Raw genomic sequence first — 121896 nt, forward strand, 5'->3', positions numbered from 1 at the left:
CAACAACCTTGATGGCCAAGAACAGGGAAGTGGCTAACTCAAATGATGGAACATCCATCCTCTGGAATATTAGGCAGCCGTTAGATAAGAATCACAAGGCCTGGAAACATGAGAAAGGTTTACAGTGTAATCTAGAGGAAAAAATCAGATTACATAACCATATCAACAGTATGATTATAAGGTAAAAATACAGACACATGGACATAAGAACTAGGGAAAAAAACATGAAAAATGAAAAGAATGGATGGTTAGTTTACGGTGATATCTCTTCTTAAAATATTTTATTTACTCTTATTGAAATGCTGTTTGTTCAACAAAGACATTAAGAAAGGAGGGAGAAACAGGTTGCCATTGTAAAAGAAAGGAAAGAAAATCATTGTCATTAGCAGTTAATCATTTCCAAGCCTAACCACTAACTGAAATACACTCAACCAACAAGAAGCAACAGTAGCTGGTCCAGCGAGGTTTTACAACAAAACCACCAGTAAAGGAGAACTCTGAAGCAGGTCAAAGGATTTTTATTTTCAGTTCTTCGGCATAATCTAACCATGAGGTTGCCAATGTACCCCGTACCCAGGCTGACTCTGAAACTTGGCGGCATACGAATCATGTACACACCCTCTCCTCATTTCTAACTAAGGAGGATAGTCCCCAATCTTCTGGAATCAAAGCATGCCTGTTCCCCCCCACCCCCCTTAAAGGAAATACCCACTTGTGAACTGAAAGTTGAATTGGAACAAAGCTGGGTTTTTTGAAAGGGGACCACAGAACTGGGATCATGTCTTTGTCTTCCCCTTCCTACTGTTTCCCCTCTACGTCTCAACTCTTTTTGGCCTTCAGTCTGCTCTTTTCCCAAATCTGTCCCAACTGGTTTCTGCAGGGGTCCAAGGTCAAGAAAAAGGAATTCTCCTTTCTTCATCTTGTAGGACTCTGCAATTCTACTGTAGGCCATGGGGCTGGGGCTTATGATGTTCATTTTGAGGACATCTTTACCAATTGGATCAGCAATTCCTTGAGCAAAAGCATCTCCCACAACTTCTAGCACTGTGCTAAATATATGGTTAGCACTTAACGAACATCTGATGAAGGGAATTAGGAGACAGGAGGCCTGGGGGTGGGAGCCTGAGCTGGCTGTGCTGAGGACAAGGAGGCCTGGGCTGTAGTCCCAACCTGGTCACTATCTAGCTACATGATTTGGGAGAGTTTCTGAAATTCCCAGTATTGGCAAACGATAATAGCCTAGGTTTCTTTGTGACTTCTGAGCATCTGTAGGACTGAATAGGGATGGTCTTTAAAAACTAGGTAGGTGTAATAAAAATAAGACCCAGTGAAAGTTTTCCAAAACTGTTCACAAGCATAGGCCATGATGTATATTGGCCTTATAAATAAATATGAAAAAAATTAACTGTCCCCCGAAAAAAGGGCTGAGGTGTCCCCACACACATTTGTCTTTTGATGCGATGTTTCTCATTTCACCTCCAGAGGAGCTGGTTTTCCAGTTTGAGACAACTGAGCTCTTAGACCCTCAGAGCTCAAAGCTCACACCTCAAAAGACCCTAAAGGACATCTAGCCCACTCCGGATTTTTCCATCAAGACACCTCATAGGACTTGCCCAGGACCTCAGTCCGTTAGAGACAAATCTCTGGCAAGGCCCCAGGTGTTCACAACAGAATCTAGTGTGGGGTTCAGCAGCAAGGGCTTCAGGGAGAAGGACGAAGAAGAGCTGCTTCACCCAGGTCAGAGAGGCCCTCTGTGCCAGCTCTTGGTAGGAAATGGCTCCCCAAGTAACTGAAGGGTGGGCCAAGCGTCCCAAAATTTTAGCGTCAGACTCATTAGAGTTAGGGGCTTTATCCTGCTCTTCTACTTGAGACTGCCAACCGATGGCTAAGCTAGGCAAGGCAGAGACTGAAGAGGAAAAGGTGGGTTGTTGTCCATTTATTTTCTTTTTCTCTCCCTTGAATTTGTACCCTGAAGCCCCAGGTTCCTCTGTCTAGCTGTTCTGAGATTCAAGCCCTCCCCAAGTCCTCTGGGCTCCCCCTTCGGTCCCTCCTTTACCCCATTCTCCTTTTTGAGTGTCTATGAGGCCATTGTTCTAATGTGGGCCAGCTACTTCTTCCTTCCCTGGTCTCACATTTTTATCTACTTATATGGCCTTGTGGTTCTCTGGGACCCCTGACAACTTTGCATAATTGCTACAGTTTCTTACAACCTTGGCTTTTTTTTTTTTTTTCCCCCTCAATCAAAAGGCCTAAGGAGGAAATGGACTTCGGCTCCATATTTCTCAGGAGCCCGGGATATCTTGGGAGTCTAGTTACACCCACTTTTTACCTATTTTACCAACCACTGATTTTTATCCAGGGAGAAGATTTGCAGAAGTAGAAATAGAGAATGCAGTTTTCTAATTTCTTCTGATAATGATTTGCTGAAGTTATCAACTAATCACAAAGTGTAACACATCATATTTTATTTTAATATGGTTTCCTAAACAGCCTCTTGCTCTCTCTTGACCCTTGCTCTTCATGGATTCCTCTCCTTTCTGGAATGCCTCCCATTGGCTCCCCACCCAATCCTGCAAATGTCACTTCCTCCATGGTCCTGGTCAAGTAGGTAAGTGCTATTCATACCTCTGATGGAGCCCTCATCTCTGTGTTTACATGTCTTTCTCACTAAACCAAGACCCAATGAAGGACAGGCTGCGTGTTTTATTCATCTTTAGATGCTTTGTTAGCATCCAGTATGTCATCCAAGCTTGAGAAATATTTAATGAATAAATAAGGAAAACTCAGAATGATATGCTTTCCATATTGTGCATTTCACTGAAAATTTGTATAACACCAGCCTGCGTGGCCAGTGACTGGCCGCAAGACCAGAGTACTGACCTCTCTGGAGGTAAATATTTTCAAAGAAAAACATAATATTGACTCCTCAATTGCCAAAAACATTTTAGCCCATAATTATCTATCTTTGTAAGAGTTATTACAAGAACTGAGGGAAAACAAGTGAATTTTAGACCCTCAATATAATACTCTATGGGATGCTCAATCTTCTCTCAGACTATTGAATTCCTGATAGACTTGAATTCTACATGGTGAGGGAAGCAAGTTCTAATCCAACAATTCCCCACTCTTACCTCTATTTTTCACACTTGATCTTAGCCAAAAGGCCGAGAAGCGATTACCTCTATTTTTCTATCCCAGACACCCTTGCTCCTTCAAGGATCTCCCATCAAAAAATCTGCTTTCAGAGACTGCTACAATCTGTCTCCAAACACACACATAAGAAGCATCTCCCTCCCTTCAAAAATTTTAAGGTCTATATGTAGTAATATAATTTTAATATTCCCTAGGTCCTCAGAAGGCACAATCAGCACTAATTTTGCCTTATTTCCTCTTGCCAGTTCTTCACTGTTTGGTATTAGCTGTAGGTGGGGTCTTTATCTTTATCTTTATCTTCTATATCTGCATTAATGTGTGATTCAAAGCCAGCAAACAATTCTAGAGAAATATTTGTCAGCTGAACAATGCTTTGTCCCTGTAGAGATGCTTGTTAAACAGTGAACAATCTCAGTGCAAAGTTAAGAATCATTTTTATTTTCTTTTGGAAGGATTCCTAGAGAAACAAGTGGTATCCTAATTTTCTGGGCTTTAACGTGGGACCACAGGAGACTTGGAATAGCACAGAGGATCCACTGATGCCATCACGGAGATGGACATTCAGTTCAACCTGTCTCGGTGCCCGATATTAATGCCCCATCCTGCTACTGTCTCTGACTCCAGGGCATGAAGACAGAAGCCAGCGAAACTGCAGTTGATCTACAGGGTGTGGTTCCTCCCTGAAGACTTGCCAGATCCTTTCCAGACAGATGTTGGGAGATGTCCAGAGAACTTTCACTGAAAGCCACAGGTGTGTCTTTGGAAGGCTCTTGGCTAAAACAAAACAGTGTTGGTTTTGTGGTTGATGCTGAGAGATATATTGTACTCCATGAATCAGATCTAAAAACAGAGCTGTCATCAAGTTCTTTCAGCGGTGCTCATGGGGTTGTTGCCTGCTGGCAAGCAAGAAAGCCTCCTGTCTATGTAACATATGCACCAGGTTTGGATCTCACAGGTGCGGACTTGCTGAACAAAAATATGTAATCCTTTCTTCCTTACATCTCAAGGTTTTCCCATACTGAGTTCCCATTCTCTTGCCAATTCATGATAAGCCATCAATATGGGTTTCTTTTTAAATTAAATTATTTAAATAATTTAATAATTAAATTAAATTATTATTGTTTCTTAGTCAATTTAGGGTTCTTTGCCTTCTTACCTATCCATTGGATTGCTTCTAAATTCCATTAAGTCATCAGGTAATGGAGTGGAGGTGTAAAGGAGGAGCCTCTGGTCCTTGGTCACCATCTGTGTTATGGACTGAATGTTCGTATCCCCCCTCCAAATTAATTATGTTGAAGCCTTAATCCCCAGTGTGATGGTATTTGGAGGTGGAGCCTTCGGGAGGTAATTAGGGTTAGATGAGGTCATGAGGGTGGGGTTCCCATGATGGGATTCACGTCCTTATAAGAAGAGCTGTGTAAGGACCCAGTGAGAAAGCCACCATTAACAAACTAAGAAGAAAATTCTCACCAGGAACTGAATTGGCTAGCACCTTGATCTTAGACTTCCAGCCTTTAGAACTATAAGAAATAATGTTGTTTCAGCCACCCAGTATGTAGTATTTTGTTATAGCAGCCTGCTGCTGACTAATCCAACCTATCCATGTTGACATGCATCATCCCATCTGGTTTAGGACCATATGTCTACCTCTGTGCTGGACTCCACTCAGTGACTCAAGTGCCCATATAGCCTCTGGTTATAAGGTTTATCTCCACCCACCCAAGTCCCCTCCTTCCATTCACAAGGCCCTTCCAGGTCTGCTGACTTTCAGCATCACATGCCTGCCATCATCAGTCACCTAGGGAAACCTAGACTCTTCCTCTCTCCATTAGGACCTCCACTGGACTTATTGAAGAGTTCTTAGACGTGACCCCCAAAGCACAATCCATACAAGCAAAAAATCATTAAATTATACTTCACCAAACTCAAAACTTTTGCTTATAAAAATACCTCACTAAAAGGATAAAAAGACAAGCTATAGACTGGAAGAAAATATTTGCAAATCACTTATCTAACAAACCACTTGTCTGACTTATCTCATACCTAGACTATATAAAGAACTCTCCAAACTCAACTGTAAACAAACAATCCTATTAGAAAATTGACAAAAGACATGAACAGACATTCACAAAGAGCATATATGGATTGCAGATAAAGACATGAAAAGATGTTCAATATCTTCAGCTATCAGGGAAATGCAAATTAAAACCACAACAAAATATCACTACACACCTATCAGAAGCACTACAATAATTTTTTTTAAAAACTGACAATACCAAATGCTGGCAAAGATGCAAAAAAAACTGGATCTCTCAGAATTGAGGGTGGAAATGTAGAATGATACAACCACTTTGGAAAATAGTGTGGAAATGTCTTTAAAACAAACAAACAAAACATACATTTACCATACAACCCAGGAATCCCACTCTTACACATTTATCCCAGAGAAATAAAAACACAAAACCTGTGCATGAATATTCATAGCAGCTTTATTTGTAAAGAAGACCAAAAAAAATGGAGATAATCCAAATGTTCTTCCAAGGGTAAATGATGAAACAAGCTATGGTACATTCACCCTCATGGAATACTACTTTGGCAATAAAAAGGAACAAAGTACTGATACATCCAGCATCTTGAATGGATCTCAAGGACATTATGCTGAGTGAAAAAGCCAGTCCCAAAAGGTTGCTTACCGTATGATCCCATTTATATGATGTTCTTGAAATAATAAACTTACAGAGGGATGCCTGGGTGGCTCAGTCAGTTAAGCGTCTGCCTTCAGCTCAGGTCATGATCCCCGGGTCCTGGGATCGAGTTCCACATCAGGCTCCTTGCTCAGCAGGGAGCCTGCTTCTCCCTCTTCCTTCCGTCCCCCCTGCTTGTGGTCTCTCTCTCTCCCTCTCTCTCTCTGACAAATAAATAAATAAAATCTTTAAAAAATAATAATAAACTTACAGAAATAAAGAAGAAATTAATGTCTGCCAGGGTTTAGGGATGTGAGGAGGGGCTGGAGGAGGGAGGGACCGGGTATAATTACACAAGGGTAAGAGTTTGAGGCACATCTTTGTGGTGATAGAACACTTCTGCATCCTGGCTGTGGTGGTGGTTACACGAATCTACATGTGTGATAAACTGCAGACAATTGAGCACACACACATATGCACGTGAGACTGGTGAAATCTGTGTTAAATCTGTGGAGTACCAATGACAACGTCCTTGATTTTGATATTGTGCTATAGTTATACGAGATCTTACAAGTGAGGAAACTAAATGAAGGGTACATGGATAGAATGTATTATTTTTACAACTTCCTGTGTATCTATGGTCGTCTCAAAATAAAAGTTAGAAAATAAAGTTTATTATACTCCATGTTCTTGTGAAAAATGGGGCTCTTGGTGGAGAAAGGGGCAGGGAGAGGAGGGAAGGGCCTTTTCCTGCTATTTTTCCAGTAACTCTGTGTGTGTGTGAGTGCACACGTGCACATGTGTGGTCTTCTTCTACCTTCTCTATACCATAGTTACTTTTATTTTGATCTGTGTAATGAAAAATAGAAAAGAATGTCATCATATCTTGGTTTATTCTATCAACTAGACGTGACATACCTAGTAGAGGAAACTGTTGACCAATGAAATCCTACTGTACACATTCATTTCTCATCTCTGCCACTGGTTATATAGAGTATCTTTTAAAAAAAATATTGCCATGGCTTTACCACCATTTAAGTGAAAATGCCAGTACATGCCCCCTTCTATCAGGAGTCCTGCTAAGATAACTTTATAAACACAAGAGGGAAATCCAACTTGCTTCTCTTAATACAGCCATATGCCAACATTATGCTAAGTGTTGTGTATGACCTATCTTATTTTCTCCTCAGGACAATCTCCAACACAGATAAAAATATGATTTCATGAAGGTGAAGTAACTTCTTCAGGTGTTGAAAATGGTAGAGCTGGGATTTAATAAATCCATAACTATCTGAACTTCAAAACGGCTATATGGCTGCCCAAAGAAAATGAAAATACAAATTCAAAAAGATATAAGCACCCCATGTTTATTGTAGTGTTATTTACGATAACCAAGATATAGGAGCAGCCCAAGTGTCCACTGAGAGACAAATAAAGTAGATGTACTACACACACACACACACACACACACACACACACACTCACTGGAACATTCCTCGGCCACAGTTGTAAGAGCAGTCAGTTTTATCCAAAGTCCACCTATTTAAACGTTAATCTCATCCAAAAAACATCCTCACAGAAACGTCCAGAATAATGTTTGACCAAATATCTGGGCACCATGGCCCAGCCAAGTTGACACATAAGGTTAACCATCACAGCACCTATGTTGGGTCATAGCTGTGTCTTTCCTGGCCCTTACCTCTCATCTCCCTCCCTGTGTATCCTAGAGGACATGCCTGATGAGAGGATAAGGACCAATTTAGGGAAAGAGAGGAGAGCCATCCACTCCCATGGAGGGCTTCGAGCCTAATGCAAGACCAAGCAATAAACCAGGGACTTTGAGAGCTCCCAACGCTTACTTATGAATTTTGTGTTCAACTTCTTCACCCTCACTAGAAGTGATGGTTGTAGCACACTGTGAATGTGCTAAATGCCACCAAATCATTCACGTTAAAATGCTTAATTTTATGTTATGTGAATTTCACCTGAATTTAAAACAAATTACATTTATAAAAACAAAAACAAAACCCAGCTTTCACATACTCCGATAGTGCTAATACGGTGAACTGACATTTAGGGGAACTTGGAACTACAAATTTGCAACAAGTACAAGTATGCTGGGGTGAAAATGTAGAGAAAATAAGGAAATAACGGAAATGTGTTTTTTCTGTGAAAAGTGGTCATCATGGGCACTCATGCTAGTCTTTCTTTTACTTCTGTTTTGAAATTTTCCATAAGAATTTTTTGTAACCATAATAGTGTATTTTAACGTTATCTTTTTATAGTTATTAAGTTTTTAATTTTAATTCCAGTATAGTTAACATGCAGTATTATATTAGTTTTAAGTGTGCAATATAATGATTCAGCAACTCTATACATTACTCAGTGCTCATCATAAGTAAGTGTCCTCTTGATAAGTGTATGCTAAGTGCACTCTTGATCCCCATCACTTATTTCACCCATCCCCCCACCCACCTTCCCTCTGGTAACCATTAGTTTGTTTTCTATAGTTAAGAGCCTGTTTCCTGGTTTGTGTGTGTCTCTCTCTCTTCCTCCTTTGTTCATTTGTTTTGTTTCTTAAATTCCGCATGTGAGTGAAATCATATGGTATTTGTCTTTCTCTGACTGACTTAATTTGCTTAGCATAATACTCTCTAGCTCCATCATGTCGTTGCAAATGGCAAGATTTCATTCTTTTTTATGGCTGAATAATATATACCACATCTTCTTTATCCATTCATCAGTCGATGGACACTTGGGCTGCTTCCATAATTTAGCTAATGTAAATAATGCTGCAAAATAAACATGGGGTGCATGTATCCTTTTGAATCAGTGTTTTCATATTCTTTGGGTAAATACCCAGTAGTGCGATTACTGGATCATAGGGTAGTTCTATTTTTAACTTTTTGAGGAAACCCCATACTGTTTTCCACAGTGGCTACACCAGTTTGCATTCCCACCAAGTCCATAAGGTTCCCTTTTTCCACATTCTTACTAACATCTGTTGTTTCTTATGTTTTTTATTTTAGCCATTCTGACAGGTGTGAGGTAGTATCTCATGGTAGTTTTGATTTGTATTTCCCTGATGATGAGTGATGTTGAGCATCTTTTCATGTGTCTGTTGGCCACCTGGATGTCTTTTTTGGAGAAATGTCTGTTCATGTCTTCTGCCTATTTTTTACTTAGACTATTTGGTTTTTATGGTGTTGAGTTAAGTTCTTTATATATTTTGGATACTAACCCTTTATCAGATATGTCATTTGTAAATATCTTTTCCCTTCAGTAGGTTGTCTTTTAATTGTGTTGATTGTTTCTTTTGCTGTACAGAAGCTTTCTTTTTTTTATTTTTTTTTAAGTTTTTGTTTATTTATCTGACAGAGAAAGAGATAGTGAGAGCAGGAGCAAAAGTAGGGGGAGTGGGAGAGAGAGAAGCAGGCTTCCCACAGAGCAGGGAGCCCGATGTGGGGCTCAATCCCAGGACCCTGGGATCGTGACGTGAGCCGCAGGCAGACGCTTAAGGACTGAGCCACCCAGGGGCCCCTGTGCAGAAGCTTTTTTATTTTGATGTAGTCCCAATTGTTTATTTTTGTTTTTGTTTCCCATGCCTCAGGAGCCATATCTAGAAAGATGCTGCTATGGCCAATGTCAGAGAAATCACTGCCTGTGTTCTTTTCTAGGATTTTTATGGTTTCAAGTCTCACGTTTACGTCTTTCATCCAGTTTGAGTTTATTTTTGTGTATAGTGTTAGGAAGTGGACCAGTTTTATTCTTTTGCATGTAGCTGTCCGGTTTTCCATAATGAGAATTTTTTTAAAAGACAACCTTGACTCTACCAGACAGGATATTTTTGGCCGCATGTAACAGAATACCTAGTGAACAGTGGCCAACTTCATTATGATATTTATTTTTCACATCACAGGAATTCCAAACAAAAAGTTGTCACCATTGATTCAACTCTCCCATCCAATACCCACATTCCTTTTTTTTTTTTTTTTTTTTTTTGAGAGAGAGAGAGAGCACAAAAGCAGGGGCTGAGGGGCAGTGCAGAGGGAGAGGGAAAGAGAGAATCCCAAGCAGACTCCCTCCTGAGTGTGGAACCCAACATGGGGCTCCATCTCACAACCCTGATATCATGACCTTGAGCCAAAATCAAGAGTCAGATGCTTAACCCACTGAGCCACCCAGGCACCCCCAATACCCACATTCTTTTTATCTTCCTGCTTTGTGTTGACTTTTCATCCTCTTCCTTGTCACCTCAGGGTCTCAAGAAGATTGCTGTAACTGAAGGTGCTATAACATGCTTAAGACAGGAAAGAGAAGAGACAATCTCCAACTGTGTCAGTCCTTTTTGTCGGGAAAGCAAATACTTTCTCAGAAGCCACCCAGCCAACTTCTTACGTCTAATCTGTTAGAACTGGATCACAGGGCCATTCCCAGCTGCAAACGAGATGGGAAGTCCAATAGATGGTAAAGCAGTGTCCAATTGTCATAATACATATTAACCAATCATGATTCATCACCTTCTTGGCCGGGTCTTGTTGGCCAGGAAGAAGGAGAAATGACTGTTGAGTAAGGAACCAAGTAGGTCTGCCTAGCTGCCTGTTGCCTATTGAATAAACTAGCAGGGCGTCACAGGCCTGCAAGATCATCTAGGTTCATATTCTCTTCCCAGACATGCTTTACTGCAGTTTCCATGCTTAATTCACTCCAGCCTTCTCTAGATCCCATGGACATGTCCATGTGGCCCTGTTTTTGAGTCTTTGTTCAGGCTGATAGTTGGCTGAGAATGCTTCCCGCATGTTCCCACCCACTGAATCCCTTGCCATTTGGGGAAGCTCTACTTAAAAGCTACTTTCCCCTTCCAGATTATCATAGTCACTAGCATCATTTGTGTTTCTTCATGGTTTAGTTATTTGAGTGATCTCACCTCTTCTATGAAATTCCTAGATTCTGCAAGGCAGAAACCATGCCTTCCACATTCTCATAGCCTTCTGATTCACCCACAGTGACCAGCACCGTGTCTTATACATAATAAGTACCTAATACTTTTTTGTTCAGTTGAACCCTACAGTGAGTTCCTTCGTAAACTGGAGAATGAGGTTATAATAATTATAATGCAGACCAGCACTTACATAGCACTATATTCCAGGCAATATCTGAAATGCTTTACAAAGACTGACCCTTCACAATACTCTGTGAGGTAGATAGTATTATTCCCATTTTACAGATAAAGAAACCAAGGCAAAGATAAGTTAAGTAACCTTCCCAAGGTTATAGCTAATAAGTGATAGAAACTAAGGGTATAAATTTGGGCTGTTTGGCCCTAAAGTTTATGCTCTTAATCACTCTTGTATAGTGCCATAAAAAGTCTAACAACATGGGCACCTGGGTGGCTCAGTTGGTTAAGTGACTGCCTTCGGCTCAGGTCATGATCCCGGAGTCTTGGGGTCGAGCCCCACTTCAGGCTCCCTGCTCATCAGGGAGCCTGCTTCTCCCTCTGACCCTCTCCCCTCTCATGCTGTTTCACTTTCTCTCTCTCTCTCTCTCTCAAATAAATAAATAAATAAAATAAAATCTTAAAAAAAAAAAAGTCTAACAACATGACTATACAGAAAGTATTCCGTGAATACTTGTTGGTTGACTGGCTGATTAGTTTACTATAAATAATTACCCACACCTTTTGTTTTGTAAGCAAAGTTTCTGAATAATACTTGTAAGTGAATCACTACTGTATATTCATTATGCACATGTATGTCAGATCAATAGTTTTACTATATGACTACTTAAATATGTTTTTGGAAAGAAACACTACATAATTGGCTCTAGTGATACTAGGTGTATGCTTATTAATGACACTACACTACAGCTCCGTATTATGTTATTCTAGAAGGATAGTAGTTCATATCCACCAACTGCCTGGTCAATATTATGTTCAAGTTCGTCGCCTACTTCGTACAAGGTCCTGTGGATCAGCGCAAAATAGGTGAGCACTTTACGCCATCTAGTGGGGACACATTTTGAAAAAATATTTCCAGTGAGTTACTTTGCTATAAGAATGGCGTGCTGTTAACGTCCAAAAGCCATAGATACACTTACAAATCACGATAAAAACAGAAACTTCGAATAAAACTGGAATCTTTGCTCCAATTAGCAGCAGCTGTAAAGTCATTCTCCCAGACTCTTCCAGATTGCCCTCCCCCCTTTTCCCCTTTTCCCGATTCTGCCTAGCAACCACCTACTAAAAACACTCCAGTGTTTCCTAGAAGGGACCATTCTCCCTATCAGTTGACCCCAAAGATATATTTTCTTCACAATATGATGAAAGCTCTCCTGGGAAAGTCGCTATTGTGTCTGGTGCCTAGAGGAGATGGGTGCAGGATCTGGGGGAAGGTGCAAATTTGTGATTTCAGTAACCCTTTGTCAGCTGGTCACCTTTGCTATCTAGGTAAATGTCATTTGAATGTGCTATTCCCTCTTTGATGGGGAGTTCAAGCCCCTCCCCCCCACCAAGATTTCCACAAATTCTGGAGCTAATTCCTATGGTGACATCTACTTTTATTACCACCGAGCTCCTAACCTCTGGTAGCAGACATTATTCTACACGAAAACCTAGCTTCCTTCTACTTCCAAGCATAGTGAAAGATAGTAATTCCCTGCCCCTTGAAATTAAGCATGGCCATGTATGTGCCTTGCTCTGGCCAGTGAATTATGAATGGAAATGACATATGTCACCTCCAGGTAGAAACATATAAACAAGGTACTCCTCCCCATTTTTCCATCCTCCCTACCATGGCTTTCTCAGCCTGAGCCTCTGAGTGAGGGCAAAAGGGTGCAGAACCCTCTGCCCACCTACAATGGACAGATAGTAAATATGTTCAAAGTTTGTTGTTTTAAGCCACTGGGATTTGGAGAATGTTTGTTACCTAAACATAGCCTAGTACTGACTAATGTACTTCCCAAAGTAATTCTCTTGCTCTCGCTCACATGCTCTCTCTCTCTCTCTCCACCCCCTCACCCTCTTTCTCTTATGCACTGATCTATCCATGGACTATGCCTCCTCTTTTTTTTAATTCTCCAAAATACCACTTTTGAAACCTTCCATGAAGATAGGAAACATTTTTAGATTAAGCATTATACATTCTTGATCTTAAAGATTCTTTGCCCACATTCTCATCATGCTCCTTTCTCTCTTCTCCCCTCCAACTCCTGGTACACACAAAGCATGTTAGCAGTTCCTTTGTCTTGTCTCCTTCTAAACCCCTTGTTCTCAACTCTGTCAGATCCAATATCCTGTTTCTTATAATAAACATTTTAACATTCCCTTTACTACCTTGAAATAAAATTCATAGATAATTAGCCTACCTACACACCTAATTTTTAAACTTCAATATAAGCTCTTAACCATATAAAGGAGAAAATAATCTATAATAAAATCTGATTTTCAATAGTTACCTGCTCAGGTGTAACAACATGAGATGTTATGAAGGAGTAAGATGCCTACACATGAACAGATCACTATGACAGACATAGCATTAATAATAGTAATAATAATAATTTTTAAATAATGATTATTATTATAGCAGTTACTATTTAATAAGAACTTGCTCTGTACCAGTTATTATAAAGATCTCCATATGTGCATTTCAGTTAATCTTCATAATAACCTCCATTAGGCAGTCATTTCCATTTGTTATTTGGAATCTCTGAAACTCCCTTCCCTTATATCATCTTCTATCTCCCATTATTCCTTGTAATGGATTAAAGATGGTCCCAAATGCTTCACCACTCTTTTAATCAGAGATGAAATGTATTTGCCCTCCCTTTGAATCTGGAGAGACAAGAGATTTGATTTACCCAGTAGAATGTAACAGAGTGTCACTGTGTAACTTCCAAGGATGGTCCTTATGAGATCTACAGCTTCATTTTGGCACACTTGGAATGCTCCTCTGGGAATGCTCCTCTGGGAACCCAGCTGCTAGGCAGGGAGAAGCCCAACTCATATGGGGAGGCCACATAGGGGAAAACTGAGACGTTCTGGTCAACAGCCTAGGCTGAACTTCCAGCCAACAGCCGGCACCAACACGAGCTGTGTAACGAGCTGTGTTGGATGTCATAATCCAGCTAAGCCTCCAGCCGACCGTGGGCAACACCACACGGAGCAGAAGAACCACCCATCTGAACTCAGTCAACCCACAGATTCAGGAGAGATATTAAACTGCTGTTTTAAAACATTCCATGGGGCGCCTGCATGGCTCAGTTGGTTTTGTCCAACTCTTGGTTTCGGCTCAGGTCATGACCTCACATCATGAGCCCCATGTTGGGCTCTGCACTCAGCTCAGAGTCTGCTTGAGAATTTCTCTCTCCTCTGCCTCTGCCTCTCCCCCCACTCATCATCTCTCTCTCTCTCTCTTATTTAAGATTTAAATAAAATCTTAAAAAAAAAAAAGCTGGAACATTCCAGATGCTGTTCTCTGGAAATGTGGTGATTTAGTCCATCTCCACAGGACAGTTTGACCCAGTTTACCACCAATGGAACCTCGTCCTGGCCTAATGAATCCTGCCAAATTGCACCTCAAAGAAATGTGCTGGCAGGCTCTCAGCATTCATGGTGTTAGCTCCAGAATGGTCTGGTTTTACCCAGTTGAAATACCCCCTGTTCACAACCTCCTCATACAGTGTTGATCTTGCTCATTCTTCTGCCACAGAGATCGGCTACCTGCCCAGCTTCTTCCAGCTTGTGATTTCCTGGATTCTAAGTTCTTTTGTCCATTCTGGCATGGAGTCTCCACAGAATGATCACCTCATAATTAACCTCCTCTTTAGCCAAGAGGTCTCATACTTGGATAGTTTTCATATACATCCCGTGTTCTCATTGTCGGATGGCCTTTTTCTTGAGCTGTGTATTAACATTATGTCCTTATATGGTTGTTTTCAAATCCCTCTCTCCTAAATACCCTCCATGGTTTACCTCTAATTTATTAAAGTCCTTCATGATACTTCATTTAGAATTGGATGCAGGGGGGTGCCTGGGTGGCTCAGTTGTTTAAGTGACTGCCTTCAGCTCAGGTCATGATCCTGGAGTCCCGGGATCGAGTCCCACATCGGGCTCCCTGTTCATCGGGGAGTCTGCTTCTCCCTCTGACCCTCCCCACTCTCATGCTCTCTCTATCTCATTCTCTCTCTCAAATAAATAAATAAAATCTTTAAAAAAAAAAAAAAAAGAATTGGATGCAGGATTCCAGGTGTAGTCTATATTGGAGAATGCGCTCAGGCAATACAAGGAATGCTTTTAGAATTTATTTTTGCTTATAAAGATGCCTTTGAATGTTCAATCTGTCTTCCAAAACATTAGGCATCCTTTCCAACTACCTGTCATCTGAAATTTTGTTCAGCATTTAATTCAAGTTTATTTCGAGTATATTTTATTTTGAACAGGTTCCGTGGATTTTAGGACCCTGTTTCTCACCATTAAATTCATTCCTTCAAGTTAACATCAATCTGTTCATCAAAGCTCTTGTGCTTGGATTCATTCAAACAACTGGTTCTATAATTAACCAGTTGAAAAATCATTCTATTTTCATTTTCCACTTCACCCATGATAAGCACATTAAAATCCATCTGTGCTTGTAACAAATCTGGGTCTCCAGTTTGAAAACACCATGGTAAAAAGAAGTAAAATGCGTTCAACTTGACATTAATCAAGCACTATATAATCTCTGATATTTTAGGCAGTAAATGGCTCTTTGCCATTCACAAGCTCAAAAATCCAGGGGAAGAACTTGGCTATGACATCTGGGCAGTGTTTATGAATTACGTGTGTCACCAGTTCCTGACTCTTCTGACAGATTAGTTTGCCTCTCAACACCTGACCTTGGACTCAAGCCAACATCAGCATGCACCTGAAGATGGATTCGTTTCTCCTGCTTCCTGACCCTTCAGCGTGTCTTCACAGTATTCCTTCAACTTACCTTGGTTTTCAAACTTCTCTCCTGCTTCCTGTGTACTCACCCCCCCCCTAGGATTTCAGTGCCCAGGCTGTTCCCTGCCCTCTGTGGTCCGTTGACCCTTCAATTCCATACAGATTCCTCATCACCCAGTGAACCTCCCACTGTATTCCTGTCCCACATCTAATGAGCCTTAGTTGTCAAAGCCCTTCCACATAGATGTAATATTTTTTTTCCATTTCAAATAAAGTCAACTTCAAGCTCCCCAACCCCTAATTTCTAGAATAGAAATTTTTCCTTTTTGGAAGAAAATTGAAGCAACCTAATAGTATTAATTTACAAGCTCTTTTAACCTAGAACTTTTTTTAGTTCCCTGGAGTGTCATTAGTCTGGGCCTAGAAATGATTCATTTGAATTACTCTGGTGCAGTCTTATTATCCACATTTCTCTTGGGTTTATTATCCCCTGATCCATTGCTTATGCTACTCTTTCCAGGTTGGTGGTCATATTCCAAGGAAAAACCAAGCTAAAAGAACTACTCATTAACATGACCGCTTCTCTTCCTGATTGTAAACCTAGTGCTTTTCTTAATTTTTCCCGCTTGTTCCAAATGTGGTTTGGAAAGTGAGTTTAGGTGTGCTTATCTCTCCCGAGTCTCAACTTCTTCCCTCTTTTAGGCTTCCCAGCACTGCTCTTACGAGGGAGTGCCCCTCTTGATTATGATTTCTTCACTCCACTTCTTATCCCATGTCCCTCTCAACTTTCATCTCAGTAGAAGGAGAGAGGAGTGGGAGTGAAGGAGAGGATAAAGGTGGACAGCCCTTGATGAAAAGGTAATAAGGGCAGGCTTTCTCCTTAGCTATGTTCATTCTATTAAAATACCTTTAAGACCCCCTGAGAAGACAGGAGAAGTAACATGAAGTGAAAAAATGTGTTGTACCTATCTAAAGATCAGAATTCCCTAGATTGGATCTGCTTTAATGCTGCTGTTGCTAATGATAACAATAATAATAATAACAATAATAATAATAACTGAGCACTTAATGTGTTCCAGGCACTGTTCTAAGTCCTTTACATGTGCTCGTATGTGAGTACTATTTATTATCCCCCCCTTTTCAGATGAGGACAGCAAGGCACGCAGAGATATGCCCAAAGTCATGAAGCCAGTTAGTGAGCAAGAGAGGCAGGTTAGGGCCGTGGTTGGTAGTGAGGCTCTGGAACCAGATGGCCCAACTCTGAACCCATTGCCACTACCAGTCTGTCCCCTTATCCCTGCCCAACACCCCTTCTCTATCCATTACCAGCTTGGACAACTCTGAGCCTCTCTTCTATCATCTTTTAAATTAAGGGATCAGGCTAGATGGCCTCTAACATCCCTGTGGCTCAGATATCCAAAGATACTCCTCGCCCTATTTATACCTGAGAGCCAGCCACAATAACTCATATGAAGGTACTTCCCAGCCTGGACATCAATACGAGATCACAGTGTTACGGTGAAAGCAGCTTCCAGTGAGGTCCTTCTCCACCAGAAACACCCCGATGCCCTGGGAGGAATTCTGGAAGCTGCTACACTGAATTGACGTGTAACGGCTGGCCACTGGACACCCCTCGGCCCCACTGTCTCTACCTGGGCAGTGGGTTTGACTGTGAACTTCTGAAGGAACACAAAAATTGAGATGACACAGCAGCAAAGCCAAGTTTCCATGGCCCAAGAACAAGGACGAAATCAGCCTCATACTCTCTAATTTCATATTTTTGGCTTGTGGTACCTCTATCCAATTTCTAACATGTCTCTTGCAAAACTTCTTTATATTCTGGCCCCAAATTACACTAACCCACACCTGTATTCAGTGTGGGAAAAAAAAAAAAAAGATGTGACAGAATAATAGAATATTATCTAGAGAAATAAAATAAATAATCCTTGAAGAACCTAAAACAAAATGACTTAACTTCCTTTTGAGTAGGAAGGCATCAGACTTCAAATATGTGTAATAAGCAGACTTTTTCCACATTATGCCTCATCTGAACCAATGAACAAGCAAATAAGGGTCAGAGAGCTATTTGTAAGTTAGTTCACTTTTGACTTTGGACTTTAAAAAATATACTCTTTCCCAATGGTGAAACTCGAACTGAGTTTTATGAATGTGTGCTAGATTTGCCATGTTGTTAGCTAAGCTACGATGACTTACATTCAGAGTCATGAATCTCAAGTTTATGGATATTCCTTAGAATTCTCACTGAGTACTACATGAGTTATTATGTGGTTTAAACATCATAGTGTAGTGACATTTTCTTCTTTGTATTTCCTATTGATTTTCACAGATATACAAGTGAATATTCTTGTGGCATTTGCAGGAGTGATTTCCCTCCTACAAATCAGGAAAACTTAAGGAACAGTAGATACATTCAATTCACCACTCGCAGCGGCCCAGGCGCGAGGCAGGCTGGGAAAGCCCCAGGTTCAGGACCCAGTGACCTGAATACACATTACCCTGATAGGGACCCATGGTGCCTCTGAACATCAAGAGAGATCAAACATGGTGTTTTTTTTCTCAAGACCTTGGGATTAGGACAGAAGCTATCAGCATAAAGAGAGAAGAGTTCCCAGGTTGCCCAAAGTGTGGTTTGTGCTGAGGTCATTCTGAATATCCGATTACAATCAGGAGATGAAATGATCAATGGAAAGGGCCATAAGGTTGGAAATCACAATTATTTCTGAAAAACATGCCATGGGGTCTCAGTTGCTCAGAGGCATTATCTCAGCAGAGAATGCAAAGCTGTGACAGCATTTTCCCGTGAGGAATGGGCTGAGGCACCCACTTGGCTGAGAGCTCAGTCAGCCTGTCCTACACAAGGAAGGGGAGGGTTGGTTTTCTCCCTTCCGTTGTTCCAGAAGTACATTTTCCCAGAAGATACACCTCTGTGCCATTCCCGAGGCCGAGGGAAAACCTAGGCAGAAAAGTAGAGACAACTCTCAGGTCTAGGCCCTGTGATTATACTTCACATTCCCAGCTGGTTTTCTTTTGCCTTCTAGAACAATGACGGTGATGACACAGGCCCTGGAGTAGCCATTCGCTTTGTGCCAGGCACCATTCGCTTAACCTGCTCCTCGGTCACTCTTCGTCACAGCCCCCCTGTCCCGCAGATGTTATATCCCCATTCTACAGATGAGGAAACTGTTTGACAGATAAAATAACCTGCGAGAGTCACACACCTAGTAAGAGGTAGGCTCTTGGGAGTCAAACAGCATAATGGTAAAATGTGAAAGTATTTTGAAAAGTACAATATATGGGCTCTCTCTCTCTCTCTCTGTCAAATAAATAAAATCTTTTAAAAAATGGTTAAGGGGGTAAATTTATGCTACGTGTTTTATCACAATTTAAAAATATGCATACGTAAGTATATATGTATATGAAACAGTAAACATTTCCAAATATTTTTCATATTTGCTTCAAGTTCTTTTCTCTAAGAAATAAAGCTGGCTACTACCAACGTCTCCTCCTTCCCTTTCTCCCTCCCTCTGCTGGGAAACCATCACTGAACATTAGTATGGATTATCCCGATGCATGTTTTCATAGTTTTCCTGCATGGGTATACATTACTGAGCAATTCGATACTATTGTTTTGTGTGTTTAAAAATTATACTTTTAATTTTTGCGGTACCTCTCCCTCCAAGGCCCTTCAAAAAGTCCGTGATGGGATGCTATGAATGATGGCTGAAGAAGCCCCCTTCCCAGAGTTGGCCCTTCTGGTAGATATGTGGCAGCCACAAAGCGTGGCTTGGTGACCCCCCTCTAATGTCCCTTAAGGGGCTTCCCGCCCCCACTTAAACCTGACGTCCATGTGTCACCTGCATCTATACTCCCTGGGCATTGGAATAAATGTCCCCCAAATTCCCGTTTTCAAGCCAGGGGAGTTTGAGGCCCCACTTTTAACTCTGTGGGTTCCCAGCTGTGAATCTCACTGGCTCCCACATTCTCGGATCCTGTGTCCACGGAGGCCACCACTCGATCATCCTGAGAACAAAGATCCATCACCAGAGCCTGTAGCCATCTTGCCCCCTCCCCCCCATGCTGGACACGCTTTTCCCCTCTCTTAACTCTGCTTGAAACCCAAGAGGTGCCCAAATACAGACTTCTTTGCTTTCCTTCTAAAATTCCTGCCATCAAAATTTCCAATGGATATAGAGACGTAACAGAGGCCACCGGGTCAAATCCCTTCTTCCAATCTGCTGCTTTGCTAGAGTGGGGACGGCACCAAATGTAGCAGGAAGCTCCAGGCCCCCCGAAGCTGGCCCTGGGCTGAGACACGCTTCCCCATCACCTAATTCTTCCCGGGGCTGGAACTGCAGAGTTCCTCTCCTCCAGAGAGGCCGAATTTCTCGTTTGTGGCGAGGAAAATAAAATCCTCCCAGGATTGGCTAATACATAAAATCTCTCCACTGCATCGGTCTGCAACGTGGGAACAGCTTTATGTGCTAATCTGATAGGGAAAGTTGATGATAAACAAAGCATAAAATCTAAGGTATATGACAGTTGACCTGTTCAGAAGAAACAAAAACAAAAACCAAAAGGCGGCAGCAGCTCGAAATAGTCTATGAAGAACTTCCAAAAGCATTTAGCAAATATCATTTACCATCTACAGTGGGCAACAAGGTGCACTGGTAGGTGCAGAATTAAGATTCACTGTCCCAAATCTGGAAAAAGAGGAGAGGTAAATTTATGGATAAAAATGTTTCCATAAGTATTAAAATCTGTGTGTGTGTGTGTGCCCTAAATTTCCTTACATAGAAATCGACACTCTAATGATAAAAGTAGTTCATAACTATAGCTACTGTTTATTGAGCATTTAGTATATGCCCAGTATTGCATATGCGTTATTGTACTTAACGCTCACGAGAACTCTGTAAGAATTCACCTGAGTGCCTCGGTCGGCTAGGGCTGCTATAGCAAAGCCTTATACTGGGGTGGCTTAGCAACACACATCTATTTCTCACGGTTTTGGAGGCTGGGAAGTTTAGGACCAACACTGAATCAGCCAACTGGGCTCATGGTGAGTGGTGCCCTCTAACCTTGCAGATAGTCACCTTCTCACTACGGACAGTGTATTCACCTGGTGGGGAGTGAGGGGTAGAGAGGGAGGCAGAGAACTCTTTGGTGTCTCTTCTTAGAAAGACACTAATCATGTAGGATCAGGGCCCTAGCTTTATGACCCTTGTTAAACTTAATTATCTTCTTACAGGCCCCATCTCCAAATACAGCCACATGGGGGGCGGGGAGAGGGGTTAGGGCTTCAACAAAGGAATTTGGAGGGCATTTAATTCAGTCCATAGCAGTGGGAGCTCATTCTCATTTTACTAACAAGACTCCAATTAGGGGGCCACTTAAGGTCTCACAACTAGTAAGTGAAAGAACCAGAATTATGAACACAGGAAGACAGACTCCAAAGCCCGATGCTCTTTTTTTTTTTTTAAGATTTTATTTATTTATTCATGAGAGACAGAGAGAGACAGAGAGAGAGGCAGAGGGAGAAGCAGGCTCCCAAGGAGCAGAGAGCCCAATGCGGGACTCGATCCCAGGACCCTGGGATCATGACCTGAGCCGAAGGCAGACGCTTAACCATCTGAGCCACCCAGGCACCCGAAAGCCTGATGCTCTTAACCACTTACCCTAAAGAAGAAAGAATTGTCCATAAACCTTCCACCTAGACATGACATTTTAGTCACCAAGATTTCTTTTTTTTTTTTAAAGATTTTATTTATTTATTTGAGAGAGAGAGAATGAGAGAGAGAGCATGAGAGGGGGGAGGGTCAGAGGGAGAAGCAGACTCCCTGCCGAGCAGGGAGCCCGATGCGGGACTCAATCCAGGGACTCCAGGATCGTGACCTGAGCCGAAGGCAGTCGCCCAACCAACTGAGCCACCCAGGCGCCCAGTCACCAAGATTTCTTGACTGTTTGCCAACTTACACATTTTTTTATAGCTATAAATGTAAGTCCTTACTAATCTGTGTGCTGTTAAACATTAATCAGCAATAATCAGCACATAGTTCGTTTTTGTTTTTTTTTTTTTGAGAGAGAGACAGACAGAGAGTGGGGGTGGGAGGGGCAGAAGGAAAGAGAGAATCTTAAGCAGGCTCCACACCCAGCATGGAGCCCGACATGGGGCTCTATCCCACAACCCTGAGATCACAACCTCAACTGAGATCAACAGTCGGATGCTTAACTGACTGAGCCACCCCGCTGCCCCTGGCACATACAATTCTATATATCAAAAGCACATACTTGCCAACTGACACAAATATATAGCATTTTATGGGAGCATCTTCTGGTCGGTCCCCACTGCGGCTGCTTTGGTTTAGACCCTCATGCCACTCCACTGTGTGGGCACCGTCAGCCTCCTCAGGAGCTCCCTGGGTTTTGTCTTTCGTTTCCATCATCCTGGCTGCACCCAAAGTGATCTTTATAGAATGTGGATTTCGTCATGCCTCTGTCCTTCTACAAATCCTCCACTGGACCCCCGCTGCCTACAGCACGAAGTTGAGAGTCCCTTGACGCAGTGTGTCAGGCTCTCCTGCACCTGTCCCCGTGGCCATCTCCTGCCAGACTGAGGTGCAGCCAGTGCTCCGAATGCCCAGCCGCCTCTGCACACTCTAAGCTCACTTCCCAAGTGGCATTCTCTCGCTGTCAGCCTGGACAAACGCTGCCCTTCCTTCTAGACCCAATGGAAGCAATGTCTCCTCTGTGCAACGTGCATCCATATCCTTTCTCCAGTTTGTCACAGGTTGCTGAGCGCTGTCTGCCCTTCACACGTCCTTCTGCACCACCACACTGAGCCACTTGAAAATCAGAACTCCCTGTGATGCGCTTTTAGTATTCAGTACCCAGTACAACTGATCAAGTCTCCATTGGTGTTTATGGTACATGAACTCATTCATGAACAAATGAACCATTCTCTTAGCCATCCCCCCATTATTTGTCAGTTTGCTTCTTGTCCATATTTCAGTGGCATCAAGTTTTCTATACAATTTTTCCCTTTGTATTATTTCCTGGGAATTTCTTTCCCGAGCAGAGAGCATGTGGCAACGGTTTTATAGTTTGTCATTTATACTTTTACCATATTACTCATGGGAGAGACTGGAGCAACTCACTGTGCCGCCAAGCAATTTGTGATCATCTGTTTCTCAATAACTTCCAGTACAGTTTGTAAGACTCTTAATTATTTTTTGGTGGAATTCACTAGTCCCCCCTCCCTTATCCAGAGTTCCAGTGTCCTGGTTTCAGTCTTCCCTCGGGGCTAGCCATGATCTAGAAGAAGAGGATCCTCCTCTGACGCGTGTCAGAGGGTCCACAGCAGCCCCGCGCTACGCGCCGACGCATACATCACCTCCCCTTCATCTCATCATGTAGGCATTTTGTCATCTCACGTCATTGCAAGAAGGGTCAGTGCCCGACAAGAAGGTATTTGGAGAGAGAGAACAGAGAGACCACATTTAGGGAACTTTTCTTACTATATTGTTATAATTGTCTCTATTTTATTATTAGCTGTTGTTATTAATCTTTTCCTGTGCCTAATTTATAAATTAAACTTTATCGTAGGTACGTATATATAGGATCAAACAGTGTGTTTAGGGTTCAAGACTATCTGCAGTTTCAAGCATCCACTGGGGATCTTAGAACTCGTCCCCACGGATAATGGGAGGATTAAGGTACATGTTTGATAGTAAATTAAAACTGCTTTCATTCCATATGAGCATTTTTTTTACCTGTGTAATATAATGTATGCATTTCATTATATGTCATCTCTCTGCTCATCCGCGTCCCCCAGTGTGGGTAGGAGCCAGACCATCATCTTTTTTTTTTTTAAGATTTATTTATTATTTATTTATTTGAGAGAGAGTGTGCATGTGCCCGCGTGTGGGGGTGGGGGGGGTGGGGCAGGGAGAGAAACAGACTCCCGCTGAGCATGGAACCCGCCTCAGGGCTTGATCCCATGACACCCCTCAACTCCCCCAACCCCCCTTCACCCCCAGATCATGAGGCCAGCTGAAATCAAGAGTCTGACGCTCAACCGACTGAGCCACCTAGGTTCCCCCAGGCCATCCTCTTGGCAGGTGATGGGCAGAATGCAGGCTTGCCAGCCGCAGGTCTATGTTCAGATCCTGCCAACCATCTAGACCCAGTTACTTAACCTCTCTGAGCCTCTGTGATTTCACCTATAAAGGAGGAGTAAGGAGATTGCTGCTTTCACCAGTCCTAGTAAATCTTTTTTTTTTTTTTTAAGATTTTATTTATTTATTCATGAGAGATAGAGGCAGAGGAAGAGAGAGAAGCAGGCTCCCCGAGGAGCAGGGAGCCCAATGTGGGGCTGAGTCCCAGGACCCTGAGATCATGACCTGAGCCGAAGGCAGACGCTTAACTGACTGAGCCACCCAGGCGCCCAGTCCTAGTAAATCTTAACTAGTTTTGCTTATCATGTATATTTTACTCATTCTATTGTTTTCTTTTCTAAGTGCCTAAAAGAAGACCCAGCACATAGTAGCCTACCCAGTTTTCATTACTCTTTTTGGCATGAAATTCTTCAAACCATTTAAATTTTTGTTATATATGATATGAGCTATGGATTAAAGTTAATTCCTTTTCATACCATTATCTAATTGTCCCAGGAGCATTTATTAAGGACTGAATTCATTCCCTATTGTTTTGTTGCTATAGGTTTCTATATAGCATATTCTATATGACATGCATTTCTGGACTCACTATTTTATTCCATTGATCAGTATCTATATTTTTTTAATTTAATTTTATTATGTTATGTTAGTCACCATACAATACATCATTAGTTTTTGATGTAGTGATCCACGATTCATTGTTTTCATATAACAAACACCCTGTGCTCCATCATATGGTTGCACTTATTTGTGGAACATAAGGAATAGCACGGAGGACATTAGGAGAAGGAAGGGAAGGAAGTATCTATATTTTTAAGCACTAAACCATATTTTTTTTAAAACTTGTGCTTTGTAATGTATTTTAAAACCTTAAACACTGGGCATAATTCTTACTGTTTAAAAACCACATTTCTTTGGCTTTTGTCTTTTCATCCTATGGAGTTTTCCAGTTCCATAAACTCTTCTGTGGGACACTAACATCAATATTTTATAAAATGTATATATAAATTTAGCTAATGATTTAATTATTAGCTACTTTAACTACTAGCATTAACAATTAGTATTTTTAAGAATACAGTGCTCCATTTATTCATGGCTTCCTTCTTTTTACCAGAGTTTAAGATGTTTCTTGTTATAAATCTCTGTCCTGACCTAAATTCCTATGTGCTTTTGAAACAACTGGTAAAAAAGGACTTCTTTTGTTCTATTTCTGGTGCAACCACTAATAAAGAGAAATGTAACTGATTTTGTGGGTTCACCTTGTACCTTGTTGTTTGGCTAAATAATTTTGCTACTTCTAGTAATTTTTTTTATGAGACTCTCAAATTTTCTAGATTAGGACTCTCACCCTCGACAAAAACTAATCTCTTGGTTTCTCTTTTTAAGAGAAGTGACTTTTCTACATGTGTTTCTTAATTTTTTCCGACTTGACTCTTGGTTTTATATACATGTATACACATACACACACACACACTTCCCATCAAGTTAAAAAAAATTGCCTCCTGAGACTAATATTTTAAGCACTTTCATCTGAAACAGATTGTGGAATTTACTGAATGGCTTCTTAATAGTTATTGAAATAGTGAAAAATTTAGTATTTTTGTTGCTGAAGTTTTAATTGGACAAATTTTCTTGTGTAATATCAGCCTCAATTTCCTAGGTTAATCCACTTTCCACTATTGTGGATTATTCTTTCTTGGTACAAAAATGTTGTCCAGGATAATATCTACTGTTTTTAATAAGGTAAATTGGCCCCAGGGCACCTGGGTGGCTCAGTCAGTTAAGCATCTGCCTTTAGCTCAGGTCGTGATCTCAGGGTCCTGGGATCGAGTCCCGCATTGGGCTCTCTGCTCATCAGGGAGTCTGCTTCTGTCTCTCTACCTCATGCTTGCTCTCGCTCTCTCTCAAATAATAAATAAATAAAATGTTTAATAAATAAATAAGATGTTTAAAAAAAAAAAGGTAAATCGGTCCTAAAATTTTTTAAGTGTGTACTTCAGATTTGTGGATAAAAACAGAATCCACCTCATTAAATGAATTAAAAACCACAGTGTCACTTTCTGCATATTGTTCAGATATTGTACATCCTATGAAGTTCCAAAAAAATTGTCAGGCTCAATGAATTTTTTATGCACCTTTTTCTATTTCTCTCTCCATTTTTTGGTCTGTTTACCTCTATATTATGGATTATTTTAAATATTTTACATTTCGTGTAAGATGTCTTATAAATTTGACACACTGGTCAATTCATGTTACTATTGTACATCTCACTTTTTAAATTTATTTTTATTTTTTAATTTAATTTAATTTTTTAAATTAAATTTTAAATTCAATTTAAATTCGAATTTCAAATTTTAAATTTTTAAATTAAATTAATTTAAAATTTAACTTAAATTTTAAATTTTTAAATTAAATTTTAAATTTTATTTTAAATTTTAAATTAAATTTTAATTTAAAATTTAAAGTTTTTAAAAATTACCTTAAAAATAAATTTTTAATTTATTCTCATATATTCTGCATTTATTAATTGGACAGATGGATCAATGTCTTCTAATTTAAAAATCTATTTTATCATTTTTCTCCAAATTGTTGATTTCTACTCTTAGATTTAACTCTTTCTTCTGACTTTCTTTTTGTTACTATTTGCTATGACATCTATTTTAACCTGATACCATCTTTGTAACACCTGTTTTCAAGTCTCTGAAATAAAGATTTTTAACATGATATCAAGTTTTAGTCTATTTTTATCTCGCCGAGATAAAGTGTCTCATGGAGACAGCATAGGGTTGAAACTTAAAAAAAAAAAAAAATTGTCAGTAACCCTTCCTAATCTTACAGATAAATTTTATCTGTGTGCATTTTATATTCTACTTGCACCTACACTTTGAATTATTTTTGGCATGTGCTTGGGTATTATAAATAAAATTATAAGTTTTTAAGTACCATCCTACACATTTCAATTTATAAGTTTACCTTTTTGGTATTATTTTTGACTTTCTTTTTTTTCACTTGCATTGTTTCTGAAATCTTTTAAACCATTTCCCTTTAAACAAAATCCAAAGGCCGTCTCAGACAATGGCCCGGGGTTCAATGTAACTCTCACAGTGGGTCTTGGAGGCTCAAGGGAAGCTGCCCGTTGTGGTCAGAATGGGAGCTGCTGAAAAGAGCCCTAGAGCATCATGTTTCAGGGACCACAGCAGACTTCCTATGGCTATATGGGTGTGAGTTCCCCATGGGAGTGGACGTTTAGAGAGTGGGCCTTTCCAGCAAGCAGGTGCATGGCCAGGAGCTAGATCACAGAACATTAGGCAGGAAGCCATGCATTCCATTCTGAGAAGGAAAGCCAGAAATAAAGTGAGGGCACAGGTCCCCTGCTGACCAAACTGGGATCGGCAGCATGACCCATGTTCAAGCAGATGTCTGCAATAGAGGTTCAAGAAAAAGACCCACTAAATAGACCTGCCACCCAGGTGGGGAATTACAGGTGAATTCTAGCTTAGATTCACACCTGGAACCCTGGATCCCAGTGATGGATGGCAGGTTGCCCCTCCTAAGCCTATGGGGTCATGAGCAGCAAAGGCTTTGGGGTCAGGCCAGACTTGCTGGATCTGCGTCTTCACTTACTAACCTTGAGGTGGAATAAATGACTTAGCCTTACTTTCTTCAATTATAAAGGAGGACAAATAGAGTGCATACCTCACATGGTTCTTTTGTAGATTAAAAAATAAAAGAGTTGGGGCGCCTGGGTGGCTCAGTCATTAGGTGTCTGCCTTCGGCTCAGGTCATGATCCCGGGGTCCTGGGATCGAGCCCCACATCAGGCTACCTGCTCGGCGGGAAGCCTGCTTCTCCCTCTCCCACTCCCCCTGCTTGTGTTCCCTCTCTCGCTGTGTCTCTCTCTGTCAAATAAATAAATAAAATCTTTAAAAAAAAATAAAAGAGTTAAAGATAATACAAGTGAAGGTACCTGACACCAGGAGGCTCAAGACATCTTAGTTAACATTATTATTACATCCAGACCACACATGGGATGCATACTGCACAGGGCTTCCAGGCTGGGTTTTCTCTGATTCTGGAACTGAGGAGATCGATTCTCCACTGACCTGAGCGAGGCTGATCAGGGGCAGCAGCAGAGACAGACACTGCTCTCTTAGTCAAAGACATTCGTGAAACGGCCCCACACTCTTCAGCGTGTCTTTGTATCCGGCGCAGCTGCATGCCCAGTTCTTTACTGCACTAGGTACCTAGTTTGCAAAGAGAGAGGGAAAAACACTAGCAGTGAATGCTTTGCTCAGAACACCATTGTGTCTCTTTTTCCACTTTTGCTAAACTTCTCCTGCTTTCATTTAAACAAAGGGATTTCATTTCCAGAAGCTTTACACTTTTGCCCTTTTCTCTCAGATTCTATTTCCCCGTCTAGTTTTCCACCTGGTCCTTCAAAGAGGATGAGGCTGATCTTCAGGTCTCTGATTCTGAGATGAACAGAAATCAGCAAAGCCAAAGAAAGCACATCCTCCTGACCCTGATTTGTCCTCACAGCCCCGTGACTACCCCGGGCTCTGCTGTTTGAATAACCTCTGGGTGTCCGATCCACCCCCACAGCTCAAGTTTGAACTCCAGAACAAATATTTGTCCTGTTTTTGAACAAAGTTTGAGAGCTTTCTTCTTCTTTTTTTTTCTTCTTTTAAAACACGAACTCTTCTGCTGTTCCTTTGAACTGGGTTCAGCGAGGAGTGGCATTCTCCCGGGACCCTGCACGGAGAGCTTGGCAAAGCCAGCCGGCAAAATGAATCGACTCACGTGCTTTCTCATCTGCGTCTTTGTTTCTGAAACACAAGGCTTCGAAATCCCCACCAATGGACTTCCAGAAGTAAGTACTCCCAGAAAACTCCTTGCTGTGGGCCTATACACAGGCTCAGTAAATAGCCTGTGGCTATTGCTATTCAAGGACTGTGCTCTGTGGCGAAATGAAATTTATGATAAAATTCTTGTGAGCAGGAGTGTTCACTGTTCTAATTACTGGAACGTGTATTTACCTCTTAAAGCGTTAATGGGATTTGCATGAGAATTCAGTCAAATTCAGTGGACTGGCCCCACAGAGCAACATTTATGGAACACAGCTGCCTACTCCTTATCTAAACAATGGGGATAATTGATCTAACCCAAAGGGGGTTAGGGGAATTAAATGACATATGTAAACTACGGAGCACAATGCAAGCACTAGGAAGCACTTAATAATTATTAGCTGTGATGAGGATGACACATCATTATCACTCTTGCACTAAGAGTGTAAGAAAAGTCATTATCAAAGCACCATTGTCTTTCCTACCTACGTGAACAATGAGTCCTGTCATGAGGGCAGTTTAAATATTGCTGTTAAGTGGGGGAGATGGCAAATGGGCTGGCAGAGTGCAGGGATTATTTCCAGGGAGCTCAAGGTTTCCACTTTGGATCCTTGGCCATCCCCAACATAAGGAAAGTTAAGTCTTGGACTGAGTCAAAAGGAATGTGTGTTATGGGAATATCCTAGGAGATGCAGAAGCTTTGTAATACTTGCAGAGTGGATTACCCACAGAAATGCCAAAGAACAGGATTGCATATTTGCAGGAAAGAAAAAAAAAATCACTCTGTCTGCTTAAGAAACGATCTTATTTTCCAACACCTTAAGAACCGCCAGAGTGTGTTGGAAATCTGATTGACAGAGCCGGGGATCGAAGCCAAGACATCCAAACATGTTTGTGCTTTCTCAGTCACTTCTTACTGGTATTCCTTTCCTATTGACATTTTTTTCCCAACATTTTTAATTGGAGGAGACGTATGGGCACATTTATCCACTCACACACTTGCTGATGCCAGTGTGTACCCAATAGCTCCCCAGGTACCCACCTGATCGTTGGGTTACTGTGACCCCGACCTGTATGCCCCATCATCTTCCAGCAAACTAAAAAATGCATTCCTTCATCCAACAAATTTGAAGAGAATAGCTTCCATGGATTCACCTCTGAGACATAGCTAGCAAATATAAACACATTAAAGAAGTAATTGTATTTAAAAAAAAAAGTGATTTCCCAAAGGTATAGGAAACAAGAGAGAAAAACAGGATGAATGCCTTTATGCCTGTCCCCATCTGCTTCCTTTGCTCTGGATCTTTTTTATTAATAGAAATAAATATCCTAAATTCTTTTTTAAGTTTGCAGAATATGAAGATCTTGTTGAACTGGCCCCAGGAAAATTTCAGTTTGTGCCGGAGAACCGGAGGTCTCAGGTACAGTAAGCCTTAGTCTCGAAGGGGAAATTAGTGAAAGAGATCATGATTGATGAGGGAGGGGAAGGATTAAGGTGCTTTTTGCTAGATTTTCTCAGAGCTTCTTTTTTATCATAGTGGTCACCTTAGTTCCTTAAAGGATGGATGGCTATGCGTTTTCTTCAAATTCTAAGATGGTAGGATGATTTTACTGCCTTATCAGGAAAGATTTCCTCTTAGGAGGGCATTGCCTCTCCCAGGGGTGGCAGATGCTGCCCACTGAGCAACACATCCTCCTCGGGGTGGTCACTGCTGCCTTGGGGAGAAGCTCAGAGAGCATAGGGACCAGCCAGGTCCCAGGCTGCATCCTGGAGGCCCGCAATAGCGCAGAAGCATCCTCTAATTCATAGGGGTGAGTTCTCCAAGAGGCCAGGAAGGGTGTGGCTTCTCCCACATGGAGCCCACGTGCTGAGAAAGAGGGTGTTTATTGAAGCAACGCTAAGCTGACCAATGACTTATTTTGTATGGGTGTGAATTTTGGACTTCTTAGGAGTCCAGGTTTCTTGTAGACCAATAATATAAAAACCCAATGGGCAAGTTCTCGTGTCATCTAGCCACAAAAGAGGAAACTTCATCATTGAGAATTGCATTCAAAAAGTTGAAAAGAAGTCAACTGTTGACCTCAAAAGGTCATATAACACTCCTTAAAACCCCAGTTCACTCCAAATCAGGCTAGCTAGCCTTATATCCAATACCTGACTTATTCTGTTAAAGTCCCACAGACATTAGATGTTCACCCATCGTTAAACCCAGTTCAGCTTTAAACCCAATTCAGCTTTCCATGCCTAGAGGACAGTCCTTCATGTGGATAATTCTCTAGCATAACAGTGAAAGTGCAGGATTTTCCACACGCCAGTCACTAGGCCTGGCTCCAGGGCCACCCCAAAGAAGAAATGCCTCGAAATCCCGAGCCTCATGTAGCTGAGTCCAATGGAGGAAACAGACAGCACTCCCACCGTCTTGCTTGGGAGGAAGAGCTTAGCTGCCATGAAAACTTAGTAAGAGAAGCTTACCTAGTTTGGGGGTGGGCATGAGAGAGCTTGACTGAGAAAATCCCCCTGAGCTGAGATCTGAAGGATGAGTGGGGGCTGGGGGATGAAAGCACTACAGATCTTGCAAATGTCATGTCCAGAGCCCCGTGGTAGCCTGGGGCATCCAGATTACCATTCAGCTAAATAAGAAAATAACTCAAACGGGATAAAGGGGAGATAGGCCACTCAGCATGAGTTCCGTTGAATATTTTCATTTAAAAGTATGTGTTCTAGCATTATATCAAAGAATGGTGTGCTTGCAAAGTGGCTGAGAAATGTGTTCAAAGAAAAACACCAGTGGGAAAATAGTCTTCGAGAATATTTGACATTTATGTCTGCTCCAATGAATGAATTGTAACTCAGTATTGAAGGGGGGAAAAAAATTTTTTTTTGACTGAGAGAAAGCAGTTTTTGTCCTCTAGGTAATAAGTAACACACTTTTGGAAGAATGATTATCTATCTTCCTTTCACAGAGAAGCGTTTCTGGAGAATCTGGAGAAACGATGGTGAGTTTACTTTGGTTTTGTTAAAAATTGATGACCGAATGATTTTCCTGTTACCTATTATCAGGAGATCAATACGGTTTCCTCTTTGTCTCTAGCCCTGAGAGCATTTACCTGACTTTCGAAATACCCTCTTGCCCAATTCTGTTTGGAAGTATGTCTAAAATTCAGCATGAAAGAGTATAGGATATATGTAGGAGAGATGTCACCAGGAGAGATGTCACCAGGAGCTGAAAAAGTCCTTTCTCTCTATTCTCTTAAGTTTTGCGAAAAACCTAGGTTTCACCCAAGCATACATATTCATTCCAATTTAGCCGTTTTAATTTAAACTATGACACCTAACGGATTTGGAGGAAGGAAAAAGACAGTGTGGGAAAGGAGTTCCCAAACATGAAATGGTCTGATTTCCTGAGATGTTCAAAAAAGTCCTTCCTGTGGCGAGAAAACATCAAAAGGAAATGGTTTCCATTGGCTTCCCGCTCTGAACTGACAGAAACTGTGAGAAGCACACACTTAATGGGTAAGAAGGAAAAGTAACTCAGCCTGGATTTCTGTCTTAGTTTGAGGTGAGCTGGCTGTTACGGAGTTGAAAGGCTTAATCTTGGCTGACAAAGTTTTGGGGATGACACCTAGTATCGAAATAAGCAAATCCTTTTGGAGAAGAAAGCAAAACCTAATGGGTCACCTAATTGCCCTAACCCTGAAGGAGCTTGCGGTTCTCAGGCATCTCCTGAAAGACATGTGCTTTTCAGCACAGTGGTAGACTGCAATTTGTTACACCGGAGCTGCCTTAAATGAATAGACAAGGAGTAGCAAAGGAGGTCCAGAGCGCTGGACCAATCATGGCATCGACAAGGTACTTTTTCTTCATATTCCAATTGTTGCTCACGCCCATCAGTGTGTCATATTTTGTTCTAATTGGAAGGAGAAAAGGACGAGAAGATGGCACCATAACAGATAAGATGGAAGAAGGCAAGGCGCCTGGCTGGCTCAGTTGGTTCAGCATCTGCCTTTGGCTCAGGTCATGATCCCAGGCTCCTGGGATGGAGCTCTGCATCATGCTCCCTGCTCAGGGGAGAGTCTGCTTCTCCCTCTTCCTCGGTGGCTCCCCCTGCTTGTGCCCTGTCTCTCTCATTCTCTCTCTCAAATAAATAAATAAAATCGTAAAAAAAAAAAAAAAAAAAAAAAAAAAGATGGAAGAAGGCAGATAGCAATATGGGGACCACAGTGTACTTCCACCCCACTCTACCCTTGTTTGTACCTCCCTCTGAAGATACAGCCAGGGTCCCCTAAAACCCCACCATCCTTATCCTTTCCCTTGCTAGGGTCCTGCCTTTGAAGTTATTTCTTGAACTTTCTCAATCCAATCTTGCATCGCACAACCATTTTCTACTTGTATTAGCATTTTAAACGTCATTATGAATAGACTCATAGAGCTGAAAGGCATCGCAAGCTATCTCAAAACAAAGGCAGGCTTCTGCCTGGCGGGGGGATTCCAAGTTAGGAGAATGCTTAATACTACCTGAGTTATATGCTTACCAATGCCTGAGAATTGTTCATAATAAAATGTGGTGCTCTTACCATCAAATACGTGGTGAAGTTCTATGTAATTTTGCTCTGAGTACCCCTATGCTTTCTTGCCAATTACAGGAAGAGGCTGATCAAGTAACTCTTTATAGCTATAAAGTCCAGTCCACTATTACTTCTCGTATGGCCAGCACTGTCATCCAGACCAAAGTGGTGAACAACTCCCCAGAGCCTCAGAATGTCGTGTTTGATGTTCAGATTCCCAAAGGAGCCTTCATCTCCAACTTTTCCATGTGAGTAACTCCTATGTAGACTAGAAATTGGATATGCTCTACTCATAGAATCCAAATTTCTCGTAGTTAGAATAGACCTTAATGGTCAACTGCTCCACTGGTTCTCACTCTCAGATCTGTGGACCCACTGGATGTCAAGGGTCCCCATAATTTGTTTCTGTTCAAAATATCAGGATTTGTGAAGGATTTGCTTTTCATATCTAATAAATTAAAGCAACCAAGCTATCTCCCTGGTAACAACTCTTACTTGCATTTTAATGTGTTTTCTTGCAGGGGAGGGGTGTGGGGGGTGGGGAGAAATCTATGGATTTGCCATGGCTTACAGGAAACCATATATGAGTGCAGAGCAGTTCCGTGTCACCTGTCATATGTTTCTCTATGGGGAAAAAACATGAGAACCACTGATTAAATCCAATCATCTGTCCAGTGATTGAATTCCTCTATTACACCGAGGACAAGTGGCTTATCCAGGCTTGACTTGAATATCTCCTTGATGATAAACTCACTACTTCCCAGAGCAATCCACTCAATGATTGACAGGTCTGTTAGAATTATTTCTCATACTTAATTGAAATCTGTTCCGTTTCTACCCAGTGACTCTGGTTCCACTCACAAATTTTTTTCTAATTCTCTGCAAAATACATACTGAAGTGTTCGAGGATGAAATGATATGCTCTCTGAGATTGGCTTCAAAATAATCGAGATGGAGAGGGTGGGGGTGGCAGTGAACTGAGACTGGCTGAGTACTGATAATGGTGTGGCTCAGGGATGGTTTCATGGAGGTTTCTTCTATTATTCTATTTTTTGTCTGTTTGAAGATTTCTGTAATTAAAAATACTTTTCAGCCACTCCAGTGCTTTTTAAAAAGTGAGGCCACTTATCTTCTCCCACCTGGTGGCTTCATGTATCAAGGCTAAACATTCCCTGTTCCTCCAAGTATTTGGATGGCTTTCTACCCCCGACCATTTACACAGCCATCCCCAGAGTGTTCTCTGCCTGGCCGTGTCCTGTCCCGGTTGCCTAGAACAGAGCACAAGGCTCTGCATACAATCTGGCTATTTTTTTTTTTTTTACTAAGACATTAGATTGAGTTACTTCTCATCGGCTTTGGTCTTTCAACCACCAAGGTAACCAGAGATAACTGTGAATAGATAAAGCATTCAAATACCATGCACTTTGGCTTCTAAAAATTACAGAGCATGTTAACTATATTTTTTAAACAAAACAAAGTAGGTGGGGAAAAAGCATTAGGTGACTTTGAATTGGTATCCTTTGAATTGGCTTAGAAATTTATTTTTCAAAAAATTTTTAGTTCTAAAAAGGGAAATGTAGAAAGAAGAGCTTTCATGTAGTGGCATTAGTTGACACTGTGTCTGAAAAATTACATTTAGAACTGTTGTAATAAATTTTTATTTTGAAGCCACATAACCAGAATTTATTCTAGATATTGCTTCTTTCTGTTTTCCTTTATTCTCTTCTTCTTCTCCATCTCATGTCATAGAAGATTTGAGGTGACAAAAGATAGAATTACAAGATATACATTTATTTGGTCTCCCTCCACTCAGGGCTGAATTTATGAAGACCAGAGAAGGTAGCCAACTTGATCACTGCAATTTCATATGAATTGCACAAAATATTTCTTCTAGTCAAAATATTTCTTCTGCCTTTTTTAAATCAAGGTTCCAAATATTCTCCCATTAGAGATAATTTCGTTTTGTATTAAAGACTTCTTGGTCTTTGAACCAGACTATGGATTGATGGGAATAGTGCAGACCTGGACACATGGGGTCTAGTTCTAGCTGTCTCTGACCAACTGTGTGACCTTGAGCAAGTCACTGTCTCCTGGCTCTGACTTTTCATCTAAAGAGATGGCCCTCAAGTGAGCCTCACCAAGCATGTCATTGGCACTTGGGACAAGAAATTGGCCCTTATGCTGCCAAATGTCTAGCGTTCTCCACATGGTGAGAGATCCTGTCCATTTGAATGCCATGGAGTCCATTTTACTTCTGAAATTCTGTAATTCGATGGCTCTGACCAATCATTACTTGGAACGCATTAGATGACAGTGACTGTGTTGAGATGGAGTTGCAAAGGGAAGTCAGAGATCCCTAAGGGAGATGTTAGGGGGATAAACACAAATTTGCAAAGGGATTCCCCAATGCCTCCCTCCATCTTCCCTCACTCTCTTATGCTCTTGCCAGAGAGTATGAGCCTCTCTTCTAAACAAATGTAAGCCAGATAACTAGTGATTTATCAATCACCTCTCCTCAGCATATTTGTAATTCAAAAGGGTTACCCAAAGAGAACAACACTTATCTGAAGGGTAAAGCTTGAAAATGAGGAACAATTTTAAACACAAACAACAGCACCCGAGGGGAGGCTTTCAGGATGGGCGCCTCTTTTTTTTTTTTTAAAGATTTTATTTATTTATTTGACAGAGAGAGAGAGAGCGAGAGCAGGAACACAAGCAGGGGGAGTGGGAGAGGGAGAAGCAGGCTTCCCGCCGAGCAGGGAGCCTGATGCGGGGCTCGATCCCAGGACCCTGGGATCATGACCTGAGCCGAAGGCAGACGCTTAACGACTGAGCCACCCAGGCGCCCGGGGTGCCTATCTCTTCAATCACACTCTCAGATAAAGGGACTCCTGACCAAGAGATAGGCAGATGTCTCTCTTCTCATTTCTTCTAGGTGCAAAATTGTAATGGCCCGCATTCACTAAATCCAACTGGTTGGGTTATGTGTTGTTAGTTTGTTTTGTTGAGACTACTGCGTGGGAAAACTCAACAACTCGGGGGCCTCCTGTCATTTTTTAGGACTGTAGACGGCACGACATTCACTAGTTCCATTAAGGAGAAGACTGTGGGTCGAGCTCTCTACTCCCAGGCAAGAGCCAAAGGCAAGACTGCGGGGTTGGTGAGGTAAGGGCTGGGCCAGCGCAGATCGTGGTCTCATCCGCTAGCTGCTCCCACTCAGTCCCAAAGCCCAAATCAGCCTCATTTGATAATCCTGCCATTTCCTCTTTAAAACTAAACACCTCAAGCAATGATCACAGTAAACTTGATATATATGTGTTTAAATAAGGGCTTACATTGGGAATACATATTCCACTTGATGCAATCATAGATTTCTTCTTCCTGAAGACTTTCAAGGATGTAAAGAATCTCTAGAATAAGCCTCCAATGCACGAATTATCAGTTTGGGTTTGAGCCCCTGCCCCACAACTGAGTAGCCAAGTGATCTTGAGCTGGTTACTAATAATCTATCAGCCTCATTTGTTATCATCTGGAAAACAAGGTTGATGATACCCATCCTGCAGAGCTGCCATGTCAGAAATGATACGTGTCAAGGTCCCGGCGTGGAATAGGGATCAGTAACTGGTAGCTTCTTGCAGATAACACTCAGATCTCTAAGAAGCTCTGGAAGAAAAAGATCAGGTAGGAGAGGAGACTAAACTGTTGGTAGAATTAAAGCTACCCAGGAATTTCAGTGATCTGGATTGTACCTCCTGTCTGTTTTCATAAACACCTGAGCAGCCTTGATTGCCCACAAAAACCTAGGTGCCCTCTGCATAGATGCGGGGTCTTGCTCTCCATCATGCATGTGCTGACTTACATCCCGGGGCGGGTGTTAAACCTTTAGGAGCAGGGCTCTTGATATGGAAAACTTCAAAACCGAAGTAAACATCCTCCCTGGAGCAAAGGTGCAGTTTGAACTTCACTACCAGGAAGTAAAGTGGAGGAAGCTGGGATCCTATGAACACAGGCTCCATCTGCAGCCGGGACGACTGGCCAAACACTTGGAGGTGAGTTGGAATTTGCAGGGCATGCAGGGACCCCATCCACTGATGGCTCCTAGCCCCGATTTATACTTTCCAGGGTCACCGCTCTTTGTGGCGTTGGATACATGCAAGTCAGCAAGACGGTGATGGATTTGGAGTCCACCAGGACTCCTTAGGGATTTCAATGAGGGCTCAGCTCTGTATTAGCTGTGTTAGTTTCCTAGGCTTGCCGCCACAAGCGATTACAGACTGGGTGGCTTAAAACAGTAGAAATTCATCTTCTCACAGTTTTGGAGAACCAAAGCCTGAAATCCAGGTGTTAGCAGGGCCTTACTGCTGAAATCTTGGGGGAGAATCTGCTCCTTGCTTCTCCTCGTGTCTGGCAACTGCTGGTACTCCTTAACCCATGGTCTCATAGCTACAGCACTCCAATCTCGACCTTGGTGGTCACATCATGTTCTCCTCCATGTGTCTCAAATCACCCTCTGCCTTCTTCTTATATGAAAACGTCACTGGACTTAGGGTCCACTGACATGATGATCTCATCTCAAGATCCTTACCTTTTAACTTCATCTATGAGGATACTTTTTCCAAGTGAGGTATCATTCAGTTTCCAGGGATTTCATGTAGACATGTCTTCGGGGGTACGGGTAGCGGGGGAGAGTGCCGTTCAACCCTTACACTAGCCTTCTCTGACATGGGACACATTCTCCTGATGGTCCCTTTTTTCATGTGAGGAAAGGGTGCTAGAACATATTTTCCATATAATTATGGAAATAGGTGGCAAATAATAGGAACTCAGTGAATGCTAGCTGTCTTCCTTTGCGACCCCGTGGCCCTACCGATACGAACTCACCTTTACTATCATCTTCACCTGTTGCCCTAAGAACTGAGACACTCTTTGGGGACTTGAATCTTTGTGACATCACATGAACATTTTGTGTCAAAGGCAGAGCAGAGCAAGAAGCAGCCCAGGAGAGTATATGATCCAGTCTGCCTCTCCATTTGACTGATAGGAAGGTGGGGTCCACAGGCAGAGATGACTCCAAGGGATAAATGGATCATGATGAAATTTTTATTCCAATTTGAAAAGGTGCATATCTGACCAATGGAACCCACCTTCTTCCCATGACCACTGTGTGGCATCAGCTTGCTCTCAGGATATATGCCACTGAGTTCTTTTCAGTGTCCCTGCTGGCACATCTGGGGCCTTGGTGAAAATTAAGAAAAGATGCCCTTCGTCCTGGCAAATGCAGCCGCATGTCAGGGCAAATGACTTGACCATTGGGTTATGGGCAGGATCTCAGCACCCTCTTGAAGCCCTGGCTGGAGGCTCTGCACAACTCAACACGTGACCCTGGCTATTTTTCTAGGAGTGATGATGAATGTGTGCCATTCTCTTGCTCAATTCTATGAATCCCACGGTAAATAGATGTGATTGGCATCTTGCCTACAATGATGCAAATGCTCAGGTTGTTAATAATATTAATAGCGACTGAGTTAGTGCTATGAGAATACTTCTGTAATATTTTGGATAAGATACTTATATTATATGTCATTGATTCCTCCCCACAAGTTATAAAGTAGATCTCATTAACCCTGATTTAGAGAGATATATAAATAACTTGCCTAAGGAAACAGCTAAGAAACAATTAAGATTCCAGACTATGTTCTATGCTATTAATCCAAGAATTTGAGTTTGAGTCCATGAAGATAATGATTCTTAACACACATACTATGTAGCACATAAATCTTTCTTATATTTCTGAAATTTTTGTTCATCCTTAAATTTTCCATGCTCTTAGGAATTCCTTGTCTTTAAAATAAGACAGATGGAGTCTTAGTTTATTAGCAAGAGTGTTAGACAAAGTGGCAAGTTTCCCGAGTTCTGGTCCAGAATTAACACTTACAGCTGTGGGCTCTGGGCGAACCCATTTCCTGGCCTTCAGTGTCTCATCTGTGTTAGGCGAACGTGATAACCACTACACTACGGAAACCTAACTAGTGTCTCATCTGTGAAAGAAGGTTGGACCAGGTGGTTCTTAAGGTACTTTCCAGCCGTAACCGTCTATGAAATGTATTCATTTCTAAAGAGGCTTGATCTTATCCAGAGATAAGTTAAGGCGAAATCATAAAATTAGACCTTCTCCTTGTGTTTATTCCAGAAAAGTTTCTAATCACCGTCAGAAGGGCCACCTAACTGGAAATACGTTTCCCTCACAGGAATCACAGAGAACACATCTCTTTTTAACCCCCACCCCTACCTTCCAGATGTATCAAATCTTGGAAAAAGATCTTATTCCAACTCCCATAGCTGGTTCCAATAAATATGGTGGGTGACTCAAGGCCACCGTGGACTGGTCCCAACCTGTCAATGACCCAGTGATGGGATCTTAGGTACACACCCCCAAAGCACAGTTTCCTCCTAGATTTGGGGGCCATGTCTGCATCTAATTGAGCACAGGACTACTAATAGCTTCCGTGACACTCAGGAAAAGATCCCTCGGCCATTTTTATGCTCTTATGGAGAGACTGAACTTTGTCCTGAGTACTCTACACTTATTTATTTATTTATTTATTTATTTATTTATTTTTAAGATTTTATTTATTTATTTGACAGAGAGATAGACAGAAGAGCACAAGCAGAGGGAGTGGCAGAGGGAGAGGGAGAGGGAGAAGCAGGTTTTCCGCTGAGCAGGGAACCCGATGCAGGACTCGATCCCAGGACCCTGGAGATCATGACCTGAGCCGAAGGCAGACGCTTAACCATCTGAGCCACCCAGGCGCCCTATACTTATTTATAGGTAGAACCTTATGGAAGAGAGAAAGCAATGGACCCAGTTTTCTGCAATTCCCTGACTTTTCTCCCTTTCCTCCAGGAACTGCTCGATCAACTACCCAAAATGTCTGGGTCAAACTGTCCTGGGATGTCTGATCCACCTGATTCTGTGTAGATTTAGTTCTTACCGACATGGAGAACCTGGAGCTAATGGGAATCTTGGAGGCAAATTAAACTCACATCTTATGCTGGAATTTGTAATAACCAAGAAAGAAAATGTTGGCTCTGCTTAGACAAGTGTCCATGACTTTTTGAAAGAAGATTAAAAAAAATCAGGACACCTGGGTGGCTCAGTCAGTTAAGCGTCCGACTCTTGATCTCAGCTCAGGACTTGATCTCAGGGTCGTGAGTTCAAGCCCTGTGCTGGGCTCCATGCTGGACATGGAGCCTACTTTAAAAAAATAAAAATAAAAATTAGAGAAAAATTTGGCATGATTCCAAAGGCAGGGACTTCCAAAAGAGAGTGAGCTCATCACTGTTATAAATGATCCTAAATGAGTAAGAGGCAGTAAGGAAACCAATGTGCATAGGGCTCCATCTGATGGCCTCACATTTAAGTGGGTATATGCAAAAGCTGGGAAATCTCATGAAAAACAAATAGGATATTGTGGCCTGGGACTAATGAATAGTGTGGCCAAGTCAACTGAAAAGATGGAGCACAAGCTATTGGAAGTCAAGAAGCAGTGTAAAATGTATTAGGAGCTTGGGTCCTGGGTTTGAAGCCTGGCTCGGCCACTTCCAAGCTGGGTAATTCTGAGTCTGTTTCTTCATCCATAAAATAAGCAATAACAAATAAAATAGATAATAAGAATATCGGTAAGAGTTAAATGAGTTCATACATGTGAAGTGCTTAGCAGAGCACTTAGAGTCTATAGAGAGAAATGAAAGCCGTGGTTATGGTTTTTCCAAGGATCATCCAAAGGGAGTTCCTTCTGCTTCGCTCTGTTCAAAGCACGTAGACAGAAAAGGAATGAAAGGGCCCTGGCCCTTCATTGACAGATCCACAGACTAAGGGCAGAATCATTTCGCAATGGCTTTCCTTCCTTTGTTTCCTTCGACAACATGAATACTCTTATAAACAACAACAATAAAAATAGACTAGGATAGAGATGGGGAATGAAACCCAGAGGAATGAAGCAAGAGGAGTGGAGCACTGAGTTGCCCAAAGGGTCTTCAGCCCCCGTGGCGAGGTGAATCAGATCCACGGCAGTTAAGGAACGTGCAGAAGTGATCATGGACCCACACTGGGTCACTTCGGGGAAAGCCTGAAGATGAGAAAAACAGCAGAGGATGTAGTCGTGGTACTTTTTGCTCAAAAAAAAAAAACCTTAAAAGATACCTTGATGCTTTGAGTAATTTTCTTTCTCAACTCTAGGTAGACGTGTGGGTTATTGAACCTCAGGGAATCAAATTTCTCCATGTTCCTGACACATTTGATGGCCATTTTGACGGTGTTCCTGTCATATCTAAAGGACGGCAGAAGGTATCATAAGTATTGCTTGTTGTAAAGAGTCTTATTTTAAGTGGCCACTAGCTCATGGGTTCTTTGCCCCTCCTGTGCTCTGGGGAACAGAAAAGTGGTCAGGTAGTGAAGTCTGTGAAGGAACAGAGATCCCTGAGCAAAATCTATTGTTTCATTACATTTTGACCAGTGACTGTCCCTTTTGGGGCCCCATTTCCCTCAAGTCATGTGCTTGACCGTAGCTAAAAGACAGCTTTCACATAATCACATAAATCACGTGGTAGATTTTCGTTAGTCACAGCAAGAGATGCTCAGCTTAATTCTCTTCACTTCATGACCAATAATAACCAACAGTGGTGGAGTCAAACTCCTCTAAGAACCTTTCACAGACTTTCTCGAGCTGGTTGCCATTTCTCTGATGGGGGAAGGGAGGAATTCTTTGAGTATCTTAAGAAGTCCTAAAACCTGGGCAGCAGCACCACAGGCTGGCAGATGCCCCATCACATGCCCGGCCACTGTCCCTTACATTGGGAATGCGACTTCTGATGCTGCCTGGGTGGGGGCTGGCCATCAAGCCACGGGCAATACTCTTCACCTGTGTGCACAGGAAGCTGTCAGCCCCCCATCTTGGGAGGGAGAGGTGCAGAGACTGGGCTCTGATGTCACTGTTCTTTCCAGGCACATGTGTCCTTCAAGCCCTCTGTGGTACAGCAAAGAAAATGCTCCAACTGCTCTGAGACTGCAGTAGACGGAGAGCTGGTGGTGATGTATGACGTGAAGAGAGAAGAGAAAGCCGGAGAACTCGAGGTGGGTAAAACCAGTCTCCAAGAGGACTGCCATGCTGAGGCCAAACAAAGGTGTCTTTTGGAACAAGCCCCCCTGGCTTCTGGGTAGCTCCTAGCTGCCAAGGCAAGTGTCCAGTTGCAGAGAAGGGATAGAATCCTATTTCCCTAAGTGTTACTAAGCATCATCTTTTCATGTCAAGAAAACCAAAAAGAGCATCATTGAGTTTCATGTCCTTGTCTCAGAAGGGTACTTCTAGGCCTTATATGAAGTACAATAGGAAAATCACAAAATGGGAGTTTTGGATAACCTACAAAGGCCCTTTGCAATTAAACTATCAAAGAAAGTTTGGAGCTGCTGTCCTGGTAGAAGTTTGCTACTGTCTTGGTAGAAGTTTGCTACTGTCCTGGTAGAAGCGACCAAGGGCAGTGGAAAGAGAACTAGGGGAGCCAGGCGTTAGAGCCTAGAGCAGAAGACAAAGACGGAGATCCCAAATCCAGCTGGAGCGACCTTCTAGTAACTTCGAGAACAATCTAAACTCTCTAGAGTGCTGATAAAGGTCCTTCATGATCTGTCCTGCTGACTCTCCACTCTAATTCCTTGAATTCTTGAATTCAATAGCCCTCGTGGTGCTGAACCACTTACAGAGCCCCTAGTGTGCCATATTTTCTCACCCTTGTCTGGAACTCTCCTCCCCACTCCTACCTGCACCCCCCAAGCCTGCCCAAGTCCCAAACTCATGCTCAAGTCCAGTGTAGATTCCATTTCCATGGGAAAGACTCCCCCATCTGAGTCAGATACATGTCCACTGGGCGTTCTCAGAGTCCTTTATTTTCCTGATCACAGCATGTAACACTCTGCTACAACTGTCTCTTTACTTGTCTGGATCCTGGGTTGGCCTGTGAGCCCGGTGAGGGCAGAGATTCTGCCCGATTGGCTGTTGGCTAGCAGGGTGCCTGGAAGGCAGGCTCTCCATGAAGACTGGGTGGATGGAGCGGAGCAAAGTGAAATGCCCTGGGGAATGAAACTACCCAGAAGTCTTGGACCTTCCCAGCAGAGGAGTGGGGGAGAGCAGGAAGGAGGAGGGAGAGACACGGATGGACACCGAGCCTCCCCTTTATGACCAGCATTCCTCTTGTTCCCTGTGGCTCGCCTCTTCTCTCTTAGTCCCTAGGGCCCTGCCTTCCTACATGCTAAACATTGTGTTCTGTTTTCCAGGTATTTAATGGATATTTTGTCCACTTTTTTGCTCCTGAAAACCTGGACCCAATTCCCAAAAACATCCTCTTTGTCATTGATGTTAGCGGCTCAATGTGGGGAATAAAAATGAAACAAGTAAGTACCTCCTTGTTGGTAAGGGTGCTCAGGGCTCCCCGCTTTCTTCGATTCCCTCCCAACATGGCAGACATTCAATGCACCTTCCCCCCAGGCCTCATCTTGGTCAGCTGGGGCTGCTCTGACAAAGTACCACAGATCTGCTGGCTTATGACCAAGAGGTTTTCTGGAAGAATGACAGCTTGAGTTGGTACTTGCAAGATGATAGGATTAATTCTTGGTCTTCCTCCTTTCTTCTTGGGCTGAGAGTTAATGTAATGAGACCCTTCTTCATTCTTTTTTGAAATAGACAGTGGAAGCAATGAAGACCATATTGGATGACCTAAGAGCTGAAGACCAATTCTCTGTGGTTGACTTCAACCACAATGTTAGAACCTGGAGAAATGATTTAGTCTCAGCTACTAAAACACAGATTGCAGATGCCAAGAAGTATATTGAGAAAATCCAGCCTAGTGGAGGTGAGTGACTTTACCCTAGAGCCCAGTGAGAAACATTCATAGGGTTCAAATCTTCATTCACTTAGCAAGTATCACTCCCTACCACAGTGGTCTTTGCCCAGCTTGCAATGGCCTGCCTTAAGTAATGCATGCATTATTCCATGATGAATACTAATTTCTTGTGAAAGTACAAGGCATAACCCATCTCACACAAGTCTGTGACCATCCCAATCTTTCTCAGAAAAGGGTATCAGCAAGTGACACTAGCCTTCTTATTACTCTCAGCATAAAATGCAACTGTCCACAGACCAATGTCCCAGCATGTCAGCAAGGCTGATTTAGGGACCTTCTATTGGGTGTTTAACAAAATGACAGATGGGTGCTTTGAAAGGATGAATTCATCTTTAAGGGAATAGTTTACTACAAGGTGAGTATTTTACTCCCCTGGGGAATCTTGACCAGCCTGGGGGAAATCTGTGTCACTTGGAAAACAATCGAAGGATTTGGGTACTGAATAAAATGACATATGAGTAATCACCAGACAGACGAACCTGAACCCAGGATGTGATGGTTTTTGTGCAAAGAGAGAGTACATAACGGAACAGCACATAATGTTACTTTAACAGGCACAAATATCAACGAAGCCCTTCTGCGTGCCATCTTTATTTTGAATGAAGCCAATAATTTGGGAATGCTGGACCCTGAATCAGTCTCTCTGATCATTTTGGTTTCTGACGGCGACCCAACAGTAGGCAAGTAGCACTTCAATCTTCTAGTGACAAATATTTAACTCTTGCTTCAAATGGGAAATCTGATGGCATTTGCAAGTTTCTAAACCACTGTAGCCCCATGCTTTCTAACAGGAGACTTCTTTTGACCCTGGAGCACTCATTCCCTTGAAACCCAGTCCCAGACATTTCTTGGTGATGCTCTTGAAAGCGCCCATTTTGCCTCCACAACGTGGGGAAATTTGAGTATGAATTGTAATAATATGCTATTACATTTATTCCCTCAACTTAAGGTATGTGAGGTGGCGTACGGGAGTGGGTGGGATGAGTGTGTCCGTCCCCAGTCTCCAGAACACTTCTGGAGTCTGCATCCTTCTCCATCCTATTCCATCCTTCTCCACATTCCCCCAGTCACTCACGGCAACTGGAGAAATGACTTCTTTCTGATATATCCTGTACATTATGCATTCTTCGCCACAAAATGGCCCAACTTCTCCTGGCTTCTATCATGTGCTGTTATTTTTATCTGCTTCATCTGTGTCTTACTACTGGCAAATACAGAAGTGCATGCTAGATTGTGTTGCAGTCTGCCATGCAGATAAGGACCTGTGCCGGACGCAGCTCAATGGAAGGAAGACCAATGGACCAATCATGACAGTGGCCACTAGAGTTTTAGACGAAAAGCAACCATTTGTCATTACGGTTTTGTGGTAGATTCAGTGGTAGAGATTGAATTCTACCTCTCAGATCAGATTACTTTTTAAATTCCATTTCAGGGGTACCTGCCTGGCTCACTTGGTGGAGCATGTGACTCTTGATCTCGGGGTTGTGAGTTTGAGCCCCACACTGGTGTAGAGATTACTTTAAAAAAAATAAAATCTTGAAAAAAATAAAAATAAAAAACTCAATTTGAGAATAAAATCATAAAGAAGAAAAGGAAACATAGCAAAAAATTAAGTCTGCTTCTTATTTCTGTCCCTTAACCATCCAGTTCCTGTCCCCGGAGGCAATCTTTGGTTAGCAATTTCTTGTGTATCTTTCCAGATATATTCTGTGCATATGTGTATACTCCATATACATATATACACACTTATATGTGAATATATATACACACTCATACATACACACATGCCTATATGCAAATACATCCTACATATACCAATTTTTACACTGTTTTCCCCCTTAAAAATGTATCTTTGAGATCATTCAATATAAATACATACAGTTACGTTGCTCTTTTTAATAACTGCATAGTTGCATAGTATCCCACAGTTTGAATGTATCATCATTTAACCAACCTCCCTTACTGCTGTGCATTTGTTTTCAATCTGTTGCTACTCCCAATAATGTTGCTATGTATGATTGCCCATACGTCATTTCCATTTGTGTGAGTGCAGCTTAAGAAAAACCCCTAGAAGTTGAGTCTCTGGGTCAAAGGGGAAGTGCAGGGGTGCCTGGGTGGCTCAGTCGGTTAAGCGTCTGCCTTAGGCTCAAGTCATGATCCCGGGGTCCTGGGATCGAGTCCTGCATTGGGCTCTCTGCTCCGCGGGAAGCCTGCTTCTCCCTCTCCCACTCCCCCTGCTTGTGTTCCCTCTCTTGCTGTGTCTCTCTCTGTCAAATAAATAAATAGAAGCTTTAAAAAAAATTTTTTTTTAAAAAGGGGAAGTGAATTTTTAATTTGACAAATTTTGCTAAACTGCCCTCCGTGGATTTTCCAAAAACATTATAACATTGCCCCTCATTCTCTTCCTCTCTGTCGTCATCAACTTTAGGTGAACTGAAATTGTCAAAAATTCAGAAAAACGTGAAGCAGAACATCCGAGACAATATCTCCTTGTTCAGCTTGGGGATAGGATTTGACGTTGATTACGATTTTTTGAAGAGACTATCCAATGAAAACCGTGGAATTGCTCAAAGGATTTATGGAAACCAGGACACATACTCCCAGCTCAAAGTAACACTTTTTTTCTGTTCTTTCTTCCTCCTTCACTCAAAGTCATTCAACTAGCCAAATTTAAGTGACAATTGTCATCATTTCAGCTATGTTCGGCCGTGACAACCAGAAAGTGTTCGATTGCTTTCTCACCCCACCCTGCATGGGTATCTGCTCTGCATTGACAGTGAGATTTAAGGCAGGAGGGGGATGGGCACACACTCCCTACTCCCTGAGCAAGTCCTCCCATGCATCATCAAAGCTTCTGGGCTCTCCAGTCCCACTAAACAACTGGTCCTTCTTAACATCGTGGCCATTGTTTCCCCTTCAAAGTGCATTGGCGTCTTGGTATCAGCTTTTTATAATGCAACACAGATCAAACGATAGCCTGTAAATGTACTTGAGCAGGGAGCCTGACGCGGGGCTCCATCCAGGACCCTGGAATCACGACCTGAGCCGAAGGCAGACGCTTAACTGACTGGCGCCCCCAAGGGTAATATTCTTAACAATTTTTTGTTTCTCCATTTCTCAGTTCATCTGATAATTGTGAGAATTTTCCCTGTCTCATAGCTTTCCACAGAGATCCTGTGAAAATAAATTAAGAGATACCAGCTAACCATTTGAGGAATCTCAGCAAAAAGTGCTTTAGGGGCACCTGGATAGCTCAGTTGGTTAAGCGTCCGACTCTTGATTTCAGCTCACGTCATGATCTCAGGGTCGTGAGACCCAGCCCTGAGTCGGGCTCCGTGCTGGGCGTGGGTCCTGCTTAAGATGCTCTCTCTCTCCTTCTGCCCCTCCCCCCTTTTAAAAAAGTGTGTTAGACTGATGAAGTAGTATGAAAATAATGATTTCTCTGTTTTTTATGAATTGTAGAAATTCTACAACCAGGTCTCTACTCCATTGCTCCGGAATGTTCAGTTCAACTATCCCCACTTATCAGTATCGGATGTCACTCAAAACAGTTTCCACAACTATTTTGGAGGCTCAGAGATTGTGGTGGCAGGAAAATATAAGCCTGATAAATTGGAGCAGTTACAGAGCATCATCACTGCCACTTCGGTACTTCTACTTATCTCCTTATTTCTCAAAAGACTAACTGGTCCCCTCGATACAGTCCATCTTGTATATTAACAGGTTAATATTTTGCATTCCAAGAATCTTGCATGTGGAATAAAAGTGATAAAGTGGAAGGGAAGGCATGAGAATATCTCTGCCATGGTCCCCAAACCATTCTGTAAATCCTTCCCTTCTGATCCCAAAGCCAATCCCAAACCTTGCATGTGTGCACTTACTTCCTCTTTTGTATTCTTTTGAATTATTTTGCGCTTCCCTTGAAGTTACATAGCTCCCTGATTCACTCACAGTAGGTAGGAAAAATGTGGATTGATTAACTATAGTTCTGCTCCCCCGATGTCTTTCAACTGAATCTTCCATCATCCAGGCTAACACGGAGTTAGTCTTAGAAACTCTGGCCGAAATGGACGACTTGGAGGATTTTCTATCAAAAGATAAGCATGCAGATCCTGATTTCACCAGGAAATTGTGGGCCTATCTGACAATCAACCAACTTCTAGCTGAGCGGTAAGAAGAGAAGAGTATACATAACAGGGATTTGCAAAAGTAAGAGGTTTGCCTTGAATATTTTGAAAGTAATACACAAGAAGGATTTGGAACCAAGAAAAGCGGCAAATTAACTCGGGATTTGGATTGTCAATTTCCACTGGTTCCAAGCACTTTAAGTAAAGCTGAGTTCACAATTTTCTTTTTTATCGAGGTATAACATACACAAAGTGGGTGAAGTGCATGAATTTTAAGCATACAGTTTAATGAATTCTTAGGTGTGTCACCCATGTAATCACCACCCGGATCGTTATAGAACACTTCTGTCCTCTCTGAAGGGTCCTTTGTTCTCCTTCCCACAGAACACCCCCCACACACACACCTGTGGTAGAAATCATGGTCATCATCAATTAGTTTTCTGTGGCTATCCCTGCCCCTTTACTGAAGCATGCTGGGTGCATTCACAGCAAAATTACAGATACACAGCGCTTTGCTGAAGTTCAATACTGATTTTTCAGGAACAGTCCCTGGAAAACAGATCAGTGGTTGCCGGGGGCTGAGGGGCAGGATGACCGGGCGGAGCACAGGGGATCTTTAGGGCAGTGAAAGTGTCTGTACGATAGTACAATCGTGAATACATGTCATCACACGGTTGTTAAAGCCCACAGAATGTGCACCGCCAAGAACAAACCCTAATGTAAACCATGGACTTTGGTGATGAGTAAATGTCTGCGTATGTTCATAGGTTGTAACAAATACACCACTCTGGTGGGGGGTTGTTGATAATGGGGGAGGCTATGGTGTGTGGGCACAGGGAGTATCTGGGAAATCTGTCCTTTCTCCTCAATTTTACTGTGAACCGAAAACTGATCTGAAAAATAAAGTCTATTTAAAAAAAAAAAAAAAAAGTCCTGTAGGACTGCATGGCTAAATAAAATCCTGGCTTCATGGAGCCAGTTAGCCTTCTTTTATCCCAGGGTCCCGGCTGAGCCCAGAGGTGGTGGGGTGTGGGACGTAAGCACAGTAATGTTCTCGAATGCCTCTGTTTCCCAAATATAGAAGCCTGGCTCCTACAGCTGCTGCCAAAAGGAAAATTACAAAAACTATCCTGCAGATGTCTCTGGAACATCACATAGTGACCCCACTCACCGCGATGGTGATTGAGAACGAGGCCGGGGATGAGCGCATGCTGGCCGACTCTCCCCCTCAAGATCATTCCTGTTGCTCAGGTCAGTGCTTCCATCTGCTGGACAAATAGGACGGGTCAGCTTTCTTAGCCTGCACTGGGGTCCTCCAACCTCAGCTCCTCTCCCCCTGCAGCCCGCCTCTTGTTCCCAGCCCTGGGTCCCCGTGTGTCCAAGCTCTTCCTGTCAATTTACTTTGGGGTAGTTTATTGTTATGGTCTTAGAACTTTTGCTCACTTAGCTCCCAAAGGAATTTTGAAGACCTACATACCCCGGCACGCATTGTTTAAATCAGCATTTAACCATTTTTCACCACACTTAAATAGTTGCAGCGAATTTAATTTGGGGCGTATTGTAAACATTGAATTTTTTTTAAAGATTTCTTATTTATTTATTTGTCAGAGAGAGAGAGAGAGAGAGAGCACAGGCTTAGGGAGCAGCAAGCAGAGAGAGAAGCAAGCAGAGGGAGAAGCAGGCTCCCCACTGAGCAGGGAGCCCGATGCGGGACTCGATCCCAGGACCCTGGGATCCTGACCTGAGCCGGAGGCAGACGCCTAACTGACTGAGCCACCCAGGTGCCCCAATAGTGAATGTTTAAAATAAATAAACCTGTTACATCACTGTTTTAAGTGTATCCAACGACATGGAATACCTAACTTGGTACTCTCCATCATCCATTAAAAAAAATACATAAACAAATTCTATTATTGGAAATTTTATATGGTTCTTTTTTCTAGTTGAACTGGTATTTCCATTCCTGGCAGAATCATGTCTCAGTGTAATACACTGCTATGTGGGAAAGACTTTTACTGATCATCCTGCTCCTATGCAAGAAAAATGTTTACAAATTTAAATTTTTTTCAATTTCTTGTGACCATTAGATTCTGAGTGTTCAAATTTTTTTTCTAGATTGAGTTTTATTAAAATTACTACAAGTAGGCAATTGGTCAAAATAATATACATGGATTATAAATTTGATATCCCAAAGTAAAATTTTATTGAAAATCATCTCTTAATGAGAAAAAAATGTGGCTGAGTGTTTTTTCAAGTACCTATGGGTAAGTGTTATTTATTAATAGATTGAAAGAGTTCAGATTCAGTGTCATTTCTTCTTTAAAAAAATTTTAGGGGTGCTTGGCTGGCTCAGTCAGTGGAGTGTGTGACTCTTGATCTTGGGGTTGTGAGTTCAAGCCCCAAGTTGGATGTAGAGATTCCTTAAAATTAAATCTTAAAAAAAATGTTTTTATAGGCCTAAGTCCTGATAAATCTTGTTGACATAGGTTAAGTAGATAGGAATGGAATGAATTTGGTCCCAGCAACTGTCACTCACTTACAGCTTCTTCAAAGTTACATGCCAAACTCACATAGGATCTAGTATGCAAAAATTATTTTTAATGATCTAGCGCATGACAGCTCGGGTCCTACTTCAACTCTATTTAAAGCAAAGAACTGGAAACTGTCTGACTTGCAAACGGATTTGTGTCCCTTGCAACGGATTGGAGTCATTCCAGTTTTTGGCACTACACCAATTTTCCCGGGAGGTTTTTAGTGAGAGAGCATGCCTTCCACTTCTCAACTGGGAGAAAGGGGTTTTCTTAGGAAAAGTACACGTGGAAGCTGAGAACCTTGAAATTGCCACAAGCCACCCGTGATTTCTGTGTCCTGGGGAAAAGTCCTAAGCTGTGCTCAGGGGCACGTGTGCTAAGTTTAGAAGACGTTGGCTTATCACCTTCTTCCTGCCCTCCCTTTCCTAGGAACTAATCCTATTGAAACACAGTCTTAAGAATGGCCTGCACACCCTGGAGGGATCACTTTCCACATTTTTCATTTTGTCCAAGTGAGATGCCAGGTAACCGCAGCAGTCTAGGGTTCAAGGAGCTCGTACTTCTGACATCCCAGTTACAAGAGCCTGGGGCCCCACAGCTAAATTTCTCTGGGCAGAAACTCGCCCTAGATAAACTGGCATTTATAAGTGGTTTTGTATCAGCTAGGTAAGACGCCTAGGTGAACTGCCATTTGTTTTCTCTAAGACAGGAAGGCTGCCTGTATATCAGAAAGCAAAATGAACTTGCTATAACCAGCAGGGGAAACTAGCTGGCTGAGAAACTGAATTGTTTAGATTGTTGTTTGGTGAGGCAATAGGAAGGGACCCAGGCCGAGGCGGCTGTAATCCAGGACTTCTCCAGGGGCTGGCCTGGACATCATCTCCCCGGCCTGGGCTGAAGACGCGGGGCCCTTCTCCAGCCTCTGTGGGGCAGATCCCACAGTCCGGGGCCCAGACTCTGCAGAGAGCCCTCGAGCAGGCCCCACAGTGGAAAAACAGGAAAAGCGGGAACAGAGAAAGTTCTGGAATAAAATTAATGGGAGAAAACCATAGCCGAGAACCTCTAGGGTCTGCGTAACACAGATACTTGAAGTTGTAAGAAATCTCCATGGGAACTAATGGCTACGGGTTTTTCTATACAGGTGCCCTGTATTATGGAAACAAGGTTGTTCCGAGTTCAGTCCCATCTTGGGTCAACCCTTCCCCAACACCGAAGATCCCAATGCCTGTACTGGGAGCTCAAGTGCTCGAGGCAACTCCTCCCCCACATGTGATGAGAGGTAAGAGACCTTTACCACTGCTTTCACATCCTGGCTTCCTGGATCGCAATCCTGTGGAGCATTTATTTATATACATTTAAAAGTCGTCCTGGTAAAATAAATAAATAAATAAATAAATAAATAAATAAAATTAAAAAGTCCTGGTAAACCAGGTGACTTCTATAGGCATGGTTGACCCTCCACTGAGAGAAGAGAGTTTTGTGTATGAATCAGCTTGGGCCAGACACCAGACAGTACTTCATTAGTTCCTGATGTAGTGTTCTATGATTCATCGTTTGCACACAACACCCAGTGCTCCTTGCAGTACGTGCCCTCCTTAATACCCATCACCGGGCTAACCCATCCCCCTCCCCCCTTTCCCTCTGAAACCTTCCGTTTGTTTCCCGGAGTCCACAGTCTCTCATGGTTCGTCTCCCCCTCCGATTTCCGCCCCTTCATTTTTCCCTTCCTTCTCCTAATGTCCTCCGTGCTATTCCTTATGTTCCACAAATAAGTGAAACCATATGATAATTGACGTTCTCTGCTTGACTTATTTCACTTAGCATAATCTCCTCCAGCTCCATCCAGGTCAATGCAAATGGTGGGTATTCATCCTTTCTGATGGCTGAGTAATATTCCATTGTATATATGGACCACATCTTCTTTATTCATTCATCTGTTGAAGGGCATCTTGGCTCTTTCCATAGTTTGGCTATTGTGGACATTTCTGCTATGAACATTGGGGTGCATGTGCCCCTTCTTTTCACTACATCTGTATCTTTGGGGTAAATACCCAGTAGTGTAATTGCTGGGTCGTAGGGTAGCTCTATTTTCAGATTTTTGAGGAACCTCCATACTGTCTTCCAGAGTGGCTGCACCAGCTTGCATTCCCACCAACAGGGTTCCCCTTTCTCCACATCCTCACCAACATTTGTTGTTTCCTGCCTTGTTAATTTTTGCCATTCTAACTGGTGTAAGGTAGTATTGCATTGTGGTTTTGATTTGTATTTCCCTGATGACAAGTGATTTTGAACACTTTTTCATGTGTCTGGTAGCCATTTGTATGTCTTTGGAGAAGTGTCTGTTCATGTCTTCTGCCTGTTTTTTGACTTGGTTATTTGTTTTTTGGGTGTTGAGTTTGAGAAGTTCTTTCTAGATCTTGGATACCAGCCCTTTATCTGAAATTTCAATAGCAGAGTAGCTCCTGATGTTCCTAGAAGCTTGCAGCTTTTCTAGGCTGCCTGGAACACAGAATCTTCTAGCAAGAACATTTCTGACTGTCAGAACTGATTTCTCAAGACTGTACACCCACCACTTACAGAGCACCAAATTGGCACAGAGAAAACATAGGACTTCGATTCAATTTTTAGAGCGAGTGCAACTCACCCCTATGGCTTGTCTCTAAAAGTATTCTTTGTGGGCCAAAAGTGATTTGCTTTTTCGCTCTTTCATCTGCGGCAATGCTTTATCCGGAGGTCCCTCCCCTGTCCTACCTGGCACGTCCGAGGACAGAGCTTCATGAGGGGCTCTGAACTGAGCTTCCGGCCAGCAGTGGTAATTTAACTTTACACACTGCACGTGTGGGGAGGGCATCCACAGGTCAGGTTACAGTGCTGGCAAAATTGCCATCTTTCCTGTGCCGAGTGGCTCTCAGAGCAAGAGACAAGGGCAAGGACAGGTGCGTGAGCCCCTCACACTGTGGCTTTGCAAGACGAAGCTTCTGTAGAAACATGTAGAGATAAAGCTAACCTCATTTTTTATATTCTTTCCAGTAAGAATGCAGTGCTTCCTCTGAGTGTACATAGTCTGCTGTATGATGCAGTTAAAGGGACAAGGTCTTGAGAGTCAGACAGTTCCGGGGTCAGACTCTGCCCCTGTGACAGTGGGCCAGACTCTGGGACCTCTCTAGGTCTCAGTGAGCCCACCAGTAAAATGGAGATGGTGATAAATTGCAGGGTGGTTATAACCTTAGTTCCTTGTGGAAGCTCATAAACACCAGGTCCTCAGGAATCTATGAAGTTAGTCATGGGAGCCCTCAATCTACCTTCAACCTGATCTAAATGTAAGGCTACACAGACTCACCTAAATATGACGTTTCTGCTGTCTAGAGTGATACCAGTTCAGTAGTTGATTCGTGGTTACCTACCAGCAGGTGTGATTAGTGGGATTTTGGTTAATTAAAATGGCAAAATCAATGATGATCTCTAATAAAAGCTATGTCCTTCAAAAAATATTTCAAAACACCTTATTTGTGTAAAGGAAGAAGCTATCATCACAAAATGAATTTTTTTAATTGAAAAAGATGAGAACCTTTGTTCTGTGTTTTAATAATGCCCTCTAGTGCCCAGCTCAACACAAAATCAATTCACCGAGTATTTATTGACCTCACCACGAGAGTTTGGTAATGTGAGGGGTGCAAAGAAGTACCAGATTGTATTCCTGTTCTGCATTCACTTATCTTCCATTTCATGTTCCAAAACACACACATGAACGTAAACGAGCGTATCAGAGCAGGTGGGAGAATGGGCTTGTCATCGGACAGCTTGGCTTTGCTCATAGCTCTGCCATGCACTAACTCTGTAATGTGACCTCGGGCAGGTGACCTGTCCTCTGCGAGGATACGAAGAGAATTAGTTGAGTTAATGTTTGCATGGGACTTTGTGATAACATCTAGAAGACAATAGCCTCTCAATGAATGGAAGCCTGGTCTTTCATTTTAATCTGGAAAAGACGACCACTATGGTTCTTACAGCTCAGACCTTCCTGTCTCCGGGGCCTTGAGGGACTCAGGCGGGAAGCCTGGCAGATCTGAATTGTTCCTCTGCGCTCAGTTACCTGACATTGTGGATTCTCCCACCGGTCTCTGGAATCTTCCGTCCCCCGTCCGTCCTGTTTCCCATTCAATGTAACATCTCTTGCCTGGGTTACTGCTGCGTTAGCTGCTAACTGATCTTCCCACGTCCACTTCCCAATACTTAATTTATACTGTGACAAGTAATTTCCCTGAAGTCAAATCATGTCCCATTTTTTTCTCAAAAACTACAAATAGCTCCCCAACTTAAAGCTTCATTCTTAGGTGTGGTGCTCCACCCATCTCCACAACCCCCATTTTTGGTCTTTTTCTACATTCTTCAAGAACCCATCCCCTAGTTACATTGAGGTACTTTGCCAACAAATCACCCACTTTTATACCTCCATGCTGTGTACTCAGAGTAAAATCTCTGTTTCTTCTGTGTCTTTTGCCTCTCCTAGCTTCAAGGTTTTGTGTGAACTCCTTCACCAGGCCTTTCTCAACTGGCCAGGCGGGGCTGGTCACCCTTCATCTTTACCCTCAGAGCGTTGCACTTGTGCCATTTTTTTGTCATTTATTTTATTCTCTCTTCCCTCAGTGGGTGTGTCTGTCTCAATGAAGAAAAACTGTGAAGGAAAAAAATTATTCCTGATATTCGTTAGAGCACGCAAGGTCAGGAAGACCTTATTCAAGGGGGGCCATTACAATGGGTATGGGGACCCCCCTCAATGGGGTCTTGCAGTTGGGTGGAGAAGATTGGACTCAGCTCCAAATACAGCATGGCAAAGTTGGAGTTTATAGACAAGGACAGGGTGAGGCAGTGGGTGCAAAATCACTCAGAGGAAACATCAGGATTAAGGGGGATTCTGGCCAAACCGACCTAACAGGGTTCTTGCTGAAGGCAGCCAGGCGATCAGATGTCACCTGGAGGGCGGTGGGGGATGAGGAACCCAGTTAGATATCAAGGGTGCTCAGTATGGCAGGTGGGGATTCTAGCTAAGCCAGCCTGCTAGGATTCTTGCTAAAATTGGACAATGCAGAGACAAACATGTAAGTCCAAAAGCTGAGGCCTTGTTGAAAAGGTCGGGGGAACCTAAGTGGAGTTTGGTCAAGGAGAGAATCTTGGTCACTCCTTCATTAAATTGTGACTTTCTTGAAGGTCTTATAAATAAGACCATGACTTATTTGTAGCTATACCAAACATTGCCTAATTCAGTGCTTTGGACATAGTTGGGTTTTTTTCTTACCAACTATTTGTTGAATGATTAAACAAACAAACAAACAAGAAAGATCAGTCAGAATAAGGTCGTCCAGTAGCAAAGGAGTTCTTTCTTGAGAGAAGCTTGATGCTTCATTGCTCTTGGAATTGATTAATATCCATCTGTATGCCAACAAATAATATTATGTCTCCTTTATTTTTATGTTTTGTGTATAGCTACTTAAAAAAACACACATCTTTTTCTCTATCTATACAACACTCACGGTATGTATATACACACATATAGTATATATACGTATACATGATGTGTATGTGTGCTTTTCTTATTCTTTGTGTCTTTCTTTGTTTTTAATATTTTATTTATTTATTTGACAGAGAGAGAGAGAGAGCAAGGGGGGGGGACACAAGCAGGGGGAGTGGGAGAGGGAGAAGCAGGCTTCCAGCTGAGCAGGGATCCCAACGTGGGGCTCGATCCTAGGACCCTGGGATCATGACCTGAGCCGAAGGCAGACACTTAACGACTGAGCCACCCAGGCACCCCTTTTGTGTCTTTCTTATTCATTTTTTTATCTCTAGCCTAGATCATATGTGATAGTTTCAGAATAAGTATACACTATATTTGTAAAATAATAAAACTCTGACGGAAACTCCATAGGGAAGGGACAATGGGTCTGCACCACTGGGTCCCCAACGCCTAGAACAGAACCTAGCATCTAGTAGAAGCACCATAAATATTTGTTCTTGTTAAGTTAAAGATGTTCAGGAATAAAGTACTGTTCAATGTCACCTTCCTTTCTATGATTTTGTTTGATTTCATTTTCTCTGTGTATTTTCCAGTTGAAAATGACCCACATTTCATCATTTACCTACCAAAAAATGAAAAGAATATTTGTTTCAATATTGACTCAGAACCTGGAAAGATTTTCAACCTTGTTTCCGATCCAGAATCAGGTAAAATAAAAAGATGCTATATTTGAAATAGGCAATTAGATCATTGTCATGTTTCACTGTCACTACTTGGGATTTCTTTCTTTCCCATAAAAGAAGTCCTGTACTTTTCAAACTCTGATAATTAGTGAGAAATGAATTATAAATATATTCCAAGGGGAATTAGAATAGCTAAGAAACTGTGTATGAACTAGCAGATCTTGCTGTGATATAAATCATTTAAAGTATAATAAGACATAGTAACAAAGTGAAAGTTGCATAGGAAAAAAATGTTATGTAAGTCCTGAAGCAAAAAATAATAATAATTTTCCCATATTGTCAAGTTTTGTAAATTTGAATAATGGTGCCCGCATGTGCCAAAAAATGGCGCACAGAGAGAAAAAAGCGTGTTTTCTTCTCCAGGGATTTTGGTCAATGGGCAGCTCATTGGTGCTAAGAAACCCAAGAATGGAAAACTCAGCACCTATTTTGGAACACTGGGATTTTATTTACAAAGCGAAGACATGAAAATAGAGATCAGCACCAAGACCATCACCCTGAGTCGGGGCTCTCGGGTGTCTGTCCTTTCCTGGTCTGACACAGCTCGTGTCATTAATCAGAGGCGAGTACTGTCATGTCCGGATGCGGGTCTGTCCTCCACACATGACTACACAAATCGATCCAGAAATCCGTAATCGAAACGCAGAACTTACAGTCATCATTTTAATTGTGAAGAAGTCGAGGTTCAGATTGATTGTTGTTGCCTACTCAGCCCTCTGTCCCCTGCCCCCCGGCAGCTGAGTCCATGTCTTTTGACCACTGTGTGTCTCAGCACCAGCCTGCGGCCTGGCATGTAGTGAGGACTCGATAAAGACGTGCCGGATAAGTGAATGAATCCATCAAAAATCCCCAGCCAACTCCATGTCGGAGTGTGCCCGGAAACACTACGATTGTGTCTTATGAGTCATATTTTCCCATGATTACCTGTTCATTGCTTTTATACAAACATATAAACTGACAGAATTCCGGAGCCAGGAGCAAAAACAACATTCTGTAATGAAAAGTGCTGTAGAGGGCCTAGAATACTCGTGGGATTGTCCAGGGCGGGATGGCGAGCTCAGGTTCACGGTGGGAGGAATGGCTTCCTAAAAACAGTGTGTTCTAGAAACATTGACTCCATTTTGCCTTTTGCCCCAGGGTGCTTGTCTCTGTGAAGAAGGAGCAAACTGTGACTATCACCGTGGATAAAGACATGTCCTTCTCTGTTTTACTCCATCGCGTTTGGAAGAAGCATCCAATCAATGTAGACTTTTTGGGGATCTACATTCCCCCCACAAACAAGTTTTCACCTAAAGCACATGGACTAATAGGTACGGTGTTTATCACCCATCTGGCAAGTGAGTCTTGGTCTCGAGCAACTTTGGAGGTTAGAACTTGGACAGTGATGGGTCTGGACTCAAAGGACAGGTTGGGGCCATGCTCTGTGCCTGGGTCTTGATTTATACAGGGGACTGAGGACACACAGGGGCCAATGCCATTGACAGAACCATTTATTGTCACTCAGGTTCCCCTAGAAACAAAGAGGCATGGCCCACCATGCAGGGCCACGGAAGAAGGCCAGGTTTTAGTCAGGGACCCAAAGCAACAGGTTTAGGCCAGAGCCTCTCCTGAGTTTCTGTGGGAAGACAAAGCAGAGCAGGGTAGTTCCGGGTTGGCTAGCTTGAATCATTTCGGCAGGCTTTGGGCTCTTGGGTGGTCTCTAGTTACCTGGCCCCTGGCCCTGGAATGCTTCCGGGTCGCACAGGCCAGGTAGGGGAGGTCTGGCCCTGGGATGGTTCACATGCAGATCATAGCATGCTCCTGAGTCCTCCACTGTCTTTCAGAACTGGCTGGCCCTGGGAGGGGCAGTCTCTCCCCAGCCGGTCAGGGTTTTTGATGTCAGCTCATAATATACAGAAGATAACAAACATGATTCATGCAACCCGACAGAGCAGGGCAGGGGGACTCGGTGATGCTCTAGCCAAGACCATTTGCTGTGGCAGGTGAGGTTTTCCTCGAACCAGGATTTCATCCTCACAAACTGGGCGAAAGGTTAGAGAAGCGATATACACTTTCAATTTTACATGGAAGATGTTTTTTTTCTAACTGAAGAGAGGTGAACTGGTTTTGGAAGTCTGTGATAACAAGCAGGGTATCTAGGTTCACTTTCCCTACTACTTTTTAAGGAATGGTTCCAGTTTAAGCATGTGGCATCACAAACCTTGTCCCTGCGATTTAAGCCATGTGGCAGGTGCTCACCCCGTCATCAGGGTGGGCGTTCCGATCCACTTCTTGTCCAGTAGGTCAGCCTCATATGTGAGATGACTGTGGGTCGAGCAGCCCAGCTTTGCTCTTGGGAAGGACCCATCCCTTCCATCGCTCTGCCCTTCTCCTCTCAATATGTCTTTCTACCCCAGAAATTCTGGGGAAGGGGTGGACAGAAATGCAGCTTGGGCCAAATGATGATGAGACTGGTTTTTTATTTACCCTCGGGTTCTGTGTAAATCAGCATCTGGACTTTGTCTCACTAGGCCAGTTCATGCATGAGCCGAAGATCCGTATCTTCAATGAACGACCGGGAAAGGTCCCCGAGAAGCCAGAGGCGAGCATGGAAGTGAAGGGATACACGCTGACTGTCACCAGGTAGGCCTTGGAGGCATACAACAGTAACGGAGAGCACGCCTCCCGGGATTAAACTCACACAGTATCATAGAAGCAAGAAAAGCTCTTGCAAGAGTTACCTATGTCAGACTGAACGGTTCATCAGGAAGAGACACATACACAACGTTTGCATAACGACGCCACAGGTGGGCCAGGCTAAATGCAAATAAGGACTAGCTAGACAAATAGGTACCATAAAAGGCCGAGGACAATTAAGCTGTTGGTCTCACCGTCAAGCATTACTAGCCCTATGGACACAAGCTGGATTACTGAAAAAGCTGATCAAAGGAGGAAATCGTAAAAGTACCTGTGAACTAGGGTGCCTGGGTGGCTCAGTCAGTTGAGCGTCCGACTTTTGGTTTCCGCTCAGGTCATGATCTCAGAGTCGTGGGACTAAGCCCTGAGTCAGGCTCCTCACTCAGCACGGAGTCTGCTTGAGATGCTCTCTCTCTCCCCCTGCCCCTCCCCCCACTCACTCTCTCTCAAAATACATCTTTAAAAAAAAATACCTGTGAACCACAGTGCTAGAGAATGAATGGATATGTTTACCTAAGACTGGAGCCTTCTTCTTCTTCTTGAGCATGAATCTACCCAATGTATTTTTGTGTAGCTTTTCTCATGCAAACCATATCCATATGCTTCGTTTTGAAGTGAGAATTCCATATCGCAAAGCATTCTGAGTGTAACATTCTTATCAGTCTTTTCAATTTCTCCCAGTCCTCGACAGTAGTCTCCCCTGTGCTATCTGATAGCATCTTAAAGCAGGTGGGGTTTTGTTTTTTTTTTTGCCTTTTAAGAGTTTTTACAAAGCAATCAACTTTGCTTTATAAGAAATGACTTTTTTTTAAAGATTTTATTCATTTATTTGACAGAGAGACACAGTGAGAGAGGGAACACAAGCAGGGGGAGTGGGAGAGGGAAGCAGGCCCCCCCGCTGAGCAGGGAGCCCGATGTGAGGCTCGACCTCAGGACCCTGGGATCATGACCTGAGCTGAAGGCAAACGCTTAACGACTGAGCCACCCAGGCACCCCAGAAATGACTTTCTTTGCATACAAATGTCATTGGCTTCTATGTAAGTAAGCGATAAAATCGCAGTCATAATTAAGCCATACGTACCACCACACGTAGCTTTGTGAAGTACAACAATGAACTCTTGGGGCGCCTGGGTGGCTCAGATGGTTAAGCGTCTGCCTTCAGCTCAGGTCATGATCCCAGGGTCCTGGGATGGAGCCCTGCCTTGGGCTCCCTGCTCAGCAGGGAGTCTGTTTCTCCCTCTCCCTCTGCCTGCCACTCCCCCTGCTTGTGCTCTCTCTCTCTCTGTCAAATAAATAAATAAGTCAAAATCTTTAAAAAACAAGAGAGAACAAAAGATGAGCTCTTAGTGAGTATACCACTCACCCGGTTCCGGAGCACTGGAGACCAGTGAGTTACCAATGGGCATCAGTGAGTGTGTTTGATAAAGCAACGGTGAGCACAGGTAATCACAGTAAGAACAGTTATCTGGGGTTGGTGAACACACATCTGCTATCCTCTAACAACAAAAGTAACTGTTAGGCCTCAAGTTCATCTACCGCAAGCACCTAGTGACGCATAACTGAAATTGAGCTGACCTGGGGCCATGCACTATTGTATATATTCTAAAGCTCACTAGTGACAATAGGCCCTATGACTTTTTAAATCATTGGCTTCTTTTTCCTTTAAGTGAAAGGCATGAATTTCTCAGAAACAGCCGGCATCGCCCTTACATAGCACTCTCACCCACCCAGGGAGGTGGGGGGCATCTTGGATTCATCCTGCAGGTGACATGTGAGGTTAGCCCACAGCACTCCAGTGTTGGGTTCCCGCCTTCTTTCCAACTGAAAGTTAATTTGCACTCCTCACCTTGCTGGAAAAGTCTCTATTGGTCAATCTCCAAAGGGTTATTTGAATTATCTAAGGATACACTGCTTATTCCCTGTCCTTCCAACACCAAGCCCCAGATAATGATGTTCCATACGACTTGGAGAGTGCGGATGGGTGGGGGCGAGCGGATATGGCCCTAGAAGGAACGTGCTACAAAGAACAGCAAGGGACGGAGCGTGTCTCCTTTCCAGATATGCAGACTGGCCAAGCCTTGGACTGTGTCCTAACCATACGCACCATTTTCCTTGCAGAGGTCTGCAGAAAGACTACCGAACAGATAGAGTGTTTGGAACGGAGGTCTCCTGTTGGTTTGTGCACAACAGTGGAAAAGGTTTCATCGATGGGCATTACAAGGATTACTTCGTGCCTCAGCTTTATAGCTTTCTCAAAAGGCCTTAAAGATTGATGGCTTTGGAAATTATCTGTAGGTACAGTTTTTCCCTGCAGTCATTCTTTGGTCTGAATAATTAAAACACTAACCAGACATCATGGTGGTTTTTAAAACCTGTTAATACATCTGAAGAAAAATAAACACTTTGCAAAGAAGAGTTAGGATTTTGTTGAGTTTTCCGATGTTAAGAGGTGTTCATCAAGGTCATGCAAAGGAGAGCTGCTTTGGCGAGTCAGACTGGCTTCCGGACAGAGCCCTACATTTGGCATTTACTGTGATGATTTCATTATTCTCGAGTGTCAGGTCCTCAACCTTGCAGGCTGAGTACATTTTTACGTTGTCAGGTACATGGGATGTTCATTTCTGAGAAGGTGATTTGGCGAACATCGAGTAAGAACAGGGAAGTTCCTTGATCTTAACTGTTCTGTGGCTATAAATACTAAAGCCCTGTCACCAGCTGTTGGGATAGACTTGCCAAGGTACCTGTGATGGCCCAATATGGTTAGCAAGGATTCCCTCCACAGCGTTGGCCTTAGAAGTCCTTTTTAGTCCATGAAGCCTGTGTAAGTCAGGTGCTCCAGAGAAAGAGAAACACATATATGTGTGTGTGTATATTTAAATACACACACAGGGAGAGAGAGAGATTTATTACAACAATTTGTTCCCATTGTTACAAATGCTGGTAGTTTCAAACCTGCAGGGTGGGCTGACTGATGGCATGGCGCAGGAGAACCAGGGAAAGCCGATGTTTTTGTTTGAAGGCCATTAGGCAGGAAGAATCAATGTTGCAGATGAAATCCACAGGCAGTCAGCGAGAGCGTTCCCACTCACTGGGGGGAGGGTCATCCTCTCTGTTCCACACAGGCCTTCAACTGATTGGATGAGGCCCACTTCAGGAAGGCCATCTCTTCTACTCAGTCTATGATTTAAATGTAAATGTCATCCAAAAACACCTTCATAGAAACCACCAAAAGCATGTTTGACTAACTCTGTGGGTACCCCATGGCCCAGCCACGTTGACACATAAAATACACTGTCACAAGGCCTTAGTTCACCAATCTCTCTCTGTTCGCAAAGCCATTCTCCAAATAAGATATGATACAAATGGGAGGGGTCTGCTTATTAAATTACAATCTCTCCTAACAGGTCTGCCTCCCTGACATTATCCCAAGGTCACCTCAGAGATGGTGTTGCTCCCAAATTCTTCACATATGTAAAATCGCTCCGGACATTACCTCACATGGCTGTTGATGTTACTATGAATCTGTAGGCAATCACAGTTCCAGATTCTCTGGAAGCCACATGTTTCACACAGATTTAATGATCTTGAACACGGAGGCTTCCTGAGTATTCCTTGTAGACTTTTTGTCTGAGAGTAATGCCATTTACATTATTAAACCTTGTATGATTAGACTTCGTTTCAAAATAAATTTGACTAGCAAGTTATGTCCTAACAAAAGGCTAATGACATTTATAAGGCAGAATAAATAAACAACTAATCGGATGTCTTCATCACGTCCACATTAATCTAGTGGATCTTCGTGATATGGTGCCAGTCGGATTCATTTTAAGTCTGTACTTTCCTTTGTTTCTAACTGCCCTTTAAAAATCAATTCCTAGAATAAGGATATATTTCCAAAGGCCAAAGTGGTAAAATTGCACTTAAAAAAAGGTTTAAAGTTATATTGTTATGAAGCTTTCTCTCCATAATTTAGTAAAAGTCATTTTTATTTTAGAAAGTACACAAAACTCCCTTTTTGGACACACCCAACCTCTATTTGAACAATCAAGTGATTATCTTTTGACCTAATTGTAAAATATTAAAGAAATGTGATATTTCTAGAATCCAAAGGTGACCCCAGTGCTAAAGAGGCAAATGGCATTGGTTTTTAGCTTCATCTATGGTTACCTATGATACATTAAAAAAGTCTATGACATCTTTCCCATTTTCTGTTTCAAACATACTGATCTTAAAATGCTAATATTTAACACAGACTTCAAAAGTGGGTTCTTATAATTAATTCTGTTACTTGGTAACAATTTGGACCTTAAGACTTTTATGCCTTTAAGACTTTTATACCTTTAGATATATAAGTTTAGATCGATTCCTAGTATTTTATATGTGCTCTGTAGTTTTAAAAATAATAATGATGATCTTGGGCTGTGCATTTATATGCAGGATATTGAACAAGGGTTCTATCAAATAAACTAGATTTAAAGTCAAATCCATGTTATTCAAATTATTAAAATCTTTATTAATAGCTGGTGTGTTGAATAATAAAACTAAACTTGTATTCATACTGTCCACATGTCCCCATTGAGACCAGTAATATGCCTTCTCTATATAATTAGAGTTACAAATGAATAATCAATTTTGAATTTCAAATGAAAGAACCAAATTAACAGGGATAGTTGGAAAGGAGGAAACTCTTCCACTGTCTACCTCTTGATTAGTTTCTGAAAGTATTATGCTTTCAGCAATAAAGGAAAATAACCTGACAATTACCTATATTATGTTTTCTTATTCTTTGGAGCACTTTGTAACCCACTGGGAATTGATCAGTATTTAATTTTGTATAGAGTAGTGGTATTCAACTTAAATCTCAGTTGGGGTATCACAGAGCTGCTATCTGTCATATATATTAATCATCTTTAGGACTTCTGTAGCCTAGCTTCAAAGCACTTTGTAAGTATCAATCTAAATGGTTTCCATTAAACCAAGCAAATATGTCTTATTGTCAGGGAAATTAGAGCCCATGTTTGAAAAAAACAGCCTCTGGTCTCAGATTGCATCTCTGTCGTAAGTTTATATGTTTACTTGTGTTTTTAAGTTACTGAAAATCAATTTTCTAAGAGTTGGAAAATTGGCAATCCAAAGAAATAACTGGGATGAAAAGGAAATTAACGATTGTCTCAATGTATAGTAAAAATGAACTATGAATCAGGAGTTATTTTAGTACCTACTGGTGTGAGATATGCAAATCATTGTACATGTTTATAGGATCACTTAATACCATAAAAAGTGGCATTTTAACTTCAGCCTTATCCCAATTGAAAGAGATATGTCATTCCAAAGACACTAAGATCAAAGTAAAAGTTACCTGGCTGCCGGAATACATAAAAATGCTTAAGTAATGCTCATGTATGCTGGGTACATAAAAATGCGGTAAGAATTTAGTAGTATTATTTTTAACACTTTTTCCACACTGGCCAAGTTTACAGGAGTGACTTTTTCTGGGCTATCCATGTAGGAGAAAGAAAAATCAAGGATGTCTCCTTTTAATGGTATAATGATTCAGTTATTCACTTAATGTTTCTGGGGGGCACTTCAGTCAATCCTATAACCAATTTAACAATCAAGGCTGATTCATATTCTAATCCTGTGATTCTATTTTAGTGAAGTAGGAACTGAGGTGTATGCTGATATTAGTTAATGAAATCTCTTACTGAGGCCCAGCAAAGTTAGGGTGGATTTTTAAGTTGCTGCCCTAGATTATCAAGTTCCTCTTTACTCGTCAATCATTTCATTTGAATATCAGTTCACTGAACATTGTCAATTCCTACATAACACGCATCTTGGGTCTATACCCGCTTCTCACATCTTAATCTCCAGCACCTACTGCAATGACTTATTTACCAGAGGCACTAGGTAAATGTTTGTTGAATGAATTTACTCAAGTATGACAGCAAAAATGGATAGACAGAAGTAGACAAGGGGAAAAGCAGCAAAGAAGGCAATAGATCCAATGGCATGCCCAATGAAGAAAACTCAGGGAATCTGGTTTCCCAAGACACTATTACCAATAATTTGATATGACCTCAAGTGATATGATGAAAAATAGCTTTCTAAAAAATGAGAGGACAAGCCACGTATTGGGAGAAAATATATTTGCAAAAGAATTATCTGATAAGGGACTGTTTTCCAAAACACACAAAGAACTCTTAAAACTCAACAATAAGAAAATGAACAGCCCAATTAAAAAATGGGCAAAAGACTTAGACACTTCACCAAAGAAACACAGATGGCAGATAAGCACATGAAAAGATGCTCAATGTCATATGTCACTAGGGAATTGCAAATTAAAATAACAATGAGATACCACTACACACCTATCAGAATGGCCAAAAATCGAAACACTGACACCACCAAATGCTGGTGAGGATGTGGAGCAACAGGAACGCTCAATCATCGCTGGTGGGAATGCAAAATGGTGCAGCCACTGTGGAAGACAGTTTGGCAGTTTCTTAGAAAACTAAACATATTCTTACCATATGATCCAGCAATTGCGCTCCTTGGCACTTACCCCGAGTTGAAAACATGTCCACATAAAAACTACGCATGGATGTTTATAGCAGCTTTATTTATAATTGACAAAATCTAGAAGCAACCAAGATGTCCTTCAGTGGGGGAATGGGTAGATCGTGGTTCGTCCAGAAAAAGAAATATTATTCAGCGCTGAAAGGAAATGAGCTATCAAGCCATGAAGAGACATGGAGAAAACTTACGTGCATATAAGTGAAGGAAGCCAATCTGAAAAGTTTACATAGTGTATGATTCCAAGTATATGACATTATGGAGAAGGCAAAACTATGGGAGATAGCAAAAAAAAAAAAAAAAAAAAATTCAGTGGTTGCCAAGCGGTTGAACTGTGGGGAGAGAGGGATGAATAGGCAAATCACAGGATTTTTAGGCTGGTGAAAGTATTCTGTATGATACTATAATGGTGAATACATTTCATTATCAATTTGTCCAAACCCATAGAATGTACAATACCAAGAGTGATGCTAATATAAACTACAGACTTTGGATGATGATGAGGCATCAATCATTATCATGGTTCATTATTAACAAATGTGCCACTTTGGTGGGGGATGTGGATAGTGAGGGAGATTGTGCATGTGTGGGGACAGGGGATAGATGTGAAATCTCTGTACCTTGTGCTCAATTTTCCTGTGGGGGGGAAAAAAAGTCTATGTAAAGAAAAGTAGCTTGTGATGCTTTAAAAAGGAAACAAAGAGTCCATATAAAACTTGATTTTAGGTGTCTGCAGTCACTTTGTGTAACATAACCACTACTGGGCTCTAAGAACTTATGGGAAAAAATGTCCTGTCACCTAGAATCATATTTTTGTGCTTCAGATTTTTAAAAGTTAAAAGTCACCTCAATTATGCCACTTTATTTCATTCTGAAGATAATTTCAGGAAGATGTTGGGGAAAAGAATAAAAATGTGGGAGGCAGAGAGGAAATATTTTTTCCTATGAAGAAAACCAGGGAGGTGATTCCAAACAGATTTGGGGGAGGCATGTGAAATCTGTCGCGGTTTATTTACCATTTTATTATCGGGGAGAACCTTCTCCCTCCTGAAATTCTTCGGGCCAGATTAATACCAGGCCAGGCCACAGACGTGTGGCTCCATTTACTGAACCTACGCCCACCACCACATCTGACACTTTCTATTATTTTCTGTAGTTCTCACAACAACCCTAGAGGGACACATTTTTTTTTTTTTTTGACAATTCGTATATTAAAAACATTGAAATTCAAGAACATGATATTTTCTAAGATTACATAGCTGGTGAAAAGAACAGCCAAAATTCTATCTCAAGTCTGCTCAACTCCGAAACTCAGTTCCTTTTCGTGTGACTATGCTGTCAAGTTAGTTCAGAAACACTTGAATTCCTCCTGGAAGAATTGTGTTGGCAAAGCTACTGCCATCATCCTATTAGTATGTCTTACGCTGCGTCTTCTGTTTCTGTTCACCAGCATATATTCTCCCAGCTTCTGGCTCGAGAATTTCTCACCTCTCCCTGATGCTACATCCAAGAGAGTTGGCCTAGGGGCTGGCACACAACCCAAGTCTGGCCAATCAGTATATTCCAACCCTTGCACTTGGAGTGATCTGTCCCAATGTGGACTGGTTAAAACTCAATTCCAGTCTTCTGTTTGAACTGTGGGAGAAAGGAAGATGGGAAGCTGGAGATGCCAGCAGGCATCCTGCTGGTGTGAGGGGCTGAGAATGGAGCCAACACAGAGAAAGGAAGAGCCGCGGAGACCAAGCCCCAATAAGGCTGTTCACACTCTGAACCCCACTGGAAGCTAAGGTCTGCTCCTTTTGTCCTGTGACCTATACATTCATTTATTAAAAAATATTTTTTTTTTCATAACCCAACTAGGAGGTGGATTTCCTATCTTTTGCATCCCTAAGTAATACACTGCTCTATTGCTTAAAAATGTATAGTTCAACATTGTTGATGGGATTGTAAAATGGTGCAGCCACTTTGGAACAGTCTGGCAGTTCCTCAAAATGTTAAACACGGTATCCCATGAGTTAAAGTGAGACTCAGCGACTCCACTCCTGGGCGCTGAAAACGTACGTCCACAGAAAATCTTGTACCTGAATGTTCATGTAGCAGCATTACTCAGAATAGCCCCAAAGCAGAAACAGCCAAAATGGCCACCAACTGACCGATGGATTTTAAAAATGTGGCCTACCCATACAGTGGACTATCGCTCAGCAAGAAAACGGGAGTGAAGTATTGATACGTGGCCCGACGTGGACAGACCTTGAAAACATGATGCTACGTCAAAGAAGCTCGTCATAAAAAGACATGTTGTGTGATTACGAAGTGTCCAGAACGGCAAATCAGAGACCGGAAGTAGACTGGTGGTGGCCAGGGGCTGGGGAGAGAGGGAGGACAGGGAGTGACCATGGGCACATGCGGTGATGACAATGTTCTAAAAGTAAATAGCGGGGATGGGTGCGCGACTCTGTAGATAGACGGTAAACCACTGAATTGTACGCTTTAAATGGGTAAAATTGTATGGTGTGCGAGCTCTATCTCTATAATAACGCTGTGACTCTAGTGACTCTATTTATAGTCTGACTTTTTAAAATGTCATTATATTTATAGTTTGCAACTTTACTACAGAAAATATACAGTATATGAAGGATTTCCTCTAACTGTATGATTCTAAATAGTCTTATATAAAACACTGTACAGTAACATTCTTTTAATGAAGATTAAAAAATCATTAAGGAAATATTACAAAGGAAACAAAAACAACAAGAACAAAATTACATTGTTTTGATACTTCGTGAGACATAATTTGATTTTTCTATAAGCTTAGCTGAACAACTATACAGTAGTATTTAAATAAATCCATCTGCTTTATACAAAAGAAACACCCTAACACAGTAGAGTCTCATAATGTCTTGGTGAACACCAATTTGATGCTTTAGGATTTTAATGTGTTAACAAATTTTCAAACTCAGGCAAGTTTTGAAATGTCTTCATATTGAATTCCTTCAACTCTGCGTCCTTTTAAAGGGCCCTACAAGTTAAAACAATAGGAAAAAAAAAAGATTAAAAACACACAGGGACTTAAGACAAGAAAATGACACTACGCTTACAGATCCAAACGCGCCTTTTCCATACCCCCAGAACCCCAGTACGGTAGCTAACGTTCCTCTGCGACTCTGAATTTTAAACTTTTCTAGGGCATCCTCATCACGAAGTGCAGTGACTTCTTCAATGACATGTGAAATGTGTCATCACTACATGCTGTGGCAGGGACCTGCTGGCTGCTCCGTGTGTCCTCTGATCCCAGGATGCTTTTTCCCCGGTTCCCCGCGTGGGGAGGTGTGATCATAAGATGGAGCCCCGGCCACAGAGGGGAACGGAAGTGACGCGCGCGGTCCTCGCGTGCGGCCACAGAGGGGAACGGAAGTGACGCACGCGGTCCTGGCGTGCGGCCACAGAGGGGAACGGAAGTGACGCACGCGGTCCTCGCATGCAGCCACAGAGGGGAACGGAAGTGACGCACGCGGTCCTCGCGTGCGGCCCACCTTGCTCAGCCTTGGAGTGTGTGAAGCACACGGCAGCTGTAAGAGCCACTTGTTGAAGGTGGTGGAGACACGAGCTGTAAAAATCCTGGGCTCACACATCGCCCCTCCGAGAAGAGCTGATCAAGCTCCCATCTTGATCTTCCTGATCAAGAATACCCATCCTGGACTTTCAGAAGGAGAAGTTAAATTCTACCGTGTTTGTGCCATTTGGGGGTTTCTTTTTCAAGAGCAGATAGTATGTTAAGCAATTCAGATCCTCAAACATGTCTGTCTAGTTTAGCTCTGACAGCTCGGCTGGTCTTTATTACCGAAAATGAGCCCAACTTCAAATGTATTTGCTTTTTCTGTTCGTATCCAAAAGAAAGGAAAAGGGTTAAACTAGATACTGGGAAAGAACACCTGTCACAAAAGTGGATACAGCCTGGGAACAGAGAGGCACGAATGTGGGTCCTGAGCCCAGATTGACCAAGTTCAGATCCCACCTGCACAAGTGACTTGAGCCTTCGGTGCCCCACTATCCCCGAGGGGGGGATTAATAATAGGACCTAGGTTCCTGGGCTGTTGGGAAATAGAAACAAGTCAATAAAGTGCTTAAAACAGTATCTGGAACATGATAGGAATATGAGCTCAATAATTCTTGGCTCTTATTAAATCTTTCGGTTAAAATTTGAAAGCTGGTCCTCTCTCTTGCAAAGTATAAAATGACGATGATGATGATGACTCTAACCTTGAAGTGAGGTTTCAGTGTTTTTCATTGTGAATCATACCTCCCCTTAACAATCCTTTTTAAAATGCTACTCCTTTAATATATAACAATGACTGTATTTAAAGGAAGTAAGTTCCCAGATGAAGCATGACAAAGGGCTGAATCCTTCATTATCAAGTACAAAGGCCTGTGGTCAAGTTCGCTTTTCTCTTTTTTTTTTTTTTACAAAGCTGGGGAATGGGAAGGGAGCCAGTCCCTCAGTTAATTAGGCAAACAGGCTAAAAGGCTGAGACAGTTTTTGAACGATTTGTTAGCTACTTAAAAATCTGCTTAATAAATGAGTAAATTTCAAATATTTTGATACTGATCTACAATTTCAGATGTCAGAAATGATAAAAAATAGCAGGAGAAATCCCTTAGAAAGTTTGTGTGTTTCATGGCAATGATGTGAAGGAACCATGGGGACGCAGACGAGTGGACACACGCTCACACAGATTATTTTTTGCATGTCATCCTTGCGCAGGGGCCATGCTAATCTTCTCTGTATCGTCCCAATTTTAGCATATGCGATGCTGAAGCGGGCACAAAAGATTATTTTTTAAATGGGGGCAAGCTGCAAAAGAAAAGAAAAGTAGTAGGTGGATTTCTCCTTTGAAATGTACATGCTGCTTTGCAGTCAAGAAGGCCTTCCATGCGGGGCCCTCCCAGGCCCTGCCTCCCTGAAGTTCTGTGTGCCACACAAGCTCAGGAAGGAGGAGCCGCTCGGGTCACAGCGAGGGAGGAAAGGAACAGGCCCATGAAAACCACACACTGTGACCCAAAGGGATCTGGACGGAACCTAGAATGCCCTCCGCAGTGATTAGCTGTTTTGCATTTCCCTGAGATGAAAGCATGAATTGAAGCAGGATCTAATTTGGATAGGACTATGCATTTAAAAAAGTGCAGGAGAATCATTTTGCCAAGGAAATACGAGATGTTCCATGACCTTATGCTGGCTGAGAGAAAAACTGACCGAGTTTTTAAAAAAAACTCAATCTATGAATTTAGTCAGATCGGTACATTTCTCAGTACCAGGAGAGACGCCTTTTCCTTTCCTTCCCTTATGGTTTATGTTCGTGAATGCCAGTTTTTAAGTTCATGTTGTCAGAGACAGAAAAAAAAAATGCTCAATTTACTTAAATGTGGTTTCCCTCATATAAGGACCTACACCATTTTCCAAACGCAGTCCAGTGTTGGGTTCAGGTGCCTACAACCCCTTAACGCAATGCATGAAACTGGGCAGTTACCTGTCAGTTCTAGAGAGTGCTCAGGACGGTCATCAGACTCTCCAAGGGGTCTATTAACCCCCCAAATGCTAATGCTATGGTACTGGGTGTGAAAACTGATTTCATTTGGAGGCACAGCACAGTCGTTTGCTGTTCCAAAATGCATTAGGCGGCTGGGGGGAAAAGCCCGCTTTAGGCCCTTCCTTCCCCCAGGAGACATCTCAGGCCTTACAGGGCCGTGCTCCCAGGCCTGTCAGTGAGCCATCCGTTCTGTCAATCAACACTTTGAATTGCACATCAGATTTCCCGAAATTACTTTACTGATCTCTGCTACCTTCTAGCCCTTTATGAAAGAAGGGGAGGACTGTTTAAAATATTGATCTCTGGGGCTTTTCCCCCATTACTTCTGACTCTATATTCCCCACTAATTATACCATGTCAAATTGAGTTTTATATTAGATGTGAGGGAAAAAAAGTCGGGATGTGAAACTGTACACATGGCATACAACTTTATAAAATACCAAGACTGGAAAGGAACAGATCAAAATATTAAAGGGAGTTATCTGGCTGGGGGATTATGGGTAACTTTTAAAGCTATTTGTATTCAATTGTCCTTTTCAGGTTTTACACAATGAGTATTGCTATAGACTGAATGTGTCCCATCCAGAATTCATAGTTATGACCTAATGCCCAATGTGATCGTATTTGGTGGCAGGGCCTTTGGGGAGTGATGAGGTTGTGGGGGTGGGGCCCTCATGAATGGACTGGTGCCCTTATAAGACCCCAGGGAGCTCCTTTGTCCCTTCCACCAGGTGAGGACACATGAACCAGGAAGCAGGCCCTCCCCAGACGCTAAATCTGCCAGTGCCTTGTTCTTGCATTTCCAGCCATCAGAACTATGAAAAGCACATTTGCTTGTAAGCTACCCGGTCTATGGCATGCTGTTACAGCAGCTTGAGTGGACTAAGACACATATGCATTTCTTTTGAAATCAGAACACAAAATACTTTACAATGGCAGAGTCATTACAGAAACTAAGCTGACAGATTTCCATATAGGAGAGAAGACAAACAAAAAACCCAAACAAAAAACCCAGACTCTAAAATAAAACAAAGACCAACCCAATGAAAAAGAATTCTGGCACATTTTTAAAGCATTTAGAAATTTCTTTGTGTCAACGTACGTACAGTTTCAATGACTATAGTAGCTGAGAAGGTCTTCTCATTGATGGATTCTAAGATGCCTTCATTCCCTCTGTAGCCTCCATTTAAAACGAGAATTCTTTTTCCTACAGTAGAAAAGAGTATCACACTGAATGCAAAGAAATGTTCACTTTTTTCTTCTACTTTGTTATAGCAAAGTGCAGCTACACTGAATGAACATAACGAAAACCAAAACCCCTCTTAGAAGTTCTTCATCATTTTAGAACTCTGTAATATTCTAAAGGAGAGTTTATAGATGCCTTGATCACTGTTAACATTCTAAGAATCCTCATGGTTTTTTTCACTTATTTGTCAAAGGGATACATTTTAACTTAGATTGCAAGGAGTAGAAGGTACTTAGGGGAAATGTCTACAGTCCAGAAATAATCAGAAAAAATTTTAGCTTACTTCGGCTTTTTTTTTTTTTTTTAAGAGATGGCGGGTGTGTGAGCAGAGGGGCAGGTGCAGAGGGAGAGAGAGAGAATCTTAAGCAGGCTCCATGCTCAGTGCGGAGCCTGACATAGGGTTTGATCTCAGGACCCTGAGATCATGACCTGAGCTGAAATCAAGAGACAGACACTTAACCAACTGAGCCACCCAAGTGCTCCATTTTGCCTCATTTTAAAAATCATAGAATTGGGGTGCCTGGGTGGCTCAGTCATTGGGAGTCTGCCTTCGGCTCGGGAAGCCTGCTTCTCCCTCTCCAACTCCCCCTGCTTGTGTTCCTGCTCTCACTATCGCTCTCTCTGTCAAATAAATAAATAACATCTTTTAAAAATAAATAAATAAATAAATAAATAAATAAAAATCATAGGATGGTTTGGCAGTTTCATAAAAATTTAAACATATCCCACTATGAGTGAACTATTCTACTTCTAAGTATTTTCCCAATAGAAAAGAAACCATATGTCCATATAAAGACTTGCATATGAATGTTCTTGGAAGTTTTATTTGCAACAACCAAAAAACTGTGACCAACTGAAATGTCTATCAAAAGGTGACCGAATAAACAAAAAGTGGTACATCCATACAGTCAAACACTACTTAGTAATAGAAAGAAGTGAGCTATGTATACACTTGATAACATGCATGAACCCCAAATAATTATGCTTAATGAGAGATGCCAGACCACAAAACAGGACACGTGGTATGATTTCATTCATATAAACTTCTAAACAGGAACTCTTCTATAGTGATGGAAAGCAGACAAGTGGTTGCCTCGGGGTACATGGGAAGCAGGAGTGGAGGGGTGGTGGGGAAGAATTATAAAGGAAAGTGATAAAACTTTGGGGGGTGATGGGTACATTCAGGATCTCGATTGTAGGGATGGTTTCAAGACAGTATTCATGGGTTAAAATGGATCAAATTGTATACTTTATATGAGTGCAGCTTACTGTGTGTCAATCACATCTCACTAAAGCTGAAAAAAAATTTTAAGCCATAAAGTGAGTTTTATTTTAGGGAGAAAGCATAAAGGATCCGATAAGCGGAAGTTTTAGAGTTTAACATCGCTGTGCTAGCAAGGATAGTACTGTGAAGTCTGGGTCAGAGGCAAACAACTTAGGCATAGCAGCATTCATGCTAGATATTCGGAAGTACTCAAATGATAGGGACAGTTAAGGAAAAGAAAAAGCAAAACAATACAGACTTTTACTTTACTATCTCAGGTAGCTAGAGAAATATATTAATAATAACTGTAGTACGATTAATTTTTTTTTCCTTGAGTTTGTTTTGCTTCAGGAAAAAAAAAAAAAAAAAGAATCCCAGAAAGGGAAAATTGATTCAGCCACAAAATAGCTTTCACAGAGGACTGGTAAACAAACTACCGTGTCACCTGAAATGAAGCGTATCAGTTACACCGGCAGCTATATATTTCTAGAATGGAAATCTGTGTCTGTAACTATCAAGTAATGTCAAGAAACTATGGTTTTAAGGCTGGGATCACTCATTTCGATAGCATACACATTAAACGGTCTGCAAAAAGATTTACCTGGTGCTGGAATTACTGTTTCTAAATGAGTCTGGTCAAGTTTCAGCTTGTCTCCTGAGTCAATCATCTTTACAACAGCTGTATATTTGTCAATTACTTCCTGTCATGTGAAATCAACACTTTTATAATAGCAGAAATAAGTGCACACAAATTTCAAAGGACAGAAATAGACAAGATGAAAACAAATGAAATTCCAGTCAAAAGGTAAGTACTGTAACTCCTTCTATAAATGACACTATTTTATAGATTCCATATACGACTATTCATTCTAGGCTTCTTTTTAATTTTTTAAAAATTTTATTACGTTTTTAATTCCAGTAGAGTTCACACACGATGTTACGTTAGTTTCACGTGTACAATATAGTGGTTCTATGCTTCCTAATAAAGAATTCAATTCAAGGCTTAGTGAAGGTTTTCGTCTGGAGAGAAGAAAGGACTGGTTGGTGATCTTAGACTACGACTTCAACAAATACAGTGAGAGGAAGAATGCCTAGCTTCAAGTACAATAGAAGGGCATTTCTGCATGCACAATGCTGGGTTCCAGAATGAAACTATTTAGCAATGGCAAAGAGAGAAAAGGACTGGAGCGTCGACCTTTAACTTTTAAAATCCTAGAACAACTAAAAGTTTCTCGGTCAAAACACAACAAGGAAGTCCTCCTTAGAACTCTGGGGACATAGTTGTCTTGCCCATCATTAACAAAGAGGATGTGTCTCACTGATTGGCAAGGCACGCAGAGCGAGCGAGTTTAAGCTGTGCCAGTGGGATTTCATACATGCTATTTGCCCCAGTAAGAAAGCACACCAAAGTGAAATAGAAACTATGGCCACAAAGGAATCATTTTCTCACAAATTATGAATTCAGCTTTCCTTTTATGGAACCATCAAGATCCTGAGACACAATGTTCCTGCCCCGAGGACGTGATTTTTCAGGAATATCAAAATGGCTTGACTTGGCCAGGCCCAGCTCCTTCCACAAATTCCATTCACAGCCTCCCGTCCTTACCTTCACAACACCCTTTTTCTTATGATATTTCTCTCCGAGTTTTTTGGTTATAATTTTCACGATGATTTCCTAGAAAATAACAACAAAAAAATAAAGATGAAAGGGAACACGTAAGTTAGCTTTTTGGTTTTACTCCTTCGCTTTAAACCATGTTCACCAAAAATCATAGCAAAACGTAACTGCTCTGCTAAATAAATTTTGGAGTTCTAAGCCTTCCCAATTATGCAAAACATTCCCTTAGTGATCTTTTACTTCTTCTTTCTCCCTTTACTCAACATGGTTACCAAGAGGTAAAAAAAATACCTGTCTCAAGACTGATTTCCACACTGAAGGTCTCTTGAAATCTAGGACTTTTATCTGTCAATCTCAACCCTATTAATCCATGTCTTTCACAGATAGCTTCTTTCCCTCTCTCCATTCAAGGAAGCGAAAAGGGCCGAAGATATTACAGTGTTGGTGCTCACTGCTGATAAAACCTCAGATGACAGGTCTCACTGGGAATTGCAAGGAACTGAGTCTTTGAGCTTATGCATGACATTTTTCACAGTGTTCTTTTCTCATTAGGTTACCGTGAATTTTTGATACAGACAGGATTCTTCAAGATTAGCTCCAGCTAAAAGTATCATTATTCTGAACATCTAATTCTCAAATGGGAGAGAAATCGGGGCTTATTTCATATTAACGCATTTTGAGTTTGCTTCTTTATCGTCATTTTCCTGATTTAGATTAGCTGTCTAGTGGCTGATCATGAAAATTCATTCTTCTGACTTAATGCTATAGTCACTGTAGTGATTCTGTATTTGCTACTTCACGTGAATGTAACAGAGGTACTAGGTGGTCACAAGTAAGCCAGGCTAAAAATTTTATTAATCAAAATTCAATAAGGACTTTGTAGGGAGGATATATTATAGCAGGAAAACATGTTTAAGAGAAAACGTGAATGGTCTTATTCTTAGGCCTCTATTCTAAGAATCTAAGACTTTCTAAATGAAGCCAAGTAATGCCAAAACAGCTTCTCTGATTTAGCCAGAGTATTTCTGGGCTAAATTTCTCAAAGGCCCTCATAGGTACACACTTGAAATTTGAAGCTAACTCATTACATCATTGGGCTTACTGACACTTGCTCACACAATAGAACGGTTCAAAATACTTCTTTTCTGAGTTTAAATAAAGCTCTCCAGTCTATCTGCGTGGACTGCTGGTTATTTTAACAAACGTATTGACCATTTCAACATAAGAGACACACTGAGTCATCAGAGCACTGTTGGATGATCCTCACTTTTAACGTAATACTCTGTTAGTAGGGAACTAGGAAAAACATTTGAATAATTTATTATAAGAGAGAATTACCAAACAGAAAATATAATTGAACTGAAAGTATTACCAGTGGGAAGAAAATTTTTGGACTAAAACTTGGAATGCTTTCTCTTTTTTTCTTTTGGTTTCTTTTTCCTTTAAACCAATGAAGGGCATACATCAGAATCACCTAGGAGGCTGGTCAAAATGTGCATTTCACTGCAGGAGACTGGAAGGTGGTAGTAGTAAACATATATAATCTGGAAAAAACACTTCTCTAAAAATTTGTGAATTACTCTCTGGGTAAGAACGACTGCTTTCAGCAAAATTCTTGATTACATTTTCATAAACAATAATCAAACTATTAATATTTACGCTAGCTACTGGAATGGAGAAAACGAAACAATACAGGGGTGGTTTCTTCCCTTCAGGTCCAGCCTTTACTGATCTTGACTCAACCTGTACTCAGAGACGGGGAGTCAAGGCACCTGAGACACCCCAGGACGCAGGTCTGTTGACCAGTTGAGAGCACAACCTACTGAATCAGATTGCCAGGGAGATCCTGGCTCAGGGCTTACTCTATGACCTTGGGGAAATTACTCAAATGCTTGATGCCTCAGTTTTCTCACCTCTACAATGGGAATTACAACAGGAATTACCTTATAGGGCTGATAGAAGAATTCGTTGGAAGTAGTTCATACAAAGGACTCATTTGCGATGTAAAGCAGCAAGTATTTTCATGTTAGCTAACTTGCTTCCTGAGCCTTCACTTGGGCACCATGTAGAAATGCCTCCCATGCAGAACCACAAACTAAGACATGGAAACGAAACTGTTTTCCTGCTTAGAGGGAGCAGGACTCTGAAGATCTGAATGAGAACTCTGGACTTCATGACCTTCTAGGTTATTGTTAATCTTACTTTTTGCATCAAAATTATCTAAATGACACATATTCTCACTACTTTTCAGTCTCCTATTATTGATCAAAGCAGCTTCTTTTAGAAGCTTTAACAAACGCACCCTGAGCGTCTTGCGAAAACTTTACATCTAGGTTCAAAACAGAGCATCAATAAATAATAACGTTTAAAATTATTTAACTGTTTCAAAATTATTATCTTAAAATAACAGCAATAATAAATCTACAATAAAATACAAAGCTCTACTTGAGTTTGTAAAATGAAAACCGGCTTTTTCCAACAAAGTACCTAAAGGGAGATTCTAAGTTCAATAAGCTGTAAGTTGAAAACAAGTGCTTCGGCATTCACAATTCTACCTTTCAGTCCCGTTTCTGAAAACACAACCCTTGTCTTATAGCAAAATTGGAAATAATTACAGGCTTAAATTCAAGATGTCCACAAATGAATCTGGCATTAAACTCAAGAAATCTTACCAGCCTATAAACGTGAAGTAACTCTCCAATACAGGTGCAGCTGATCATTTAAGATCAGATAAAAAGAAAAGTCATGAATGTTATAGATCTATCCGTATGATTTAAGTATATTTGAGAAATTCAGTCATTTATACCAAATGTTCTTTACATGATTCACTTTTTTAAAAGCATTCAGGAAATAAGAAGCTTCAACTGAATACGTACAGGCTGTAGCCAGTGGTCTGTCCGGGCAGTTCTTTTCTTTTCCTCTTCTATCTGTAGAACACAGAAGATACAGAATTCTCTCTTTAAAATCCTCAATTTATTTCAAATACCATTCTGTGTAGCAAATGAACACCATAAAACATATGCCTCAAAGGCGATCCGTGTAATTTACAAGCTCTGACAAATACAAATAAACATTTTTTGCAATTAATTTTTTATTAAAAGAAAAAAAAAACCCACTTGGTGGGGGGGGGCGCCTGGCTGGCTCAGTTGGTGGAGCATGCAATTCTTGATCTTGGGGTTGTGGGTTCGAGCCCCACATTGGGTGTTGAGACTACTTAAAGATAAAATCTTTTAAAAAAAAACCACACACACACATACTTGGATGTACCAAAATATGTGATAAAGCACGTCAACTGGCCAAGAAAATAAACACAAGCGACCTCTACTTAGTCAAGACTGCAAGGCCACATGCCAACGCTACATCGCCATTTCCCCACTTCCCTTGTGTGCCTGTCACAAGCTGGGAAACAAGCAACATGTTCATGTGGTAAAAACACAACACTTTAAACCAATTTTGCACAGCACGGTTAGTCCTACAGTGATGGCCAAAAGGGGCTGCTCTGTATGATAAGGATAATAAATCTTGTGAATGTAGGGCAAGAAAAACATAACCACGAGAGATGTAAGCACAAGGGTGTCCAAACAAAGAGTGCTGAGGAGCCACATCACGCCTTTTTCTTTCTCGATGGCCGTCAGTGAACCTGAAGTCCCAACTTTCAGTGGACAGGATGCTACAATTCTTTGGTTAATAATAAATTCCATTTTAATGTCTCCAACTTTCCAGTATTAACAAAGAACATTCTAAATTTAGCAGGTTTTACAAGGCAGGTAGGTCTGGCTTCCCATTTTACTTTGAATGAGATTCAGGAACCTCCTGTCATGGACTATTGAGACGTCTAAGATGTTGCTCCAACTTCTCTCTCAAACTGCAAATGCTACCACTCTCACACTCACCATGCTCCAGCCACATGGACCTTTCCTTCAGGCACCTGAATTCAAGGTCTTTCCTGCCTTGGCACCTTTTCACAAGCTACCCCCCATGGCCCGCCCTCAGACCTCCTTAGCACTTAGCGTTTTGTAATAACTTACTCACTCATTCACTTGTTCATGAACTGTCTCTCCTACTAGAGCAAAAGCCCCATGACACAGCGGGACTGTATTTTTCTCCCTACTACACAGACACAGGACCTCACACAATGCCCAGCACACAACAGCAACTCAGTATATGTTCAGTGACAGAGCAACCACATCTCTTAGTGTACACATTTTATATTACACTCTCAACTGTTTAGACCGCCCTGTATCATAAGAGCACCCAGAAATGGGGAAGACCAAACAGTTGTCTCTATCCCTTCACAAATAAAGAGGAAGGTTGGGGAGATTAGAGGAAATGATATTACAGGAAAAAACAAGTCAGCTTCTTCTATCCATTTCTTCTTTCTCTTCACCTGTCCTTCTTCTCCTTTCTACTTACTTCATAAATGTATTGATAAGATAAGGTAAGGTTATGTGTGGAAAGGGAAAGAGGAAGATTCAGAACAGCTCTAGAGGTGCAAGTAGATTTAGAGCCAAAGTGTGGTCCTCAATCTTAAATCATGGGTTTTCAAGGATTTGTCACATAGGCTTAGCCATTAGGTAAAGTCAAATGAAAACTACGTCATCGCTTCCTGCTGCTGGCTAGGAGGTGGTAAGCGAAGTCAGAGGCAAGAGGAGAACAGAGGCTGGTGGGAGGAATCCACGGAGGATGACAATTTTACAGAGCCACAGAAGGGAAACAGAGCTTTTGTTTTTAGCTGCAGTGACCGCCCAGGTCCTTCTGATTGAATTCCACTGACCATGAACACATGGAGAGTTCTGAACACAGCACCTGAGGCACGAAAATAAACTTGTGATGAGGGATTCCAACTCTACCCAGATGGAACTGCATCCAGACTACCTTCCCCTAACCTAGTCTGCATACATTTTCTGACTTTATATTAATCCAAGAATTGGTGAGACTAAACTTTCCTTAGTTTGAATTATGTCATTCCTCTAACTGCTAACACATCAATAAGCAGCTCGTAAACTATACCTCCATGATCTCGTCGAGGGCAGATTTCTTTTTTTTCTTTTCTTTTGATTGAGCTGAGCTCCGGGAAGATTCTTTTCGTTTAACTGATGCTGCATTCCCGATGGTATTCAATGCGCTTGGTCCCAAGGAACTGGTAAAAAGAAAAGCCATGCTTGTTAACAAAACCAATGCATAGAAGAAGGCTTTCTAACGTGTAGAACAGTACAGAAGAAATTTGTTACACGATTAATTTACAACAGATTAGTCAAAACAACAGAGGACCTAGGACCTAAGCAGCATGAGAACATGTAACCATTCCTGCCTTAACGCCCTCTTCCCTCTCCTCACCCCTTCACTTAGTGCCAACCATGATCAGCACAGACCAGTGGGGTGCCGGCTTCGGGGTTAGGCAGATCAGGGGCTAAGGAGGCTTCTGCTTCTGACCTTGGGTGATTCACTTTTCTAAGCTTCAGTTTCTCATCTATTAATGAGGATAACAGTGTGAGCCAACTCAGAGCTCAATTGCAAGGATTAAATAAGAGGTTGGCAAAGAAGTCTAGCAATTACTGTCAGTTCTATTTTTTGAAAGCAATCTGAACATGTCACCTAATTTTTGATCGTTCCTAACTGCCTAGAATTGACAGTGTAAATTCTACTTTTTTAGTGTGGTATAAAATTGTCACCACTGGCCCAAGAATATTATCTCTGACTTATTGTATACACCAGCCATTCTGAATAACTCGTTACTGACTGAGCCATGCCATGTTTCATGCCTTTGCAAACTGCCTCTTTTATACCTAGCGCAATCTCTCCAATTATCTCTATTTGTTCCAATTCTTTAAGATCCATTCTTCATGAGGGTTTGAACTGCCATAGCACTTTCTAGCATGTATCATACGCCACCTTGTACTATAAACATTTGCATATATGATTTGTACATATAATAATGGGTATATATTTATATATACTTATTTTTTTTCCTGTAAAGTGAGTTGCTATCTTGTGACTCACATAAAATACATGCTCAGTTAATATCTCAATTAATCTTACCAGTGTAATCATTTAGTTTGTCATATTTGCAAAAGACGAACAAAGGATAAATACATGCACGAAGCTACCATGAAGATAACCAAGGAAAAAGGTGTGATTAACAGAAAAACAACAGAATTATTATTCAGGCTTTTATTTTTCAGGGGAGAAAGCATGAGTGGAGGGGGTGGAGCAGGGACAGAGGGAGAGAGAGAGAGGGAGAGAGACAGAGGGAGCAGAAGCAGGGGGAGTGGCAGGCAGAGGGAGAGGGAGAAGCAGGCTTCCCACGGAGCAGGGAGCCCGATACGGGGCTCGATCCCAGGACCCTGGGATCATGACCTGAGCTGAAGGCAGCTGCTTAACCGACTGAGCCACCCAGGCACCCCCCCAACCACTACTTTTCTGTACAGGGGGCCCAGGTCAGGATTCCCCCACTCGGTCATCACGGCAGGTATTCTTCGTTCACTGAACTGTAACGTTTTACATTTACCCTTTTGAAAAATCACTTACTGGGTTTTGTCCCATAATTCAATCCTCTGAATAGACTTCTAAGTTCTGATTCTGTTTCTGGGACCCTTGCGCTCTGGTGGTGGGGATGTCAACTGGGGCAGCTGCTGTGGCAAATAGCGAGGCAGAACTATCATACAACCCGGCACCTCCGCTGCTGGGTCTCCATCCAAAGGGACTGAAAGCAGGGACCCAAACAGTTATCTGAACACCAATGTTCACAATAGCATGGTTCATGAACGCCCAGAGGTGGGAGTGACTCGAATGTCCAATGACTGATGAAGAGATGAAGCAAATGTGGTGTATACATACAAAAGGATATTATTCAGCCTTAGAAAGGAAGGAAATTCCAACACGTGCCGCATCATGTATGAACCCTGAAGACATTAAAGTGGGTGAAAGAAGCCAGGCACAACAGGGCAATTGCTGTAGACTTCTCCTCCTATGAGGAGCCTAGAATAGTCCAATCCACAGAGACAGAAAGCAGAATAGAGGCTACTGGGGCCTGGGGGCTACCGGGAAATGGGGAAGTAAGCATTTAATGGGGACAGAGTTTCAGTTTGGGCTGATGAGAAAGTCCGGGAGATGGATACCGGTGACGGCTGCACAACGTGACATGAATCGCCCGAACTGTATGCTTAGAAATGGTGAAAATGGTCAACTTTATGTTATATGTATGTCACCGCACAAAAAAACTAAACTGAAGAGAAAGAAAGTTTCCTATCAAGAACATTTATTTGGCCTTATTAAATGTCTACAGCGTGACAAGCAATGGTGATAAAAACACAAACAGAACAGCCCATCAGGATCTCACGACAGGGTGGGAGAACAGACCCGGAAGGGCATTCCGGGAAGTAAGGACAGAACATGTAAAGGCAAGAAAGGGTGAGCCACCGTGGCTCACTTAGGATGGGGCAAATAATTTAGCATAGCTGGAGGGCAAGGGGCGGGAGAGGCACCGGATCAGTAGCATGGACAAAAATGACATTATCCCGCAGGTGAAAGAAAGACATTTAGAAAGATCCTCCTGCTTGCAATATCACGATTCTATTAGAGCTAAAATGAATAAGGAAGAATATAAGAAATGTTGACAGAAGAAATTATGAAGGACAGAAGTCAGTAACACAGAAACCAAAGAAATGACAATTTCAAGAAAACAAAAAGTTGGTATTCTAAAAGATTAATAAAATAGCAAATTTGAGAGCCTAGGTAAAAAGAATATTGTAGAAAAATCAAAATTATACGAATTATTGAAATTTGTATGATCAAGATTATATCGAGAAGTTGAATAAACTAATGACCATAATGAAACTGAATCAGTAGTAAAAAAGTATTCCCTCACCTGTAAAAGATACTAGCACAATATTTTACCAAATTTTACCAAGCTTTCAAAGTGATAATCCCTATCCTAAAAACACTAGAGTCAAAAAAGAATACCTATACAAATCATTTTAAGAGTAGAAACTTAAATAACAATCTCAATAATGAACATTAAAGTAAAATGCAAAACAAAATAGTCTATTTTTTTCAGCTGTGTATTATTATTAATTAATTAATTTACTTTTTTAGAGAGCGAGCACCCCCCAGTGCATGAGCACACAGAGGGGGAGAGGCAGAGGGAGAGGGAGGGAGAATCTCAAGCAGACTCCCGACCAAGTGGGGAGGCCGATGCGGGGCTCAGTCTCACGGCCCTGAGATCATGAGCTGAGCTAAAATCAAGAGTCGGACGCTTAGCCCACCGAGCCGCCCAGGCGCCCCAGCTGTGCACTGTATTTGATCTTACACTACCTGCTCTAACAGTAACACCCCTCCTCCCCAAAGACGCTATTGGAGGCTGACAAATTGAGACGGGGCAAGATGGGGCTCAAATCAAGGCAAGAAATGAACGGGAACAGACTGGAAATGGAACGTTTGCTTCTAGAACAGCCCTAGATTTCTGCTTTCAGTAACTGGAGTGGGTCCTAACACAATTAAAGAAGAGAAGCCCCAAAAGAGAAATGGAAACTGAGTAACCTCTGTTCAAACACTGGAGAAGCAGGGCTTATCTTTGTGCCTCCATATAATCTAAAGTATCAATTTTTTGTATCTAGATCCTTTTGTTCATTCTGAGTTTCAGATATACAAGAGATATAAATCAACAGGAAAATAAATCTCAAACTCTATAAAAATGGACCATAATCTCAGAAAAAGAAAATTTAGATGAGTCTTTCCATTGTATTATTTGAGACACTATATATGAGTTATTATAGATACTCGAGACTGAACTCACAGAACTTAGTCAAATAAAACTATTTTTACTAGTAACATCAGAGCCTGGCATCGGGCTATAGAAGGCTAACTAGCAGACCCGAGATAACAGGTCCTCATCCTTGGAGTTAATAAATGTTACCTTATTTGGAAAAGGGTCTCTGCAAATGAGATTAAGTTATAGATTCTGAGATGAGATTATCCTGGGTTGCCTGAGCGGGCTCTCTATGCAACCACATGCATCTTTTTACGTGAAGATGGAGCAAAGAGAAATGTGAAGACACTGCTTCTGAAACTGAAGGATGCAGCCACAAGCTAAAGAACTCCAGAAGCCACCAGAAGCTGGGCAAGGCAAAGACAGGAATCCCCCCAGAGCCTCCAGAGGAAGTGCCGCCCTGCATGTGGCCTGATTTTGGCTCAGGGATACTGACTTCAGACTTCTGGCCTCCAGAGACAGAACACATTTCTGTTGTTTCAGGACACTTGGTTTGGGGTGCCTGGATGGCTCAGTCAGTTAAGCATCTGCCTTTGGCTCAGGTCATGATCCCAGGGTCCTGGGATCGAGCCCCCCATTGGGCTCCCTGCTCGGTGGGGAGCCTTCGTCCCCTCCACCCCTCCCCCTGCTCGCGCTCTCTCTCTCACTTTGCTCTCTCTCAAATAAATAAATAAAATCTTAAAAAAAAAAAAAAAGACACTTGGTTTATGGTAATTTGTTACAGCAGCCATAGAAAACTAATACAAGGGAGACCAATTTGGGGGCCACTGGGACCAATTTTAACATTTACCTACACTCAGGAATAACAAATAATAAAGGAGAACGGAGAGAAACATGTACGGGTCTAAAACCATAAGGCGTGTGTGACTGGATATATTTGACTCTGTCTTCCAGGTCATATCCTACCAATATTTTGAAAAGAATTTTCTTTTCAAATGTACTGTATGTGGGACCCAATTAACCATGTCCTTCATGGTATCTAATGTACGTATCAATTCTGAAGCATTTAGATCAAAGTGAAGATCTCTGGCAAGCCCAGAGAAGCAGTTATACATTGCTCCTCTATTTCCTTCACTTCTCCTGGCCACTTTTCTAGCTGTGCCAAGAAGCACTAGCCTATAACTTAACCAAGAAAACTGAGTTAGGTCTTAAATAAACAACACGTAAAATACTAAGTAAAGGGGTGCCTGGGTGGCTCAGATGGTTGGGCGTCTGCCTTCTGCTCAGGTCATGGTCCCGGGGTCCTGGGATCAAGCTCCGCATCAGGCTTCCTGCTCTGCAGGGTGTCTGCTTCTCCCCCTCCTTCCTGCTCGGGGTCTCTCTATCTCTGTCTCTCTCAAATAAATAAATATTTTAAAAAATAAAAATAAAAATAAATAAATAAAATACTAAGTAAAATAAATATTGGCCAACTCAAAACGAAATTCTGGTAGACGCTGGGAAGGCATCTTCCTGAATATCTTACCGTTTTGTTTTGTTTTGTTTTGAATCTCCATAACCAAACTGGACACGTTGCGCATCACAGATCGTGAATAAATATTTGGTGAAAAAACAGATAAGAACCGCAAGAGAAGAGAACATGAAAAGGGAACAGAACCAACCTGACCACATGCTATGTCAGGGTTTGGCAAACTCCAACCTGAGGGCCAAATGCAGCCTGCCGCCTGTATTTATAAGTAAGATCATATTGGAATACAGCCACGTGCATTTGTTGGCACATTGTCTGTGGCTGCTTTCTCACTCCAATGGCAGTCAAGTGGCTGTGACAAAGACAACCGGCCAATCATGTCTGAAATACTTACTATGTGGCCTTTTATAGAAAAGCTTGGTCAGGCCCTGCTCGGCTACTTACACCAGGCAGCCGGGAGCACAACTACGAGTACGTGCCTTCTGGTGCATTTATACTTTACCAGGGCCTAAGAAGGCGGGTGAATAACCTAGTTTCTGTTCTCACAAAATCTTAACACAGTAGGCAGAACAAAAACTGTATACCCAAGCTAATATTTAAATTTGGTGAGCGGGCTGTGATAGAAAAATCCATAGCACTGCAATAGCTTAGGGGAGCCACTAAGCAGAGAAGGACTCAGAGAAAAGCAAACACTTGTCATGTGAGGCATTTAATCAAAATGTGCCTTTCCTCAGAAGCATCGTATCACGGGCAGGTAAGGAAAAAGACAGGTGCTAACAAAAGAAAACCACCGTCAAACAAAAATGAGACAAAGAAGAAAATTACAACCAGAAAAAAGTAATTCACAATCCTGCGCTTTCAAAGTGTAGTAATCAATATCTCACAAAAATTCTCAGGTTCTAAGATGTATGTTCATGGAGCTCACCTTGATTTGGATGACGTTGCTGCTGAACTACATGCTCCTTTATTCAAATTAAATGTAACTGGAAGAAAAAAAATGATGTATTTTTTTACATGTATATTTCATCATATGTATTATATATATATATTGTGTGTGTGTGTGTATATATATTTCAGGAAACTTATAAAACTTATCAGATAAGACACCACAATGTATCCACAAAGAAAGCTCACGGACATTTTGAATAAATGAGAGCTGGAATGCTCCTATCCAGAGATGATGAATTCCCGCAGATAATAGTGAACGGATGCTCACAGAGCTGGGAAAGATCTACATATGATCAAGCTATAGGGGACTGCCTTGGCCGCTCCCCATCTCCACGGGCCCCCTCTCCCCGTGCTAAGGGGACAGGACTCCAATTTTGTGTCTTACACCTCTCACGCATGGCTTGGAGGATGATAGAGTCTGAATGTTTGCATCCCCCTAAAACTGATATGTTGAAAACCTAATGCCCAAAGTGATGGGATTAGGAGGTGGGGGGCTTCGGGAGGTAAATAGTAAGGTTCTTTTGCTCTAAACCAATCAAAATGATGCCACTTCCTTTCCCAGTGCCTATTCTTGAGGTGGAGGCTGATATGGACTGGCCAGTGATATTCAAAAGGAAGTCTGCTGCCTGGAGGAGTGTCTCCTAGGAAAAGTTTTCCTGCTCACAGGGGACTCCAGAAGAGATGCTCTCTGTCATCCTTTGGACATTGTTGGGTGTGCATACGATGGCTGAAAGTGCCTACCACCACCTTGTGTCCAGCTCCTGATGGATGGCCTGGCATCCAGAACCGCCCTACCTCTGGGACTCTTGTTCTGGCAAGGTATTTCCTTATTATTTAGGCTAATTTTGGTCGGTTTTGTTACTTGCAGCTGAAAGCATCCTACCTGATTTATTGTTACCTTTTCATAAATCGGTAAAAACAATGCAATCCAGACAGATTATACATCTTGCCCCTAAACATGGTGCTAGGTTTTGGCAGAGCCAATATAAAATCATCCATATTAAAAGAAGAATAAGAAAAAAAGTAAAGCCACCTTTTTCTTCATCATTTTCCCTGCTTAATTCTGTAAAAATAGGAGCCTCCTAAAAGGAAAAAAAAAAAAAGAGTATGAAGGTTTGGTTCACAGTGCATTTACTATCAATATTCAATAGTCCCAATTATGACTTGCTACCCATGTTGCAAGGCAGCTCCAACATGCAGCTCTAAAATGATGAAAATCCAGGCACCTGGATGGCTCAGTCAACCGGTTAAGCATCAGCCTTCAGCTCAGGTCATGATCCCAGAGTCCTGGGATCTAGTCCCGCATTGGGCTCTCTGCTCAGCGGAGAGTCTGCTTCTCCCTCCCCCTGCTCGTTCTCTCTCGCTTTCTCAAATAAATAAATGAAATCTTAATAAAAAAATAAAATGATTAAGAGCTTGTTAAGAAATTATATGTACTGCAAATATTCTTCAACTAAGAATTATTCTAAAGGGGAAAAAAGTGGCTTCTCTGTACCACATCTCAGAAGACTACTTACATTTTTATTTCTACTATAATTTAAACAGGAAACAACATAAAACAATAAACCTTAAGAATTTTAGCTAGAGGATGGGGCACCTGGGTGGCTCAGTCGGTTAAGCATCTGCCTTCGGCTCCGGTCATGGTCCCAGTGTCCTGGGATTGAGCCCTGCATTGAGTCTGTTTCTCCCTCTCCCTTCCCCTGCTCATGCTCTCTCTCGCTTGCTCTCTCAAATAAATAAAGTCTTAAAAAAAGAAAAAAAGAATTTTAGCTAGAGGATTACTTTAAAAAGCAAAACACTTCTATACTGTGGGATAGTTTAGTGTAAGATCAAGAACCTAAAACGAACTCAGACAGAACTGCAGGTCAAACCCACCTCTGCACATTATTAGCTTCATCACCTGTCAATCTCACGATCTCCCTGTACCTCAACTATTCTGTCTTTAAAATGGGAATAATATGCATATGTAGGGATGTCATAAAGGAAGCATTTAGCATAATGCCTGCAATAGTGTTTGATAAATGTTGATTTAACAAATGTTGATTGTTTTTTCTATTAATAAAAATGTTGTTCTTGAGATCCTGCTGAGATATTCTTTCTCCATTAGGATCTCACAAAGGAAGGCGAAAGACATGATGTTGCTTTTTAAAAATTTATAATATTTAAGAGTGCAATGAGGAAGCACTAATCAGTAGGACTTCCACTGCCTTTTAGGGGAAGATGCTATTTATACTTGAAAAGTACGAATTAACTTGAAGGTTTTAGTAGAATTACGCTAAAATGTTAAAAAACAATGCTATTCCAAAAAGTAAACCAATTTCCTCTGTACATGATGTGATCCTTCTTAATTTCCACAATAGGAAATTACCATTTTCCCTCTATTGAAAGCAGAGGTTTAAAATGAAAAAGGTAAGAGAAGAATTTCAAGAATAAAGAACTTTCAATCTTAGGCAAGGGTTTAAATTTGACAGTTACAGCAGTTTAATAACCATTGTTATTTTAATTTAATACAGAAAACTCCTAAAAGGCTGTGTGAATACACGCATATGAATACACGGATATGGAAAGAGTACCATAATACACATGCACACCCATCACTTATCAAGGAGGTCAACTAACATGGTATAAAAGTTGACTCATGAACGGATCTTTACTTTCTTATTGCCGACTACTTCCTGCATCTCTCTGTACAAAACAGCTTCTATAAGACATGTACACTAATGATCAGAGCAGCTGTATTCACCATAGCCAAAAACTGAAAACAATCCACATGTTTCTCAAAAGGAGAATGGATAAATTGTGTGACGTTCATAAAATGGAATAGCAGACATCACTTTTTAAAAAAGAGTTAAACACTGATAGGAAAGAATATAGGTACAGGAAACATAAAGAACTTCTGTTTAAGTTAAAGAAGCCAGACAGAGAGTATATGGTATGATCACATTTCTACAAAGTTCACAAACACACTAACAGATAATCAACAGTGGTACCAGAAGAACCCTGGTTCCTTCTTGGGGGACGGGGACTATTAACTGGGGATGACGATGACCCCTGGAAATGGTCTATTTCTTGATCTGGTGGGTTGCTACATAGGCTATCCATCCATCTACTTCCATCCATCCTGCTAAAGACACATACATGTGTAAAATTTCACTGAGCTGTCACCTTAAGATTAACGCCCATCATACACTTTATCACATGTATCTTATACCACAGAAGCTTTTTAAAAATACTAAATGGCTAGTAGTTTCACATATATACTAGGTTATATTTTCCTGTACTTTTGATACGTAAGCACCATGAGGCAGTGAGTTTTTACCTTCTGTTTACTGCTCTATCCCCAGTGCCTAGAAGAAGGGCGTACCCAATAAATATTTGTTAAAATAAATGCCTTACTCTAGTTATTCCAACATCTGAACCACCTGAACCATGTCTTCCTTCCCCCATTTGTCTGGGTTTTGCCCATTGATTCTTCAAGCCCAGAGGTTGTATCTACCTTCAGATACTCTGCATCCTCCCCAGAATGGGGTAAATGCTGGCCCTATAGGTTCCCACACTGTGTTTAACTCCAGCACTACGTTAATTCCAGCCCAGTAATGTGATCTGCTCTGTCTTCCCCATTGGCTATCGCCTCTGCCTTAGGGATAAGGAAACCGAGGTTTAGAAGATTATATAATTCTACGAGACCGTGAGTCAGTAAGTTAGGAATTGAACCCAGATTTATCTCAACTCCAAAACCTGGGCTTTTATACTTGGCCATGTTCTTTCTTCTCTTAATTAAGGAACAAGACCTACAAAATTCAAGTCAATGCTTAAAAATTTTGCTTCCTGAAGCCTTTCTCTGTTGCCTCCCAGAATGATATTGTTGCCCACCTGTTCTTTCCCTTCCAGACCTCTTCTCACTTGTTCTTCAATAAATTTGGCTGTTTTTTCCTCATCATCAAGGTCCTGCTTCTTCTTTTTCTCTAGTTCCAGTTGCCGGCGGATAGTTTCTGGGTCCCTGTCTATGTACTGAATATACCAGCCTTTCGGGGTCTCATCCACCTTGCACAAACCTTAAAAAAAAAATTTTTTTTGCATACAATCAAAACTAAAAGTAAATACAAATGTGTTTTATCTCTGCATCATGTGCTTATTCATTCAAATACATTCATTCAGTTTTGTATGGTGACAAACATAATAAAATAAAATTTAATTTAAAAAAGTTAAAACAAATACATTCATTCAAACACATTCAAATACACAAATTCATGCAGCACACAAATTTTCCATATTCACAGCTGATGAAACTTAGGTATTTTAAGTAGAATATTTTATCTCCTTAAACAGAAAAAATTATTATTCTGATTTTTAACTAGCTAGGTTAAGTCAACTATTTAAGCAAGGGAAACACACGAAAGAAGTATTACCTCGCTTATTTAACTGTTTCTAAGTATTTAACATACAAGGAGTACATGATATTCTGCTAACTTACTAAGTAGAAATTTTCCCCATACAATGGAGTAAAGTAACACACTGAATAAGTAATACATTGACAGAAAATTTCTTTCTCCTCTCTTCTCCCTAGCTTCAGCCTAGGAAGATCAGAAATGGAATAAACTGAAATAAAATGTTAAAAAGCTTGTGGTGTGCCTGGATGATTTCGGCTCAGGTTGTAATCTCAGGGTCTGAGATCGAGCCCTACGGGCTCCCTGCTCAGTGTGGAGTCTGCTTCAGACTCTCCCTCTGCCCCTCCCACTTGTACTCTCTCTCTCTCTCTAAAATAAACAAATAAATGTTTTTTAAAAATAAATAAATAAAAACCTCCTTAAGCGGGGTAACAAAAGTTTCTGAAAGTAAAATGAATACAGCGATAAAAAAGGAAGGACTGATAATAATTCTTACCCCAAATGAGAGGATGCTTCGGTGATACATCTTTGAACTATCAAAAGAACCATTCCAGACACTCATATTCAAGTGTAACAAATGAAATCAATCCTGGAAGATTCTGCTCCTGTCCACGAGTTTTTAATTGCCCTACTCATCCTTGTTTCTGTAAATTTACACAGAAACTATGACAATTCTCTCTCCCTGCATTGGAGCCACGTAACAACTATTTAAATCCTGTCTTATTCTTACCTTCTCTGCCCAGCCACTTAGTAAAATCAGTCAGAGTCTCCCACTGAGTGGCATTCATATGGATGTGCTCTCGATGGCTGATATACTCATTATAAACGATGTTGTTGTGAACTCTCTTAGTGCCTAAGAACAAAATACGACACTGTCAATCCTGCGCAGGTTATAAGATTATGACATTGTTATATGCACAATACTCGGATGCTTACCAAAGCGTCTCCTGAGAAGTTCTAGGAAGTCATTTCGGAATTCCCTAATAAGGAAAGGAAAGAGAGCATTATGGTAATTCTACAAATATAAAGCATCATCTTCCTGAAATGTAAGCCAGCATAGTGTGAACGCCCAAATGATATACAAGACATCCATGTGAATATCTATTACGAACCTTTAAAAATTAAAAAAGGAAGGAATCCCGAAAGAGTGTAACTTTTAAGAACTATAGTTAAAAGTCAGTCTGGAGTTGAAACTGGAGCAGCCGTAACCAAACTGACTAAACATCTTTGCAGAGGTTCCTTCATCAAGTCTCTTAGTGCTACTGAATGTGGCATAATAACGCAGTTCTTCTTCTTTTTTTTTTTTTATTACGTTATGTCAGTCGCCATATAGTACATCATTAGTTTTTGATGTAGTTTTCCATGATTCCTTGTTTGCGTACAACACCTGGTAACAAAACTTCCCTATTCCACAGGCAATTGGCACTTACCGTGTCCCTCTGAACTGAGTACCATGCTAAGTGCTAGGTAAACATAGGTGAATAAAACAGGAATCTTGACCCAGGTTACAATCTAGCAGAAGCAATCATAACAGAAATCAAACTGCAAAAGAGATATAACAAAGTATCAGGGGAGTCGAGGGAGATGCCCAGAGGTGATCTCTAATATGTGCAGTGAAGTATAAACAGGACTTTAGAGATGAAGAGGAAGAGGCCATTCCCAGATGGCAGAGAGATATGAAAGCATCACATCTGGGAAATGATAATCTAATTGAGCTAATGTTAAGAGTAGATAGAAATGAGGGACACAGTGGGATTGAACAGAATAGAATAATGGGGCGGGGGTGGAAGACAATAGCTGGAAAATACTGGTAGGGCTAATCTTTGAAGTATCTTGAATGTTATGCTAAAGAGGGTGGGTTTTATGCGTGCAGTGGAAAAGCACCAAATAATTTATTTAGGAATTAGTCTGTGAAAATCTGTGATTTAGAAAGATAATCCTGTGGAAAGTATAGAACAAGAATTCTCAAAGTGTGGTCCCCAGCACAGCGGCATCAACATCACCTGGGAACTAGATAGAAATGCCAAGTCTCCAGCCCCACCTCAGATCTACTGACTCAGAACCTGCCACTGTGGTCACAAGCCCTGCAGGTGATTCGGATGCATGTAGTGGTTTGTGATCCACCGGCATAAAACATGTCTGGGAGGAGCGGAAGCTGCAGCTGGGAGCCCAGTGAGGAATTCATGGAATTAATTTAGGCGAGAAATGATGAGAACTATTATTACTAGAGCCGTGAGAATGGAGAGGATGCAAGTTTAAAGGACACCGTAGAGGAGAATTGACAACAGGGACTTCCCAGCCTCGCATTCCGGGTAGGCAGTTATCAGCCAGCCCAGGATAACAAGCAGGTGTGGTGGGCAGAATACTGCCTTTAGCTTTAAAATGTTGGCTCTGAGAGAGCCTTCAGAAACATAGAACTGTGCAGAGAAAAAAAAAATCTACACCTTAAGACAGATGTTAGGAATGAACGGTAAGATTTAGGAGTCATCCAACACAAAGGTTAACAGCTGCAAGAATAACGGAACTCCTGGAACCCCTGTACTATGGAGGGAAGGAAGCCAAGCGGGTGTCCTGAAGAACGTTCTTGCATTTGAGGAGCTGGGGGGACAGGCAGAGGGTTAAGGAAAAAAGTAAGCAGAGGGAGGAGGAGTAGGAAAGAATGGAAAACAGAGAGGTGTTCACGGACAGTTAAGCACCATCCACTGAGAAAAGATAGAAGGAAGATGGAAAGAGGCACAAGCGACCCTCCAGGGGGCTGGCGGAAGCGGAGGGCAGCTACCGAGGACAAGTGGACAGGCGTAGAGAGGAAAGCTCCAGTGTGGATGGCTCTGGCCAGACTGCTATTTCCCCAAATGTGGCACATGTAGCCAGTGTATTCCAGATGTTCTTAGGCGGTTCACAGATAAATCCTTTCTGCCCTTTTACACTGTGCTACTTGCCTTGATGGCACGAAAGCCATGCAGGGAGAACCTGCTGGCATCTTAGCCAAGTCCAGGCAGTAGGCAGTGAGGCCACCCTGGACTAGCGGCCCAGGTCTTCTTCATGGGCAGGCGCTCTCGGTGAAAGTCAATGCCAGTCTCATTGAGAAGGTCCTTGACAAAGCAGTATCAGTAACAGGATTAAATCTCAACCTGTGGGGCTACCTCTGTCCACTACCCTATGTGATGAAATGGGATTATGAGTAAACTACTTCTGTTGCTGGACAGTGATTGTCTTGAGCAAAGCACTTGCGCAATCGTCTGAGCTTTGCGCTGAACTACCTTTTTTCACGGAGCACCATTTTTATTGGAAAGAATGACTGACAAATCAACCATGATTATTCCAAATTGGATATTTAGTAGACATTTCCTCAAACATAAACAAAGGGAGCCTTGTCATATCAAGGAAAACAATGGATGGTATTTGTTGCCAATGATAAAATTTGAGCTTTCGAGCAAAAATTTGAATCTGGTAAACTAGCATCAGTCACTGTGAGTTTGACATACGTCCCAAAACTTAAAGACATTTCCGATGACACTGATGCTCACATTAATAAATATGATTTTATAGCTACTGTGTAACAAAATGTGTCACCATTCAGAATACTCAGTGAACCAATATTTTCCAAATGACCAATGCATGATGATATAAAATCATGCATGGGTACGAGATCCATTTAAAGTGAAAGATCGAGGGATCATAATGTAATAGAATATAAAAAGTTTGCTGATATGGTTTCAGATTCCACACTGCAACTGATCTTTAAGAAACTACTCATGCCAGGGAAGCCTGGGTGGTTCAGTCGGTTGAACCGCTGACTCTTGATTTTGTTCCGGTCATGAATGAGCCCTGCGTTGGGCTCCACCCTCAGCGGAGAGTCTGCTTGTGGATTCTCTCCCCCCTCGGCCCATCCTCCCACTCATGCACAGGTGTGTACACTCTCTAAATTAATAATAAATAAATATTAAAGAAAAAAGTTTAAAAAACTCCCATGCCGTTGTTTTGATGTAGTATCAAAGAAGAACATCCAAAATTATCTGAAAAAGGCTATTAAAATATTCCCCCCTTCCAGCTATACATCTATGAACAGGGTGGGCTTTCTTTAAGTGCTTCCCAAAACATTTTGAAACAGACTGAATGCAGAAGCAATTGTGGTATCCAACTGTCTCCTATTAAGTCAGACATTGGAGAGATTTGCAAAAATGTAAACAGTGCCACTCTTACTTTTTTGTTTTAGAAAATAGAGGTTTAAAAAAAAAAGAAAATATAGGCTTTTTAAATTAAAAAATTCATTTATTTTGACATGTAATAGGTTTATTATTATTTTAAATAAATTAATAAATACATTAATTTTTTTTCATTTTTAATCTCTAACTTACAAATAGCACTATATCAATATCAAACATAAACAAAAACTCTTTGGGGCTCTTCAATAATTTTTAAGGGTGCTTAAGTGCTAAGTCCACTCTCGGCCTCCTTAAGAGCTCTTCTCCTGTCCCTCGGCTCAATCCCACACTACTGGCCTGATGTCAACGCTCCATCCTAGAACTTTGGAAAGAAAGAGCTAGGAAACTAAACATTAATAGTAATAATAATTAACAGCTATTAATCGAGTACTGGGTACTCTTCTAAACACTTTAAAAGTATTAACTCATTAATCTTTATATAAGCTCTAGAAAATAAAGCAAACGCTTGGAAGACGCTGCTGTTTTTAGTCCCATTTTACAGATGAGCAGGCAAAAGCACAAACAAATGTAAGTGGTTCAGCCAGTCACACAGCTCATGAGTAGAGAAGCCTGGATTTGCAGGTTTAAGGTAGGCAGTCTGACTCCAGAGCTATGCTCTGAGCCACAACTGAGTTAGAAAGAGAGTTTTTTATGCTTGAAGTGCAAGACTAAATTGTGAGAACCACTTTTGCAACAATTTCATACTCTGATAAACTGTCAAAGGAAAACAAAACCTGAGCACAGGATAATACAGCTATTGTGTTAATGTGTAAGGAATAAACACAGCTCCCAATATAGAAAATACTAAGCATCTACTAAATGTCCAACTCAATAAAGCTTATGAGAAAAGGATGTCTTCAAGTTACTTACTCTGAAAAATAATCCATAAACTGCTGAGGATTTTCGGAAGCCAGCAAGAGTTGTCTCTGATGAGATTCGGACATACAGTGACATTTGAAGCCATTCTACAAAAATGTAAAGGTAGTAGTTACATTCTGATTTAGGTCATCACAATGGGCCCTAAACAGAAGTATTTAATCAACCCTAAAAAGCTACTCTTTGATAATAAATTGTAAAGCAAAAAAAAAAAATAGGAAAAAGGAAAAGAAAGGGAAAAAAAAAGAAAAATCACTAGCTCTAAGCACACTATTATTTTTATTTACAAGTTTTTTACAAGGTTGAGTTATGCAACACTGCTAACCAAAGAATTATTCCAGATTAAAGAGAGAAAAACAGTGCTTTGGAAAACAGACATTAGTAAGAAATGTGACAGGGCACAGTACCAGAAGAGTGACTTTGTTTTTTAAATCACTTTAACAAATTCTACTGAGCACCTACTTCATGTAGGGCTGTGCAAGTGCTTGGAGGGATGGAATGAAGTAAGATGGGCTAGTAGTGAATTTCCATGAAGGGGACTATTTTCACTCTACTTTAGTTCATTATCCAAAACACACTGCGGCATATTACAGAAACCTCATGTGAAATACACTAAATCTGCATCTTCTTCAGATGACTATAAAAAAATTACAAGCTTTGACTTGTATCTACTCAACTTAACATTTACACCTGGTTCTTCATAGAAAGAGAAATGAAAAATGTGTCTCTCCTCCTGTATTCCCCATCTCGGTGAACAGCACAATCCCACACCCACAGCCAGGACCCTAGAGACAGGCATCCTCGAGTCCTCCTCTACGTCTCCCTTCCACGTACCACTAAGTCCACTCTCGGCCTCCTTAAGAGCTCTTCTCCTGTCCCTCGGCTCAATCCCACGCCACTGGCCTGATGTCAATGCTCCATCCTGATAAACTTCCTAAGCTCTGGTCGCCCACGGACTACCTACACTATTCCTGCCTCATCTGTGTAGTACCTGTGAATTACTCTTACTTAATTGTATCTTAAAAGGAAACTTAGTATCAGTCTCATAAATGAAAAACCCAGTACTACTTTCCATGAATTGAAAATAAATCAGTAAAATGAAAACAAAATGATGTTACTAAATTCTAGAAACCCATGAGTGGATGGGCAGAAGGGGATACTCTGGATCTGATCTTCTCCCTCAATTTTCCAACACTGAGAGAGGGGAGGACCTTAGAGGGGCTAACTTCTCCTCCTACAGGTCACCCTCCCAGGTAGGGAAGGCAATAAACAGATTTGAGGGCAAACAGGACAGAACCACCACAAGTGTCTTACTCTGAAATTGGTAACCAAAGGAAAGAATTAAGCCTTTAACCTCCTTTTCTCATAGGAATTATAATTTAGGGTAACATTTAAGGATAACCAAATAGGCCTACTTAATGAGAAAAAGGACATTTTTTAGAAAAGAATGGTAGCCAATAATAAATTTAGAAAAATATAGAAAAACAACCACTTTGCAACTCTTAAGGCAATAATGGACTCAAGCAAGGATGCTAAAACACCTAAGTAAAAGACTGATGGGAAACTAGATATATTCTTTACTAGTTACTTGCTCTTGCAAGAGGAAAAATATTACTTTCTAACATTACTTTACAGGCTGTCATATTTACTCAAATATCCTAGCACTACCAGATATTTATGGGCTTCCTTATGTGATGTAATAGGAAATACATGGGATCACCTATCAAGTAGTCTTCCCCAAAATATTTAACCTAAACCTAATCAAGCCTTCAGATCTAAGTTCCAGTTTATAGAAACTATAAGTTAGAGAAGGAAGGTGAAAGACAACCACAAGAAAACCTAATTGTTTCATACCAGAAAGTGGCAATGCTCCAAGGCAGTTACTGGCCTAGTCTCTTCAAGCCAGTGTCAGAAAAACAACTGAATAGCAAAGATATGAAAGTAACTCAAGAATCCAGTGATAGATGAATGGATAAAGAAGATGGATAAAGACATACACAATGGAATATCACTCAGCTATAAAAAGGAATGAGTTCTTGCCATTTATAACACTATGGACCTAGAGGGTATTATGCTATGTAAAATAAGTCAGAGAAAGGCAAATTTCATGATTTCACCCATATGTGGAATCTAAAAAACAAATGAATAAACAAAAACAAAAGCACAATCAGACCTATAAACACAGAGAACAAACTGATGGTTGCCAAGAGGGGAGAGGAAAAGGGGGTGGGAGGATGGGCAAAACCGGTGACGGGAAGTGGGAGATATAGGTCTCCAGTGATGGAATGAATATGTCATGGGAATAAAAGGTACAGCATGGGGGGGGGGGCGCCTGGGTGGCTCAGTCAGTTAAGCGGCTGCCTTCGGCTCAGGTCATGATCCTGGGGTCCTGGGACTGAGCCCCATGTCCGGCTCCCTGCTCAGCAGAGAGCCTGCTTCTCCCTCTCCCTCTGCCTGCCACTCTGCCTACTTGCGCTCTCTCTCTATCTCTCTGTCAAATAAATAAATAAAATCTTTAAAAAAAAAAAAAGATAGCATGGGGAATATAGTCAATGGTATAGTAATAATGTTGTATGGTACGGATGATAGCTATACTTGTGGTGAACACAGCATAAGGTATAAACTTGTATATGCATAAGGTATAAATTATGTTGTACACCTGAAACTAATGGAACTAATGTAATGTGTGTGTAATGTGTGTCAACTATAGGCATATAAAAAAATTAACTAAAAAAAAAGAAAAATAATTGGGTTTCAGGGGGGCAGAAGGGAGGGTGAGGGAAGTGGGTTCTATACTCAGTTTAGAATTGAGAGAGAAATAAAAGCCCTAATAACCAACTGCAGAAATTTTTAAGGAAACAAAACTATTCTGTATGATACTACAGTGATGGATATATGTGTCATTATACGTTTGTCCAAACCCATAGACCATCCAACATCAACAGTGAACCCTACTATAAACTAAAGACTCTGGTGATGATGATGTGTCAATGTAGCTTTATTGATTGTAACAAAAGTACTACTCTTTTGCAAGATGCTGATCCTGGGGAAGTTGTATATACGTGAGGCCTGAGTGTGTATGGGAAATCTCTGTACCTTCCGCTCATTATTGTTGTGAACCTAAAAATGCTCTTAAAAAAAAATCTATTTTTTAAAGTCCAAATAACAAATCCAATTCATAGCTTTTGATTCGATCTTGGTTTGAAAATAACTTTTAAAAAGCATTTGTGGGAACAAGTGAGGACATGTGAATATGGAGTGTGTATCAGATGACATAAGGGAATTTTTATTAATTTTGTTATGTGGGATGATGTTCATCGTGGCTATTTTGAAAAATAGCCAAATATCTTAGAATACTTAGGTATTTAAGTATTTAAATACCTAAGTATTCAGAGATGAAATATCCCGATATTTGCAACTTACTTTAAAATATTTCTGAGGGGCGCCTGGGTGGCTCAGTCGTTAAGCATCTGCCTTCGGCTCAGGTCATGATCCCAGGGTCCTGGGATCCAGCCCTGCATCAGGCTCCCTGCTCAGTGGGAGGCCTGCTTCTCCCTCTCCCTCTCCCCCTGCTTGTGTTCCCTCTCTCGCTGTCTCTCTCTCTGTCAGAGAGATGAATAAAATCTTTTAAAAAAAAACTTCTGAAAAAAGTAAAGATAGGCAAGTTGCTTAAAATGTTAAATATGGGTAATGGATATATGAATGTTCACTGTACTAGTTTCTAGTTTTCTGTGTGGGAATTTCACCTTGACTATTAAAAAGAAAGAACTGGAGAGAAATGAAAAGGAAAAACTGCATCAGTGTTATTCAGTGTAAGTCCTACTTAAGTATCTCATCTCTCGCTGCAGAAACACTCGAGTAGATTCTTCCAATTACCCAATGTTCCCCTGCACCTACCCAATCCAACTCAGTCTCCAGAGAAAAATAGGATCCTGTCACTAGCTTGCTCTCAATTCTTCAAGGTGCTTTATCATCCACCTCATTAATGAAAAAAAGTATAAACTCCATTGTATGGCATACAAAACTTCCTATATCTGCCCAAAGACCCCCTGAGCCACTGAACGCATAATTCACTGATTTAAAACTCACAATCTTACCGGTAGGTACAACTGTTATTTCCACTTTACAAGATAAGCATACAGGCAGAGGGAATGTAAGCAACGTGGCCAAAACTACATAGTTAGGAAGTGGCGCGGCTGGGATTCAGGATTCTGACAGTCTGACTCCCGTCCACGATCCTATCCACAGTAATACCCTGGGCCCGACACACTGTAGGTGCTCCATAAACGCTTGTTAGGTGAGTAGTGTGCCAGAGCTTAGTTGTCCTTTTTCATCTAATCCCGAAAAGAGGTGTGAATCCTAACCATCCTGTTTCTCTTGAGTCGAGTCAGGTCAGAGATGATTGTTACTGTTCTCCCCCAGGCATCCGGCGCTGCACTATTCAACGCCCCCCGTTTCATGACAGCTTGAGTAGCATCACGTCTACGAGAGCTGCAAAACCTTTTCTTATTTCATTTATTTTTGGAGGAAGATCGTGGAGGAATGAGGTGTTAGAGACCACTGGTCCCCCTAGGATGAGGGCTGCAGGTAAGGATGGCCCTACTGACTTGAGAAGCTGACTCGCCCAGCGCGGAACCCACGACTAGAGACCTGAGATCCACTCCCTCACCCCCAGTGTCAGGGGCTTGAACCTGGATCTCCAGCAGGGCCCCATCCAGGCCCGCCTACCTCGTCCCGGCACTGCTTCTGGCACATCTGGCAATACCAGCGCAGCTTCTGAAGCCCCTTGGATTTGATCCTGTTGGCGATGGCCTTTGGGGTAAGAAAATCTGACTTCCCCATCGCGACCACTGTAGCGACAACTTTGCTGAAGCCCAGCACCTCGCCAGCCGGAAGCGGAATGAAGCTGTCGGGGGGCGGGGGGAGGGGTGGGCGGACCAAATACCAGCCGCGAGCCGGAAGGAGGTGGGACCTTCGGAGGCTGAGCACCCAAGGCTCGCGAGGCTTCCCTCCGTCCGGCGGGAGGAAGCGAGACTAAAGGAGAAAACTGGGTGGGAGGGCGCCTCGGGAAGGTCCCGCGCATGCGTGGTGAGGCCTGTCTGACCGACCTTCAGCCGGGCCGGTACCACCATGTTCTCTCGGGCGGGCGTCGCTGGGCTCTCGGCCTGCGCCGTGCAGCCGCAATGGTATGGCAGCTTGCGGAAGGAACGGGAGGGTTGCGAGGAATGGAGGAGTTCGGTTAGGGGGAAGAGGAAGCGAGTGGAGGCGAGTGGGAGGACAGGGGTCGCAGGGCCTGCGAGGCCCCCAGTCCCTAGGAGGCCCCGGGAAGCCCAGATTGCAGGAAGCCCCTCCGATCCGGGAAGGGTGCTCGAAGGGGCTGCGGTGACAGCAAGGGCTCGCCACGTCTCTTGAGGCGGGGTGGGGCGGGGTGAGGGCCACGAGGAGCGGTCATCTTGGACCGCGGGGTTGAGACTTTAGTCTGAATTGATTTCAGGGCGGTCTGAGATTCACTCAACTAACACTCACGGAGCCCCTGCTGCGTGCGGGCTGGTGAAGACCGAGGAGTCTTTCCCCGGGCCCACAAAGGGGGTGGGGAAGACCTAAGAAAAGGTCTAGGGAAGGTTAGGTTGTGCTTTCTGTCCTTGACGCCTTTTGGAACCCTCTAGTGCTGGGCAGGGTTTGCATGGACCAGTAAGACCTGTTCGATTCAGCCAGGACGTGTATGTAGCGCGGGCTCTTTGCTGGGCACTGCTGAATAAAATAAGTGCCTTCGTGGGCTTATGGTAGTACAGGTGCAAAAGGGACCTTAAAAATCCGCCTGATGGCGATCGGAAGGGAAAGACACCTAGCCCTGTCTTGAAACCATTATGTTGAAGCAGTAACCCTGCAAGGTCATGAAATTGTCCGAAGGTCCTGAGGAGGAGGAGATAGATGGCTTTCGATCGCCATCTGTTAACTGCCGTGCAAGTTTAAGGAATTTAAACATTGGTTTCCGGAAAAAAAATTTCATATTAGAAGGCCACGCAATAGGCAGATAAACGTTGGTTTGTGGGTTGTACCATATAATAGGATGAAATGTCTTAAAGCTAGACAGAGTCTGGAAGAATTTCAGACGCGGTGCTAAGGGGATTATTGGCTAAAAGCTGAGTGTAGCAATTCTCCGGTTTTACAGTAAAGAAGAATTCTAACGAGCTGCAGCGCAAAACTAGATTTTGTGTCCTAATTTTCATGTGGAGGGACTAGAAAGCCTTAATGGAAATAGGTACGTTTTTCATTAAGGAAATAATTCATAACAATAGAGAAAAATTTTAGGGTAATGAGGTAATGAGTAGGATGTGAATACCTACATAAAACTGTTGGTGGATTTGCCTTCAAAGTCAGATTTTTTTCTAATATTGAAAATGAGTGTTCATGGCAATTAAGTCACCGTAGTTGGACTCTCAGTCATGTAGGTTGTCCCATTTGTTAATCACTCAGCACACATTTGTTGGGTGCCTGCCCTGCACCAAGTTGGTACTATGGAAAGTACTAAAAAGTGGTGCTAAACAAATACATATGGTCTTAGTGAGCTTTATGGGACAGTTTCTGGCATGCAGGGGCGCTCACCAAACATCAGCTCTCCTTCCCCTGTTGCGGTGCAGAAATGTCATCTGTCAGTATTTTCACCTGAGGTAGTATCCGAATTCATCTTTAAGAAATAGAAAGAGTTTCTGAAACGACAAAATATTTTGCGTAAAATTGTAGCAATTTTTAAAAAAACTTGTAAGGCAGTTTGAAGATCTTATAATAAAGGATGGTTTTAAATAAGAGTAGTCTGACGGAACTGTTAGGCTCCTAAATTGGAACCTACATCGGCAGATACAGGTTGTAATCCAGACCTTAACCCCTTTAGAATGTTGGTTTTAAATTGGTAGGTTATGAATATTCATCAAACATTAAGGGAAAGCATTTTCACGTATTCCATTATTCTGGGTGCCTTTTTGCTTCCCGTTCATAATTGCCTTTTAAATTCAGAAATGAAAACCATCTTAATGTTTCACACTCCACAGAATTAATTTGGAAGGGGAGAAAAATAGCTTTGCCTTTACAGAACCAGGAAGGGGCATTTTCTCCGTTCTGTTTTGGTTATTGGAAGCTTTAAAAATGCCATTTGTTACTGTTATAGGTTTTGTTTCAGGGAGGTTAGCTTACTAACATTAGCTAAATATTAGGCCTTGTTAAAATCTTAGTGAAATTATATTAGTTGTTTAGGATATCAGTAAAATACCCAAAATTTCGGGAAATTAAACTTGTTTTTAAGTAGCATGTAAGAAAATGGAAATAAGGAAGAGAAGTGTGATTTTTTTTTTTTTCTGTCTTCAGATCAGGGGAAGAAACATTTCTATTTTGTGTTCCCCATTCTCTAAAGTGGAACTGTTTTATGGTAGCATACCAATAGCCATTAATTGAATTATATTTGTGGAAAAGGAAGGGAGATGGCATTTCAGGAGACAGAAGGCAGATTACATTCTGAGATTGAGGTGGCAGGTATTTATTTACTTGTAAAAGTAAAAAATGTGAGGCATCGGGGTATGTAGTGTAGGAGATCCACTCTGGAGCCAACTACCAGGATTTGAATCTCGACTGCCACTCACCTGGCTGTGTGACCCTGGACAAGTTACTCAGTGTCTGTGCCACCATTTCTTCATCTGTTAAATGGAGGTAATAATAGTGCACAGTTCATTGGGTTAGCATGAAGATTAAATGAGTATTTGTAAAGAACATAGCGTGGTAGGAGAAATGCTAGTATGGATCCAGATACATGAATTGAAAACGACATTATGCAGTTCCTACATAAAATGTAATATAAGAAGGTTTATTGTACTTGCCAAACAAGACTGGATCATGGGTGGTCGTGGGGGAAAAGTGCCAGGGAGTCATTTTTTGGTGGATAGGCAGGTGATGGACTTTCATACAATCATTTATTATTAGAATTAGACATACTTCATAATTTCCCCTGAAGAATTAGCTGATGCTGCTTCTTCCTTAATTTTTACATTTATACAGCATACATCTTAACATTCTTGCAAACTCTGAAATTTCTTTAAGGAATCGTTCCCCTGGCAACCTTGCTGGGACTCCCTCCTCTACTACTACTCTTAGTTTTGCTAACACTGCTGTATGATCATAGTAAATAATGGTAATCCACAGGGGTGCCTGGGTGGCTCAGTCGGTTAAGCGTCTGCCCTGGGATTGAGCCCCGAGTTGGGCTCCCTGCTCTGCAGAAAGACTGCTTCTCCCTCTGCCCCTCCCCCTGCTTGTATGCTCTCTCTCTCTCTCTCTCAAATAAATAAATAAAATCTTAAAAATTTTTTTTAATTTGATTTTTTAAACTTCAAATAGGGGCACCTGTGTGGCTCAGTCTGTTGAGCGTCTGCCTTTGGCTTGGTCATGATCCCAGGGTCCTGGGATCGAGTCCCACATCGGGCTCCTTGCTCGGCGGGGAGTCTGCTTCTCCCTCTGCCTGCCGATCCCCCTGCTTGTGCTCTCTCTCTGTGTGTCAAATAAATAAATAAAATCTTTAAAAAATAATAATAAAATAAAATTAAAAATAACTTGGGACTCCCGGGTGGCTCAGTCAGTTAAGCGTCTGCCTTCGGCTCAGGTCATGATCCCAGGGTCCTGGGATTGAGTCCCGCATCAGGCTCTCTGCTCAGCGGGGAGTCTGCTTCTCCCTCTGCCGCTCCCCCCACTCATGCACACTTGCTCTCTCTCACAAAAAATAAATAAAATCTTTAAAAAAAAATAATGGTAATCCACAACCTCTGACTTCTATCCGCTATATCTGATATGTTTTAAGTTTCTCCAATAATCTCCCAAGGATTTCTCAGGATTTGATGCAGTTTCCAGAACAAACAACTGATTCAAAACTTTATATTTTCATTTGCAAAAATTATATATTCAGTAGAGCAAGCTGCCCCTAAAGAGAGTTGGGATCAGCTTATGGTTATTCTGTATGTACTCAAATTGTACTTAAAAATAACGTAGACGTCTTTAGAACTGAATGAAAGCTAAACATGAGAGCACTTCAAAATAGGAAATTAGGGCATGTGCACAGCATAAATAATCACAAAAGATCCTACCTCTTCATACCTCTCACTTGGGATACTTGTGGAAACCAAAACATTCTGTGTTCATCCAAATATGGCATGCAATTCAGATTTATTCCCTGATATTCTCTGACTAGAAACTTACATCCGTTAAATTGGAGTATTTGCCTAAATCCATAATGTCCAAATGTCACTCCTTATAGTCTATACATTTAGATTGGTTGGGGTGAAAAAGTAGGTATTACAAAAAAAAAAAAAAAAAATCAACAAATGATGTTATTTTCCAAGTGCTATTATGAACAGATGTTAATGGAATGGTCAGTATGTCAGGTAAGTGCTCTGTAACAGCAGAACTTGTCAGTTTTTGACAACTTCTGTCTTATCCATTAGTGGATCCATTCTTACAACTAAATCTAACGTTTTTCATGTAGTCTCTGTCCTCTTCTCTATATTTCTTTGTCTATGGCTGCATAACACCAATAGTAAGATATATAAGTCAGATTTTGGGGCACCTGGGTGGCTCAGTTGGGTAGGCGTCTGCCTTTGGCTCGAGTCATGATTCCAGGGCCCTGTGATCGAGCCCCACATCAGGTTTCCTGCTCAGCAGGGAGTGTGCTTCTCCCTCTCCCTCTGCCCCCCCACTCGTGCTTGCTCTGCTCTCAAATGAATAAAATCTTTAAAGAGAGAGAAAGGTTGTTAAAAATACAGGTTTTGGTTATGACCTTTTCAAACTTTTTATGCATATTATATACATATAATCACAAAAATGGGATCATAAAACATAATTTTATAATATCCTTTTCTGAAGGTATTGTGAAGAGGCTTTATTTTTTAGTAGTTTCAGATTTCTAGAAAAGTTGAGTACAGAGAGTTCCAGATACCCACATCCCACTCTGGACAGTTTCTCCACTTAACCACATCTGGCATTGGTGTGGTGTATGTACTACAATTAATGAAACAATATTGATACATTATTAAGGTGCATGGTTTCATTAAGGTCATTCTTTTTGTGGTATATTCTGTAGGTTTTGACAAATACATAATGACATGTATCTACCGTTACAGAATAGTTTCACTGCCCTAAAAATCTTTCCCCAGAATCCTAGCAACCACTGATCTTACTCTTGCTGTAGTTTTGTCTTTTCTGGAATGTCAGATAGTTGGAATCAGACAGTATATAACCATTTCAGATTGGCTTCTTTGCTTAGCAATATACAGTTAAGGTTCCTCCATATCTTCCGTGGCATGATAGCTCATTTATTTTTATTGCTGGATAACTCCATTGTATGGATGTACACGTTTTTCCATTCATTCACATATTGAAAGACATTGGTTGCCTCCAGTTTTTGGCGATTGTGAATAAAACTGCTATAAACATTTGTGTGTAGGTTTTTGTGTAGACATAAGTTTTCAGCTCAATTGGGTAAATACCTAGAAGCGTGATTGCTGTATCATATGTTAAGACTGTTTCGATTTTTAAGAAACTGTCAAACCATCTTCCGAAGTAGCTGTACCATTTTGTATTCCCACCAGCAATCAGTGAGAGTTCCTGTTGCTCCACATCCTTGCCATCATTTAGAATTGTCATTTTAAAAAAAATTCAGCCGTTCTTGGGGCACCTGGATGGCTCAGTCAGTTAAGCATCTGACTCTTGGTTTCAGCTCAGGTCATGATCTCAGGGTTGTGGGATCAAGCCCTGAGACAGCTCCATGCTGGTCGTGGAGCCTGCTTAAGATTCTCTCTCTCTTTCTGCCTCCCTCTCTCAAAAAAAAAAAAAAAAAAATTAGCCATTCTTACAGGTGTGAAGTGGTATTTCATTGTTTTAATTTGCAATTCCCTAATGACACGATACTGAGCACCTTTTTTATGCTTTTTTGCCATCTGTTTATCTTAGGCTTGTGTTTAGATCTTTTGTTCATTTTTTATTTGGGTGGTTTGTTTTCTTACTGAGTTGTAAGAGTTCTTTGTATATTTTAGATAACAGTCCTTTATCAGATAGGTATTTTGTAAACATTGTGTGGCTTGGATTTTCCTTCTCTTAATAGTGGCTTTTACAGAGCATAAGTTTTTAATAAAGTCCAGCTTAATCATTTTTTTCTTTCATGGATCATGCTTTTCATGTTTATCTAAAAACTTAGAGCCATACCCAAGGCACCTAGATTTTCTCCTGTGATATCTTATAGAAGTTTTATAGTTTTGTGTTTTATCCTTAAGATCTATGAGTCATTTCAAGTTAATTTTTGTGAAAGGTGTAGGATTATTATCTAGATTAATATTTTTCCATATGGATGTCCACTGTTCGGCACCACTTGTAGAAAAGTATATCCTTTCGCCATTTAATTACCTTTGCTCCTGTATCCAACATGAATCAGTTGACTGTATTTGTGTGGGTCTATTTCTAGATTCTCTATTCCTTATGCTGTGTGTTTTATTCCCCAGACTTACTCATTCTGTAACTGGAAGCTGGTATCTCCCACTCCCCTTCACCCATTTTGCCTATCCCCCACCACCCCTCTCACCCTGGCGACCCTCAGTTTGTTCTCTGTGTTTGTAGGTCTCATTCTACTTTTTGTTTGTATTTTCATTTGTTTTTGTTGTTGTTTTTGATTTCACTTATGAGTGAAATTCTGGGTTCTCTCTTCCAGTGATCTACTTGCCCATTCTTTCACCAATACCATGCTGTCTTGATTACCACACTTTTATAGTAAGTCTTGAAATCAGGTAGTGTTGGTTCTCTGGCTTTGTTCTTCAATATTGTGTTGGCTATTCTGGGTGTTTTGCTTTTCCATATAAATGTTAAAATCAGTTTATTGATATATATAAAACAACTTGCTGAGGTTTTGTCAAAAATTGTATTGATCAAGTTGGGAAGAATTGATATTTTAGTAACATTGAATCTTCCTATTCATGAGTATGGAATCTCTCTCCATTTATTTAGATCTTTCATCAGTTTTGTTGTTTTCTTGTGGCATATTTTGTTAGATGTATATGTAGTCTTTTTCTGTGTGTTTTTTAATTGTGGTAAAATACACATAACAAATTTACTATCTTAACCATTTTTTTAAAGATTTGTTTATTTCTATTTATATGTTATATATATTATTATGTATATTATATTTATAGATTTTATTTATTTGAGAGAGAGAGAGAGCACCAGCTGGGGAGAGGGAGAAGCAGACTCCCTGCTGAGCAGGGAACCCCCCTCCCAGCCCCCCACCTCGGAGCTCCATCCTGGGATCGAGCTCCATCCTGGGATCGTGATCTGAGCCAAAGGCAGACGCTTAACTGACGGAGCCACCCAGGCACCCCCATCTTAACCATTTTTAAATCTACAATTCTATGATACTGTTTTTCTTTTTTTTAATATGCTATTTTTCTAACTTGAAATTCCCAAGTGTTCATAGCTGATAAAAAGAAAGCAGTTGACTTTTGTATGTATTGACCTTGTACTGTGCAACCTTACTATAATTGGTTCCAGGAGTTTTTTTGCCAATTCTTTGGGATTTTTCTACATAGACAGTTGTGTCATTTATGAACAAAGGTAGTTTTACTATTTCTTCCTTTCCAATCTGTACACCTTTTATTTCCTGTTTTGTCTTATTGCATTAGGTAGGACTTCCGGTACAATGTTGAATAGGAGTGAGGAGAGAGGACATCCTCGCCTTAGTCCCAGCCTTAGGGGGAAACTCCTAGTTTCTCATCATTAAACCACAGGGGTTTTGGGTAGATGTTCTTCATCAGGTTCAGGAAGTTCTCTATTCATAATTTGCTGAGGGTTTTATTTTTACTGTTAATGGGCATTAGATTTTGTCAAAAAATTTTTCTGCATTTATTGGCCATATGATTTTTCTTCTTTAACCTGTGGGTGTGATGGATTATATTCTTTGATTTTTAAATGATGAACCAGCCTTGCATACGTGGAATAAATCTCACTTGGTTGTGCTATAAAATTCATTTTAATATATTGTTGGATTCAATTTGCTAATCTTTTGTTGAGGAATTCTGCATCTATGTTCATGAGAGACAATGTCCTTTAATTTTCATTTCTTACAATGATTTTATCTGGTTTTGATATTGGGGTAATGCTGGTCTCATAAAATTAGGAAATGTTCCCTCTGCTTCTAATTCTCCTTCCCTATTTTGGCACCAACATCCATGTTCCATGAGTTAGAGATCTGTATCTCAAGGCTCAAAAATCTCACGTTTCCCAAGCCCATTGGACATTTCCACCTTGTCCCATGGTCTTTATGTCATATTCATTAAAATTCATTATCTCTAGAGAGATCATCCCCATTCAGTTTTTCTACCTTGCTTAATGACACTATCCACTCAGGTCATTAAATTAGAAATCATTCTGGGGCGCCTGGGTGGCTCAGTCGTTAAGCGTCTGCCTTCGGCTCAGGTCATGATCCCAGGGTCCTGGGATCGAGCCCCGCATCGGGCTCCCTGCTTGGTGGGAAGCCTGCTTCTCCCTCTCCCACTCCCCCTGCTTGTGTTCCCTCTCTCGCTGTCTCTCTCTGTCAAATAAATAAATAAAATCTTAAAAAAAAAAAAAAAAAAGTTTAAATTAGAAATCATTCTTACTGGTTTCCTCTTCACTCTTGAGAACTTGCTCATAAATCTAGTCTTCCTGTTGCTTTGCCAACATGTTAGTTCACATTCTTGCCTTCTCCAGTCTGAAAACTGCAGCAGCCCCATGCAGTCCCCATGTCATCAATATTCCAACATCATTTTGTGTTTTACACTGCCATCTGAGGTACTTTACTGAAAAACTAAACTGGTTGTGGGCTTGTATGTATTCATTGTTTCCCTGCTACCTATAAAATAAAATTTAAATTAACCCAACCTATGTCTCCAGCTTCAAAACTACATCCTGTTTGGGAATGTCCTCCTTAGGCCTTCTTTCTTTATGCACAAATTCACAGATTCTTCAGTTCTCCCATGGAGCTTTCTGAGCCAACACAGACACTTTGTAGAGATTTAAGGCCTAACAGATAATTTCTATTTGATAGCATGTTGTCTTCCTTAGTAGGGTGGCAATCCTCTCATATTTATCTTTCATAAATGTAGCTTTCATAAATGTAGACGTGTGTGTGTATATTTAACATACATTGAAGTCAAATCATTTTTACTTTTATGCATTAGCACTGTAATCATAAAGACTAGAAAAATATTTAATGTACATTTTATGTAAATCTTAAGTTTTTATGAATCTTGTTTATGAGATAATAGTATGCTTCCTATGGTCACAGACCATGTCCGGGAGCATAGTAGATGCTTAGTACATTTTTCTTTTTTAAGATTTTATTTATTTATTTGAGAGAAAGAGAGAGCATGAGTGGGGAGGAGAGGGAGAATTAGGCTCCCCGCTGAGCAGGGAGCCCGATGCAGGATTCGATCCCAGGATCCTGAGATCATGACCTGTGCTGAAGGCAGATGCTTAACCGACTGAGCCACCCAGGCGCCTCTGCTTAGTACATTTTTTTTGAGTTGAAGAAGAACTGGTTTAAATAAACTGTACTTTCACACATGTGGTCATGTTAGAATGTATAATTGATCCTAAGTGTTCAGTGAACTAAGGAAGTCAAGGTAGCTTTTTATAGGTGGCTGACCTTGGTTTTAAGTATACTTGGATAGCCTAACAATGGGAAGGACTTTTTTGTCATGGAAACTGTATAGGCAGAGGCCTGAAGGTGGGACTAGGGGCATGTGTGATCTCCATCGTGACTGGTGGAAGGTCTGTGCTGTTAGGGCAGATGAAATGAGGCCTTTGGTAGTAAGGTTTGGTATCAGTATTAAGGGATTAAATATGTGTGTGTATGTGTATAAATATCTGTATATCAGAGTCCTATATTTAATAGATTGTTTTTTTATGGGGCATTCTTTAAATTTATTAAATTTGATAGTTTTTCTTGTATTAGGGGCTCTTTTTCAGAAAACTAAAATATTTTTAAAATCTTCATTTTCAGGATCCAAGTTCGAAATATGGCAACTTTAAAAGATAGTAAGTACTTTATCTCAATATGTGAATTAAGAAAAGCTAATTTTTGACAAATAGAAATAAAGATATGTTGCTTTAGCCCATTGTATATTTGATAAAAATTGACAAAATATTCTAGGTCATAGGTGTGTGACATTGAACTGGTTTTGGAAAAGACCAGTGTGAGGCAACACACGGTGGTTCTGATTCTGTTGTCTGTACCATGACAGTGATATGAGTAGAAGAAACTATTTAAATGTTTTTAATGTGTGCCGCCCTGTTCTGCGGCCATCCTATTCTGTCTAAGTGGCAGCTGGGTTTGACCTTCTGTTAGCTTTCCCGTGGCCTCCTTGCCTGTCTGAGCAGCGGCTGGCTTTCACCTTTGCTCAGTACTCATTCTAACTTCAAGCCTCAATTGGCATCATGCTGTTAATTGATGGTCTAAGTGCTACTTATTCTACCTCACAGTTTAGAAAGCTATTGCGATAAATTCACAAGTGAAATGGTAACTCCTTTATCATAACACAGTATTTCTCTTTTTCAGTTACCAGGCGACTAAAGTCAATCAAAAACATCCAGAAAATCACCAAGTCTATGAAAATGGTAGCGGCAGCAAAATATGCCCGAGCTGAGAGGGAGCTGAAACCAGCTCGAGTATATGGGATAGGATCTTTGGGTAAGTGAAGGGTATAATTCACAAATTATGAAGAACTGTTTAACAAAGATCACCACTAATGACTTTTATTTGGTGCTTGGTGACGACAGGTCTAATCTGAGTGTTAGACATTCCTCGTTTTTCACAACAATCCTACAAGGGTCAGAACTGCTAGAGTCCCTGCTTTACAGATGAGAAACACTAAAATCAAGTACCTTGCCCAAGGTCACATACTTAGTGGTTTGGCATCAAAGCCTGCCTGTTAACCGCTGTATGTGACTGTGAATATTGAAAATACTTTGAAAATTTTCCCAGATTATTAACTGTATATTCAAAAGAACTTAGAAATATAGTGCATTCAACTCAGGTGCTTGACGTCGTCCTGTGATGTTGTGATGTTGTGATGTGCTGGTTTAAGACTGCGGGGTGCAGAGGTGATAGCCTGCAGTGGAGTTGACTGAGCAGGCATGGACAGGACTCATGAGTACTTGAGTGGAAGGTTTAAACTCAACCATAAAGAAGGCAAATTTTGCTTATTAACTTTGCGTGAGAAAATGATAGAGCAGTAGGCCTTGGTGGAAATGAGTCCTCGCTCTAAAAACGCCACATTTAGTTTCATGTAACAGGTGCAGAGGACAGTTGGTAGGTTAGCTTTCAGCGATCCATATCAACTCCAGCCCTTTGCTCTCACGAGTCCCATTCGCTGCACAATAAATCCTAAGCACCTCGGTGGCTCAGTAAAGTTTGGTTGATAAATTACATATTTATATGAAAAGGGAAAGTTATTTCAATATTCACCTTTTTTGCTGCTATGAATAAGTATGATAAATTTATTTCCCTCCAAAGTCCATAATCACAAAATTATCTCATGAAGAAACTGGCTTAGATGTCTGATGAGAGTATTTGTGGTAAAATATTAAAAATTCAAGCCAAGGCTGCCAATCAGTTCTGAAGTCCTTCAAACCAAATACTACCTGCTAGATATTAAGTGGCTAATTATTTTAAATATTTAAATTAGAAAATTTTAACAGGCATTTTATGCTGTACAATATAAAACATAAAAAGAGACTTAAAAGAAATATTCTCCCCATTCCCCTGAACTTTGGAGTTGAATATTTACTTCTCTCTGCTTTTGGTTTGTTTGTTTCAAAATTTTATTTAAATTCTAGTTGGGGTCACCTGGGTGGCTCATTTGGTTAAGTGTTCGACTCTTGATCTCAGCTCAGGCCTTGCTCTCGGTGGTGAGTTCAAGCCCTGCATTGGGCTCCATGCCCAGGGTGGAGCCTCCTTTAAAAAGAAAAAAAAAAATTATCTAGTTAGTTAACATATAGTGTAACATTGGTTTCAGGAGTCGCACTTAGTGATTCATCACTTATATACAACACCCAGTGCTCATCACAATAAGTGCCCTCCTTAATGCCCATCACTCCACTTCTCTGCTTTTTATGGAGGGTCCTCAAGTTTTGGCGTTTGAGAATCCCTGCTCTATAATGAAAAAGGTAATAGCAGGAATTTTGTTGAAATGGGCGAATGTGGTGGCTGTGAAGATGCACCTTGTACCTACAGGGGCACCAGCTGCTGGAATTCACCCTGCGTTTGCACCCAGGCCATGCTTCCCACGGGCCATGCCTAGCCAGCACCTGAGCAGGCAGGATACTTGCAGCCTCCCCAGTGGTCTTGCTGAACTTCCCCTAAACTGCACAGTGGTCCAGGAAGCTGCCACCCGACCTCTCTTCCCTCTTTCCCGCAGGTCAGACCTGCATCATGTTGTGATGGCCCTTCTGATTCCTTCCTGCCTTCTCCCACAGCCATTTCCTCTGTTTTCCCCAGTAAAATCTGCATATTTCATCCCATTTAATCCCCTCTTGGCCTCTGCTGCTGACAAGGCTAGACCAACCAAGTGAGGTGGTCAAAGCAATCCCCAGAATAAAAGTGGCATCTGCTATTTTAATGCCAACAGTTTTTATAAGAGCTTGATATGCAGATTATATGAGCAGGTCAGTAAATATTTGCTTCTTACTTTTTTGCTTGTATACTGAAGATTTGCATCCTTCCCAAGTCTGGTATCTAGGTAAGTTGGTACTCTGTAATTCAGACCTCCTTATAAATTCTTTAATTGTACTAGAGATTTCTTTAAGTCAACATTTGAGGTAAATTGATTGGCCCTTGGAGCCTTTATCACATAGAGAATTAAACCTTTATGGTTTTCAACCTGATTATAAATGGAATAAGTACACAGACAGTTTTGATTATATCAGATGCCACCTACATTTAAATGCATCATTTCGAAAACAGCCAACTCTTTCAGCTCTTTTGTAAATTAGGGATCTTTGCTTTATTTCGTATATGTTACATATTTTTAAATTCTTGCTTTTTTGTTTGTATTTAAGCTCTGTATGAAAAAGCTGATATTAAGGTGCCCGAAGACAAGAAGAAACACCTCCTTATTGGTGTGTCCTCAGATCGAGGGCTCTGTGGTGCTATTCATTCCTCGGTTGCTAAACAGATGAAAAGTGAGGTGGCCACGCTCACAGCAGCTGGGAAAGAAGTCATGCTTGTTGGAATTGGTGATAAAATCAGGGGTATACTTCATAGGTAATTTAAATAGATACTGTTTATGTGTAAATGGGTGCAAGCATGAATAAGTGGGAGTATCTTTGATAGTTTATTTCAGCAAGGTGTCTTTTTTTGGTTACCTATTTTTATACCCATAGAGAGGGTTTGGTTTTGTTTTTGTTTTTTTAGGACAATCAGAATATATAGATTTCTTCTGTTTTTTTACTTGTGTTTCTCCTTCATCCAACCCATGAGTGGAACGCAGTAGGAATATCAAAAGCTAGTTGCCATTTTAAACAAACAAGGACTCTGAAGAGCCAGCACAGCCTGGAAATGTCAGAAGTGAACAGCAGTTAACTGAGATGGGAAGAAGAGAAATCAAGGCATAGAGAAATATAACACAAGAGAGGCCTGATTATTAGTCCTTAGTTCTTGGCAGCCACTAAATAATCATAATAATGGATGGAACAACTCCATTCAGTGAACACCCCCCTCCCCACCCCAAAAAAAACTTGATCCAAAGTGATAATACTTTCCCTCGTTCCCTGTGTTATTTCGGCAGAAGTATTCCTTTAAACTACTCTGTGTGATCTGATTCTCTTGTAGGACTCACTCTGACCAGTTTCTGGTGTCCTTCAAAGAAGTGGGAAGAAAACCTCCTACTTTTGGGGATGCGTCCACCATTGCCCTTGAACTGCTAAATTCCGGATATGAATTTGATGAAGGGTCTATCATCTTTAATAAGTTCAGGCAAGAAAAATTTAGAAATCGAAGCTTTTTCATGCTTGTGTTCATCCTTTAAAACAAGTAAATGCTTACTTAACAGTTTATTATTTTGAGATTGACATTTGCTCGTGTAATTTCTAGGTCTGTCATCTCCTACAAGACAGAAGAAAAGCCCATCTTTTCCCTTGAAACTGTTGCAAGTGCTGGTAAGTAGTTTTTGCAGGAAAAGGATTTTTCTGTGTAGAAAGCAGAGGTTTATACCTTTGGGAAAATAGTGTTTGTCAGGATGGCCTGTTTTGGCAGTAACAGAACCGTGTTGGGCTTTATCACCGTCTGTCAGTGGCTTCCATGATCTCTTGATCCATTCATTAATGACTCTGACTCCATTCCTTCATTAAGAGAACATAAATAAATAAATGATTAGACGTGTTTTCTGTTCTCAGAGATTGAAGAGCCTAGCTAGGATTGGCTTTGCAGTCTCTGTCTGGGAACTCTCCCGAAGCACAGTACATTCAGCCGCTCTGGAGTCGTGACGTGAACAGTCCTCACAACTGATTTGTGTTGACCCACTCAGCTCTCTTGTCTTACTGTTTGAGTAACGTCATCATTGCTCAGGGTAGCATCCTAGAAATAATATTCTGGAACCGATTTTATTTTCCTGAGGCATTTTCCCCTTCTGTACATAGTATTTCATGTATTAAGATGTATACTTTTTTTAACATTTTAATGTCTCTGAAGTTGGGATGTTTCTGCCAGTCAATGGCATGCCATTTTTAATTGTTGTTATTTTCTTTCTTAATGGTCTAAAATCGGGGTTATCATCCATAGCATTTTAAGTTTGATGAAGTACAGTACTTTAGCACTTTACCCTAATAAATGAAGGTTGAGGTGTGCCACTAAATTTCTGCATTGTAATCAACAAGATGTAAGTCGGTCTCTGATTCCTGCCCCCCTCTTCCGTATTCCATTTCCCTCTCATTTACCTGATGGACACCTGCAGATTTCTCCAATAATCAAATGGCTAATTTGGGATTTTTGTATTCCACTAAACGAGTTTCAGTTTTTTCATTCATTCTTTTATTTTTTTTTATTTTTTTTTTTTTTTTAAAGATTTTATTTTTTAAAAAAATATTTATTGAGTATTTGCTGACATTGTGCCAGGCACTCTGTTTGATGCTATCCAGGGGACCTCATGACCATGAAATGCAGAGAAGTTATTTTAATTGTTCGCTTCTTAGGTTTCAGTAAGTTAAGCATTTACAGTAGAATATCAAATGCTTTGTTTACACATTATATTTTGGTGAAAACCTATAATCTATAGTGTGGAAATAGATGAAACTTTGAGAACTGAATGTTTTAACCTATCTTACATTGACTTCTGCTCTGTAATTATTAAGGGTTTTTATACTGGTAAGCTGTTTTTGTTTAATCCCTCTTTGCACTATGTAACTTCAAAGAAATTTATGACCTGTTCTTTCAGAGAGCATGAGTATCTATGATGATATTGATGCTGACGTGTTGCAGAATTACCAAGAATACAATCTGGCTAGCATCATCTACTATTCTCTAAAGGAGTCCACCACGAGTGAGCAAAGTGCCAGGATGACGGCCATGGACAACGCCAGCAAGAACGCTTGTAAGCACACAGTGGATCTCTTCTGAAAGCGTTATTCTCTTGCTGAGAGTAGCGTGAGGACCTTTGCATCAAAAACATGACTGTCCCTTGAGTAGACCAGGAAACAAGAGAACAAGGATCTAGTCCCAGTCCTCAGTTCTCTTGTCTTACTGTTTGAGTAAGACACTGATTCTGCCACTGATTCTATGACATTTTTGACCAATGACCATCTCTTTCCTTGAATTTTTCCATCTCAAAAGACAGACAAATAATCATCTCTGCCTTTAAGGAAGTATATCTCACTTGGTTGGCAGTAAATTTGCAAGTACTTTGAAAAGGTATCTATGGAAGAGGTAAAAATATCTTTGTGAAATTTTTTGAGAGGCCAGCTTTGGTACCCAAAAAGACATAAAAATTCTTATTTTTAAATTAAGCAACATACACCTCTGAATACATTAAGGAATGAGTTATTCTTTCGTCGTGTTAGATAGTGTTGTCTAATCCCTTTGTTTTGTTTGTTTGTAGCCGAGATGATTGACAAACTGACCTTGACGTTCAACCGCACCCGCCAGGCTGTCATCACGAAAGAGTTGATTGAAATCATCTCCGGCGCAGCAGCTCTGTAAGTAGCAGCAGATTGCCTCCAGACACTTTTCCTCCACTCTTCCGTGTCTGCTGGCTTAACGTGACGATGTTTCAGTTTCAGTTTTGTTGTGCTAAAGGTGAAATGATCCATTGCCTAACCTTGTAATCTACCTTAAGGATATAAAGATTTGGTGAAAATGAGATCTCTGGTTTCTTCTGCTTGTTTCAAGCTGAAACCTTTGGGCTTAGTTTCTTCTTTTTGAAATCAGTATATTGTTAGCTCTCACTTTCCTAAAGCATTAGGAATAAGGATGTAAATAATTTAGTATTATTTATAAAATCTGTCTTTGGAACTTAAAACATTACAAACCAAGCTTTCCAACTATAGGACTGGTTTTGGGTTTGGTTTCACTTAAATCTTGGGTTTTTTGGTAAATCTTGGTCAAAATTGGTTCTTTACTTACTAAATTTTCTATGTTAGTACCATATGATAATGTACCATTTTCCTCAAGAAAATTTCTTGGTTGTCTAGAAATATTAAGGTTTATGAAACCAGGGTTGAGAAAATGGGGAGTCTATTTTTAAAATGACTAAACTGAACCCCCACCGTGTGTCAAGTTCAGTGCTAGGAAGTGTCAAAGGATGTGATCAAGGCTTTGCTGTTGTAACAGGATAACAAAAACATGCAGGTAATTGTGATGAGAGGTAAATGTATATAGTAAGTTTCTTTGACTCTTCTTCCTCACCTCCTCCTAATTGGTCACTAAGTTCTGTAAATTTTACCTTGTTAATATCCCTTGACTCTTTCCCCTTTATGCCCACCTAATGCAGATCCTTGTCATTTCTCTCCTGAATTAATAAGGATATCAAGTGCCCCTTATGTGTCAGACCCTGTGCTAGACACTGAGGATGTAGTGGGGACAGTATTTGCCCTCAGAGAGCTCACAGCCTCCACAGGGAAACTCTTTTCCTCTTTTCTAATTATCTTAGAAATTGCAGGAGAAAAGAGGGTCAGCGTACTATGGCTCAGAGCCAAGAGCAGTTTTGACATTTTGAAAGGGTTATTTTGTTTAAAAAAAGAGACAGTATGTGACTCACAAAGCCTACAATATTTACTGTCTGGCCTTGCAACAGGCTGTTATAAGGAAAAGAATAGAATCCATTCTCTTACATAATCATCCTGCAGAACACTTTAGCTTGAGATAATGTGATCCTGTGTTTTCTGGCCACCAACACTCTAGTCTAGTCTTAACCACCACCACGTCTCACTTCCCTTGAACTTCAGCCGCATTGATGTACTTCAGTTCTACAAACACGTCATGTGCTTTTGCCTGAAATGCCATTCTTTTCTTCCTTTTGCACCCTGGATCCTGGATTCTTCATCTGATAGACAGACTTCCATTTCTCTCTCTCCTGAATTGAGAGAAGCCTTTCTTCCAGGAAGCCCTCCTTCACCATTCGGGTGGAGCACCCTTGAGCATCCTGTGCTTCCCCTTTTTAGCATTTACACTATTTTATTAGGAATTGCCTTTTTATCTGCCTGTACTCCTGTGGCTTGGGAGGGACTGTGTCTTACTTTTGTAGCCCTACCACCTGGCACATACTTCCTCAGTAAATACTTGTTGAGCGAATGAGCGATGTGCCCTAAGAGGTGGAAATTCAGAAGAGGGAGAGAGAACATTTCAGTGGGTGTGTGAAAATGTGGATCCATGTTTGAGAATCAGGGATAGATAGGTTCGTCACTAAGGTGAAATTTAAATTGGGTATTAAGTAATTCCTTAAATACTTAAGGAAGTATTATCTCCCCAGGATAGAAACTGGGCAGAATGCCAAAGAGACACATAAAACTGATGGAGACCATTGTATAAGTTGTCAGTCAGATCCATCAGCTTTGCTAGCCCAGGCATCCTTGTCTTAGTTTGCTTTCCAAGCATGACTTTGTTAAGACTAACCCATCTCTCAGTCTAGTCACTAATGTTGTGTTAGCATCAGAGAGTACAGTGCAATGATGAATGGTCCTGCCACTTCCTAGCATGATAAACTTGGCTGTGATACTCTTTCTGTGACTCAGTTTTGTCCTATAACACGGGGGCTAAGGCGAGGATTACATAAGCATATTATTCATTCCCTTCCTTGCTGTATGTCCTATTGCTAATGCTAAGCTGTTTTCTTCTTGGGTGGTAAGTGTGAGGGAGCCTGGGGGAGAAAGCTGCATTCTGAAGTTTCTAGGGACTGTGATCCAGGGAACCAAGGATCCTGTTTTGCTCTTGAAAAAGGAATGCTGGGAATAAAACACGAGGAGACAGCATCTGCAGTATTGAGGACTGCCCTCTTCCTTGACTAGAAACGTGGGAAACCTGGCTAAAAAGGAACAAAACCAGGGGAAATGAGGAGAGGGAGATTGGGACATAAAAACTGAGAATCAGAAATTGACTATTAAATCTTGGCTCTCTAGAAAAGTCGTCTAAATCCTTTAGGGTTGGCTGTGCAGTCCAAGCTTGGAGTGTGTATATGAGTGGTTGCATGCTCTGTAACCTATCAATTATTCTGGTTAAAACTACTATTTAATACAAACACATTTGACTCCTTAGTAATACACTGTGTACTATTTATTGGGAAAGTAGTGGCTTCAATTACACTTAGTAGTCTTGCCTTCTTGCATCAACATGGTTTTATTGTTCCAACCAGAATGAAATTAGTAACTTTTTATAACAGGCATCGGATCTGTTTTAAAGGAATAGTTTGGTAACTAATTTACATGATTTCCTCAAGATCCTGAGTGTGGAAACGGATGTTTTTAGTTGGAAATGATACCTGATTAACTAGCATGGATTGCTTCTTGACTGGCTTGTTTTGTCTTTTTTTCTAACATAATAACCAGGGATTAATGAAAACCAAGTTTCATCCTCAGACAAGAGGTAAAGTGGCAATATTTCACACTCTCTCCCCAAACCCCACCAGAAAGAAATCTAGCTAGATAACGATTGACGCTGATTAAGCAAGTGAAACAGATTCTCTGAGATTTAGATTTTGGCCCATTTATAGTAGCTGCCAGCTTGTGGTAGCATATGGGTAATGCCAGGCGCTTTTTTTTTTTATTTATTAAATAAACTTTACGGATAGAGAATTAGCATTATTTTGAAATATTAAATATAGACTGGTGGTTCTCAAACTTGATGGTCTCAGGACCCCTTCATGTCTGACATAATAGAAGAGAGCTAGATTCTCATTTGTTTCTGTATTCATTCTGTCCTGATAGTACATGTCATTTAGCCCTGGAAAATGCTACCATGTACTCTTGAGAATGAGTAAAACAGGCAAATAAGAAAGTAGTTTTGCCTTCATGGACCCCGTAGAAAAGTCCCTAGACCAAAATTTGAGAACAACTAGTATATAGTAACATTTTATTGTGTAAAGTCAGTTCTTTAAACCCCACTTAAATAGGTATTGTCTCTTGACATCATTATTTTTCCCTCCAAAACTGACTTTTATTTGTTCTGTACTTTGTTTTTCAGATAAAGAAGGAAAATTCAGCCAGCTGATTTTATTTTTAGCTTACTGCTGTCCTTGTCAGAAGAAATTGTTGGTCCATTGTTTAAACTACTAAAGACAGCAAGATGTTTGTAAATTATCTTACAATAAACAACTTACCGAAAGAAAATCACTGTCTTTTCTTATTATATAGGAACAGTAGTTAATAGTTTTCAAAGTGGGATGTTAAAAGTACTTAAAAATATTGACCTGCTACTGCTAAAATTTTTTGGTAAGAAGATAATCTAAGAGCCTCTGCTGATTTTACAGTTCCAGAACACCCTTCGCAAGTCCAGAGTATTTGGGGTTGGGGGGAAGGAAGAGGCAGCAGGCCACAAGCTAGCCCAGGCTTTCATTCTTCTGCTCTTTCAAAAAGAACATC

The 121896-nt window shown here is 41.3% G+C and overlaps 3 protein-coding genes and 1 non-coding gene across 5 annotated transcripts; 2 read left to right on the forward strand and 2 right to left on the reverse strand.

The window, feature by feature from the left end:
* Positions 1–28542: 28542 nt before the first annotated feature.
* Positions 28543–64877, forward strand: ITIH2 (inter-alpha-trypsin inhibitor heavy chain 2). Its single transcript, XM_032425778.1, has 21 exons — positions 28543–28817; positions 30138–30212; positions 31756–31788; positions 33436–33605; positions 36418–36522; positions 37244–37406; positions 41597–41704; positions 42362–42490; positions 43685–43801; positions 44091–44259; positions 44865–44990; positions 46739–46920; positions 47773–47958; positions 48341–48480; positions 49519–49688; positions 52110–52247; positions 57074–57187; positions 57587–57785; positions 58361–58533; positions 59734–59845; positions 62018–64877. The coding sequence occupies exons 1-21, from the start codon at positions 28734–28736 to the stop codon at positions 62163–62165; spliced, it is 2841 nt and encodes a 946-aa protein (XP_032281669.1). The 5' UTR covers positions 28543–28733; the 3' UTR covers positions 62166–64877.
* Positions 64878–66838: 1961 nt separating this feature from the next.
* KIN (Kin17 DNA and RNA binding protein) lies at positions 66839–101745 on the reverse strand. The gene is made up of 13 exons (XM_032425780.1): positions 101506–101745; positions 96772–96866; positions 92633–92676; positions 92427–92549; positions 91182–91363; positions 88342–88390; positions 87286–87343; positions 81196–81325; positions 79062–79112; positions 76174–76242; positions 75169–75268; positions 73164–73264; positions 66839–69491 (listed from the first exon to the last, which is right to left on the reverse strand). Exons 1-13 carry the CDS (start codon positions 101617–101619, stop codon positions 69429–69431), a joined length of 1179 nt encoding a protein of 392 aa, XP_032281671.1. The 5' UTR covers positions 101620–101745; the 3' UTR covers positions 66839–69428.
* On the reverse strand, positions 71190–71292 carry LOC116645696. Its single transcript, XR_004301999.1, has one exon. It is a non-coding gene; the product is annotated as a U6 spliceosomal RNA (small nuclear RNA).
* Positions 101746–101809: 64 nt separating the features above from the next.
* Positions 101810–121644, forward strand: ATP5F1C (ATP synthase F1 subunit gamma). 2 transcript variants are annotated; one of them, XM_032425802.1, is made up of 10 exons: positions 101810–101963; positions 111836–111870; positions 112391–112522; positions 114892–115096; positions 115664–115807; positions 115925–115989; positions 117264–117419; positions 117924–118020; positions 120865–120901; positions 121499–121644. In XM_032425802.1, exons 1-9 carry the CDS (start codon positions 101908–101910, stop codon positions 120869–120871), a joined length of 897 nt encoding a protein of 298 aa, XP_032281693.1. In that variant the 5' UTR covers positions 101810–101907; the 3' UTR covers positions 120872–120901; positions 121499–121644. The 2 variants fall into 2 exon arrangements, with proteins under 2 accessions (XP_032281693.1, XP_032281694.1); XM_032425803.1 differs by lacking the exons at positions 120865–120901; positions 121499–121644 and having other exon boundaries at positions 117924–118024.
* The last annotated feature ends 252 nt before the right edge of the window (positions 121645–121896 follow it).

The sequence above is a fragment of the Phoca vitulina genome, unplaced genomic scaffold (assembly GCF_004348235.1).
Source record: "Phoca vitulina isolate PV1807 unplaced genomic scaffold, GSC_HSeal_1.0 scaffold33, whole genome shotgun sequence".
Lineage (NCBI taxonomy): Eukaryota > Metazoa > Chordata > Mammalia > Carnivora > Phocidae > Phoca > Phoca vitulina.

What these genes read in the sequence shown, in the direction of transcription:
- ITIH2 (XM_032425778.1), top strand. Translation starts at nt 28,734, where the DNA reads ATGAATCGACTCACGTGCTTTCTCATCTGCGTCTTTGTTTCTGAAACA. An exon ending in GAGAATCTGGAGAAACGATG is followed by an intron (nt 31,789 to 33,435) that starts GTGAGTTTACTT and finishes TGCCAATTACAG; the next exon opens with GAAGAGGCTGATCAAGTAAC. An exon ending in AGATCATTCCTGTTGCTCAG is followed by an intron (nt 49,689 to 52,109) that starts GTCAGTGCTTCC and finishes TTTTCTATACAG; the next exon opens with GTGCCCTGTATTATGGAAAC.
- KIN (XM_032425780.1), bottom strand. Translation starts at nt 101,619, where the DNA reads ATGGGGAAGTCAGATTTTCTTACCCCAAAGGCCATCGCCAACAGGATC. An exon ending in GCAACGTCATCCAAATCAAG is followed by an intron (nt 81,326 to 87,285) that starts GTGAGCTCCATG and finishes TCTTTTTACCAG; the next exon opens with TTCCTTGGGACCAAGCGCAT. An exon ending in CCCTCGACGAGATCATGGAG is followed by an intron (nt 79,113 to 81,195) that starts GTATAGTTTACG and finishes TGTGTTCTACAG; the next exon opens with ATAGAAGAGGAAAAGAAAAG.
- ATP5F1C (XM_032425802.1), top strand. Translation starts at nt 101,908, where the DNA reads ATGTTCTCTCGGGCGGGCGTCGCTGGGCTCTCGGCCTGCGCCGTGCAG. An exon ending in TGCGCCGTGCAGCCGCAATG is followed by an intron (nt 101,964 to 111,835) that starts GTATGGCAGCTT and finishes CTTCATTTTCAG; the next exon opens with GATCCAAGTTCGAAATATGG. An exon ending in ATCAGGGGTATACTTCATAG is followed by an intron (nt 115,097 to 115,663) that starts GTAATTTAAATA and finishes ATTCTCTTGTAG; the next exon opens with GACTCACTCTGACCAGTTTC.